Below are 144179 nucleotides of genomic sequence, written 5' to 3' on the forward strand. Positions count from 1 at the left end.
AAAATTCCTGACTTTTAACTGACCAGAAAACAGTTCAAAATAATGAAAAGTGGTCAATTTAAGCTTTAAATTTTTCTATACTTCATTTTGCTGAAAACAATTTTCATTGGCCATATTAAGACAGTCATTATCACTTGTTATCAAAGCCTGCAGTGGCCTACAATTCCCTGGCTTTAACAAGAATAGCCAGACACTACATTTCCATACTTTTCCCTGTGTACTTTACAAGTACATTTTCGGAGAGAAATTTAATTTTTACTTCACTTGAATTTACTGTAAGAAATGTATTAGGAGACAGGTAAGGGGAAAAGGTACACAGTCAAATCCTGATAACTCGAACCTTCAAGAGAAATCGAAAAAGGTTCGAGATATCGGGAGTTCGTGTTATCGAGGGTACGATTAGTAAGAAAATGACCTGAAGGGGAATCGAAAAAGGTTCGAGTTAACGGGAGTTCGAGTTACTGAGGGTTCGACTTATCGGGATTCAACTGTATTTATATTGGGACTGCACATTATTATTATATTAAGCCTAATGGCACAAAATTCCAGGGGGTACTGAGGATGAAAGTGACAGAAGGTGGAAATGAAGCCATGACTTTAACACACCCTCCCAGAAAAACACTTACTGGACAAAAATAGACCCCCAAATTACTACCTTGTAACCCTAAAAAAACTGTGTATCAAACATGTCAAAAAATTATCAAAATAATAAAAATGCTTCTTTTTTTTACAATGCAAAACCTGGCAGAAAAAAGTACCGAAAGAAATTTAAGGACACAAAACTACCTCCAAAATTGCAAATATGTACATGTTTTAAAATAATGTCCTTCCTACCTCCTTGTCATTTTTTCCTGTAGTACCCCCTCTTCCACACCCTGGGTTGTTACACAGGAGGGTCTCAAATGATAGATACTTACAGAAATTTTAATGAGCATCCTATATTTCAAGAATGTCAATCTTAATTTATTATTATCAATTTGATAATTTCCATATAGTTTCATCAAACAAGCCATTAAACTACGACAATCTCTAATTAATTTTGTTAGCATGTATTGTAGATTGTGACAGAGTAGAAATGCCTACTTTGTTACTGGTTTTTTCACTTTTGGAAGAGGGCAGCAAAGGGGGGATTGTGATCCCGTTTCACGCACAATTTTTTAACCAACTTCACGTGTCATGTATACTTGAAACAACAGAATTCACGGATCACGCGTCTTTTCTAACTATTTTCACGCGTCACGGTCTCATTTTTGTCCTTTTTTAATGCGTCACGCATAAACCCTTTGCCCCCCTCTTGGAATTCTAAAGAACGTTCCTTTAACCTTTGTAAAAGTCAACTATTATACAAGATCCGGTTGTTCAAAGTATAAATAACCCTATCCACCAGATAAATCACTTTCCAGTGCCTAGCATAGTTTGTTTATGTGGATAGCATTATATATAATGTCCTTTGAACAAGGACTGACATTCAAGGAAATATAATAAACTTGTGCCATCTAGTTTTAGGGGACTACTCTCTAATGGAATTTATTTCTTGAACACAAAAAATTACTTCTTACAACAAACTATCTAATATCAACCTTTCTTTTAAAAAGTCGTCTTTAGTTAAGTTATTAATATATTTCTGTTAGATCTAAAACAACCTTGCCAAAGAATAATTCTTCTACAATTATTGTAATCTTTGAAATTTTTATTTTTACTAGCACAAGTCTGTTCTTCCTTTCTTTGCTGTGCCTTGTACAAAATGGTATCAGCTGCTGGTATTGCTTTTTTGTTCGAAGAGCATGCCCCCAGGGGGGTACTCCGGCTTGTAAATGACGGGGATGATTGAAGGATTTTTTTGGGTTTGAAATTTTCGATTCTGGGATTGTTTTGGGTTGGAAAATTTTGCAAGTATTTTTTTTGGGTGACTTGATTTAAATAGGGGATTTTTTTGGGTATTAAAAATGAACTCAAGTGCCTTGGCGCGGCCTTGGCATTTTCATGGTATGATGAATAAACAAACGCAAGCATTCAATTTTTTATGTTTTTTTTTTGTGTTATCTTATTGCCCCTTTTGGCAATTTAGGGGTAATTTGACAAAGGATTTTTTGGGGGGTTATTTTTGGTCCAGGGATTTTTTTGGGTAATGTTGGAAGGTCTTGGAAGACTTAGGGATTTTTTTGGGTCCTGAGTTTTGCCTCCATTCAATCATCCCTGTCATTTACAAGCTGGAGTACCCCCCCCCCCCTGGGAGCATGCCGTCCACTGTAGGAGAGCGTGACCTCAGTATCTGTTTGTCCAGATAATTGCACGCTTATTTCGATCACAGCTGATGATGCTTGAGCCGTCAGGGTGCCATGCACACACGACTACTGAAGAACTGTTGAATAAAAAGTTAGTGTAATTAACAAGACAAGAGCCATACTACAGTCATATCATGTGAATATCACACCACAGGCAACCAGGGCCGTACCTGGCAGGGGGGCAGGGGGGGGGGATCAGTTGCCCCCACCAGGAAAACTAAATTTTTAATATAGTGTTTGATTTTGCTGGGCTATTTCTTGTAGCAATATTGGAGTTTGCCCCCGCAGTGGAGTTAAGCAGTGTTTGCCCCCGCAGACAAAAAGTCCTAGGTACGGCCCTGGTAACCAAAGTGTACTATAAGAGTTTGTATCGATTTAAAATTGAGTGTAAAATGAGCATTTGTATGGATTTAAAAAAAACTTGAAATTGAAAAGAGAGACAAGTTTGTCTCTTTTAGTGTGAGAGAGACCACTGAAAGGAAAATAATGCGCATATGGCTTTCCGAAGCACTTGAACAAACAAAAAAGGGACACCAAGTAAGGTTTTAAACTTTATTGAAGCTTTTCAAAGAAAAAAGAAGATATTTTCAATTTATTTTGAAATCCAAACAAACGCTCATTGTACGCTCAATTTTAAATCCATACAAACTCTTATAGTACGCTTCGGCTACCTGCGGTCACATCACTATAATAAATTATTTATCATTGACAACTTGAGATGGATTCCATTTTATAAATATTAATCCACTAATAAGTAACACTAGCAGTCAAAGAAACTGTTGTAGGCATTTCTTTTTCTTCTATTCTAAATTTATTAATTATTTTTTATTTTGATCACAGACTTCTAAAGCCGAAGTAGCCGAAGCGTACTATAAGAGTTTGTATGGATTTAAAATTGAGCGTACAATGAGCGTTTGTTTGGATTTCAAAATAAATTGAAAATATCTTCTTTTTTCTTTGAAAAACGTCGCGCTTGGAAGAATTTTATTGAAACATAGAACCCTTTTAAACGAAACCCTTTTTAATATTTAGAATGATTTTATTTTTTAGCTGTACATTTTTAACATTTTATTGTAATTTGCCCTGAAAAACCATTTTTGGAGAGGTAAATAAAATCTTATCTTTTTTTTATCTTTTTTTTTTTCTAAAGCAATATTCTTACTTGTGTTCTTTAAGAGTCTTGTCTAGTTTTGCTGTTGTGGCATTCCATACAAAAATACTTCCATCATGAGAGCCACATATCACATACTGGCCATCTGGACTGTGAAAAAAGAACTTATAATTAGACTGCAAGCTTTCTGCACTTTTTCTATCAAACCCGAAAGTAACTGAGAGGGAATAGTCTACCATGGAATCCTGATTTCTCAAACCCCTGAGGGAAAAGAAAATTGTTATCAGCCGACCGGTTAGCTCAGTGATAAGAGTCCGGACTGCCGTGCGTGAGGTCTCGGGTTCGACTCCCAGACCGGACCAACACTCAAGTTCTTAAAATAATTGAGGAGAACGTGCTGCCTTTGTAATTACATCTGCAAATGGTTAGGCATTCTAGTCATCTCGGGAAAGGACGATAAACCATAGGCCCCGTTTCCTGTATTTTCAGTGAACATTATAATCAGCAGGGGACGTTAAATAACCCACACACTCATCGTGAAGAGTAGGGCATGAAGTTCCCGGTGTTGTGGTCTGTTCTATAAATTTCACATTTATCTATGGGTTGGGTGGTGTGGTGAGATCATATACATGGACAGCAAGTGGCTGCCAAAGGCACCTGATATATGCTGATGTCCGGTCTCATCCAATAAAATTCTAATTGTGAAGTGATTGAGCTTTGTAAATGCACTATATAAGCACCTATATCATTCACTCATCACATTCATTCATCAGAAATCGAAGTTTGAGAAATTGGGGGTACAAAAAAAAATTAACGATAATATTGTTATTGGACTGAGTGAAGCAAATCAAAAGGAAAAAACTTTTAGTTTGAGTCATCAGAAGATTTTAAGGGTTCGCCAAATTCTCAGAAGCAATATTGAAAGTTAATTATAAATAATTATAAGACAAACAGTATGGAGAATTAGAAATGCGAGCTTGGTCTTTGATTTGTAACAAGTTACCTGAAGGATGCTCTTGTATAATCCATTGCAACTTTAAAGCCATCAGCGCTGGAAGGAAATAAAAAAAGATTTTTAATAAATTTGTTATTCTAGAAATGCCCTCTAATTGAAAAACGTATTTCTTTTGGAATACAACTCAGCTGAAACCAGAACGTAGATGCAATGTTATAAGACCAAAAATTGCTAATATCCAACCATAAAAAACCTTTGTATCTCTGTCTGTCATGTTCATCATAGAACCAACTCCCCTCCCCTCCCTGCAGGGTCGAGCACCTGCGTCTTAAACAATAACAATAACGATGATGCCAATGCCAAAAATAGAAGTCTGTATCACCCACCTACATGTCGACATGACCTGGTTCATTCTCAAGTCCAGCAACTTAACTGTGTCGTCTCTTGCACTCGCTAACATATAGTTGTTGTCTGTAAGAAATAATGAAAATAAAGCAACCTTTATTAACATATAATGAGCCCGATTGTGCAGTTCCAGGAAATATTCATACCCATCCCAAGGAAGGTCATTGGAAATTCTGAGGGGGTGAGGGTCTCAAAATCCCAAATTTTTAATGAAAAGTTTGGGGCTTAACTGGAATTTCCAGAGGGGTGGGGGGATTCAAACCAAAAAACCTTCCATGGGAGGGGTATGGATATTTTTTGGAACAACACATTTCATTCTACTTTCAATGTGAAACGAACTGGCCAAGCTGCTAATGTTGACTACGTACATGTAACTAATTAACAATAAAATTCAGAACCAGTATTTACAAGTATCTTAAGGTAAGCATGACTAAATGTACCTGGAGATAAATCTAATGATGTTATTTTCCCTTGAAGTGTTATTTCTCCAACACTTGATTGATTCTCAGATCTGGAAAAATAAAATATTAAATATGTAATGCAAAGTAAGAATAAGGAAAAGCAAAACCTTGCCTGGTTCCTGGTGGGATGCGGTGAGTCATAAATCCTTGGAAAATTGGTAATTGGTGTGGGTAAAGTTGGTGGTGGTGGTGGTGGTGGTGGTGTGTGTGTGTGTGTGTGTGTGTGTGTGTGTGTGTGTGTGTGTGTGTGTGTGGGGTGGGGGGGGGGTTGCTGTGCAATTTTCATACCCAGACCAAAACATAGTTGGGCCTTCCATTCTCTTTTAAGATTTTAATATTGTGGCTCACCTGACCTATTGTTACTGTGTTGGATGCTCGCAGGTTCAGGCTAAATTTATTTATTTTTTCTTAGAAGGACATGATAGAAATTTAAACAAAACAGTTTTAAAACCACACTAGAGTTATCATAGTCAATTCACTTTATTTATTTTACATTTTGTTTTAAAAAATGTCTTGAAAAGTTCAAACTTGAAGTTACTGTTACAAAGAATGAAAAATCATGTTGTCTGTAGTGTATCAAGTGATAAAATCTCCCTACATATGTTAAATAGACTTTCTACTATTCTCTAAAAATAAATTGAAAATATCATCATGCCCTACTGTAGACCAATATATGCTGTGCACAACACATTAAGAATGATTGTCAGTAGTTAATTAGTACAGTTTTTATCAACGAGTTCATAGTTTAATTAGAGGGGACTAACTATGACTAACTATATAAGATCAACTGCATAAATATTGAACCAGCTAGGTAACTTCTAATAGAACTAAAACAAGATCACTTTATACAAAATTTTTATGATAGAAATGTAATACAAAAATGTCCAACTGTTTTGTGAATGGTACAGTCCAAGATAAAATCATTTTACTTCAAATGTTGTGATTTTGTGGTGTAGGACTGCAGCAGAATATGATGCGTTTAAACCCATCTCGAAAATTTGTACTCCGAAAAGCATATAACATTGGATTAAAACAGAGACTACATATGAACAGAAAAGCGAACACTGCAGAAAGATCAGAATACAACTTCAAATCTACCTGACCATAAGGTTTCGATACTACAAATGTGTAAAAAACTACACTTGGTACAAAACAAACAAACAATCCAGCAGTTGCTAAGATGCATGTGATAACAAGTGTCTTTTTTTCTGAGCTGCTTTCTTCAATCACAACTGGCTCTGCGCAAATTGTGTTGGTAAAGTACAGACCTTTTATTAAGGATCCATAGCAATACGTCATTATAGTCAGTGGAAGATATGTACTGAATACTGAGTTAATGACAAAGTAAGCTTTGCTTTTTTGTTCATGTGTAAGGTCCATGGGCCAACACATGTTGTGAGGGACTCTCTCCATTCAAGAAAGACAAAGGCTGGCAAACAAATGAGAAAACTTGAGATCCAGATGAGAGCAATGGCTTGTTTGATGTTGTCGGCAGTTAACCGGTATCTTGTTCTTAAGGGTTTCAGTAAAGCGTGATATCTTTCAACTGCTAGCACGGTTAGAGTGAAGGATGAAGCCATTATGGATATTTCAATGAAAGCTGTGAGCTTGCATATAAATTTCCCAACGTCATTACTTAGATTTCGACCATTAATGTGACGGGAAGACGAATACAATGGTCTTAGCAAAATGGTGATAGCATCAGCAACAGCCAGGTTAACCAAAAGAAAATTTGTTGTTGAGTGCATTGCTGGTGTTTTGTGCACAATCCGGATCACCAAGACATTTCCAATAAATCCAAGGAGATAAATTGGAATGGCAGTGAAAAACAGGGCACTATCTAAGTTTTCAAGCATTTTTTGCTTGTTCCTCCTCAATATTACAACCTCTAGTTCTGAAAGTTTAGGCTAATGCTTCTTCACTATATCACAAATTGTTTGGATGCAAGCTAAAGCGAGCTAAAAACAATCTGTTTTTGCCTTATTTGGAAATACCAGTAATTCACCAACTCAATTAAGGCAAGGAGAAAACCCTTGACTTATTTTCAATTTTCTTATTTTCAATTGTGTAATATTCAGCAGGGAGGTAGCTAAGAAAACAATAAGCCGGCTCATCAACAAGCCAGCTGGCTTTTCTGGCCATAGCAGCTCTAAAAGTTTACCTAAGTCTTTGTTTTTATGTGAAATTTCAGCCGGATTTAAGTTCTATTTCAGCCTGTTAAATTAGCCGGCAGCTGGCCCTTAGCGACATCCCTGATTCAGCATTACAGGAATAAATAAAATAACATTTGTTTTGAAAGTTTAGCTGTCTGGCACCTGATCCCACTTGCCTGCATCAAATTCTAAAAAGGAGCTTTGAATATTTAGCAATAAAAATCTAACAATTTTTTTCATCACAAATATAATTAATTCTAGAACAGCAAACAAAAATCAGGGACTGTCAAGACGTCAGAAACATATTATAATTTTAATATTCCATTTGAGAACTTTGTTGTTTTATTGCACAGAATCCAATAATACCAGAAAAGACACATGTAGATTAAGGAAGTTTAACCATTAAGGCTTTTTCCTCAGCTGCCAGGTTTAAATAACAGCCCTACCAGCTGACAGTTAAAATTAAGATGTAAGTTTTAGATAATTTTTATGGAAAAAGCAGATGTTCTTTGATATGCCCAGGGTGAGATGAAAATAAAAATCTCAGCTTGCCCTTCAGGCAAGCTTTTCTTTTATCTTACTAGCCCAAAGTTTTTAAGAGCTAGCCTGATGGTAATTTGCATAATTAACTATATGCAAATGTGCATACAGAAGGTTGCACATGCTCTAAAAATTGTTCTTACTACTTTTGAAGACCATAAATGGCAAATAACATAAAAATATAAACTAAAACACTTACTTCAAGGCTTAAACAAACACAGTATATAAGATTTTGTGGCAACTAACTCTGTAGCTAATGTGTGAAGGATCCTTGATAGCAATGCGTTTCAAGAGACATGATCGTACATGGTGCACCCAATGCTCAAGGGTTTCAATGCATTATAGGGCGATTTCAAACACAGTTGCCATTTGCAAGTTTTCGGAAGTGATGGACTATTTTACGGCAAAGCAAAAGACTGGATGGAGCATTATGACTTCTTTTCTTATTTTGAATGGCAAAGAAGCAAAGATTTTCCAATGCGATTTTCTATGACATAATACCTGAGAAAATTTCTGTTATTCATCTTAACACAGAGAAATGTAGTCACCAAGGTGACTACATTTTGGTCGCTTTGGCAACCAGTTAGTTGCAATTTTGAGTCCTGTTTTTCCTTATGAATTGTCTGATGCATACTTATTTCGGAAGGTTGTCATCAGGAAATAAAAACAATGTAGCTTGCCCATCGGGCAACCCCTGATCAAAAGGCACTAGCCCAACGAATCATTTCACTAGCCCCGGGATATCGGACAGCACTTTTGTCACGTCCCGATGCCCCAAACACATGCTTAGTAAAAAACATAGCCATGCTAAGCGTGCAGGAGTTATTTTTTCAATTTATGGGGTGGCTTGGGGTGAGACTGGGTGATTGTTCTGTTGGGATGGTTTATGTCATGGCTTGAGCTATTTGTGTATAGCGGCCCACGGAGTCACTTTTTTGCACAAAATTTGCTTGCAAACAAAATATTTTTTACGTGCACTTTGATACATGTACATCAGAACTGTTTTATTCAATACGTAAATTTTCATCATTTAATGGAAAAACAAGTAAGAACTAATGTAATTATATACTTTTGGCTTTTTTGCCAAACACTGTAACATGATACTATTGTTTTTCTCACTTTTGTAACATGATACCTTTGTTTTTCTCGAAAAAGCCATGTCTCCATTTAACATGCTTAATAGTCATTAAAATAAAGGGCAGTACACCTGGAGTATTTGTTTCCTGTCAGAACTGTTCAACAAAGATTTTGGTTCATTTACAACATAAATTTTATTCAACAAACAAGAACTAATTGAGTTATCATATTGTCACGGAATGGCACGCTCTTATTCTGTTTTTGCTATCGATCGTAGTTGCCTTTAACAGCCAAGTTAATACCAATACCGGTTCATTTGATGATTGAACGAGATGTTTTAAAGGTATAAACACAAACGCCACTTCTGAATTGGTGAATTGAGCAAGAAGCTAAAATAACCGCCGAAAAAAAATGGACAAACATAACTTGCAATCAGGCGTTCTTAGGACAAACATGAAGCACGTGTGAAGTGTCACGCATAACGATCGTTTGTGCCATGATCTTAAAGTTCACTCTGTCATTTAGTTTTCTTTTGAAAAACCCAGTTACATGTGTATGAAAGAATCTCAATCGGATACTTGTGTGCAGCGATGTGTTAAATTTAGGTTTACGCTGGAGTTATTCGAAAGGTTTCAAATTTCTTTTGACATATGCAAATTTTGGCCAGTTGTATAACTTCTCTAAAGCTGTAATAACAATTGATGCCGTTATCTGTGTTATTAATGAAGACAAGTTTCAACCAAGAATAATTTAGGTTTTAAGAACTTTATGGCAAATTCACAAGAAATAAAACACGTTTACTTCCAATGCAACCTTGTGCCGCGCCATCCCGTCTAGTTGCCATTTGTTTATTTACGGAAGTTTGGAGTTGGCGCCGGCGGAATCAGTAATATTAGGGAATCTAAAGAAGATTCCTTTCCAGTTTCCATGTCTTCGACTCTTGTGTTGGGCCTTTTGCTGACGGCGTGTGCGTTGTAAGCAGGCGAGCCCCGGGAGGCGAGCGTTACGAAAAACACGTTTTTAATCCAGGGTTAATTCGCCACTCACCAATTCCGTCTCCTACAAATCTAAAATCTTTGAACAAAATCGCTCATTACAACCGTGTCAGATTGCTTCCCCTTTATAAACTTCAATTTGATTGGTTTTGATAGTACCTGAAATCTGATTGGTGTGACAAACAAACATACTTCACTGATCACAGGGCCTTGGGAACATCACGCCGACTAAATTGAGCTATTTTTGAAAAAATAACTCAATGATTTGAATTTATGACTACCGGTATATACAGAATATTGTCAAATTTTGCTCACTAAAATATCATACTTTGAAAAATACACTCATGATAACAACAAATTATAACAAAAAAATGGAAAAATACAACTTTAATGTTTTATGAGACAAAAGGCAGACTAACTATGCTTTTAGCAAGAAGCTTTTATCATTGATAATAATAGATTTGCCAATATGCATGTTCTTGGTATCATGAATAACAACTTGGTTTTAAAGGATCTGTGCCTCGATATTTTTTGCATTGTAGAAAATTATCTCTAAAACAGAGGAAACCTCAAAAGAAAAATGAACTCAAATTTTAAAAAAGCAATTACACTAAAGGAGTAAAAATTGATCAAAAAACAACAAATAGAGACAAGATTTGGGGAGGATCGGAGGAAATGCAGAAAATACAAACAATAAAAAATTATAATAATTGAAACTTTAGACAAGGAGGGATAATTTTAAACAAATGAGAAGCTAAAAATTCACTAGACAATTTTAAGCTGGCTTTTGTACATAGCAATACTAAAATTATGTTGAAGTTTAATTTTGGCTTGGTTTAAATTTTTTTTTTGTCTAATCTCATCATTCTATCACTTCTGTACTGTAATAACAAAAAGGCACACTGTGGCTATAATGATTAACCTACCATATTTAAACATATATACAGTTTTATAATAATTTATTTTCAAACAAAATTATGTTTATTTATGTTAACAATAAATAATAGATCCACAACTCGTTTTCTCACCTTACATCCCAGAATCTTACTGTCTTGTCTAAATGCCCACTAGCCACCTGAGACCTTCATGTGTAAAAAAATCAATAATATTGGTAAATTCCTGTGTGCTTAAAGTAGAAGAAGAAAGGTAGAAAGCTAGGCCTACACTCCATGTCAAAGGTGTTGGCATGGTTACTAAATGTATCCCTGCTTTCTAGAAAGGGTGCACATTGAAAGGGGGAAGGGGAACCTATTAAAAGTAATACATTTGCATGTGACAAAGTAAATTTAAAAATTATCCAGTCAAAAAACAATTAATGCAAATAATGTTTTGATTAGTCACTACAGGGGTACATGCAATCCTAAAAGATGTTGCAATGGGGTAAACATTGCTGAAAAAGTCTTGGTTATATAATATATTTTTACTATACACTGGTAGACTATTTGTAAGCCCAGGTTCGCATGTAACCTAATTGTGAGTTTGGGAGAGTTTAAAGTTACATGTAGTTGTTTCCTTACCCAATTCCCTCATTGATGACAATATCATTACAGCTTGACCCAGCAAATATTGTCCGTGTGCCTAAAACACATTTTAAACAAAATATTAAAAAAAAATACTGAAGTATCGTTTAAATAACGGGGTGGTGAATGGTCCTTCAGAAAATGTGTGTCTCGCAAAAATTTAGCCAAATTTCAGGGGTGTCGTTGTCTCGAATTTTTCTTTGACGCATTCTCGGAGTCTTGATTTCTTTTGCGAGGCTAAAAAGGTCTCAGGCTGGCAGAAAAGATATCAGTTTCGCTGTCTCACAGAGTCTTGCATTTACCATTTGACACCCCTCAATTATAATGTAAGTAGAAGTGATGTTACTCCCTGGTTAGCCAGTTCATGCAACCATAAAAAGACAGAGTGTAGCACAATTCATTAATTACATCAGTACTTACACACTCTGCTTCTGAGATCCCAGACTTTTAATGTTCTGTCATGACCTCCAGAAACAACTTTTGTTGCTGCTCCAAAGAATTTTGCAGACATAACCTTTTGCGAGTGGCCTGTGAGTGTGTGCTGTATAGACACAAATTTGGAACAAATCAATCACCTCATTTTTTCCAACACACTTTTGCAAACAAAAATCCTGTGATTAAATAATAGCAAAGGTGTGAGGGGCACGGTAGCTTAATGGTTAACACACTAAACCCTCAGTCAAGCAGTTCAGGTTCCAGCCCTGGCTGGCGATTTATGTTGTGTTCTTGGGTAGGGCATTTAATACTCTCAATATGCTTCTTTCCGCCCAGTTGTATAAATGGGTACTAGTGAATTAAGCATCCCATCCAGGGGGGAGTACCCAAGTCACTTCATGCTAATGAAACTGGAGTTAAGCGCTGGCTTGACTGGCAGGCCACGAGGCTTGAACACAAGCTTTAATTGCAGTAGTAGTTGACTATTTTAGTTTGATATTTTTGGCCATGAAGAATTTAACTCACCCGAAGTCTCTGATCTGCAAGTGTCCACACTCGACATGCACCTTCATGAGATCCTGCTAGAACAAGTTTTTCCTGAAAGTGAAAAAAATTGGTTAAAATGACATGAGCGGTCCATAGGGACTTCCTGTCTACTGAGAATAAATTGCAGGGGGCAACTATCTAGGGGGAACAGGGGATCATACACGGAGTATCAACAGGGAGAATTGTCTATATTAGAATTCTTCAAAAGGGTCTGCACATGGGGTGGGGGGATAATCAGCAGGGAGTTATACACAAAATAATCAACTAGGATATTTATCAATCTTGTCATTACCATGCCCCGGTTGTTCGAAGGCTGGATAACGCTATCCACCGGATAAATAATCGCTATCCAGTGGATAGCCTAGTATGTTTTGCTAACACTTATCCGCTGGATAGCGATTTATCCGGTGGATAGTGTTATCCAGCTTTTGAACAACCAGGGCTTGATTTATAAGTGATTTGTTCCAGTATTGGTTTTGTTTCTGAGACATTACATTTGCATCAACAAAAGGATACATTTAAATTACTCATTGAATCTGAGTCAGCAGATCTTTCCTTAGAAGAAAGAAAACTCTCCCATTCAGCACTTTTCAAAATATGGTCGTAAAAAATTTTGGACAAAGGGAAAGTCCATGTTTAATGCAGTAGTTGCTTAAACTTCATGTCCAGACTGTGGATAACCCTTGTTACATGCACAGCTTCTAGTGTGAACCCACGGTATTATAAGGACCTCACCTGAGGGTCAATTTGTACCGACATGATGCCTGCATTACTGCCGTGCATGATACCTTTACATGTGTAGTTTCCTGCATTTGAAAAACATCATATAGCATCACATCACAAAAAGACAGAGAAGAGGGAGGAGGTAGCATACAGCTTAGAAACCTCTGAGTGAAAAAACTTAATATTCAAGTGCTTCATTTTGCCAGTGCATAAATTGTGCTACCTGTAACAGAAAGTTTCTAAGAGAATTACAACTCCCAGGCTGGAAGGAGTGCTGGTCCACCCCAAGTTATCCCATATGGATAGTGATACCACTAGTCTGGTTCTCATCCAGAGTCTAACAAACTATATGGCCACTGCAGTGACCCTCCACAGACAGGGAGGTGTGGTTGCCTAATATATTGTTATTAGTACACTGGACTCTAGATCGAGCAGTCTGGGTTCAAGCCCTGTAGACCTGGAGTCATTGTCGTAGTTAAGTATTCTCCATCCAGCAGTATATGGGTACAGACTTATTGAATGATAGGGGCCAGTGCAAACCAAGACCACTGTACCTCTGACCTCAGCAGGGGTTTTAAAATGTTTTGAAGTAGGCGTCAGCAACTGGAAGAGTAGGCGGCTGTGACAAGCCGAGCTTGTTTGTCGCAAGCTGACTGCCATGGCCAAAGTAACCGGCGACATAATATCAAGTAGCTGGTGGAACTTCGGCAGGTGCTGGCTTGTTTTGAAAACCCTGCCTCAGGTAAAATTACAAATAAAGCATGCAAATGGAATTGTAAGAGTTAAGTCATACCATTGACTTGCTCCCAGACCTTGACTCTTCTGTCTGCTCCTCCCGTTACAAATAATCTTCCTGACATACTGAATCTTGCTGCATTTACTTCGCCTTCATGGGCATCCTGTCAAGAAATATTAATAGAATTCAACAATGGCTAGTTTTGGCAGGTGAACATTAGCAATCTCTCAAACAAGGATGAGACCAGAATTCTCAAGAACAAGCCCCTCCTTCCCCACAAAAAACTACTTATTAAGGACAAAATACCAGGACAATGGCCAGTGCAATAAAACAAAACCTCGTTATTTAAATTTAGATGGACAGGTGTTTACTGGTCGAAAAAGGAGAAAAACTTTCCCGCCAAAACTAAACTTGAGCACGGCCGCCAACTGCACGATGTTTGCTGATGAGTACTCAGACTGGCATAGTAAGGTCGGTGTTCCCAAATTGTTCGCTAAATTCTGAATTTCGGGTACGGTTAATTCCTAATCATACCTTTTTGGTACACTTCGACGGCATATCAGGCTCGTTTGGTCTCGCCATGGGTATTTTGGCTTGACACAAAATAAGAACCATGGCTCGACCAAACTCGCCTGATATGCCTCCGCGTCTCTTTCCACCTAGGTGTATAAATGGGCACTGGCAAATTAAATACTAGGGGGAACCCTGCAATGGCCTAGCATCTCATAAAGGGGTGGGGGAGTATAAATACTGATAAGCCATTAGGCTTGAAGGCAGACTAAGCCATAATTATAATAGTTATCCACCCTGCACAAACTGATATTTTCAACATGTTAAAAACATGTTAAATGACTGCTATATACTGTACTTACAAACTTTTTGTCAGGAAATGATGGGACAGATATGATTGCACAGAATGGTATGCCTGGCTGATCAGAACTGAAAGTCAAATTACAAAGTACGAAGTCAGCATGATCACCCATTTACTGACTGTGAATTTCATTTAATTTTCTCCAGCTTGTTAACACCAAATCTATACAGGCGATTGTTCATTAGAGGTTCTTTAAATTTAAAAACTACAAGCGGTTAGGATACAATTAAAATTAAATTTTGAAGGGATACAAACTTTGGAGAGAAAAACCTAAATGTTGTACAGCTACTCTGTATCTGGTGGCAGTATTATAAGCCCAGTATAATCTAGTCGGACCTACTTTGGTATATTTACATGAACTTGTTCTCTCGCTGCATCTATAAGAGCTCTCTGGAGCTGTTCTTGTCGTCGTCTAAGGGAGAAAACAAGCATTACAGTAAAATTATCATGTGTAAAATTATCAAGTTGTACAATGAAGATGTATGTCCTATGCATGAAAATATTTAACACTTAATCCCAAGGGAAACAGTTAATCTCGGTTCCTGAGAATCTCATTTTTTCCCAAGGCAGAGCCATGAGTTTCAATGTGATGTTTATTATCGTGCTTACCCAAGGGTTTTAACAACACATGTTTATGCAGGCATTTTGTCCATTACTTTTGAAACAAGCTTATAAAATCAAACAAACTAATTTCAAACAAACCTTTCTAATTGTGGAGAGACAGTAGTGGCTTTAGATGACAAGCAAAACACCAAGTAACAGTAGTTCAGAACTTAGGGATATGAATTTTTTTTAATCACAGAGAATAGTAATGCAGAAGTATAGCAAACACGAATTACTTTTGACACTAAGTGAAAATTGCTCTTAAATAACTGTTCTAATAGGATACGAAGTTAACCAAAAGGCAACTCTTGGGAAAAAAAGAATTCCAAATAAATTCTTTTTTGTTTGAATCACCTTGTTTGAGTTTCATTTTCAGCATTTACTTTATCTGCATCTTTTGCTTTTTGCGCCATCCATCTTGATACCTGTGCAAATTCAAACTAGCAAAAATTAATTTTTCTTAAAAGATCATTGTGTGGTTCCAGAAAATGTCTTTACTCCCTGCAGAGGGGATTGGGAGTTCCTGGAGGTGGAAGAGGTCTCAAAGGCCAAAAACATTAACTAAAGGAAATGTATGAAACTTAATTGGAATTTCCAGATTGGGGGGAGGGGGGGGGGTCCTTAAGAAAAATCCCTTCCACACATTGCTAAGAAAGAAAACCTATTTTAACTAAGACTTTTAAAAGAATGGAAATGGCTAACAGTAAATATTAAAAAAAATAAATAAATAAATAGGAATCAAACAATAAGCCATTTCCGAGTCAACTTTTGCCTCATTTCAAAACGACTTCCTTGTATGAAACCATTCAAATGAACTTTGATTTGCATGAAAATGGACATGCAGTTCAAACACATTTACATATATATGAACAGTTTTGCACGAAGACGCATTTTGAAACAGAGGCAAAAGGCAACTCGGAAATGGTCTATTTGCAATGGCATATTCATTCAATCATTCATTCTATCAGCTGTCATAAACTCACAAGATCTTGATTATCTTCTTGTAGTTTTCTGTATTTTTCATCTAAAGCCGAGTAAGCAAGCTGTAAGGCCTGAAGTTCATCTTTTACCATCTACACAACAACAAAAAAAGGAATACTGAAATGAGAACTTTGTTAGATCCAGAGGAAATCTTACATGCTGGTAATGATTGTCGTGTTTGGATGGGGGAGTGGGATGAGAACATTTTTTTGGGCACCAGAGGGATGGTCAGGGGTCAGTTAGCAGCCCTCGCAACACCTCATATGAATGGCTTGCTATCCTTTGAGAGAAAAATAGAACAAACAACAGGAACAATGTCCCTAGCCCCCAAAACAACAGCAACTTACACTAAAGGACCATGGGAGGTGCGGTGGCCTAACGGTTAGTGCCTCGGACTCCGGATCAAGCAGCTCGGCTTCGAGACCTGGCTGGTGCCCTTTACTCTCATAGTAGACATGTTACACTCATAGTGCCTCTCTCCACCCAGGTGTATAAATGGGTACCAGCAAATTTACTGCTGGGGGGTAACCCTGTGATGGACTAGCATCTCATCCAGGAGGTAGTAGAAATACTCCTAGCCACTCAATGCTACAGAAACCGGGATAAGCTCTGGCCTGATGAGCCACTGCCGGGGGGGCGACACATTACCGACAGTCTACCACAATAGTGAAATTGTTTAATTAGGTGTGGTCTCTTGTGGGAGGCGCGGTGGCCTAATGGTTAGTGCGCCGGACTCCAGATCAAGGGGTCCGAGTTCGAGCCCGGCCAGGGTCACTGTGTTGTGTTCTTAGGCAAGACACTTTACTCTCATAGTGCCTCTCTCCACCCAGGTGTATAAATGGATACTGGCAACATAATGCTGGGGGGGGGGGGGGGTACCCTGCAATGGACTAGCATCCCATTAAGGGGGGAGTAGAAATATTCCTAGCCACTTTACGCTACAGAAACTGGGATAAGCTCCGACAGTGTGGGCCGCATGGCTCGTGGCTTCCCTTTATATAGGTGTGGTCTCTAATGTGGTCAGCATGCATAACAGTAAATTGTTGCTAAGGAATAAATAAATAATTTACTGCAGGAACGACAAATTTTACCTGACAAGTTGCATCTAATTCCATTATTTTTTGATGAAGGTGCTGACACTCCTGGTCAACAGATTCTTTATTGATGGTTAAATCTTGCAACCTGAAAAAAATTAATGACAATGATGACATTTTAAATGTTACTTATTGATAAATCTCACTTGTTTACAACTAAGTGATGCATTCAGGCATCCACACCTCCATAAAGTTAAATCAAGGGAAGGAAATTGCATCTTTGAGCTGAATGTTCATGCAGAAACAATAGCAGAAACAGCCAACATTCTTAACAGACCTTCTGCTTTAAACATGCTGCTCAAAATACAAACTCCCTTTACTACTTTCCATAGAGCGGTTTTCACTTGAGTGTCGAAAGTAAATTGCGTTTGCTTTGGTTTTGCATTACTACGCTCAGTGATTGGCTTAAAAATCTCGCGCCACTTTCTCAGCCAATCAGAACTAAAACCAAAACCAATCGTGACTCGCTCGCGCACGTTTTCCCGCGCTTCGTGTCGGCGACATGTATTTGCTTCGAGTTTTGATTGGTTTACTGGATTGTCTGTGTTCTTTGTGATTGGCCAAAGTAATTACTTTGGTTTTGGTTTTACGACACTCAATTGAAAACTGCTCTATATTTTTACTATGTTAATTCTGAGATTTTGGTGGAGCATTTTGTCTTCTTTTTTCACAAGAGTATAGTCACACAAACGTTTGAGAAATAACTAAAATCTTTTTGTTCGACTGTGGGAGGCATGGTGACCTAACGGTTAGTGCAATGGACACCAGGTGTATATTAAAAGGGTACCGGCAAATTTACTGCTGGGGGTAACCCTGTGATCAACAAGCATCCCGTCTAGGGCCGAGTAGACTAAAATACTCCTCGTCCCTTCATGCTATGGAAACCAGGAAATGCTCTGGCCTGATGGGTCACTATGCAGACTTTACCCTTTGTTGGTGACTATTGGAATTTAAACCCTTTTCTACTCACTGTCCATCTTTGGTAGCTAGTTCCTGCTCCTTTTGTCGTAAGGTATTGTTGAGTTCCATCAGCTTCTGAGCATTCTAATAATTATTATTATAATAATGATATAAATAAATAAAAAACTTTGTAAAAATGTTTTGTTAGTTAAATTTTGGCTTTTTTAAGACTTTCATCCAAACAGGTTAAAAAAATTAATATTCAAGATGACCATGTTTTGAATGGGTGCACAGAAGAAACTTTAGTGGTGAACAATAAAAACAAACATAATGCTTTTCTGTCCGGGTCTGATAATTGCCCCTAATAAATTTGACGTTCTAAAAAAACTGTGGAAACATTTCTTATTTGTCCTACCAAACTTCAACTTGTGTTTCTATTTTAAAAACAGTTGGACTATAAGCCTGAGTTCTGCGAGTTTTCTATGGGCAAAATTGATGGTCAATAGCGTGCAATTCCTTGTTTATTATTTATAAGTACCTTATTCTTACTATTTTTCACATGTACTTAATTCGCGAAAAATTCAAGAGCCGAGTTTCGCAAGTATTAATTTCCGCAATTGCAAGAAAAATTAGTGGAAAAGTGTATCAAATTTCGCGATTTTGTCAGTGTTTTATGGACCAGTCGTTTTTGAAATCGCGAAAATCGCGAAAATTAGTAAGAATAAGCTAACTTAAATCAATATTTTAAAGATAGCTGCTAATGAGAAGTTAGTTATACATCAGAGTTACCTCTCCTTTCTGTCTGTGAAGCTCTGTAAGTTCTTCTTGTAACTTGAAGAGTTTTTGTTCCAATGCAGCTGCCTTTTCTGATCCACCCCCTCCCCCTCCGCCTGTCACACTAAAGCAGAACAAAGAAATTTGCTAAGTCAAATGTGAAGGGAGGGGTGGGTCAGTTGACATGACCCAAGAATGTGGATCAAAACATTTTTTATTAATTTCTTGAATTGCTATCAGTATTTTAACAAAAATGTGCTGTGCTGTCCCAAAATATTTAAAAATACTGGGACAGAACTTGATAAATTATTAGTGATTACTTTACATTCTGGTCAAAAGAATAATTTATTATTAATACCAATATTGAAAATTTATTTGCAAGTACCGTATTTTCTCGATGAAACGCCGGGCCCCGAATAAACGCCAGGTCTCCAAGGTAGAGTGGTAAGTAAGCCTTTCAGGTATTTATTCGAGGTGTAATATGCTTTAGGTATGATGGCAAGATACATTCATGTCACAAATAATGATTAAAAACCCTTGTTTAATAAACATTTTGCTCGAATAAACTGCACCATTCAAATAAACGCCGGATCTATAGTGCCTAGTTTGAAATAAACGCCGGGGGCTTTTAATTGAGAAAATACAGTACTACCAATCATGACATTTGCATACCTTAATTCTTGAACACGTCCTTGAAGTTCAAGTTTTTCCTGGAGAAGAAAAGAAATGGAGCTGCAGTCAATTCCAGGTTGTAAACAACATGTTTAAGCTTAGGCACCTGTCAGTGTTAAGCCCCAGGGTGAGGGGAGGGGGGCAGACCCAGGGAAATTTGACATTTTCATGGAAGCCAGATTCAAATCTCCCACCCCTAGGCACCTAGTGAATGTCAAATCCCCACCCCTTTGGAAAAAAATTTTCTGTTAGAGATGGCAGCCATGTTAAATTCCCAACCCAGGGCAGCACCCAAGTGTCAAAAGCCGTTCCCAGGGGAAGGCTGGTTGAGTCAATTTCCTGATCCACACCCTCTCCCCAGGGCTTAACATTATCAGGTGCATTACAATGTGATTGGGACTCATACTGAACATATCTATATGATTTGTTTTGAAGACTCCTTAGCCAGTACAATGGCAGATCCATATTGGGGCAGCAGGGTAGGGATGGGGGATATATGTACAAAGCGAAGATAAGGTGAAGAAAGGTCTTTCCTTGCTCAAAACAAAGTTGGAAAAGCTGAAAGTTTCGTGGGCTTTGAACCACAAGCTTCTATATACAGTCAACTCTCTCTTAACAGACACCTCCATAAGACGGACACCTCCATAAGACAGACACCTGGTGATGGTCCCTGCCGTTTTTCAGTCATTTTACTGTAACTAAACTCCCTATAAGAAGGACACCTCTCTAAGACGGACAATGGACACTTTGAAATCATTAACCGACACTTAAGAAGTGCTTTTTATCATGTTTTATTAGTGAAAATACTTCCAAACTTCGTATCGACCTAAAGCAAAGTTAGTCAGCGCCCTAAGGACACGTGTATACCAAGCTTACCAACCAAAAACAATGACGCTTTAACTGATTACTTCTCTGCCTACGTGTATGGACACTAAAGAGGTCGTTTTCTACTTACAGTATTACAGTTTGTAGAAGCTCTCAATTTTTGCTTTAACAAGCAGATACAGTCCTTTTATTATTTTAGTCTTGTTGCAGTTAGCGAAGATTTGTTGCATTGTGCAAAGGTTTAGCTTTAATATCTCAGAATTACTGGTGTCATGTTACCTTGACTCTCTAAAAGGCGGACACCTCTCTAAGACGGACAGCTGCGGCCGGTCCCGAAGGTGTCCGTCTTAGAGAGAGTTGACTGTATAGGCATACTGACAAGCTGCCAGATACTCTGTGGCAACTATACGTGCTAACCTGTTGCATATGAGCGACTTGTATTTCCAGTTGAACCACTCTTGATTTTGCAGTATCTGCATTCTCAAATAACTTGTTGTCTGTTCAAAATAAAACATGCAAAAGTAAAAAAGTAAGAAACTATTTGGTAAGATAAATTAAATAAATTCAAAAATTAACTTACTGCCATGGATAAATTTCTCATCTGAAAGTGGACACAGAGATAAGCTAACAAGATTAACATATTTTTCACATAAATGAAATGATTTGCATGGCATAGAGAAACAAGCATTGACACAATTCCTTACTGTGTTTCCACCAATTTAAGCAACTGGGGAAAAGAAACCTGAAAAAAATTCAGGGCTTCAACAGGATTAGATCCCACGACATCTGTGATACAGATGCGATGCTCAACCACTTGAGCTATGATTAATTACACATTGGGAGCCAGATACGGCCTGGCCAAATGAAGACGCAAGTTTTCAGCTTGCGTCCACTCGCATCTCCGTTAGGCCAGGACTTGCATGCACTTGCGTTGACTTGCTATGAATTGCGTTAACTTTGTTGAGATCAAATTTGCACGCAAGTCAACATAAGTTTTTCACTGTTTGGCCACCCAACACAAGTCTTGCTGTTAACTTCAAGTTCTGAATTGCAACATATGCAGTAGCATTGAAATGGCTTTTTCTGACAACTTGCATGCACTTGCCAAATGCAAGTTTGTACGCAAGTTCAACTTGCAAGTAATTGCATCCACTTGCATTACCGTTTGGCCAGCGCTAAATATGACAACAGAAATAATTTCTGCTGGTTTCTGGGGGAGAAGGTAAAGTCAGATTTCAATATTTGTCAACACTGTGTTGAAAAATATTAAAATTTTGAGAAATTTTTTACATTTCAATTTTTCAATATTTCATTTTCAACTTGATTTCCATGCACAAGTATCTTACCAACAGAAAAAAAGAAACATACGTGCTAATCTTATTATATCCGAACCAGATTTGATTTTATAACCTATGTCACTTGAATGCAATCGATATCAAATATGCAATGAAGCGATTCAAGGACGAAATCTCTGTTTACATGAACTGTCATGTAACTAGCTTGAATCTTTTCTTTTCGCAGCAATAATTTGTGAATTTTTAAGACACATTAGATCAAATAACTTATTTTGATCCCTCTTTGATTGCTGTAAGCTTCCGGATGCACAGTTCCGTAATTTAAACCGCGAAAAATATGCATGATGTTTTTTTAGTCTTACCAAAATATGCTTTGTGCACAATTTTGCGATAATATGCTGCGAAGCTTGTAACATTCTAATACGAACAATAACGAAGAACTGAAATATTCACTTACGTTCCCTGATAATATCTCTAAAGCAGTGCCATTCAACACGATCTCTGGCTTCAAGCTTCCTTGATATTATTTTCCTCCAACTTTGCCGTTCCCCTCGCGCCATCTTGTATGACTGGGGATGAACGTCCTACTCTGGCCGAGCGGGACATGGTACTGACAACCTCGACTCAATCTCGTACCCAGCGGTCAAACGTTTCAAACGAAAAATCAACTCCACTTCCGGTTTTCGCCGCCATGTCAGACCCCTTGAGAATTATTTTTGAATTATTTCTGTCTGGAAATGAATGAATAATTTCCATACAGGCAAAGGAATAATTCTCTGGAGAACATAACATTGTCTGAAATGGGCAATTTACTAAAGAGAGGCCTATTGAGTCCTCGAGCTTACAGCTGGAATTTATGTAAAACAAAATGGCGGGCAAATCTTGCAAACTTCTTGAAGGGAAAGAAGCCATCGATTTCATAGCTTCGATGGACACGTTTATCTTCGATTGCGATGGTTAGTAAAGTAATTAGTTAGGATGTTGTCTAGAGTTTGCAATTTCAAAGAAATAATGTAGATTTCACAAAATTACAGGGGTGCTTTGGAATGAGGGCGGCCCTCTCACAGGGGCAGTGGAAGTTTTGCGGGAACTTCGCAAATTGGTAAGGAATGTTTTTTTGTTGACCTATGGCGGGGACGATGGCGTTATATTGCGTGACATTGAAACGAGATCTTCGGTGAAAATGTTATCTAAGCAAATATTTACCTCATTGTTACGTATTTTCGCGGGACTTAACTTTCGTGATTTTCAAAAATATGCCCGTTCACTTTTCGCGAAATTAAGTTCCCGCTAAAATAAGTAACAATAAGGTAGACCTTTTAAAAGCATTACACAAGAGATTACTTGTACGGAAACGTGTGTGATCGGAGCAATTATAGAATACCGGGCCACTTACGTACATAAGCTTATCTCTGAGTTCACGCTTTTTAGAACGAAGCATATATAGTGTACGTGCTCGGAGGAGGAGTAAAACAATAACACGATTTTCCTTTGGGAAAAAGTTTATACTCTATAGAAACAAAAGGAACCATTCAAATTCAATGAGATGTGTCCTTTGTTTGCTTTATTTTTTTTCTTTTCAGGGTAAAAAGGTTTTCTTTGTTACTAACAACAGCTCCAAGTCAAGAGCGGCATGTCTTAAGAAATTTGAAAAGTTTGGAATTGAAGCTTGTGAAGTAAGGCCCAATATATATATTCAGTTGCATTCTATGAAATAACATTCTTTTAAAAGGTCACACTCAACTGTACGTTGGGTAAAACAAGATACATGAAGGCTGTGGTGGGGTTCTCAGGAGTGTATGGTAGCTAGTAAGTATTGATAATACACTGGAAACCAGATCAATCTTTAGCCAGATAATCTTTACCTGCCAACTTTTCCGAAGTCAAAGGCACGAGATTGCCATCTCCACATTTTCCGAAGAAGTTCTGACTATTTCCGGAGATTTTAGAAGATGTTCCGACAACTTCTGAGCATTGCCGAAGAGTTCCGAAGATGTTCTGACGATTTTCACATGTTGCCGAAGTCTGTGAAATTGCTGAATTTGATTAAAACACGAATTGCTCAGCACTAGAGCTGACGATTGCTCTCGCCATCTGCTACCATTTGTTTGCGCATGCAGCTTGTGGATCATTTAAGATCTCATTTTTTTTTAACAAACCAAGAAGAAATTTCACGGTAAAAATCACATATCTCTACCATAAGATCACTACAGTGGAACCCCGATATAACGATCTTCGATATAACGATATTCCCGATATAACGATGAATATGTTATGTCCCGGCAATAGTAAAATGTATGGGACAGAACCCCGATATAACGATTCCTCGATATAACGATATAATTTTACTGCCCCCTTGGCATATCGTTATATCGGGGTTCCACTGTAATAAGACCTCAAGCAGTGCTTGACGTGTTTTTACAGAAGGAATTCAGATGCTCTTTGAAGAAAAGAACTTGTAAAACAAACACTTTGTTCACGCTGTCATGTGCGATCCGTCACGCCATTCCGCCCACATGCTAAGATTAAGAGGCCCTCGCGCAAGCTTAACGTGCAAGCATCGCGTAAAACTTGCACGTGCCCAACAAAGATTTGATGCGATTCTTGCAGAGCCTTTCCTTCTCAAGTATATCAGTGGCAAAAAAGGGCTCTGCTCGCAGGGTGACCCTATCACAGACTAAACTGCCTGAAAATCATGTCCTAGCTAGTACTGACAGCTCATATATGGGTGCGCCCCTCTAGCTTGGGGCTTTTAAAGGGGCACTATCACAAGCATTACTTTGAAAAGTCAAAAGAAATTTTCCACTAAATTATGTAAACCTAAAAATAATGGGCTAGCTGTTAAAAATGACTATAACAGTCCACTAAAGTAACAAAAGATGTATTATCATGATACAGGCATGCGATTTCAATCAAAAATTGTGTCTTGGATAAAACATAAAAAACTAATTACACTTTGCTCTCCTTTGAATGATTCACTTAATATCTTCACCTTAGTGTTCTAGCCACATCTTGTGAATGAACAAAGCTTTTTAATTAGTCATAATTTTAGCTCCGTTATGGCCACAAATGCATCAAAATCACTTCTACTTGTGCAGTACCTCTTTCTCTATCCCTATTGATACCCATGCAGCCACTCTGAGAATGAGGAATTTTTTTAATTTGAGGTTTTTAAAAATGGTTCCAGATTAAGGAACATTAAATATTACTATTTTTTCTTTACAGGAAGAAATCTATTGTGTTACATATGCTGTTGCATATTACTTAAAGGAGATCCTCAAGTTTGACAAGAAAGTCTTTACCATTGGAACAACAGGAATGATAGAGGAGCTGAATGCACTGAATATTCCACATACTGGCTCTGGTGTAGGTTATGGATTTGTTTTCTTAATTTAAGATTTCCTATAAAATAGTGTAAAATAAATAAATTAATTATTAAATGTATTATTTATTTATTAAATTTATTAATTGTACGAGAACTAGGTGTCATGCAGGAAAATAAAATTAAAGACCCAAAGCAAAAATACCTGGCTCTCCTTGCTGTAACACCTCATGTCAATCAATCAATTAATCAATCAATCAATTTATTAATGTCATGTACGGGATGAGGTTGCCCTCTATATCCGAGCCAGAGGCTCATGTGCTTTTCTGATATAAACCTATCATACATATAGATTATTGCAACAGGCCTTATCACGGTTTTTGTTGCCATTTTGACCAGTAGGCAAAGCGGCTGGTAATTACAGTGTTTGTATGGGAATCCGACGGCAAATATCTTTTAAAAAACTCGAATTCTGGACAACGTATGAATTGTAAAGTTAAGATACTAGGCAAAGTTTTTATTCGCCAAGTTTGAAGGATGTAGCTGGGTTAGGAAACAATCAGTTACGTTTTTAATTTCCCATACATTTGTCTATTTTTTTTTTCTGCATGATTGACGCGGTTCGCGGGAAAAATGACAGACAAATGTATGGAAAATATTAAAAACAATACTGAATGCTTACTAGCCCAGCGACAATCTTCAAACTTTTGCCAAGCATCTTAACTTTACAATTCATAAAATTTCCAAAATTCGTTTTTTGTAAAAAAATATTTGCTGTCGGATTCCCATACAAACACTGTAATTTTTAGCCGCTTTGCCTACTCATCAAGATGGCATCGAAAACCGTAATTAGGCCTATTAAAGACACTAACTGAACAGCCATCTCACAAATTTAAAGTTTTTTTCCTTTTTAAACAATTTAACATCATCTTTATTATTATTAATGTTGTTTCTGTTGTTAATAATAACATTTGCATGCCTGATTTCACTTTGTTAATAACTATAACAGAGCTTTGATGGTGATAATAATATTACTATTAATTAAATGATACTATCATTTAATTAATAGTAATATGAATTACTTGAACTCATTTTCAGCCTGATCATTCATCTGGTGGCTATAATATGCAGGAATGGACGTCATTTAACTTGGACCCTGAGGTTTAAAACATAGATTTAAAAATTCTGGGATTTCCGAACATCGCTCTTGACCTACCTAGAACCCCCTAGCAGGCTTGTGCCTTTGGAAATCATGGTCAAGACTGTTCTTGAATAGTGCTGCAGTGATGCACCGGTGCACCGGTGAACCATGATATTTTTTGTCACAATACGAATATCGATCTTTGAACAACATATGGCAATATTGGGAAACAATAATTAAAATATTTTTTGTCAACATTCAGAAATTACAGTTTTTGATGACTCCTTACCAAAGTCCAAGCCCTTTTTAGTGATTTATTTATTTAACAGAGGGACAAGAAAGTTCCATCCTTGCCTTTCTGATCACATATTCATCATTATTATTTAACAGATGTGTGCGCTGCCCATATATGGTCAAAAGGTTAACGATATCTGTCATCCGTACATAACAGGTATTCTGCGATATTCGTAGGTTGCGAAGATTCGTCTGAAATCTTGTAAAGGGCCGCATAATAACAGTTTTTCTATGTGCAAAATGTGTTTCGTTGACAACTTGTTGAATAATAAAACAATTATCCTGCTCAATCTTGCGGAATATCGTCTGATTTTAGCCCACTCGGCCTACGGCCTCGTCGGCTAAGTATCAGGCGATATTCCGCGCGATTTTGCAGGATAATTGTTAAAGATGCGGCAGAAACGCATGCATAGTTTCAGTTATTAGTTGTCAGCTGACACAGTCCTGTCTGCCCATGAGCAAAAGAATGCCATTTGTGACAACTTCACTTTGCAAAAATGTTTTCTGTGTTGATAAAGGCGAAAAACAAAACGGAGTTGGAGCCACAGTTTAGTTAAATTACGTCGCATCGTAGCGTGTATTTTATCATGGCACTTGTACTGAGATATGTAGCGTATTTTGAGCAAATGTTTATTCCTGAAACTTGTATCTGTGTGACTCTATTATATGAATCAAGCGGCAGAGTTTATTTTGTGAATTCAAGCCTGTAATTTGTTTCTCCTCTTGTCATCTTTCAGGTTGGAGAAGTTGTTTGTGGATTTGACGAGCACTTCAGTTTCCATAAACTTATCAAGGTAGCCAGTTACCTTGCTAAAGAATCCTGCCTTTTTATTACAACAAATCGTGATGACAGATTTCCATTAAGCAATGGCGACATCGTTCTTCCAGGTGATTTCTTCAATTTTAGAACTATTTGATTTTGATTAGGGTGGGTGGGTGCAAAAGAATGAAAAGCTGTGACTTAGTTTGCGGTAGCTCGCTAGAATTACAAGTCCCTATGAGTACACGCACATGGCTTAGCGCCCATATATAGGCTGGGCTTGCCTGGCACTTCCCTTATCTGTATTGAATACTGATAAACAGGTTTATAAAACGTTTTTACAAAGATATGTTATTCACTAAAATTTCAGCCTCCAACATGCGCTATAACCCTACGAAATCTTTCCCAAAACTCGACAACTGAACGCCGCCATCTTGGAGCTGGTAATGTATGCATGACGTCAAAGAGTTCAGCATGAAGTTTGGCGGGAAAATGTTAATACTCGAAACTCCTTGTTTTATTGTATTTCTTGGAGCTCTGTTTGAGCAAAATGGAGATGCACAAACAGGTATTTTGACAAACAAAAGCCACTACGAAGAAACAAGGAGTTTCGTGTATTTAAATTTTCCCGCCAAACTTCAGGCTGAGCTCTCGGAAGTCACGCATACATTACCAGCTCCACAATGGTGGCATTCAGTTGTCGAGTTTTGGGAAAGATTTCGTAGGGTTATAGTGCACGTTGGAGGCTGAAATTTGGTGAATAACATATCTTTGTATAAACTTTTTATTGGCATAAAGAAAATAAATGGCTTTTCTGGAGTGAACTTCTCCTTTAACTGAGCTTTTATGATATGTTATCTTATTATTTTGGCAATGAAAATAATAATAATTTTATAACTTATTATCTAATTTTAGGGACAGGTTGTCTTGTTACTTCTGTGGAAACAGCAGCAAGGAGAAAGGCATTAAACATAGGAAAACCAGAGAGAGTCATGTTTGAATGTATGACTTCATGGCAAGTGTAACATAGAAATGAATAATAAACTGGCTAGCACCATGTCCTACAATGCCTGTTTTTGTTTTATTAGTTATCAACACTATAATGAGTGAAATCAGCATTAAGCAGAGCAGAATGAAACGTTGCAAAGTGCCCTAAAAAAGTACTCCTGATAGTAAAAGCAAAGTTATTGCATGTGCAGTATACTGTAATAATGCAACAATGTGATGTGAAGAAATGATGAGATCATGTGTCAACAAAAATAATGAACAGAGCATATTCTTTTCTTTTTCATTAGTCATGCTATTGACCTGTCAAAGACTTGTATGATAGGAGACAGGTGAGTGTTAACAGACAGTTATTGCTGTATCACTATCCAGGTTGCCTTTTGCCCCTATTTCAAAACATGTTCTGATGTGAAACTGGTAAAATGGTATTTGATTTGCAAAAGTGTGCAGGATAATTATCTACCATCATAGGTCTGCAATGTGTGCAGAGAGACAGACAAGCTAACATCATAGGTCTGCAATGAGTGCAGAGAGACAGATAATGTATCATGATAGGTCTGCAATGTGTGCAGAAAGACAGACAAGCTAACATCATAGGTCTGCAATGAGTGCAGAGAGACAGATAATGTATCATGATAGGTCTGCAATGTGTGCAGAAAGACAGACATGCTAACATCATAGGTCTGCAATGAGTGCAGAGAGACAGATAATGTATCATGATAGGTCTGCAATGTGTGCAGAAAGACAGACAAGCTAACATCATAGGTCTGCACTGAGTGCAGAGAGACAGATAATGTATCATGATAGGTCTGCAATGTGTGCAGATAGATAATCTAACATCATAGGTCTGCAATGTGTGCAGAGAGACATAATCTAACAGATGTTATAGGTCTGCAAATGGATAAATAATTATCTTAATCGTAAATGAAATGTGTTTGATTTGCACAAAAATGAACGTGTTTAACTCATTTTCAAATGAAATATTTTGCACCAGGAGTTGTTTAGAAGCTAAGGAAAAAGAAACCATTAAAAATTTGAATTATCTACAATTATAGGTCTGCAATGTGTGCAGACAGATAGATGATTACCAGCATAGGCCTACAATGTCACCATGTAACATGTGTTTGAATTTATCCATTTAGATTGGACACAGACATCTTGTTTGGTAACAACTGTGGCTTGAAGACTGTTCTAACGCTGACAGGAATCTCTTCCCTCAAGGATGTTAAAAATTTAAAGAATTCAAGCAAGCCGGATCACAAAAATTTCATTCCAGATTTTTACATGCCCAGTATAGAAGCACTTAGATTACCTAAGTTGAGTTCTGTAAGCAAAGCAACTGGTTGATCACTAACCTTTCTGAGTAAATATTTTGTTTCAACTAAATATTTATAAATAGAAAATTCTGGGGCCCCAGAAGGGGGCCATATGACCTACCTCATACTAAACTAATGTAAGCCTCAGCAGCTTCCAGCTAATGAATCACTACATTTTATTCAAAACTTACAATTTTTGCACAGTTAAATATCGTTCAGCGTGACCATTGTTTGTAAACCCAGATATGCTTTTGCATGAAAAAAAGTGCTGTACAATAAATGATTTTAATTAATTTTGAGTTGAACTGTAAAGGTGACTGCACACGAGGGGTCATGTGTATCAGTGTCAAAATCACAACCTGTGTAAATGACTTTGCAGCATTTCCATAGAAAAAGTCTCCATTGGGTACGGCTACACATTGAAGGGCTCCCCCACAGGGTTCGTACCGGTCCCTCATGAAATTCCAGTTAAGCCCCATACTTTCCTTTAAAAATTTTGGCTTTTGAGACCCCCCACCCCTTCGGAATTTCCAATGACCTTCCACGGGGTGGGTATGGATATTTTCTGGAACTGCACAAGGGGAATCTACGTTAATAAACTTCCCTTAGAAGGAACACAAGTTTAACTCTACATCCCCAACAATCTTAAGCCATGCTGATGTGTGTTTAAGGTCGCGCAGGACCCTTGCAATCATTAGTATGTATTTATTTAAAGAGTATGCACGAACTGTCGGACGACTGAAGCCGACAACAAACGAAATATTCATTAGAATGTTTGTCTTTAAACTCTTTTGTACAAGTAATTACTAGTTATTGTTCTCAGCTTTGTGCACGTGCGCTGGAACATAGGGAATTATCATAATTAGATTCACAGCTTTGAATATATCACACGTTGTTGTAAACATTGACTCGGAAGGTCTTCGGAAGCCTCAAAACCTGCAATTTTGTGTCCAAGTTTTCTCTGCCGATATAGAATTTCAAGAGTTGATTCGCGAGGAACATAAACTTGGTGTACTCTATTGTGCTATGACTAGAGCGAATTTTTAAATTTCCTTCTCAAAATGAAGATAGCACGTTTCAAAGTTTAGATTTCACATTTTTACTCTCTTAGAAGCCATTAACTTGTAGCAGTTTTTGAAATCGAAAATTTCGTTCTAGTGGTAGCACAAAAGAAGTTATGATTTATCACTAGGTTATATAATCATTTAATTTGGTGTGCTGTTCTAGCTGAAAACTTGGACACAAAATCGCATTATCTGCAGTTAAACTTTTAAGGGCTTGTAACATCACAGACAACGGTCATCTCTCAGTAAAAGGGCAATCATGATGTAATTCCATCATCCCTGAGTATCCTTGTTAAATTTTAGAGGAATCGATATTCAAAATGTAGTGAATTAAAGCTTTACAAGATAGCACTCCAACAAGAAATTTGGCTAATGAATATATTAATGAGCAAGGGTCCTGCGCGACCTTAATGCTGTTAAATTGGCAAAGAGAGGCAAAGTGAAAATAAAGTGCCTTGCTCAAAAACAGGGCAAAAAACCTGACCCAAAGTAGTTAACCAGGGACATAGCCAGCTTTTTGAAGAGCGAGGAGAGCTGTATCTGAGCTTTCTGTTTCTATACCATAAAATCCGGTTATAAGCCCTGAGCTTATACAACTTTGTAAGAGTTTTTGGGTGGGCTTATAAACAGAGGGGCTTATATCCAGGGGGGTTAAAAAAAACCCTTTCAAAATGAGCCACAGCAGTGTTGATCAAAATATGTTTTTAAGTTGAAAAGTCATAATAAAGCAACATTTAGCCCTGTTCAGTACTGTCATCCAGCAGAGGGGGGCTTATATCCAGGGGTCTTAAAACCAGATGTATTTTTTTGTTTCCAAGTAGATTAAAAGCGCAGTGGGGAGGGGGGGGAGGCTTATAACTGAAATTTACGGTATATTCACAGTCTACAGCATCTGAAAGAGAAACAAGATAATTAAATTAATGACAGAACTCGATCAACTACAGATTTTAGTAAATGACTGTTTATACCAGAAATTTTCCGGCATATCTCTACTACATGGTCCTGATACTTCTAAACTGAAGTTGAGACGACCCTCGGCTGTTATGAAAAACAAATAAAGGTTGATCAGAAACTAGGACATTTGTAAAAGCTGATAACATTAGCCAACTTCATAGGTAAGCAATGCGTGCACGTTTGAAACTTGCAACGTAAACTGCCTTTGCTCTGATTCAAATCGCCCCCAAACTGGCCAAAAAAAGACACCTGAACGCAGGTAAATGAGAACAGTTTTATTATAAGACTATGTATTATTAATACAGCGTTTGGGTCCCCTGTGTTTAGGCTAACCGGAGTGCTAGTTAGGCTAACCGAAAGCTATCTAGGCTAACCAGCGTACTATTCAGGCCGGGGGGAGGGGGGGGCACTCCCATATATATGAGCTATATAGGTATGTGCCGCTGTGAAGGGTATGGATTCAAGGAGTTTAGTCTGGGATAGGGTAAAGAAATTAGAGAGTTTTGGTCTAGAATAGGGTATCATTTGCCAAGAAACTGATCAATGGTATGAAGAATTAAGTCCAGAATAGGAATAGAAACTCGGAAGAGAAAGAGGCTTCCCTATATAAGACATGAATAAATCATTGTGACAACGTTGTTGACAGATGGTTTTCCATTAAAAACACTTATAGTGATGCAGTTCTAAAAAGAAGGAAGTCTGGGATAGGGTTGGGATTTTCGGTATCTAGTTTAGTATAGGGTTGCAAAACCAGCTGAAGATGGTCTGGCATAGGGTAAGGGTTTCAGAGTGCCAGCGGCACACCCCCACCCAAAAATATACAGGGTGCCCCCCCGGGTATTCAGGCTAACTGGAGCGCTTGTTATGCTAACTGCAGTGCTGTTTATTATTCAATACATGAACTGAGTGTTACATGGTATAAATATGTCATAAGGTATCTCGCTATTGTCTCATTACATCAACTGAGTGCTGAACAGTTATTCCTGTTTTAGAATTCTAACGTTCCTGGGTTTTTTTGTGGGTTCCGGGGTTGAGTTATCAAACGTCCTGGGTTTTATTATGCGTTCCAGGTTTCATTATTCCGGCGTTCCGGGTTTAAGTATTCCGGTATTCCGGCGGTCCACCCTTTTAGTGCTAGCCCATCCGAGCGGAACATGGTACCGAAAAAAAAGAATTGAGTCCTTGAGCTCACAGCGGTAATTTTTGTAAAACAAAATGGCGGACAATTCTTGCAAACTTCTTGAAGGGAAAGAAGCCATCGATTTCATAGCTTCGATGGACACGTTTATCTTCGATTGCGATGGTTAGTAAAGTAATTAGTTAGGAAGTTCTTTAGGTGTGCAATTTTAAAGAAATAATGGAGATTTAACAAAATTACAGGGGTGCTTTGGAATGAGGGCGGCCCTCTCAAAGGGGCGGTGGAAGTTTTGCAAGAACTTCGAAAATTGGTAAGGAATGTTTTTTTTATGTTGTTTACCTATGGTTATTTTCAGTTAAAAATTTTGTTCTAAATCCAGTTGATTTCAATTCGCAATTTACACATAGCTTGACTCTGAGCCGTAATAAATGACTAATAAAATTTTTCATCTCCTTAAAATTTACCTAATGCGTTGTAACTAAATCTTCAGCTTGACTGTCAGCAGCCGCTATGGTTATGCACCTATCAATATTAAGCCCAAGGGGGTTGGGCATGGGGTGGGGATTTTGGCCTTTTTTTTTTTAAAAAGGGAAATTCCCCACCCCCCCCCCCCAGGACAAAATAATTGGTCAAAATCCCCACCCAGGGACAAGGAAAAGGGGTCAGGTTTCCTTCAAACCTTGTTGCAGGGGATCGCATTTACAAAATCCCTACCCTGGGGACATCGCGTATGATCAAAATCCCTACCCTGGGGGCAGACCTCAGGATCAAATTCCTGTGGTGAGCCCGACCCCCCACCCTGCCTTGGGCTTAACATACTACCTTATTGTTACTTATTTTCGCGGGACTTAATTTTCGCGATTTTCGCGATTTTAAAAAAAAATCGCGAAATTAAAGACCCGCGAAAATTAATTCTAAACGATTTCTATTGTATTTTTTATGCTAATTACGTATTTTTGGCCAAATCGCGAAAATTAAGTCTCGCGAAATATTCCTGTTGCATTTTCGCGAAATTAAGTACCCGCGAAAATAAGTAACAATAAGGTACTTCTATATTGTAACATGTGACATTTGGGTATCTTGCAGGTGCAATGCTATTAAATTGTGATCTTTGTTTGCTTTTTTTTTTTTCTTTTCAGGGTAAAAAGGTTTTCTTTGTTACTAACAACAGCTCCAAGTCAAGAGCCGCATATCTTAAGAAATTTGAAAAGTTTGGAATTGAGGCTTGTAAGGTGAGGTCCGTGTTCAGTGCTCGGTGTTTTACCATAGGCCTGCAATGCATATAAAAAGCTTTAGCTAAGAACTCTCTGTGTGCGTTGCATGCCTATGGTGTTTGTAAGATAAGTGAAATTAATATTTCCCAGGGTTAGATGTCAAGGTTATCTTTAACTTAAGATGGGGGAATTGCTGGAATGACAGTTCACACATGGAAGCTGTAGCAACTAATTAAGAGTGCACTGGATAAGGAATCAAACCTCTGTATGATTCACCACCATTTGAATTGGTATGTGACGACAGAAATGAAAACGCCCACAGAAATGTTTCCAAGATTTCCATCAAACAAAGTTTTACATGACGTTTTACACAAGCGATTATGACAGTTTAACTGGCGATGAATAAATTTTATGCCGACAGAGGAACCAGAAACTCCATGGACAGCATACATACATAAAACTTTATTTATCCTCGAATTTTATATAGCTAAGACAAGCTAGTTTCTTCGAGAAACAAATGAAATATATATTAAAAATAAAAAATAAAACAAGTAAAATAGAAACTCCATGTACCAATCTCCATGGAGCTCCCACTCTTATTGATTTATGGTCACTCTTAGTATAAGGGAACTTTTTAAATTTTTGTGATTTAAAAATGATTTTAGATCACAAAACACTATTTTAATAGACCCTTCCACGGTTTCTGCCGTCATCTTGGTTGGGGGCAAACACGGCAAAATTTACAGTAAATGTAAGGGAAAAGCGAGGAGTTCAATGCCCAATAACGTAAAGAAAATTAACATTCTGCAATTCCTATAAATTGCAAGGTAAAGATACCTAGCAAACGATTTTATTGATGAAATTTGAAGGACACAGCTATGCTGTGAGGCGAGAAATTGCATTTTTAGTTTCTCATACAAATGCTTACATTTTTTCGCGCAAATGGCAGCTCGGATTTCAGACAAATGTGACTGTGTAAAAATGAAAAAAACATTTGCGGCTTTCCTTGCAAGACTACATTCTCCAAATTTGATCAATAAACTCGTTTACCCGGTATCTTGAGTTTGTAATTCAATAATATTTTGGAATTAGAATTTTCTGTTAATTATTCGACATTTAAGATTCTTCATTTTTCCCATACATTTATTGTAAATTTTCCTGTGTTTGCCCCTCAACCAAGATGGTGGCAGAAACCGTGGAAGGGTCTATTCTATATTTTATATAATTACATTTGTTTCTTTGTTTTACAGGAGGAAATCTATTGTACTTCATATGCTGTTGCATATTACTTAAAAGAGATCCTCAACTTTGACAAAAAAGTTTTTACTGTTGGAACAACAGGAATGGTAGAGGAGCTTGATGAACTGAATATTCCACATACTGGTTCTGGTGTAGGTTGGATATGATTTCTTAATAATCTCCTACCCAGATGTTTACTCACTTCATAAGAAACATCTGGTCAAGTTCGCTCAGTTCGCCATTCTGATTGGTTGATGAACAGCATCAGCAATTGTGCGCAGACGATACAAACTTTGTCTTGCACTCGCACACCGTGCATGTTAAAGCTAGTAAGGGAAAATTGGGATTTAAAGGCTTTAATTAAAACACTTTCTTGTTTTGAATGTTACTAATTAAAGTCAATTAGCTACTTGTATTACAGTTTAAGGTTCATGCTTGTAGTACAATATGTTATAAAATATAAAATAACCCTTTCCATGAGCCATGGATAATAAAACTTTGTAAAACTGACGTATACAGCTAGCCTGTATGCATCAAACACAGCGCGCAGTGACAAGCGGGTTGAGGATTTAAATTTCTAAGCAAAACATGATTAGTGACTTTGTCTCAAGATTGTGCAATTTGTTTATCCTTGCAGGGCTCGAGACTAACGGTAGCCAACTAGCCAAAGGCTACTAAAATTTAGGTTTTGGCTACCAGGTTTAGCATTCCTACTAGCCATTTGGCTAGTGAAAAACTCAGAAAAGTCGACTGTTCTTGATAGAAATCAATATACCTGACTAGTGAAAAATTACTTTTGGCTAGTAAAATCTGACATGTCACTAGCCAGTAAACCAGTGAGTTAAAAAGTTAGTCTCAAGCCCTGCCTTGTATAGGAAAGAAGTTAATGACCTATTTATAACTGTCAAGTGAGTCATTCATCCAAGGGGCTGACACATTTGACGTCAGCAAAATCCGACTTTACCAGATGTTCTCTCTAAGTGTTAAGAAGATCTGGGTACAAGATAAGCTTAATCAAGATTTGCTATAAAATAATGTGCGATAAATTAGCAAAGCTTGGAAAAAAAATTGAATTCCATTTTGCTCTTTGGATAAGCTGCTAGATCAAAATTTGCATGCCCTGAGCAGTTGCATGTCTGCCTTAGTTTACTTTTTTTATGATTAAGTCGGCAAATCATTTGCTTGGGCTCTTGCCCATTGGTTGGGTGAGCATGAAAAGTGACTTGCCAGCAGGAAAATGTACTTGTCCCTGTGTACTGGACAGGACATTTCAATAACTGATTAGTCATATGGAAACTATTAACTTGACAGATGTTATGCAGGAAATTAAAGATGCAAGGCAAAATAACCTTGGTTGCCCCTGGTGCAACTCCCTTTCCTTCTTTTTTTTTTTCGCCTTGTGCTCCTGTGACTTAAAACCTATCAAGATTTCTCAAAGGTGCTTTATTGGAACAAAAATCTCTCAAACTTAGAGTTGTTTCTTTTTGAACAATTTTAGTCGTAAAAAATTCTTGAAAAACATAGTTCAGTACAGGGTGAAATGTCTTCATAAAGTTAAGAACAAGAACACATTATTTTTCAGCCTGATCAGTCATCTGGTGGCTACAATATGCAGGAATGGACATCATTTACCTTGGACCCTGAGGTGAAGATTATTGTTTTGCTAAGTTTGATTTTATTTTTTATATTCTCAGGTTTTTAGAATCTTGTAAACAACAGAGCTGCTATTTCCTTTTGCTTCTAAAATGGAATTTCTTGGTTCCTACAAAAATGTGACTTCATAGACTCCAAGTCTTCTGTTTTTGGCATACGTCTTCAGCTGTTGAACTAAATCTCTCACTTATCTGTTAATTTGTTTTTGCTTGTCAGTGACAATGGAGATGAAAAAACCCCTAAGCATGCCTCTAGAACCCCATTGAAGGCTTGTGCCTTTGACAATCTCTGTCCAGCCTGTCTAAAACTTGCACATGTCTATGTGACTGTGTGAATCAAGCCCAGAATTTATTTTGTAAATTCAAGCATGTAAATTGTTTCTCGTCTTGTATTCTTTCAGGTTGGGGCTGTTGTTTGTGGATTTGACGAGCACTTCAGTTACCATAAACTTATCAAAGCAGCTAGTTACCTTGCTAAAGAATCCTGCCTTTTTATTGCAACAAATTGTGATGACAGATTTCCATTTACCAATAGTGACATTGTTGTTCCAGGTGATTACTTCAGTTTTTCTTTTCAAAAATAACCAATACTGTAAAAACTCTTTTAAGCCCCCCATCTCCCACCCCCCTCTAATAAACACCCCATCTGGAAGTTCAAATTTTTAATAAGCCCCCCTTTAATTGTTTAGCTCAGGATTAATAGAGAATAACAAAGATTTTATCACATACTTACTTATTAACCTCTTTGCACCATGGAGGACGCTTGAGGCCATTCAAAATAGCTTCCCCGCCTCTTACGATCCATCACAGCTCCTGTTGCACCCACCCATGGATTCCATCCCATCTCCTCCCACTCCCTCCCACACTAACTGTCACTTCTCCTCCAGGTCACTTGCAGTCTGCCTCGTCTTCTTTAATTTTGCCCTCTGGTGCCCAGTCCAGCGCAGTTCTGGCAATGTTATTGCCACCTCTTTGTAGGGCATGCCCGATCCATCTCCATCTTCGTATGGTTATCTTTACAGATAGTGGCTGCGTGTTGGTCTGATGGTACAATTCCTCGTTTGATGTTTGATTTGGCAGGAAGAATTTAGTATCTTGTATCTCTTAAGTATCTTGCTCATGCATTTCCTGTGAAAGGCATCCAATTTGTTCACGTCTGCGTTAGTGATTCTCTCAATAGGATGACCACTACATTGGCAATAAAAATGCTTAGCTTGGTTTTAGAGCTGTACTTTGATGATTTCTGTAGGGGCTGTAAAGTAGCAAAAGCATTTCTTGCAAGGGCCAGTCTTCACTTGATGTCTGCCTCTGTTCCACGGTGCTTGTCGAGCATTGCACCAAGGTATGGGAATGCCTTGACATCTTTCAGTTGGTTGCCTTCAACAGTGATGGGGTTGCTCTTCTTGCAATTCAGGTGCATTGTGCAGTCATGGTTTTGCTGGGGTTAATGATAAGCCCAACAATCTCAGTGGCATGGTGGAGGCGGGATGTCTTCTCCTGCATGTCGTTATGTCTGCCAGACATGACGCAGCTCTGCATATTCACGCCACTTCTCACCTTAAACCAGCCTGATGTTCTTTCTCCCTCAAGGACTCAGCTTGAGCTCTGATCGTACAAATTTCTGATGTTGTTGATGTACATGCTTGGAATGCCGTATTCCTGCATTACGGCCCTTAGCTTCTCTCTGATGATGCTATCAAAGGCTTTCATGAAATCAATGAAGTTTATGTAATTTTTATGTTGTCTTTTATTTTGACAATGAGAATTATGATCAAATATCATTTATTAAATAATTATTATATTATAGGGACAGGTTGTCTAGTTATTTCTGTGGAAACAGCAGCTAGGAGAAAGGCTTTAGTCGTAGGGAAACCAGAAAGAGTCATGTTTGAATGTATGAATTCGCGGTAAGTGCAACTTATAAATGAATAATATAAAACTGGCTAGCATCATGTCCTACAGTGCCTGTCGTTGTGTTATTAGTTATCAACATCATAATGAGTGAAATTACCTTTCGAGCAGGACAGAATGAAACATTGTCGCAAACTGCTGTAAATTAAATGGCACGCAATGCATACAGAGACATGACATTTCCCAAGGGTTCCTAGATATTTTTCAGAAAATTTGTCAAAAAATTTATGTATACTAAATATAAGTACCTGACAACTTCAAAGTTGCATTATCTTTGTAACGTGACATCTGGTATAAGCCTGATATGCGATATCTCTTTAGAGCAACCAAGGTCAAATGTGGTCTCTTAATTGTTTTCACAGGCCAAGTGTATTTGAAAAGAATGTATAGATGTCTGTTTACTGAATCTAATAGAACTTGTCCAATATTTGTCTTTTTCATTTTATATTCTGTATTTGTCCTTTCTAACTTTCCAGGAGTATTTTGCTTTGTGTTCTTCACGGCAATTGCTTCTTTCGCTAAACTTGATATCTGTTCACGTCTCATTTATTCCTTTAGTAAGTTCCCAGTTGTACTCGGTGTTTGATCGCAACAGAAAACAGTACAGAAGTACAGAACCCATCAACGGCTCATGACATTAAGCATTGACTACGTCATCACTTAAAAAGTACTTCGAATAGTGAAAGCAGTCAAAGTTATCTTGAATGCAGTATTAATAATAATGCAGTAAAGTGATGTGATAGAATGATGAGGACTTTTTCAACCAATAATACACATTTTTTTCTTTCATTAGTCATGCTATTGACCTATCAAAGACTTGTATGATAGGAGATAGGTGAGTGTCAAAGTGCTGTATTTCTATCCAAGTTGCCTTTTGCCACTGTTTCAAAGAAAGTTCTGATGCAAAACCACTCATTCCAAATAAAAATGCATTTGATTTGTGCAAAAATGGACAAATGAAAGATTTTGCACCATGATTTGTTTTGAAACAGAGGCAAAAGAAACCATTAAAACCATTAACATAGGTCTGCAATGTGTGCAGAGAGATCATCTGACATCATAGGTCTGCAATGTGTTCAGAGAGGTTATCTAGCATCACAGGTCTGCAATGTGTGCAGAGAGATCATCTAGCATCATAGGACTGCAATGTGTGCAGAGGTTATCTAGCATCACAGGTCTGCAATGTGTGCAGAGAGATCATCTAGCATCATAGGACTGCAATGTGTGCAGAGGTTATCTAGCATCATAGGTCTGCAATGTGTGCAGAGGTTATCTAGCATCACAGGTCTGCAATGTGTGCAGAGAGATCATCTAGCATCATAGGTCTGCAATGTGTTGAGAGATAGATAATCTAGCATTGTAGGTCTGCAATGTGTGCAGAAAGATAAATGCTAACTAATGGTTGCAGAGGATCTTGCATCATAAGTCAGGGTCATGTCTTGGGATAGTTTTGATTTTTTGTAACAATCAATCTGAGACACTACAGAGATCACCATTGAGCTACATGTCATCATTTTAGGTCTTCTTGAACCAGAAAACAACTGTCTATGGGAAAACACAGACTGAGAGAGTTTTGTTAGGCTATGTTAGCATATTGCTGAAACATGTTTGAATTTTTCCATTCAGATTGGGAACAGACATCTTGTTTGGTAACAACTGTGGTTTGAAGACTATTCTAATGCTGACAGGAATCTCATCCCTCACAGATGTTAAAAACTCAAAGACTTCAAGTAATCCTGATCATAAAAATTCCATTCCAGATTTTTACATGCCCAGTATAGAAGCACTAAGATTACCTTTGAGATCTGTTACCAAAGCATCTAGTTAACTTTGTATGTTTTACAAGTAGTTTTTGGACAGGTTCAATTAATTAAATCTTTATTTCATTAATTTTAATGTGTAATAAAAGCTTGTATTTCTGATGAGTAACCTTTCTAAGTAAATACATTTTGTTACAAACTTTTGATGTTTCAGATGAATAGTTATAATTAAAGAAAATTTTATTTTCAAACAATATTTGCCCTGCAGAGAAATTGTTTTGATCTACTTTGTTCCTTTAAATTTTGAATGAAATCTATTGTCAAGTTCTTGAGAGCCGATTCCCTCTATAGCACGCACCTGCAGGGAATCACGGTAGTTGTATTCATCAAGCCATGCACGAGACTCAGCAACGATGCACTTTGCTGAGTCTCGCGCAAGATTTGATGAATACAACTACCGTGATTCCCTGTAGGCACGCGCTATAGAGGGAATCGGGTATTTGCTGCACAGTTTTATTGAACCTGGCAAAAGCCTAGGAATATAAAACCAAAAATGTAAATGTCTTAGCATCGGTTTCATGCAAACTTTAATTTAATCATATAAGTGACATTGTGAGGAAAATATTACGAAATTAAAATTCTAGGTTGTTGCCTTTATTTATTAAGTAGGTTGAGGTTTTTTGTTAGGTGAGAAGGGTTGATAGGACAAGGGCTCACAACAGCCGAATATAACTCATTTTATTTTATTTTTTTTATTTTTTAATAATGACATGTTTTATTGAAATCAACATTTACAGACATTAACAATATTAACATAAAAACAAAACATACAAATAGTTACATCATCAACGAGAACGTAAAATATTAATAATAATAATAAAAAAAAATACACGGTAACATAGGAATTAGAGGAATAAATTACAATTGTACATGTAGCTAACTAAACCAAAAATACATATGACGGAAGTGACTATACTGTAAATTACCATGAAATATTTACAAGAAAGAAAACAATAAAGAATATAGTATGAGGTAATGCAGTGGGGAGGAACATTTTGATGGTGAAAAGTTATACCTGTTAAGAGCTGACTAATAAACTTTCCAGTCTATATTTAAACTTGATTTCACTGATAAAGTCTGGAAGGATAAGTGCTTCTTCATTTAATTTCTTGATATTTATATAACGACGCATAAATAAGAGGGTGTAATGAAATTTTTTGAGTAGAAAGGACGGAGGGTTAGGAATTCCAAATAAAAGCTCGTCAGTTGTTGGATTAAATTGTGATTCATTTGCATCGTTGAACCAATTTAAGCAGGATTTTACAAAGCGCTTAGTGAATGGACAATCGAGGAACGTGTGATCAATCGAGTCTTGATCGCCGCAATAAAGACAATTATCATCAGCTTTAATCCCGAACCTGTGAAGTTCCTTTTTAGTAACAATAATTCTATGAATAAATTTAAAATGGTACTCCTTCAGTCTGTTTTCTTTGCATATTTTCCGGATTGAATTGTAGGTGGTATTCCACTGTTGATCATTTAATTCTACAACGTTTTCCCATCGTTTAGAGCCGGTCTGCTGACAGGTATGAGTTTTATTGACTATAAGCCAATAAAAGTCTCTTGCTTTTGCATTCAAAAGATTTAACTCAGTCCCATTGCCTAATTGAAAAGATGTAAGGTCCGTAAGGTCGTTGTAATGTTGTGCCGGAGTGGAATTTTGTGTTCTCGCCTTTGATAACAAAAAATTTGGAATGGCAGAAATTACTTGATAAAACTGTAGAAAGTTAGTTTTATTTAAGCTAAATTTATTCCGAAAGCTGCTATAAGAAAGAAAGCTTCCATCCTCACATAGGAGATCTCTGATCACTCGTACTCCTTTCGAATACCACTCTCTATTAAAGAACGGTTTTCCTCCGATTAAAATGTCCTTGTTGTTATACAACACTTGGTCACGCCAAGAATTGTTGGAATAAAGCGATGTGAGTTCACTGAAAAATTTAAGCGCGTCTTTATAGAAATTCGGAAGATCATCTAGGAAATCGACACTGTAGTTGCAATTTAGTAAAAGCTTTAAGCCTCCACGTTTATTGAAACAATGGTCAGGAACCACTTTCCAGTGTTGGTGACCGGAACGGATGAGCCTAGGGATCCATGCTAAGCGCAGAGATTTCACAAATGTTTCAACATCGACCATGCGAAGTCCTCCTCTGTCATAATCTTGGTACAAGCCACTCGTTTAATTTTATCCTTTTTATTTTTCCACAAAAAACGGAATATTCGTCCTTTTACATTATCTATAACCCCCCCAGGGACATCTACATTCGAAGCGGAATAGACGAGTGATGATATTCCCAGTGCTTTTATTATTAAAACCTTTCCAAATAACGTCAAGTCTCTTGATCTCCACATATCCAAATTCGCTTGAAGTTTCTGTGTCTTTAGATTGAAATTAAAGTTGTCATTACCTTTTTTATCATATGATAGAAATATTCCTAAGAACCTCGTAGGGCAGTGGACCCACTTAAGATTTAGCGGCTTTTCACGCTTATTGGCCCATTTGCCAAGCCACATGGCTTTTGTCTTTTCGATGTTAAGTTTAAGACCAGAGATCTCACCAAACTGCTTAACAACAGCTAGTGCTGCTTCTACCGATGCCACATCTGCACAAAATAGGTTGGTATCATCTGCAAATTGACTTAACTTGATCTCATTATTAAAGAGAACGATTCCTTTTACACTGTCGTCTTGACGAATTTTGTTGGACATTAATTCTGCCGTTAAAATAAAAAGAAAAGGCGATAAAGGACAGCCCTGTCTCACTCCCGATGAAGGCTTAAACCAATTTGTGGCAAAGCCGTTATTGAGGACTGCAGTTTCTACATTAGTGTAAAATATTTCAATCCACTTTCTTAAATGTGTTCCAAAGTTATACCTCCTTAGGATATATTGCACCAATGGCCATTCCAAAGTATCAAACGCCTTGCGAAAGTCTAGAGACAACAAGATTCCAGTGCTTTGGTCTTTTTCCGTTTGTTCCAAAAGATCACTTATAAGCCTAATATTTTCTCCAATATACCTCTCCTTAACAAATCCCGTTTGATCAGAATGTATCAGATTGGGTAACACAGGTTCAATTCTCTTCGCTATTGCTTTCGACGCTATTTTATAGTCCACATTGAGAAGTGTAATGGGTCTCCAATTTTTTAAAGTCAGTAACGATTCTTCTTCTTTTGGTATTAAAGTTATCACACCCCTGCGCTGAGAGATAGAAAGCTGCCCTGTTTCATGAGCAGCATTGAGACATTCGACAAGATCTTCCCCTAGGATGTCAAAAAACTCTTTATAAAATTCAACTGTAAAGCCATCTTCTCCAGGCGATTTTCCATTGTTGAAGGAGTTCAATATCTCTTTGCATTCATCATAACTAAGAGGACCCTCCAATCTGTCTCGTTCATCATTAGAAAGTTGTGGAATATCTACATTTTGACTGAATTGATCAAAATCAGACTGGGTGGCCGATATTTTTGACGTATAAAGGTCCTTGTAGTATGACTCAATTGTTTGCAAGATCAACCTCTCCTCGGATATCAGATCTCCATTATCCAATTCAAGTTCCGAAATGGTCTTCTTATTGTAACTTCTCTTCTCGAGATTGAAAAAATATTTAGTCGGCCTTTCACCTTTTTCAACCCAACGACATTTCGATCTAAACATCACACCTTCCCCTCTGCGTTCGTACAGTGATTGAAACTCCTTTTTAAGGTCATCATACAATTTTAGGTCTTGGTCAATGTTTTGAAGATCATCACTATTGCAAATTTTATCGTCTAGATCGTTTAGTATTTCCTTGATTTCCAGTTCACGTTTGTTAATTTGTTTACGTTTGCCTTTAGTATAGGAAATAGTCGTGGATCTAATTTCCATCTTAAGAAGTTCCCAGAGCATTTGTTTATCAACGACAGTTTTATATTGCTCACGTAACTGCGGATATATTGTGCGAATTTTTTCGATGTATTCATTGTCTTCTAGTAAGGTGTTATTAAATTTCCAAAAGCCAGGGCCTCTGGGAGTTTCTTCTGGCAAATTTAGCGACAAATAAATTAAGCTGTGATCTGGAGCTATAGATGTCTGGATGTCTACTTTTGAGACATATTTTTTCAATTCCCCGGCTAATAAGAAGAAGTCGATTCTTGATTTCAGATTTAAGGCCTTCGAAAAATAAGAGAATTTATTGACGTTTGGATGGTGTTCTCTTTGTATATCAACAAGATCAAGCATATCCATTGTTATTAAAATACAGTTTCTAAAATTCGTTGGTTTCCATGCTAATCCACCTTTATTGTCTTTCTTTGTTAAGGTACAGTTCCAGTCACCGCCTATAATTAACCTTGTCACTTCGGATTGATCGATCAAACAATTATTGAGTTCTTGGATAAATAACAATTGTTGATTTTGATTATTGGGGGCATGTATATTGCAAAGTGACAATTTTAAACAATTAAAATTCAGTGTAATTAGCACTATTCGACCAGAGTTATCAGTAAAGGAATGCTCTACTTTCTGATTCAATGACGGATCGATTAATATGCAAACACCTCTACTTTGGCGACTACCATGCGAAAAAATAATGTTTCCTCCCCACTCTTTTTTCCATATAGATTCGTCACTTATTTCTGAGTACGTTTCCTGAAGGAAATGGAACGAAGCATTTTGATCTTTTAGGTATGAAAAAATGCTCATCCTCTTTGCTTGGTCTCTAATACCACGAACATTCAACGATACTATTTTACAGTTTTGGTTTCTTGAATTATTCATAGTAGCTACAAATAAACAAAGCTCGTAAGAAAACACTTACACCAGGATCGAAAATAGTAATTAAAGTAAAAAAAATAAACAAATAAATTTAAGTTTAGAGTGTTCCTCTGTCCTTTTCAGTAACAAATCCATCTCCTTAAACTAGCTTGTTTTCACAGATATTAAAAAAAGTTATAAGTTATCTAAATCCTCCAAACAATAAACTTTTCCATCCAGCGTCCAGACACTTTGAACCAATCCATCTTTTCTCATGTTGTTCGCTTTCTTAATTATGCCCCGTCGATAAGAAGTGAGATTTTCATTTATGAAGATGCGAGGCTCGCGGTCGACTGCAGCGGAGTAGCTTGCAGAAGGAAAAACATCCGAAGCCTTGACGCGCTTTAACATTACCCGGCTTTTATAAAGTTTGGACTTAACCTTGTGACTCAAGAATTTCACAATAATCGGCTTATTTCTAGTGTTAAGTTTGTGCGAGATTTCTATGTCCTCCGGCTTGATCGGTACACTTAAGGTTTCTCCCAACTTTATAATCACTTCTTCAGTTGAAGTATATGCGTCCTCTGGGACGCCATGGATCTCCAGCGAATTTTTTCGCGTATATTGCTCAAGGTCGTCGAGCTCTTCGCTTAATCGTGCTGTTTCTTCGCTTTCTTTGCTCAGCTTCTTCTTTGTGGACTGAAGCTGTACCTTTAGCGCCTGATTTTCGGTCGTTATGGCTTCCAACGATGTTTTTATTTTGTTTAATTCGCGTTGTTGTGCTTGATACGCTGACTTCAATTCTAATAGTTCATCTTTGAAAATCCTGTTTTCTTTTGAGATGCTTGTCACTGAACTTTGTATTTCCGCCAGCATATCCTTTTTTTCGGCCAAGCTTGGCTCGGGCGATGGTTTCTCAGTTTCTTCAGTTTCTTCAGTTGCTTCGTCGCGCGCGCGTCCATGTTGGGCCGTTTAGCGTCGTTCAGGTCTCCCTCTTCTAGCGAACCTCTGTCACCGCGCTTGTTCTTTCGTCCTTTACCTGACATAAGCTTCTAGAACTTTAAATCTTTCATTTCACATAAGATTTGACAACTTTTATCACAGTTGAAAGGATTTGGAGAAGGATTTTCAGCCCTCGTCACATAACACGTCCACCTCGGGCGACCTCACCCATGCTCCGAATATAACTCATGTTTTATAACTAGTGGTAACCACAGGTTAGAAAGTGCGGGCCTCGATGCAGTTAAGAGAAGGTACTGGGAGGGAAGTGTTTTATGTTAGTTTGGAAAATTACTTCAAGTCGAACAGTGTCGATAAATCACTGGACAAAAAAAAATTATTCTGAGTAAGGCCGAGTAACGCGTCACGCTTAAGTCACGAATGTTTTTTATCGTTTCCTATTGCCGCGAACCAATCAGAGTTGCTTTTTTGATTGACAGTTTTGCGAAGTGCAGTCGAGCACGCGGTGTGAAATGAGATGTGATTTTCCTCCGTCGGCAAACTCGCTTTGTTGTCAGTGTTATAAGGAATTTCTCGAGAATAACCGTTGTTGGAATCATTCGCTTTGCCGTAGTTTATCTGTGATACAATCACAGCAGATCTTCTCAAAAGCAACACCTATAAAACAACGGTCTGCAAAACGTAATGTCTGCAATCTTCCGACAGAAGCCTCGATCTAATGTGACCAAACTGTTGATTTTTCGCATTCTTATCGCTCTTGGAGACAAGATTTTTCTCTTCCGGTGTTACGACAAACTGTCGTGATTGACACATTTTTTGCATTCCGATCGTTCTTAGTGGAAGAACAAAATTTTCAACTTCCGGTTTGCAGATAGCCTTTATAAACGTGGCGCGCACGCGTAATACGCAATCAGCTGGTCACTGTCAAGATTAGGGTTGCGGGCCTCTCTTGGGCCCGCAATAAATGGAGCAAGCAGGACTTGCGATGAAGCTTAACACATTTTCTTACACATATCCTCTCCTCAACAGAAACAGCTCCAAAAATAATGTCAAATAATATTTATTACAAAATGTATAATTTTTTACAAAATGACAGTTGAAATAAAAAATGGTTTTGTTACCCATTAGCAATATTATTGAGACTACTGAATATGGATCGTGTGTTAAAGGATGCCACCCATTGTCTCGTCCATTAAAATTAATTTGTGCTCTCCTAACTATATTCCGGCCCTATCCCCCACCCGGGGGCAAGGAACTAAGAATGAACTATTAAATTTCTTGGTCACTTTCGCGAAAGTTTGCTTCACAGATGCTGCGGTGGGGGGGCGATATGACCTCCTCATACTAAACTAACATAGGCCTCCCACCTTTCAGCTAATGAAGTACTACATTTATACAAACTCGCAATTTTTGCACAGTTAAATATTGTTCAACATGACCATTGTTTTTAAACCCAGGACACTTTTGCATGTACAAAAAAGTGCAGTACAAAAAATATTTTTAATTGTTTAGTTTTGAGTTGAACAGGTTAAGGTGATTTTCAGTTCGTCCTGCGCAGTCTCAGGGTTTGTTTTCATCTTTTACACTTGCATGTAGGTAACAGCGTACATGAATAATGTTTGGAATGACATCAAGGTTCTTCTACTCAATAAAATTGTTTTGCAAGGATAGCTGGTGCTGATAATGACGAAAATGTAAGTTTGTCCCAGAATTTTTATTTTGACTAGTGGACATTCCTTTGTGTGAGGCTCACATAGACATGTAGGTGGAGATTGTGCAGTACGAACTGAAAATCATCTTAAAGGTGATCCCACACTAGGGTTCATGGAATGGCAACATACAGCAGTGTCAAAATCACAACCTGTGTGAATGACTTTGCAACATTTCCATAGAAAAAGAATAAGTCTCCATGGTACTGCTACATGAAGGCTACTGCTAGCCGTGTTGTAGGGTTCTCCCCAGCATTTTATTCACTAGTACTCTTTTAAATATACACTTCAAATGGCAGAGAAGGGCATTGTGAGAATGCTTGATTTGGACTTAGATTGTACTGATATACTACTGGTGGTGGATTTCGTTATGACCGAAATGGCTTGCTTAAAGCTTAAACCTGGGTTAATTATCTAGTGAAAACTATAAAAAAATAATGACAGCCCAAGGTTGAAGGTATTCTTAAAACTACAATTTTGTATTAATTTTCTACCGTTCCGAATAGACCAGCCCCATTTATAAAATAGTGGGAAAAATGTAATATAATTTTTCTAACATTGATTTAGGCTCTTGTGGATTTGTCCTTGTTAAAATAAAAGAAACTCCCACTTACATTAAATCTATTGCTTATTAGTCATTTCATAAATAATTTTAGATTGAATGCATTTGTAGCAAATCAACAATTTTAATCTAACTATACAAACATGAACAGTGGAACCCCTCCAAATACGGTCACATAATACACATGACCAACTCGCTATTGTGGCTACTTTATGGCCTGAATAGAAAGTTCATTCTGTTTGACAGATCCTCAGGCATACTAATTACAGGGCTGTATGTAGCTAGCAAGAGGCAAGATGAGTCACTTAATCCACCTAGATTTTAACCCAAAATAAAAAACAAAATATGCTTAGTTGGGAAAATAATTCCCAGTTGAGCGAGATTGATTGTTCTATAGTAAAACATGAAAAATGCTGAAAAAAGTGTTTCAATGCTTCTAGATTTCAAAATTTTCTTGGGGGCATTCCCCCCCAGACTGCCTCCCCCCCCAGTGGCTTGTGCCTTTGGCGATCACAGATCTTGCCTCATGTGTGCCCAAAGTCTGGCTACGGCCCTGAAAATGCACTCTCCCTGGATGGGAAACAAGTCTATCAATGGTTACCCCTAGCACATGCATGTCTCCCTCATTAACATGACCACACAGGAACGTTGTGACCAGATTTTGATGGCCACATGAATAGGGTTCCACTGTACAGTGTTGTAGACTAGTATAAGTTGCAATATTATTAAAAGTCATTTCTAAGGCTTGTGGTATCTGTTGCCGCTGGGGTTTCAGCTCCTGCAAGCTGTTGCTGCTGCTGTTGTCTACGTTTCTTACAACTTGCTTGTGCCAAAAGAACAAAAATCGGCAAAAGACATAATCCACACACTCCAGCCATGACGTATGCAACTGTGAGGAGAGCAGTATCTGAGCTTTCTGTTTCTATATATTCACAGTCTACTGCATCTGAAAGAGAAACAATGAGATTATAAAATTAATAACAGAACTTAAGTATAGAATACAGACAGAATTCTACTTGCAAGACATTTTCAGACATACCTCTACTAAATGGTCCAGATACTTCTGAACTGGGGTTAAGACGACCCTCAGCTGTTATGAAAAACAAATTAAGGTTGATCAGAAACTAGAAAATAAGCTAAATCAATTAGAAAGAATTTTAACTGAGCTGCACTCAAATAATGGAGATTAGCCCAAAAATAATTTGTTACCTCCACATGTTGTTGCAGCAAACCCTACTTGAACATTTTCTCTGTCAAAAACCACATAAAAGCCTTCCATGATTACTGCACCTATAACTGTACCTGAAATAAACAAATGCATTAATTGCAGCAGTTGATTAGTTATCAGGCATTTAATGCAGGAGTTTCTTGTATCAGTGAACATGTTCTCAATACCTTTATCAGCTTTAGTGATTGCAAACTTGTAACAGTGTTGTCCAGGGAGAGGTCCACGTTCAATTGTTTCTCTTAAGTAAAGCTGTAAAGAAGAAACAGCGACAGTAATTAGGAAACATCACTTACTTTATTTCAGCAAAGCACACTCATCAATATTAGTTTAATGGCCAAGCAGTCCATGCAAAGTGCTATGTTCGATGTAGTCCGACCATGCTAGGTACATAAGCGACGGAGCTGGGAAGGCTGTAGCCCAAACCCCCCCCCCACCCCACCCCCCCCCTCGTGAACAAAAATTCGGGGGGGGGGGCTCAGCCCCCACGTTTTAGTGCCGAAAATATCACGAGCACAGCGTAAAATTGGTTTGTCAGGATATTCCATCTCTTGAGTGAGTTCAAACATCTTCGAAACTTCCTTGGAAGTCTTCGGGAAACTTCGTTTATCTTTGGAAAAGTTCGAAAAATGATTGGGAAAGTTCGTATTTCAGCATTCGAACAGCGATTGGAGAATCTCCAGAAATCTTCAGTCTAGGAACTGCTCAGAAAACAAAAGGTGGTAGAACGAAAAAAAGTTGCTCCAAATAGGAAAACCTGCAGAATATTTAGTTTAGTTCTCCCTTCTTCTATTGGCATAATGACCCCCCCCCCCCCTTTGGTCATAATTTCTCACTTCCCCAAATCCTCGTCTGCTATCAAAATCCAAGGTGGCAACCACCAATAAATACACCTACACTGCAGGCTAAATTTTACACATTTTACCTGTGGTGGTATTTTAAGCCTAAACTCCTTGGAATTGCTAATGGACGAGAGAAGTGAAATGGACATATCTGGAAACTCTTCCCATGGTGTCTTGTCATAGTTCCAACACATCATTTGTCGACCTATCCAAAACTCATCTGGCACACCGAGCTACAAGTATGCAAACATAATATTAGAATTAGTTTACTTGATACCAGAAAACTTGTTTAGCTAAATGTGATGGATATTCTGAAATATTTGTTACCACTGGTCCAACACAAGGATTGGAGCTGATGTCATGAGTAATTCAGTATGAAAGACAGATACATGTAGGCTCAATTCATACTGATATATCACAGGACAAAACATGTCGCTGGGATTACATAAGGTCACCCCTCAGGATAAATTGGGAGGTGCCGTGGCCTAATCATTGGTAAGTGTGCTGAACTCCGGATTGAGCAGTCCAGGTTCGAGCCCTTTCCGGGGCACTACGTTGTGTTCTTGGGCAAGACACTTAACTCTCATAGTGCCTCTCTTCACCCAGGTGTATAAATGGGTACTGGTGAGTTTACTGTGATGGATTAGCATCCCATCCAGGGGGGAGTAGAAATACTCATAGTCGCTTCATGCTACGGAAACTGGGATAAGCTCCGGCCTGATGGGCCACTAGGCTTGTATGCTTCCTCCGGGTGTTAGTTTTGCCTAAAATTTTATTTAGGTTGTTATATCACTCACCAAGGAAGAAGTAACTACATGATGGAATAAAATACTTTCTCACCTTGTCAAATTTCTTGAGTCTATCAAGAATGGCATCAAACACTTCTTCTGAAACTCGCAAGTTTGTTGTGCCACTGTCCACTATTGTCTTGTCGTAATTATACTGAGGAGAAAAATGTGTTTGCTTGATAATAAGCCCTAGAAAGTCTGCATGCAGTTAGGAGTGATGTTCTAAAAATTAATTAAAAAAGCTGTAAATTAAAGTTCCTGGTAGGAGAATTATTATGATTTACATCATCATCATCATCATCTTCATCGTTATTATTATTTTTATGCAATCTGTTCCCAAATTATGAAAGTCATTCTTAAATATTAAGCAAAATGCTCTAAGTATTTTGACTGTAATCTCAGTGTTGTATATTTTAAAGAAATTTACATCACAGAAACTCAAAGGTATTTATAAAGTTCTAATTAATGTATTTTTACCTTTTTACAATCTAAAGCCAAGCTTTCCCCACCCACTGCGATATCAGTTATGACGACTTCATAGTACCACTTCTTTACCACTGGAGTGTAAAGAAGATCACCTTCATATAAGTCGTTATCTACTTCACCAAAAACCTGTAAGTGAGACATAAATCACAACAAGTAAAAAGCTAATTGCAGCAATTTAATAGGATGATTGTGGGCAATCTATGAGCCAGCCTCAACAACACATATGTTAGATTAAACAGCACTCCGGTTAGCCTAGAGTTAGCTTAGGTAGCTCGTGGTTAGCCTTTTATTGGGATTAGGGATTCATTTTTGGCTCGCATGGTTTGCGAGTCATGCGAGCCTTAATAACCTTTTGGTTAGCCTAAATAGCACTCTGGTTAGTGGTTAGCTTTTTATTGGGATTTGGGATTTCTGGCTCCCATGGCTCGCATGCCAAGTGTGACCTACTCACTCACTTAATCCTACGCTTCATGCTGGCTACATAATAGACCCTTCTCCAAAATGGCGCCGGCCGAGAGAGGACTGGAAACTGGGGGTACAGATTTGTTTACAAAATATTGAACGCACGAGGGATTTCAGCCATTCGTAACACTTTTGTGAAGGATTCATGCAAATCCTCTAAATGCCGCATAATTGCTGTGTCCCGTTTTGTAATGCTAACTCAAAGAAGAACAAGGACCTTCGATTTCATCGTTTTCCCAAGAAACGGGAGCAAAAAGAGCGATGGATTTCTAAAATTTGCCGAGATGAGGGAGAGTATTTTGCTGTTACAGAGAACACGCGTGTCTGCTCAAAGCACTTTTGTGGGGAAGATTACACTGTTAGCGAAGATGGAAAAGGAGAGAAAATTGTTCTGAAGAAAGGTGCTGTTCCGACTGTTTTTAAATGGTCTAGTGATAAACGATCTCGGAGCACTTTAGCAAGCAAAGGAAAGCGTAAAGGTGATCGTGAAGCTTTTGAGGCACCGCGAAAGAAACGACAACGAAGAAGATGTGAGCAATGCGAAAGAAAGCGGGCCCTTGTCGAGAAACTTCAAAGAGATCTTGACGAGAAAAATGCGCAGTTGAAAGAACTTAGTAAGAGACTGGAGGATTTCGAAAAGGACAAGCGAGAACACGAGTTTGCAGGCACCTTAAACGAGGATAAACATGTGTGTTTTTCTGCTGAAAACTTTCGTAATCAGGACCAGTTAATTCGGTTTTACACAGGTATAGTAAACTGGACTGTTTTTATGCAACTGTTTAATTTTATTGTCGCTAGATGTAAGAACACCGGTATGAAATACTGGAGATCTGACATTCATGTGGATACAAATAATCAGCATGATAAGCCTGATCAGCTACGTCAAGGGAGACCTCGTAGCTTGTCGATGCTTGATGAATGTTTTTTAACTCTGTCAGATTAAGACATGCCTTCCCGGAGGAGCATTTAGCTTACCTTTTTAAAGTATCAAAGTCAACAGTTTCAAGAATATTCCTTTCTTGGATTAACTTGTTGTACTTTGAATTGGGATCTATTCCCATCTGGCAGAGCAAGGACTTGATTGAGGAAACTATGCCTATTGCCTTCAAAGAAAAGTACCCGGCCACCAGATGCATCTTAGACTGTACTGAAATCAAGATTTGCAAACCCTCATCCTTGCGCGCTCAAAGTCAGTGTTTTTCCTCTTACAAAAACACTACAACTGCAAAGGGATTGTTAGCAATTGCACCCTCGGGTGTTCCAGTTTTTATTTCTGATCTTTACACTGGGAGTATTTCAGATAAAGACATTACAAAACAAAGTGGAATACTAGAGCTGTTGGAAAAAGGAGACGACTGCATGGCAGACATGGGATTCAACATTAAAGATCTACTGGATCCAATTGAAGTGACTTTAAATATTCCTCCTTTTCTTTCTGATAAAGGCCAGTTTGACGAGGAAGAAGTTGAAAATACTCAGTCAGTAGCCAGTGTTCGTATACATGTGGAAAGGGCCATAAGTAGAATCAAAATGTACAAAATCATTACCAATGTTGTGCCCTTGTCTTTGGCAGGTGTGTTAAATCAGATTTGGACAGTATGTTGCATGCTATTATTATTTCAGTCCCCAATCATCGACCAGGATAATGTAGAAGACTGATCATTATAGTTCAATAGGTTTCTGGAATTTATTGTTAAATGTTAACATTCAAAATATCAAGCTTTTCCTTTTGTAAAACTGTAACACTGATAAGATATTGAAATGTTTGTTCCTGTTCTTTATTTGCACAACAACTGTTTCTGAAGATAAGTTTATATATTTGTCATCACATCTCCTTGGAGCATCAGCTGCTTATTGCCTTAAAAGGTAAGGCAAGCAGTGAGAAAAATAAAGTTCATGAACTTTAGAAGTGATCTTGTGGAAAACCTCAGGATCAAATTCAATTTTTTTCTACAAACAGATTTTCTGACCCCTCCTTAGTATGGATACAGAATTTGCTCCACAACAACCCCAAAATTCCCATTAGGCCTTGAAGTTGAAAGTAATACTTATGATTACGTTTGAGTCTTATGTCACCATTTTTATCTTGATGAATACAAATGTCTTTTTTCAGTTCTAAACATTCTTCAACTGACTTTCCCTTCATTGAAAATAAGCTTTTAATTTCCAAAATTCCAACCGATGGATTCTCATTAGTATCATAAATTATACCATCTGGTGAGCAACCCATCCAGTAAATATCAGGATGAACTAACAAGCCACATTTGAAAACTTCTACTTGAGGACCTGCCAACTCCTTGAACTCTTTGACAACCATTGGTTCCATATCTAGACCATACTTCATGGCCTGAGTTTGCACCTTTGATGAAGAAAATAAACTATGTAGAAATTTGTCATTGATTGGTGCTTTTCTAGAACAAACTTCTCCAAATCTTGAGGCAGTGATTCTAAATGCTCGCTCTTGATACCAAGCTGAGCAGCCTGACTGTTTTCTTGTATTTTTCTCGATTTCTAATGCTTTTTCTGGAGATAAAATGATGTTTTGTAGGAAAGATTTTTCTTCTTTTAGAATTGTAGGTGGTGGACCTTTTCTAACATGTTCTGGTAAACTAATCTTTCCGGGGAAGTTAAACACTGCCTAAAGGTCCTCACTGTAAACAGTCTCCACAAAACCAGGAGGATATATATCCCGTAACTGATTAGCTAAAGGACAGCCTTCCAAAAATTTTCCCCATGGAAGAGTTTGGTGGCTTGCTGAGTTAAAGTATTGGAGCCAAGAAGCATAAGTGGTAGGACTATCAACTGAGATGTTCTCTCTGAGCTGTTGAATGTGTTTTTCAGTAATCAGTCGTTGTTCAATAGGTCTAGGATCGTACAAATATTCCTGAACAGTTTTAGGTGCTACTTCACGAGGTTTTCGATCGATTCGTGGTTTCACAAACTCGGAGGTAAACCATCTTTGTGGTTCACGCAAAGGACCTCGTGGTTTATGCCACTGTTGTAGGTGGGAAGTTGGCGAGTCATCATCGCGTAGTTTTACTGTTACATGGGTAAACAATGCAGCTAAATGCTGGCATTTGCCAGCTCCAGCTTTACAAGAACAATGAGTGTTAACTTCAGTACATCCTTCACTACTGTCAAATACAATACTTAGTTTATGCAGCGATTCGGTCTTCCTCATCGAGCGATAGCATTTAGCTTTAACGACGCAACAATCATCAGAAGTCAAGATTTTGACGTCCTCCAGATACGTTTCGGCAGGTAGTACTTGTCCCCCTTTTTCTTCCCCCTCTTGCTTTCGAGCCAATCATTTGAAAGGTCTAAAATATCCCTGATAAAAGTTCAATTTGGCAGCACTTCCTGCTTGTTGCTTTCCGCCATATTGAAAACTCTATACCCCCAGTTTCCAGTCCTCTCTCGGCCGGCGCCATTTTGGAGAAGGGTCTATTTGCTTCGAGTTTTGATTGGTTCACTAGATTGCCTGTATCCTATGCGATTGGTCAGAGTGATAACATTGTTTTTTTTTTTTTACAACACACAATCAAAACTCTCTTTTCTCAACCTTAGAACTCTGATACAAATATTTCCTCAAAGGGGGTTACGATATCTAAAGTAACTATTGCTAATTTTTTTTGTTGTTTTATTGTTAATAAAACTTACCATAGTTCCAGCTACGGTTGGTTCCGAAGAAAAATCAATTTCACTACTGCCACACAACTGCATGGAAAAAGAATCTTTTACAACTCCATCATTGACAAACTGATCAAAGACTGGAAGGACACTTGAATCAGGCTGATGAAAATAGAAATGGAATGTGCAAGTTAATAAATATTAAATACTTAATGAGATAGGATAATATGCGAGCCAGCGAGCCATGCGGGCCAGCGAGCCATGCGAGCCATGTGAGCCATGCGAGCCAGAAATCCCAAATCCCAATGAAAGGCTAACCGCAAGCTACCTAAACTCACTGTAGGCTAACCAGAGTACTATTTAGGCTAACCCGAGTGCTATGTAGGCTAACCAATGTGTTATTTAGGCTAACCTGAATGGCTCGCATGACTCGCGAGTCATGTGAGACAGAAATCCCTAATCCCAATTAAAGGCTAACCACAAGCTACCTAAGTTAACTGTTGGCTAACCAGAGTGCTATTTAGGCTAACCAAAATGGCTTGCTGGCTCGCAGATTATCCGGACCCAATACTATCAAACATTAATAAACATTAAATAAAATTTAAAATTAAATACAACTCAACCCATATATTTTGGAGTCTTACAAATGCGAGGTAGCGTGGCATGTGAGGCAAGGAAGCCCCAAGAGTGCCAACATCAAATTTCTCCTCACAATATCAGTACATAAACAAGAGAACAGATTAAGAGAATTGACAAATGATCACTAAAGAAAAAGGACTTTGACTGTTAAACAAATTCTCATGCTAATACTGTAGTCAGAAAAAAATGTATGAAAACAAGTAAAAAGAATTTGTGTTTTGATATTGGGGCTTAAAGGGAGACATGCAAGGGAGAAATCCCTACTTCAAAAAAAAGGCCAACCGAAAGCTACCTGAGCTAACTGTAGGCTAACTGGAGTGCTATTTAGGCTAACCAGAGTGCCATTTAGGCTAATCTAAGTGCTATTTAGGCTAACCGGTACAGATCACATGCCTAGCTGCCTTGCACTTGGTGACGACCCCAATGTGGTCACCGTAGGATACCGGTACTTACTTTTGATAATCTTGCATATCCAAGCCCTAGGATTCCTTCCCACATGGAGCCATTGATATAGAAATTCTCAGATGACAGAATCGCTGCGACATTGACACGAACAGTGGCATTTGGTCCCTCAACAAAACGCAGTAAATCAGATCCTAACTTTCCTTCCCAGTTCCCCTGTGTATATGGTACTGCTACTGGTCTGTTCTGATCTTGGTAAGTTGTTGACCTGAAACAAAATTGAGCATATTACAAGGAAATCAGTTACCAAGAAAATAAAATGCTCTTCTATTTTCTTTTCTTTTGAGTTAGAGGTGTAGTTTCAGGCTTGTAAGAACCTTGAATTCTAGCTAGCCCTTTCAGACAAGCAGCTCTCACATTTTGCATGCCCAGGGCAGTTACATGCTTGTTTTAGTTCACTTTTTCATGATTTTAATAGTTTGCAGACAAATTGCCTTTGGGAAAGTGAGCATAAACAGTCACTTGCCCGGCACAAAAATCCACTTGCATTTACCCTGTTTGTTAGATAATGATTTGTAGCTGTTATAGTCTGTAGGCTCCATGAATTACTAGTAACAAGTTTTCAGTTTTAAATCAGTGAAAAATATATTACCAAAAAAATACTCTGACTTATTTTATTGTTCAACTTCTCCTAAAACTGAGCAGCCAAAACTATTTTGTGATTTTGGGAATATTAGTGCAAAATTTTATAAGGAAATTTTTCAAACATCAGGATTGTTGGTGAAATAAACTTGTTAATAGAGAAATCTTCAGTTGACACTTGGGTGAGAATTTCTCGTGAATTATTAACCAAGTGAGGGGGCCATACTGGGAAAAATATCAGTCAAGTCTTGACAGTATGGCTCGAGTGCAGCATTAGGTCCATACCGAAAAGACAGAGGGCCGATATTTGCCTAGTAGTATGGTCCCAATCAAGCTTGTTTTTTACACAACTTTACAATTGAAAAAGAGCTTTATTAGGTCCAATACCTAGAAAATATTGGACCGGTAATAAAGCACTGACTGAGTGTTATTCTAGTTATTGGCCCTCTCAACTGTCTTTGCGATACCATAACATTTAATATATACTGTTACTTACTTGTCCGTGTGGTAGTAGAAAGGAAGATAGGGATGCGGTGATGCTGCTACTGCAAAATTACTACTTCCAGTATCAACAAGGACATTAATCTGTAGAGACAACAAGGTCATAAATAATTAAAAAAACTGTTAACATCCATCAGTGGTTCCTTAGATGATATGATGTAAACATTATTATTAATATCAAGCTAATGCAAATCTTGCATCTTGGATTTGGTTTCCAATGCACAAATTAATATAAAGAGGATCTGGCGGACAGTAATAATTTTATTCAGTAAATAGCACTATCCACCCTTTCCATGACTGTTAAAGCCTGGTTTTCACTAGCAATGCCAGCACAAGCACAGAGCAAGCGTAAATGCTCTTATTTTGCTGTGAAAATGACATTTGACGCAAGCATAAGCATAAGTATAAGCATTATAAGCACAAGAATCAAAATTTTTCATTCTCTTGTGCTTGCGTTTAGGGTATGCCATGTGAAAACGAAACACCACATAAACACAAGGAATTTACGACGTCTGGCCATATCTGCCCAATTAAAGCACTCAGTTCAGATTCCCCTGCATCTGAGCATTTGAGCCTTGTAACTAGTAAACATTGAGTTCTTATGCTCAAACTAATCAGAATAATTATTAACAACAGTTTTTTATGCAGTTAGTTCATGCTGTTTTGCATCACAAACAAGCCCCAGGAGTGTATACCATGTAAAGCTCTAAGGTTGACTCAGGGTGTTCATTAGGCATCGGAGATCGGAGAATTCTCCTTCTACTACGTAGAATTCTCCGGCTAAATTTCAAAGGCCTGTACCTATTTTTTATTAAGATGCGGAACCTTTAGAAATCATTCTCCGGTTAACTAACACTATTCTCCTGCTATTACAATTCTTAATGAAAACCCTGTTGACTTCCTCATGTAAAAGAAACCACGGGAGGACAAAAATAACGTGGCAGCAAATGGGAGGCGCGGTGGCCTAATGGTTAGTGCGCCGGACTCCGGATCGAGCGGTCCGGGTTCGAGCCCTGGCCGGGGTCACTGTGTTGTGTTCTTGGGCAAGACACTTTACTCTCATAGTGCCTCTCTCCACCCAGGTGTATAAATGGGTACCGGCGACATAATGCTGGGGGGGTACCCTGCGATGGACTAGCATCCCATTCAGGGGGGAATAGAAATATTCCTAGCTGCTTAATGCTACAGAAACCGGGATAAGCTCCGGCAGTATGGGCCGCTTGGCTCGAAAGCTTCCCTTAAATGGTGGAAATAAAGCTGAAAGAGATGAGCATTACACGGGGCAATATCCGGTATAAAGATTACCATTCCCAAATGGTCATGATTCATATTACGGAAAAATGTTTAATTTTGTTGAGTATACTGTAAATAAAAAAAATCACATGAAAGTTCTCAAAATTCACGAGAGGTAGCTAGATAGTGTATTTTTTTTTTAAAAAAAAATTATTTTGGAACAGTAGCAAAATCAGTTACTGTATTGTTTTGGTCTGGGACAGGATAAGGATAAACCCACAAGAATGCTCCCCTGGGGAGAAATAATAGTCAATAACATGATTTCAATTTCTCTAATGGAAGTAACCTAAAAACCTTATTGCTTTTCAATAGAAACTAAAATAACGCCATCATGTTAATAAATCAAAATTATTATTTTATAAAGAAAAACGTCTCAAATGCATTTTTTCATCATTTGATCAAGATTCTGCCTCATGTAACAATAATTATTTGTTTATTTCTGTGTAGTCTGGTTTTTCAATGGTTTATTAAATGGGTTGATCGGCTCATGTTTGTAACAAAATACGCCAGAGATTATGAAATCGGCTCCGCTAAGTATTCAATTATACCGAAAATAGAAACCACAACTCAGGAATATACACGTTTGTACGTGACATATAATACATTTTGATCAAAATAAACGAAGATTGTCGCTGAAATACATATTTCTGTCCATAATTTCTCAATATTTTCCCATCAACAAGCTTAATACGAATTTGCTTTTTGCGAACATCGATCAACTACACAAAACGAAAATTGATATTCTGATTACAAGAAACAGCTGCGACTTCAAGAAGTGCTTAAAATTCTGTAAACACGAAAATTTGGTAAAATGTCAACAGTCGTTCGAAATTGATTTCAAAATGATTCTATTTCCCTGTGCATACGCAAAGCGCCCTGAGGAAATTCTCCTTTACAGACACGAGATAGCAACAAATTTTGATATTCATGTACGGAACACGACTACAGTGAGCCATAAAAGAGAGAACAACTTTGATTGTTTTCTCTCTTAATTTTATTCATGACAGAAAAACTCGTTTCAACGCACATCGACAATTACGGTGTGCCGAACTCTTCAGTATACCGAAGAAAAACACTGCAGATTGAAATTACAAAGCGAGCTATTCTCATCAAACCATTCTCAAAATATAAACCTCAGTTTATTCTTACGAGTTTGCAAGTAAAAGCTAAATTCTAAAAAGGCCATCAAGTCGATTAGGCTTTGTCAGAAGTCGATGTTAGTTCGGTATAAAACTACTCAAAATTGATATATAACAATCGTCAAGCGTGGTAGTCAAGCAAGTATAACAAGACGCTTTAGCAGATGAAGTATAAAAGAGGGATTGTAAAAAGCGAGGATGTTTGTGGGCGAAAGATCACATGCACGGTAAACACTGCGAACAATAAATTATCGGGTTTACTCACCCTCTGAGCGGGAGACCCAAGATCTGTCGCAATGTAATACCCTTGGCCAGGGCGGCCTTTCAGATTTTCAGTTGGATTTCCACTGCTATCCCGTAAATCTCTTTTTGTCCGTAAAAGGGGGACGCTATAGCTTCCTTTCTTTCTAGGTTTTTCTTCCGAGCTCGCGCCAAAGAAGCTCAAAGTTAGCACAACGACGAAAACACATGATGGCGAGTACATTTTGCGCATTCCGCGAACCCACTGGGCTCACCTAGAAATTGTTGTTTCGATCTACGCCTTCACGAAAATGTCCAGCAACATATATCTTGCCAAAACCCCTCATGGAAAGCTGAAGGTATCACTGAAACATTACCATTGCCTTTTCCGCAATTACTGCTTCCTCACGCCATCTTGAAGTTTTTCTGTCAAGGCGCGGTTTCCATGGACTGCTGCACTTTGATGTCCACTTCCGGTTCGAGGCATCACAGCCAAATATAGAGTATGAACATTGCCTCCAAGGTGAACATCATCTCCCCACAAAATTCGCAAAATTCAAGGACGCCCCTTCTTTTCAGTTAAGTTTAAGTAAATGCTATTTGCCTGGAACTCTTGGCTTCTTCAGTTTTCGCTAAAAAGGATGTTAATTCAGTGATAGGAGTCGACCGGAAGTGGTCGCAAAGACAGTCAGTCACGTATCTCAGTCGTGTTTACGGTTTTTCATCGTTACATATTGGTCACATCCAGAACTATAAAAGCTTTTAAAAAGAAATCTTTCTAGGAGAACGAAGTTATCGAATGCATCAAAGACGAAATCAAAGAAAAACTAAAAATATAAATAAACTACTTATCTCCACGGCCACCAACATTTTTTACAAGATTTATTTTTCGAGGTTTCCTCCTGGCTTTTGCATCGAATGTGTTATCTTTCATGGGAAAACCTGAAAAGCGACGCCCACCTATAAATTTTATTTATTTGTATGAAATTGTGGTTAAAGCTTTAGATAATGGATTTCCGTGAGGATAAACAATTTTGAAAGGTAAGGCTTTTACCACAGCATTTTAGCAATATTTTCGTTCATAGTCCTCCTGTTGGTGTGCAAGAGCGACGGTGGAGCGGGCAAAAGGAAATTAAACACCCCACGTCCTCACCCTCGTGTGTTCGCGCTCGTTTGACCCCCTGGGAGTGAAAAAGGGGGAAAATGCACTCTTAACTACATTGGTGCATAAACAAGGCTGGAACGGCACAAAAATGCACGCTCACCGCCAGAGATTATCACAACAAATCGTTGGAAATCCAAACTAACTTCACAGACTGATTCGGGGGGACGGGGAGGGAGAGAGAAGATTGGAAACGAGGATGGATTGAGGTGCGCGGGTGTCTGCGCGGGGTATGCGGGGCAGGCCACAGGGTTGCTCCCCAAGCTCAAAATACGTGGTGTATGAGACAGCTTGTGTCTATTAGAGAATTGTATGGGAAAGTCACTGATCTTAAAAAAAAAATCGTGTAAATAACTATCTAATTTGAAATTAAGTATTCCTACCTCAAATGTGTCGTTCTCTTGACTCTTGTGCCGATTTTGAAGTCATTCTGGCGCCGTTTAGTGAAGTTAATCGAAATCGTTGTCTCTCCTTCTAGAATAATAATAATAATAGTTTATTTAAACTCTTTTGCAGTTAAAAGAAACTGAATTATCGAGTGACACTTACATGAAATGATAAGTCTACTATTTACAATTAAAAATCTATCAAAAAAGGACAACTCATAATATTAGTTACGAAAAGTAGCGAAATGTAAAAATGCTTTCAGCTCTCTTTGTCCTACATGTTATGGCATTATTATACAGGTAAAACGTTGGCGCTTTCTGCCTTACATTATACTTAGACTCTATTAGTGCTGGTCTCGGTAACAGATGGTGAATAGGATGTTCATCTGACTTCATTTGATTCATGTATTTACCGCATAAGTTTTCTCTTCTAGTGTCCATTCTAACTAATTGAGCTAGCTGTAAGGAGAGACAACGGTGTTTGTAGCTGAAATGTGAATTAAATGGCGACAAGATCTATGAATCCCAGCTAATCCGAAACCAAACTGTCAAAGTTAACCGAAATTAGTTTTATCTTTCAATCAGAAATATATTTCGAGCAAAAAGATTATTCTGAGAGGGTTTTCGCTGTAAAGGTTATGCTATAAGGAAGACGGTTACAAACGGTAGAAAAGTATGTTCTGTCACTCGGCACATTTCTCAGAACTTGGTCATCAATACAAGATATCGCTGCCTTAATGACAAATGACTTTGATTTAAGGCGTAAAACGTCTTATTTTGAAACGGACTTTGTCGAAGAAGCCGTCAGAAAGGAAACAAAAAGAAAAAGAAAACGAGAAGCCAGCGAAATGGAGTTTGCTCAGAATCCCAGTTGGTTACCCATCCACGTATTAGCCATCCCGGCCACAGTGCTTAACTTCTGTGCTTCCTTGTGGTATGATCAAAGTCGTGAAAAGAGATGCTAAAATAAGTTTTTTCGAGCCGGTACGACATAGGTGATGTGGTGATGTATATATCATGACTTAACCAAATGTATGAATTTTGCCATAAATGGACAACGTTTCTTGTCCATGAACTTTGTTGGGAGAACGGTCTCTAAAAACAATAAGGCGGCCGCCAAGTTCACAAAGTAATTTTCTTTTCAAATCCAAAGTCTTGTTTCTCAGGTGTAATGGTACCATTGTTATGATTCGAAACGTACGAAAATAACTTCTTTCCTTTGCAAAACACAAATCAGGAAAAAAAACTGTGTAGCGCATGTATGATATGACAAAAATTAAACAAAATGTTTTTGTTAATGCGCTGGAATACAAAATTTCTTGGACGTTTCGAGACTTCTGTCTCTTCATCAGCGTAGAAATGCATAGTTGGCATCGCTTTGTATTTTGGATTGATTCAAGGAGTTCCAAGAAGATAGAAAATTAAACTCCTTATCAAAAATGATTTTACATGTTTTATGAGCGTTGCTATACTGCTCACCAGCTTGCTGTCCCTTGGCCGGTGGAAGTGAACAATGCAGCTCTGGGAGTGGGAGATAATTTCCTCTCGGCAACTGTAGCATTAAGCGGCATTAAGCGGCAAGGAATATTTCTACTCCCTCCTAAATGGAATACTAGTCTATCGCAGGGTCCCCCCCCCCAGCATTATGTCGCCGGCACCCATTTATACACCTGGGAGAGCCACTGTGAGAGTGAAGTGTCTTGCCCAAGATCACAACACAATGCCCGGCCAGGCCTCGAACCCCGGCCGCTCGATCCGGAGTCCGGCGCACTAACCATTAGGCATGGCCTCCCCAAAAAACTTAAAGATGCTGCAATCTCCCAGGATGCACGAACGGTTTTCAGAATGCAAAAAAAGCTGGAAATATGATAAGTTGCTGAAAAGTAGCCAAGCAACTTGTGGACAGCCTAGGAAGCTGTAACTACACGGCCTTGATTTTCCACCCTGTATGTGTTCAACGAGCACACCCAAAGTGACAACTCAGATAGTAACAGAGCACCTTTCATATTGCATATTACTGTTTAGCATGCTAGTTCCCTCGCAGAGAATTTATAACGAACAAGAAGCTTGAGAAGCTTAAAATCGGGCGGTTAATTGCGTTCGACGAAGGAGAGCGCAAGCCTAATTTTGTTTATGCGTCCTGTGTCTTTTGAGTTGGTATGCCTGTGTACTGTTATGCGGAATGAATCGAGCCGCATTGCGCGCGCACATGTATGGACTCCAGATTGGCCGCCCCGATTGATTTTTGCAGGGGCAAATCTCGGCCGGGAAACTGGTAGCCACAGATGGCCTCGATTTCATGTAAAACAAGATGGCGTCCCAAACGCAGCTTAGAACATTATTTTGCTTGAAAAAAAGGGTTAAAAACGTGTTGCCAAAATTGTAATTTTGCCAAAAATGTCATGGAGAACATTAGAAGGTTATCATCCAAGATAGCAGAGTTGTCTTCAGCCACCGAACGTCATAAAAAGAGTGGAAATCGAGTAATTCGATGCGTATTTCGTACGGAGTTCGTTCGTAGGTAAACCAGCGTATTTTCCTGCAATTATATGTTGCACAAAACTACAAATTGTTAGAATTTTTAATACATGCATCGAGAGTGGATATAATACGGATCGAAATTGTTTTATCATTTCTTTGAATTTGTGATATATCGTTATTCCTAGAAACACTAGAGGTTTTGACGAGGAAATCGTTGTGTGAATGTAATATGCGTGTAGTTGATTACTGTGTGTATTATGTCTGTATTAGTACTTTGTGGAATTTTAAATCGAAGTAAACTATTTCCAGAAGTTTGTGGAAGTTTAAATCTTGTTTAGTGCCAAACGATAACAGGTCAAAAGAAATAAATAATTATTTTTGTGTACGTAATATTTCATTCATTCTATGTTATTTTATCCTTATCCTCCTCGCGTTTGGTTAGGTATAAGCATAGTAACTAACTTTGACATAAGGCATACTACAAGTAGGCCGACCATGTCGGTTTTTTTGTCACTGCCTGCTTACCTTGGGTCTATTTTACCTATAGGTCGAACGCACTCCCCTGATCTCTGATTACTACTAGTAATTAACTATCTGCTTTGACTTGAAAAGCGGGGTACAGTACAGTAAAAATCACTGGAAAAACAGTAACTTTAGTAACACTCAGTGGGAGGTTTGCGTAAGTCACAGTCTGCATGAGCTGTATTAGTGTGTAGAACCCTGGTAGAACATAATATCTGGAATGTTTTCAAGATTGCATTATTACTTAATGACATAATGTTCTCAATTTATAAATATATTTCGCACAATACATGTAAAAATAAACGATTGAGCTAGACGACTACAAAAAATATATATTTTTAACACTAAGCAAAGTGCAGCCTTTTTTTCGCAATACTCTTTATCAGGTAACTACTATTGTCGAGAAAATGATCACAACTAGTTGACCAATGATTAGGTATTTGTTTCATGCCATTACTGTAATAGCAGCTGATGAAGAATAGTAGTACTGACCCAAAGTATAAGGGCTGGAAAATACTGAAAACCATTTCAGCTGCCTTTCAAGAAATCCAAAAAAGCTTTACTTATCTCATATATCTATGTTTTGCAGTATTTTGTTAATTTTGGGCGATTTTGGGGGGATGTCAGGGAGGCGATAGATTTTCTCAAAGGATTAGTAAAATTTAGACAAATAAGAAATATTAGAATTTGAAGTTACAAATTGGTCGACGGACACCAAACAGTCCCCTGACAACCTGGAGTGAGCTTTCGAGGGGGTCAACTGTTTGGTGTTGTTTCCATTTTTTTCTTCAATCCCTTCTTTAAATCTCTTATAATTTCATTCAAATTCAGGTAGAACCCCACCTTAAGTTTTGTTCTTGTGAGAAAACAACAGAAGTCAAAAGTTGCGTGATATAACAAAGCATACATTTTAATTCTCCCTCCCTTTCCCTCTCCTTAGCCTTTCACCCCCACCTGTCCCTCCCTTTCTACTCCCATTCTTCCCCTCCCTCCCCTCTCCTGCAGTCTTTTACTCCACCCTATCCCATCGAGCTTTCTACTCCAATTACCTCCACCCTCACCAGCGTTTTGGGTGACTTTAGATGCTTGAAAATGCTATTTTCGGCCTTTTTCATTCAATTCAATGTTTGCGTACATTTCCTGACAGTTTCAGTATCCTTTTTTCTTGGTTTTTCGTTTGTGCGCGTACTAATCTGTGCCAAGCAATTAAAGAATAACAGAAATTTGCCTTAATTTTGATCTCCTATACCAAGACCTTAGAGTATAAACCGCTAATAAAACAAAACACACTTGATAATAATTCTCTGAGGTTATACACCTTGCAGTATTAACGTACTAACGAACTTGATAACAAGCCCCATGTCGTAGTAAGGATTTTTACGGATTTTTACTGATCAACATAGAAAATGAGTTCACAATGGTTTGCTCCCAAAACGTTTTTTACTTTACAGAGGGTCTGTATATTGAACTGTAACTTGTATTACCGCTACCATATGTTGAAAAATTTGCTTGTTCAAAACCGCAGCAAAATCGTTAGAGACAGACAAGATACAGTCGTTTACTGACAGTCTTTGAAAATCCTGAATTTCGTCAAAATGAGCCAAAATAAAGTTTTCAAATTTCCTTTATCAATATGGTTCTTATCTTCTTATTCAATTCTATGAACTGCTTTTATGCAGTACTGTCCAACAAAGATTTCAATTTCCTCAAAGTTTCGGGATGAAAGGATTCAAAATATTTCGTGAAGAATGTAATTGGATTAAGTGAATGTTTTCACGTCTATAAATACTTCAAGCAGTGAATGAAAAACCGTTTTGTTTTCATCAATGAGAACCACTTTCAAATAGTTAATACATAAAAAATAACAATCAGATCAGAATACAATGATTATTAATGCAAGGTTTCGCTATTTATCGGCAGAGATACTTCTTTTTTGCAAGTTCAAATGTATGCAAATTTCGTGTGAAATGTAGTTTGATTCCACTTTCTTGTTTACAAACTCTTTCTTAAGAAAGTTGTATTTTCGTGAATAAAACCCATTGGCCTGTTTTATTTTCCTGATCATGTTTGTCTGTGATTTTTACAAAACATGTGGTCTTTTTTTCGGAACTTAAAGTTGTGCAAAAATTCCTGTTTTGAACACAGATGTCACTTCCGGAATTTCTGATCAAAAGATGTAGATTTCACCGCATTGCGTTTCGCTGCTTTATTTTAAAGGTGAACATATTAAAAACTCTTGCAATGCGTTTACAATTCGACTCAGACATTAGACACGGATGTCGTGCAGTATTTTGCTGCATCTTTCCATTATTTTATTTATTTTTTGTCAAAGCTTAGGGTAAAGAGAGACGAAAGTAGAGGGCCAAAGTTTGGCAAGTAGCCGGTTGTTTCGGCCGGCTACCAGCCCTATTCAAGTTCCACTCATATTCTGCCATGTCGGGTCATCCCTCAACGGGAAATAAATTTCCCCGATTCCAAAACTAAACTCAAAACGCTTGAATGAAGAGCCAAAAAATAATTCATTTCTCGAATAAAAGATCGGAATATCCGGAAAATAACAGTACTAGTTCCTCATCAATTAAATCTTTCTTCGCAAGAGTTACATAATAGTCAAGAATAAAATCTTAAAAACACAATTTCAAACTATTCAAAACCAGTTTAACGTGCGTCACACGACAGGCAAAATGTTTCAAATGAATTTTTTTTATCGAAAATGAGACCAAGCAACCTTTTGAAATCGAAGACTTTCAAAGCCATGACATGCACTCAGGCCGTGATAAAATTTAGTTAAAACAAGAACATTGAGAAGCTTGAGAAGCTTAAAATCGGGCGCTTTGCCTTGAAAGGCAGGGTTCAGTACAGCAGAAACCACGAAGCAGTTACTTAAGTAGCACTCAGTCCGACTGGGTTTGTGTAAGTCACGGGGCTTGCATGAGCTGTATTAGTGTGCATAACATAATATCTAGAACGTTGTCGAGATTGCATTATTACTTAATGACATGATGGTTTCAATTTATAATTGTATTTCGCACAATACAAATAAATGATTGAAGTAGACGACTAGAAAATGTAAAGTTTTAAGACTTAGCAAAGTGCAGTGTATTGGTAATACTGTAAGGTGCGGTTTCACCTGAAGGTCGTGTGCTTTTCGGTATTTTCCAGCCATTGCACTTTGATGGGACAGTACTACAACTGTTTACCGGGGAACTACTATTGTCAAGAAAATGATCACAACTTGTTGATGAATGATTGGACATTTGTTTCATACCATTACTGTAATAGCAATTGATGAAGGATTTTAGTCCTGAACCAAAGTATAAGGACTGGGAAATACTGAAACCCATTATCAGCCACCTTAAACGGAAATATCTTGTTGGTGTTTCAAGGAATCCAAGGAAACTTCACTCATCCCATGTATCTATGTATTGCGGTATTTTGTAATTTTTTGAGTGATTTTTGGGGATGTTTGGCAGGTGATAGTTTTTTTTTAAAGAATTAGTAAAATTTAGACAACTAAGAAATATTGAAAATTTAATGTGAATTTAACATTGGAATTTGAAGTTAGAAATTGGCAGACGGACACCAAACAGTCCCGTGACATCCTGGAGTGTTTTTGCATGGGGGTCAACTGTGTGATGATGTTTCCATTTTTGTCTTCAATCCCCACTGATAAAGAACTGTTGTTGGTGTTATCACATGTCAAGCCTTTAACAAGGTAGAAAAGAACACAAGGATTTTAATTATTCTGGTGCTCAATTTTTGCGTAACTAAAATTAATGTTACTCAAATTCCTGATGGATTCTGTCTTAAACTGTTACGAGCTTAGTATTTCCAAATTATTGCATGTCAATGTAAGGCAAGACAAGACATGCCTTGGTTCTTATGTAATTCTCTTAAAAAGATATAAAATATTGACTATAATTTTTTCTGTGCTATGGTAATTCACAGTGGGGTGGTCTTGATGTGTCTTTAACTTGTGGTATATTATTTTTTTTTTTCTACATGGCAGTGTGCAACTGTAACAGGCTACCAGAGACAACGAGGTGTAATAACTGTGGCCAGTGCTTCATTGGAAGACAACAACCTCTATGTCAAATGCACAAAAATACTATACATTTAATGGACTTGACCCTCTGCGTCTTTTGTAAACAGAAACTGTAAAGAAAGACTGAAAGAGGACTTGTTGGTGAAATTGGTTTGCATCAACAACTATTTTTTATAACGTTTCTTAAAATATATACTTTGCATATGGTTGTACCAGAAGTACATGATCTAGAAGTCGACATCTCTGGTAATGGGTTTTGTGCTATCGGATTTGCGTGTGTGCTATTTTTAGAACAGGCCTCGCGCGCGAGACGCGCGAGAAAATTACGTAGACGGCTTTTGGCGCGAACTAGTAACCAATCGCGTAAAAGTATTTTTTACAGCGCGCCTTTGATTGGTTGAACAAATTTTTGAAGTTGAGCAAGAAGAGCCGAACTGCTGAAAACAAGCGAACGGCACCACGAAATTTCTTACTGTTCAAGTTGTTGTTTATCAAAATGTGCATTTAGTGAGGATTTAAACCTACCGGATACGAATCACTGGTCTCCTCTTCTGTCGATGATTACAGCATTGAAGTCGCTAAAAACATTGGAGCATCCGGTAGAATGTGTTGTGTTTTGGAGCCAGAGTAGAGTAGGCAGCGAGCGTAAAAGAACCGACTGCTTCGACTGCTCAAATTCAAAATGTAAAGACACTTCAGATGAATGGAACTCAAGAGAAAAAGACGGCTATTACATATTGGAGATGCCTTTTTACATCTTGGTACAGGTTTATTGCTATTGTAGAAAAGTCCGGCTGTCCCTGAAGTGGTTAAAATCGAGCGCATCGACTGTCAGATACACTGAAAGTGCGAACACCAGTTTGATCCATGCATGTGACAACAACTTTCTGCTTCACGATTAAGCCCTTTTTCGAAGCCTAAAAGGACAGGACGGCTACACAAGAGAAAGAAAAATTTTGGTGACTATTTCTGTGGTTCTAAAGGTGTCTTTGGAGTCCTTATGCGTGCAGAGCGGTGAAAGCACAATATTTCTGAACTCAAACAATTGTAAGGGAAGCCCGAGTACCGCATTTTAGAAATGCATGCCGTTTGCCTTTCGGATTCGGAAAATGGAGGTTCTTTTCGAGAAGTAAATCTGAGAACTTTAATTTAAGGTAATGTACTTGTTTATATATAAATGAAAATGCGAGTTAAATTCACTGAACGATCATGTTTTCATTCATGCTTTTCCAATATACCTCAAATTGTACAGTTAGTTGGCGCCGCAAATAAATAAATTATAAATTTTCTATTTGTTGTTCAGTAATTAAGCTTAAATACGACGAAACTTTATACTGTCCATATGAATGTTTAAGGTACTTATGTTCATAACTCTCTCGTTAAAATACAAATATTCTGCATGTTTGTTTTGGGAGGTCGCTTATGGAAACCGGCGACCGGTTGTCTTTTCACTTGCCTACAAACTTCAAATTTCAACACTGTCAGACGGTTATAAATTAAAATCAAAATTTAAGAGTAATACGACTGTCAAAACGCTAGAGTTAAAAAAATAATGGCCAATGAAAATAATGTGTTTTCAATTGTTGTATCGCTCGCTTTTCGAAAATATTCCCAAACAATTTTTAGTTGGCAGTTTTAATATCGAAATTCAGAGAACGAGTATTCCAAACGAGCTTCAAGTCGTGGTTGTTTTTGTAGCTCAGGAGCAAGACAATATTATTTTGTTGATGTAAAGACGATCAGCAAAGCGAAACATACTTTCTTTAACCAAAAACTAAATATTTTATTCTACCAAAGGTTTCGTTTTCTACGGTTTTTGTTCCCCCTTCGAGCGCGCATAATTTGCTTGTGTAATATTAAATTCAAGGCCAGCCCATTCCTCGAAATACAGTACCGTAAATGATCTAATAAACGCCCGGGGCGTCTATTAAATTTTAGGTGTCCTACAGGGGGCGTTAAATAGATATGAGGCGTTTATTAGAGGGAGGCGTTTATTTCAAATTAACTAAAACAACGTCTACAAAACAAATAAGACACGAAGTTTGCCGGCGCGGAGTAAAACAGAAAACAGAGTTTGTGAGTAGGAGTCTAATCTATTCTGCGCTAATGCAAAGCTTGGAGATGCCGTTCATATTCGATATCGATGTTTTCACCGACATCGGGGTCAACCATGTTGGTCTCGTGGGCCTCTTCGATGTTCGAATCAAGCAAAAACCTAAATAAATTGCGTGATTTTACTCTATGGAGCGTTACCTTGGTTTCTGAGGCGATCTTTGGAGGGGGCGTCTATTAGACACGGGGCGTTTATTAGAGAGAGGCGTCTAATACAAACTTTATACCTCAGGGGGGGGGGGGCGTTTATTAGATACGAGGCGTTTATTTGAGAGAGGGCGTTTATTAGATCATTTACGGTATGCCAAAACTCCCCGCCCTCTAAAGATAAGTCCTTGACGGTTCTTGTCGTTTTTCGGTGCCTATTCATCTTCGGCATCTTTCTCATCCACCTCTCGTTCTGTCCTGTGTCTGTCATCACACGAAAGAAAAGCTGATTCTCAAAAAATCTGCCACAAAAGGAAATTGACAAAAACAATATGAAAACCATATATCGAAAGTTTCTTATTCTAAAATTTTATCATACGTCTTAATTCAGAGCTACAAAGAAGTTCCTCCTTTTGAGTTATTGATACTGTTCTTACAGTACCTCTTTCCACTAGCGAAATTTTACAAAATTCCTTCGCGGCGAAAAGGTAGCGCGAATCCAGAACAGACTCCAATCGAGAGTGGGTTAATTCTAGATTACTATTAATTAACTATTACAACATTCATTTTTAAAATAGTTTCCCAAGCCGACTAAGCTAACTAAACGTCGAGTGTATCTTTCAGTAAACAAAACATGCCGTTATGACGCCGGAAATCCAGCTCACGCATACTATACCCCGTGACTCACGCAAACCTCCGACTTACGTGCTACTACAGTCATTCCTTTCTAAACATTTTTTTTGACCACCACCGTACCTTTCTACCCAAAAAACTCATGAAAACGCCCGGTTTTAACCTGTTTTAACCTTTCAAAAATTAGAGCGTTCGAAACTAAATAAGATCCGTAATCACAAACAACATACAGCCGTTTACCAGCACTCTTTAAAACTCCTGAAACCCTTCAAAATCAGGCAAAATAAATCTTTGAAATAACCTTTATCAATGTTTCTTATTTTTTATTCAGTTCTATAAAATGCCTTTCATACACTACTGTCAAACAAAAATTTCAATTTCCTCAAAGTTTCAAGACAAAAGAATAACAAATATTTCGTGCACAATGTAATTTGATTAAGCCAATATTATCACGTCTAAAAATACTTCAAGCAATTCAGTGAAAACCCGTTTTTTTTTCGTATCAACGAAAACCACTTTCGAATAATCAATACATGAAAATAACAATAAGATCAAAAGGAAGAAAGGAACCTTTCTAATTATTTGAAGACTTTCAAAGCCGTGATATTATGCATCCAATCCGCGATAAAATTTAATTACAACAAAATCCAAGTTCTCATTTTGAAGTCCATTTTTTTCAGTTGATACCTTTATCCAACTTGTGAAAAATTCCATTCAAGTTCCTATTAATACTGTACATTCCCAATGTTTTGCTCAGGTCTTCAGAAGCGTCTTACTAACCAAATCTAAAATAATTCCAAAACATGCTGTACAAACATTCTACTCTTTGTGACAAACGACTTGACGACCAATTGTTCAGAAATGAAAATCGACACAGTTCTTGCTGAATAAAAAAAAAAAGTTTTACGGCGGAGTCAGGCTCAAAAAATATACCGCAAGATCACACCCCCATTCATAGTCAGAAACCAGCAAACCATCTAGTTTGCTAAAAAAAACACTGCGTGACATCAATGACGTTACCTTTTTCATTTACAAAAATAACTTTAACTTGTCAAAGTAAGTGCAATTTCACAATAGTGAATATCAGTACAGTATGGGGCCCAGTTCTCGGCCGGGTCCAGTTCTCGGCCACTTTGTGTTTAACGCGTTTTTTCACACTCCAGTTGAATTAAAAGAAAAAGGTATTTCCTTCAAACGATAGACTGATTCATGTGCTTTAAGTATCTTGAGTTTGATCGTTCAATTCGATATAGAAAGCTCACACGTCGAGTTTACGCGGAGGTAGGTAAATTTGCATTCCCGAAAAATTTGTTTGTTTACGGCTCCTTAAAATTCATGGATGTAGTTAAATTCGTATTTTATCCAAAAGCCCCCACCATACGAGCTAATTTTTGGCATGTGAAACGTAGAATAATTCAGCTTTCTGCTTTAGTTAACTTTTCGTTGAACCGTTGTATTTTTTGGTCTTAATTTACTTCGAAATTTTTTCTTGCGACGTTTGCGTATTTGCCAGTTCTCGGCCACCCTGCTCGCTATCACAGCTTAGCGCTTGGTTTTTAATATACTTTCATCTGCTGCTGCCAGAATGAAAGAAATAAATGTTTTAAAAATAAAGTTCAATCTTATCTCTAAGTTTTGAGCTGACTCTTCTCTTGTCTATTATTTCTACAACACCTAAATCTTTCAAGACCTTTTCACTGCAAAATAAACCATCTAAATGCACGGGTCACACAATGCGGTTTTGCCAGAACCTGCACATAGGCAACTAGGCGCGTTAAAATCCTTCTTTTCTAAAGTAAAACAAAGCCTCATAAAAATAATTTGGGATCGATATAACATAAATAGGTTTACAGAGTGATTTTATGACTGTGAAAATTAATTGAGCATTTTTTTTACAGATAATTACGCACAAGCTTTTTAGTGGCCGAGAACTGGGCCAAGGTGGCCGAGAACTGGGCCCACAAATGGAGCTTTTATTTTTATTATTGCTCGGGCAAATTAATTTTTGACCGGTCGATAGCTTTACACCAAAAAGCTGAATAATGTAGCTAGCTCTGGGAGAAATTTCAAGTTCCTGCGGTTCTTCTGAGGTAAGAAATACAAGTTTACGTCAAAAGTGGCCGAGAACTGGGCCCCATACTGTACTTTGCCCCGTAAGCTTTTTTCTCTGTCCTTCCGCCGAAGCAAAAAAACACAACCTGATTACACATTAACCCAAAAGTCGACCAAGTGTGCCTGCAACGATTTCCTGTCAAAACTAAAATGAAAACCATTGCGGTATGCGTCACCCGTAGCGGTTTTGTAGCAACCCCCAGCTATCCCCGTCTTTTTGGCCGCGCCAGGAGACTACGCTCTAGGACGACCAAAGGGTAAACTATAAATCGGCCACGCCCGATTAATAAAATTCAATTGGTATTTAATTATAATTATCCGAAGTTTTCATTTTGAAGTCATCTTTTCATTCGATAGCTTTACGGATCTCGTAAAAATTCCATTCAAGTTCACACCAATACTGTACATTGCCAATGCTTTGCTGACGTCTTGAGAAGTGCCTTACAAACGTCACTAGGCAAATCTAAAATATATTCAAAACATGTTGTGCAAACATTCTACTCTTTGTGACAGGCGACTTTGACGCCCAACTGTGCGGAAATGAAAATCGACACACTTCTTGCTAAATATATATGACTGGATTTATGAAAACCAGGTTAGTGAAATTTTCACCGTTGTAAGCGCAAATCGCCGTAGACGCGTTTTTTTTTTCGCCAGAAACTATCTCCAAAGTAGACGATACAAAAACTAAAGTGAATGTCAGTCTTTTTTTCACTCCTCCTCTCTCTTTTCTACCTTTCAGCGCTGTAGTTCATTTTTTTTTCCTTTCTCGGCATGTTTTTTTAGGCCACATCGCAGTGTAATGTACTTGGTCAAAAACACTCAGGTCACAGGCTTTTCTTTGACCACGTTTTCATAAATCCAGTTATATATAAAAAATAGTTTTAAAGTGGAGTCCGCCTCAAAAAAATGTACCACCAGATCACACTGCTATTTGTAGAAACCAGCTGCCTATTTAAAGCTGCCATAAAGAAATGTAAAGCGATGGACAATGTAAGTTTTATTAAAGGAACATGTACTAACAATAATAAAAACTTAGAAGATTTTGTGTATTTTTAAACTCTATATTATATTTTTAATTTTATTATGCATGTGTATTTGTATTCTAGGTAATTTTTAAATAATCATGTTATGTATATTTTCTATTTTTTATCTGTAAATAAGTTTTAAAGGTCCACATCAGCCCTAGGCTGCCATCTTTATAGACCTTTGTTTTCAAATAAAGTATGTATGTATGTATGTAGCAAAGCGTCTAGTTTCAAAGTTTCCCACAAAAACATTGCGTGACATGAATGACGTTACCCCTTTTATTTACAAGAATAGCTTCAACTTGTCAAAGCAACTACAGTTTCACAATGGTGATTATTAGTACTTTACCCCTTAAGCTTTTTTCTCTGTCCTCCCGCCGAAGCAAAGAAGAGAACCAGATTGCAGATTAGCCCAAAAGTCGACCCAGTGTGCCTACAACGATTTACTGTCAAAACTGAAATGAAACCGATTGGCCCAGGCTATCTCCGTCGTTTTTGGCCGGCAGGAGACTATCGTCTAGGACGCCCAAAGGATAAATTATAAATCGGCCACGCCCGATTAAAAAGAAAACGGATAAAGTACTTGGAATTTTTTTAGGACTCCAGATTTTCGTAGGGCAGTAGGAAAAAGGCACCAAGAGCCAAAATATTAAATCGAGTATTAAATAATTGAGGATAGATATGTCCCCCACCCCCAACCCCACCGACCACGACCCCCTCGCCTGCCTTTTGTATCGGACAAGCCTGTCTTCCACTTCCGGAATATGTCGTTTCCCAGATCTCCATCATGCTCTGCAAGCGTTACCGGAAGTGACGCCTTGAACGATGAAAAACAAGATGGCGGCAATGAAGTCCTGTTTGAGATATCCCTTAGATTTCACGTAGATAACAGTCAATATTCCAACCATGAAACTGATTTATAGCCTTTTGTGTATTAGCTGCCTTTCTGTGTGTTTTCTGTCCGTTTCTGGGACACTGTTCGTGGCTGGTCCAGCGAACACTCTGGAGTACAAAAACGCCTCATTCGGTGACCTGTTGAGTGGAAGTGTCTCGCGAAACAGAGAAGAAGTCTGGCTCTATAAATATCCATCAGACAAGATTCAGGTAAATTTGTTTTAGAAAGCTTTGTGTTTATTTTTCATTCGTTAAAAAGTAGACTTAATTGGCTAATGACCCCATTTTAATAGACCGGGCAGGGGGCGGAAATTATGCGTCCCGGACTTTGAACGTCAAAGCTTACGCTTAAGCTTAAATTTATTTAATGTTCAAAAGGCCAAAGAACTTATTAACTGTCTGAAATTTATCTCCCAACAATAATCAACAATTTGGTATCATATGTCATTGCAAATTGATGTTTCCATGGCAACCATATTTTGAAAACCATATTTTGGGGGGAGCAGGGATGGCGTAGTGTTGCGAGTGCTTGTCTCCCACCAATGGGCAGTTCCAGAAAATATCCATACTCCACGACGGACAGCTTTTTGGAATTCCGAGAGTTCTTTTAACTGGAATTCCGAGGGCATGGGGGGGATACTTACGATTGGAATTCCGAAGGCATGGGGGAGTTCCAGATCTTGGATTTCCAGAGGAGACAGACAAAAGTGTGTTCCTTGAAATGCTAATTTTGTGGATTACTCATTTGTAAATAAAGCACGAACTGACGACCGCGTCGCAGAAGCAGGATACAAGAAGATACATACACCTTATTTGATGGTTTAACATATAATACGCGAGGATATTTTGCGAGTTGCGTAGTATTTTTCCGGGCGAGGAAAAATACGAGCAATGAGCAAAATGTCCGCTCGTATTATATGTTTAACCATGGAATAAGGGATTTATTATTTGCCCTGTTCTACTGTGTAATAACGTGGCATATTTTGCGCGTTCTTTTGCCCTAAATATGGTAAAATGGCGCAATAGTGGAATAATAAAAGACAAGTATTGATCGATCAGGCATGTGTTTGCGTTCATTTACAAAAGATATGGGATACCCACAGTAAAATGTGGGTTGTACATCAAGCTCCAGAGGCCTTAACGTTGATGAATGTCTTCATTCACTCTTTTTTCTTGTCAAAGCGGATCCACAACATATTCAGCACATTCAGTGGAGCGCGAAACTATTTTGCCACGCTTCGAGATGCCATTTTGAAGCACGTGGGATTGGGAGCGACTGCTGACCCCGAAGGCTCAAATTCAAGATGGCGGATATGTCAGTGCACTCGATCGTATTATCTTCCGAAAGTACACACGTACATAACACGATATTGTTATTTTAATGTTCTGTACCAGTTTGGGGCAATGTAAAGTTAAATAATTATGTAGGTTGTATCTGTTGAACAAGAGTAAGGAGAAAACTTTTTTTTTACATTTTCATCCCAGCCTCTGTTACAGATCGAGTCATTTGAATTAATTTGATGTAAAATACGCCAAACTGGGCATATTTGCGAACCCTGCCGGGAATTGTAAAGGACTTACCTGTAAAGAAAAAAGGAAAAATCCGAACGGGAGGGGGGGGGGTGGGGTTAAGGATTATGGAATTCCAAGGGCATGGGGGGGGGGGGGTAACGCATTTTGGAATTTCCGAAGGCAAGGGGGGGTTAAAATATTGAAGCCATCCGTCGTGGTGTATGGATATTTTCTGGAATTGCCCAATGTGACCGGGGTTCAATTCCTGGACCTGGCGTCATATTTATGATATGTGGGTTGAGTTTGTTGTTGGTTGTCATCCTTGCTACAAAGGTTTTTCTCAGGTTCTCGGTTTTCCTCCCTCCAAAAAAATCAACACTTGTAAATTCCAACTCGATCGGGAATCTGAGGGCCACAGGTTTGTCAGTCGCAAGACTGTTATGTGCTACCCTCATAAAACAAAGACGTTTTTTATTATTTTTTTATCTTTTCCCAAGTTTGAACTTTCCTGTTTATTAATTGATGCCACAGGGAAGTACCACAGGGATGACACAGAAATTTGTTGTTTACATTGTTTTGCTTGTTATGTCTAATTATACATTTATGGCATGCTTTGGTGGCATGGGAAAAAATGCCTCAAAAATAATAATTTCAGAATGAAACAGGATGAAACTTGACTCTCATGAGAGTTTTCATCAACTCTTATCCACTTTTATCAACTCAGGCCAGGTGAGAGAAAACTCTCATTGACTCTCATGAAAAAATCGAGCATGTTCTAAATCGATGAGAGCACATAAGAATTGATGAGAGTTTCAGGCCGAATGAGAGCAAGAGTTTGAACTCCCATCAAAAGCATGCCATAAAGGTACGATTCTAAGGTATAAACCATACCTAGATTGGGCCAGAAATCTGGTGATAACAGGTCAGTGACTTGATATTCCAAGATATTAGGACATTAGACATTAGGCTTCTGATTGGCTAAATATTGCAAATTAATTTTTGTTACAATAAAACGTTTGGAGTGTAAATAAATGGCCAGGTATTTTGGTATAAAACCAACCTACCTTATATAAGACACAATCACACAGGTTTCAATATGTAAGCAGCTGGTTTGAGTAGGGTAACTGACCGTTCGAAAGGCTCTTTTATTAGTAATTACCGTACCCAAATTCGCAAGTAGCCAATCAGAAGCGTGATCTACTGTCCTGATATCCTACGATATCAAGTCACTGACCTGATATGCCACCATATCACGGTCACTTTGAAGTAAAGTAGTGTTACTGTACGATGATTTGAAAAGAGGTTTTACCAATAAAACAGAACTTCGTAATTTAAATTTAGCGGTGTTTAGCGGTCGTATAAAGAGAAAAGCTTTCCCGCCAAAACTAAACTTGAGCGCGCTCGCCGAATGCGTGATGTTTGCCGACGAGTACTGAGACATTCAGACTGAAAAAATGGAGTCGGAATTTCCAAACTTTTCGCTTTATTTTGATTATGAAAATTTAGAGAATGAAACTCTAAACAAACGAGTGGGAAAAAAAGGCAGAAGAAAAAACTTGGTAAAAGTCTTGAAGACCAAGTCAACACAATTTGCAGTACGTACCTTGCAAGCATGGCTTCAACAGAGCGATAAATATAACCGGATTTTTGGCTGAATTTGGGTACGGTAAATACCTAATCGTACCTTTTTGGTATGCTTCGGCTGCATATCAGGCTCGTCTGGTCTCGCTATGGGTATTTTGGCTCGACTGCGTCTCGCCAAAATACGAACCATGGCTCGACCAAACTCGCCTGATATGCTACCAAAGCATACCAAAAAGGTACGATTAGGTATAAAAATAGTAGCCAATCGACTTCTCTGAGTGAAGTAGCCAATGCTTTCTGTTGCTGCTTGTCGCAGTTTTTAAACTTTTTTAATTGATTAGAAACATGTATTTTTTTCTTTTCAGCCTCATGCAGTACGAGTGTGGGTGAAAAGTGAAACAGCAAATAAAATATATCCCCTGTTATTTGTAGCTCGTTTGCAGAGAGGAGTCATGTCCTGGCCAATTCCAGATGAAAGGTACACAGAGCTCAAACTATTACCTTTTGTGTTTCTATAGTTAGTTATTCAGGTGAATTAAAGAAGAACATTAATAAGTCTTTCTGAAGCCCTTTGGCTCAACAGGTCTGTGCTAACAGTAACTCCGGTTTTTTTAGCATGAAGTGGCAGGCAATAGGAGTATTACCACTGCCTCTGGATGCCCCAGCATTGTGGTTACCCATTTATACTCCGCTTGTGGAGTTGCAGGAGAGCGAAGACCTTGAACAAAGGGGCCCTTTTTTGTGTGTGTACACCCAAAAAATTTTGAGCAGTGGAGCAGGAGGGGGGGGGGGGGAGGGCTCGTTAAAAATTGTCTTTTACCAAAAATAAGGAATTTGCCTGGGCCAAGATTTGCCACTGAGATTGTGGTGCAATGAGCTCAAACAGCACTTGAATTCATGACTGCCCAACCTGGAGTCCAATATGCAAACCATTAATTACACCACAGGAAGCAAGGGAACAACTACTAAAGAAATAAAAAACGCACCCGAGTGCATTGTTGAGTTATATAAGCACGCGGAAATTTTTAAGAACACGAGAGAAGTGCATAGAGAAGCACGAGTGCTTCTCGCAATTCTCGAGTGTTCTTAAAACTTCTCAAGTGCTTATATAACTCAACAATGCACAAGGAGAATAGTATTTAAAGATTATTCGTGAAGGATTGCAGTATTTGGCAGGGATGTAGCTAAGAAAACACTAAGCCTGCTCATCGACAAGCCCAGCTGGCTTTTCTGGCCTTGGCAGCTCTAAAAGTTTACCTCAGTCTTTGTTTTCAAGTGAAATTTCAGCCAGATTCAAGTTCTTGTCAGCTGGTGAAATTAGCCAGCAGCCAGCCCTTAACAACAACCCTGATTTGGTACAACAAAGTTGTTAGTGTTAGAAATCAGCTTTTGTAATTAAAAAAGTTTCATGGAATGAAATTTATTTATCAAATGTTCTGATAGTTAAAAAGTTTTGTTTGTTTTTTTAGGTTTAATTACCATCTTGCCAGTCGAACCCTTTGTCCTTTCCTTCATGGTTACATTCCATTAACAAATGGATCGGAAACAAGTGAATCTTTTTCTATTGATGTATCAACATCTTCACAAGAGCCCGTGAATTATACCTTGAAAGCAGAGTACGAAGATAACTTCCAGTTGTCGTAAGTACATTTATTAAATTCCACTATTGCGCCAAAAAATTATAACAATATTAGAACAAAAGAATGCACAAAATATGCCATGCTTTTACATTGTAGAACAGGGCAAAAATAATGGATGGATAAACTTACAGAATACAGACCCAAACTTAGTGGAAAAAAATAGTGGAATAATAAATCCCTAATAAAAAATAGTAGAATAATATATCCCTTTTCTCGCCCCTACGGCGCTTGGAAAAATACTACGCAACTTGCAAAATATAAGCGCATAATTATTATATGTTAAACCATTAAATAAGGTGTATGTATCTTAATCTACTATATTGTAGTTTGTAAAGTTCTATGTACAACAAATTGGTGAGAAAACAGGTTTTGTCATGAAACTTGTAATAATTAATCTGTAGATATTCAAAAAGTCATCAGAAAACTTTTAGAATTTCATTACAGTCAAGGGAAGAATAAAGACCTCTTGATCTTGGTAACAAAATATCTAACATTTGCTAATCATGAATCATTCAAAATGCTTGGTTGATTTGATGAATGATCAAAAATTTAAGTGATCAATGTTTAAAACTGTAGTTATGCCAATTGTGCCGCTTAGATGCAAACAACTGTAATTCGGTGAAATCACTTACCATTATGTCTTCAGGAATCAATACAGTTGTAATTACAAATGAACTCAAATTTTGCAGGTTACATGAACCATTAACAGTTACAGTAGATCCAGCACAACCTTTGGTAAGGACTTGAATATCTCAAACTCCATACTTTCTCCTTTCATTTTATAACTTATTAGGTTATATTATTATAAGTCACATGCATGGTCAAAAACCGCGTTCAAGGGTCTGTTATCCTCTGGCAGTTTAAGGTCATTGCCCTGTATTGCATTGCGCATCCTTACTGCGCAGAATTTTATGCGTAATATGCGCGCGCTCGCGCGCGCACATAAACAAAATGGCGGCTTTTTTCTATGTGGCTTAGTCCGCGAGAGAAGTAAATTGTCGCTTTCTCGTAAACGAGTCTGGTGACCTATCAATTTTTTCTCATATTTTGGGTGTAGCGATCAAATTCTTTCTGTAAAATGAAAACAGATCAATTCTTGTGTTTGAAAAATAAATTATCGCTAAAAACGTGTACTCGCAGAGGAATTTTAAAGGAATTATATGGAATGTACAAGGTCTTCCTGCTCCTAAACGAATCTGGTGACCCCCCTTTTTTATTTCAAAATTTAAGTTCCTTTAAAGTAATAAACCGGTAGGCGAAGTTTGGTTAAATAATTGTGTTCAGTTCTATTTCAGGGCAATGACCTTAAGCCAATTTTGAGTGTCGGTTTTTGGGTACATTCGTATTTATCTGACAGTTTACAGTCAATAAATTATAGCGGTCTTGGTCTTTAGGAGAAAACAAAAGTAATTTTGTAGTCTGAGAAGAACCAAATTTGGTGGTTTGTGGACTGTACGACCCCCTATAATAGACTCTTTCTTTAAGGACTGGGCTTTACTCAATTCACACTTCACCACCCTAAAACATGGTATTGTAAATAACCAGTAAATAGCTTTAGTGTGGATTGTAAACCCAGCTGTTGGCATCCCATCAATACGTAGGCATGGAAGATTATTAATTTTTTTTTGGAGGAGGAGGATGATTATTTGTTAAAAATTTATGCACATGTGCAGACTTTTTTTCAGTTCTTTTTGGGCTTGTCTCCAAAAAATGATGTTTCATCAGGCATGTAAAAATTGAGATTTATGCTATTTCACAACTTTAATTTTTTCCATTGACAGTTCTTCCTGTGGAAGTATCCAGATGATGTTGATACTGTTGTTGTTAGAGCTGAATCAAAGGATTCTAAATTGTGTGCCATTCTGTCAATCCAAGGAACACAGGTACATTGTGGCTTTCTGATTGCCTATTTTTAATTTTGTTTTTCAGGTACTGTAATTTATTTTTGTTTCAGATACTTTCCTTGCAAAATACTTCAAACTTTTGTGGGGCCACTCTATTAAATGTTATGTTTGATACTTTACACTATGCATTCCTTTTTTGTGGCCTTTTTTGACTCCCCAGTTGACACATACATAGCTGCTGCTATTAGAGACGTTTAGATTTGACTACAACTACAAAGTCGAGGACAAGTATGACTTTGGAATTTTGAGACAATTGCATCCCATGCACTGTAATTCTTTCCTATTGCTGACTAGCACATAAATAAAGGTTAGGGTTAAGTTTGGTGTGATGAGCAATGATATGAAGCACACAAATTTGGTTAGAAAACTTGTACTTGTACTCAATCTCGTACTCATAGTCCAATCTAAAGGTCGCTAATGTTAATTATCTGTCAAGTTTCTGAAAAATAATTTTTCCTTTATCTTTATTATTAGTGTCCTGTATATGACTTGGCAAGGAATGTGGAATTCACAGGCCACTTTCAGACTATGACAACCAAAGCAGCCATCACTATGGAGGTAGATGTTTTTATTTTTCCCTGAAAAGCATAATTATCCCACTGTGTTGGATGGTAAGAGGTTTATGACTTTTGATAACTATTTGCACAGTTTACAAATTTAAAAACTCATGATAATCATTCTGTTTTGTTTATCAGCGCACCAAATTTAATCAAAGTGAGTTCTACATTGTTTTGATTGTTAAGTCATCTGACGAAGAATGTACCACTGGAGAACGGTTTGTAGAGCCGCACATGGAAAAAGCTGGCTCCCAAGACTCGCATTATGCAGGCAAGAATTTGATGAATACTAGTCAAGAGCTGGTAGATGATACTAAAATTATTCATCTCAGAGAAATTGGGTGTTAATTCTCTGCTTTGAAGTGTTCTTCTTTTAAATTCTAGACATTATCATAATGGTAATTAAGGAAGTGTAATATGAAGACTGAGATCAATGTGGCATCCTACTTTTCTGATTATTCCATTGTATCAATTGAAAGTAGATTTAACAACACACTATTCAGAACTGTATCCACCACCTTTCCATCCACTAATTAATCCCAACGACTCGTAGATTTTTAGATTTTTATTTTACGTGCGCTTTCAGTGTTACGTGCATAGCGGCTTTCTGTTAATATCCATCTTTTGATGCACTTAATCAACACAGAGTGAAATCCGCCAATCACAGCCCACTAGCATGACCTTCTGAACTTGTGGGCTCATTTGCATGAAACCAACAACGGTATACATTGGATTTGATTGGCTCATTTCAAACAGCACGTTGAAAGATGCTGTGGAAAGATAATTTCGAAATATGGATGTAGAAAGATAACTATGCACGTAACACTGAAAGCTGGTGTAATAAATTTATTAGATTGACTGTTCAAACATCTTTGTAATGACTAACATTTCAGGTCCACTATCAGAAAGACAGAAGACCATTACAATAACTGTGGAACCTACGCTTTCCTGTAAGTCTAGCTTCTGTTGCAATGAGTGGTCATGACAATATCCCAGTTGTTTGTGATAAGAGTACCAAATGAATGCATATTATTTAACCAGAAACTGTTGTGACTGTTGTTAGTGGGGGAAGCCTCGAGCCAAGTGGCCCATACATGCCAGAGCTTAAACCGGTTTCTATAGCATTAAGCAGCTAGGAATACTCTACTGGATGCTAGTCCATCGCACATTATTCACCTGGGTGGGGAGAGGCACTATGAGAGTAAAGTGTCTTGCCCAAGAACACAACACAATGACCCCGGCCAGGCCTCGAACCCATACTGCTTGTTCTGGAGTCCGGCTCACTACGCCTCCCACTGTTGTAAGTGGATGTCATAAATGTTTTACACCCACTTTCAATATCACATGCATAGCGGCTATCTTTCAATGTCCATTCTGACGTGCTAGACAAACAAGATGGATCAAAATCCACCAATCACATCCCACTAGCATGACCTTCTGAACTTGTAGGCTCATTTTCATTAACAAAAACCAGTATGCATTGGTTTTGATTGGCTCATTTCAAACAGCATGTCGAAAGATGGGTGTCTAAAGATAGCCGTAGTGCATGTAACACTAAAAGCAGCTATAAGGCTAGTTTGAGGTATTTCTCATGGTCACTGCTGCTTTCATATTATAATATTCTGCAAAATTTGTTCCAATCACAGATTGGCAGAGCCAGGACCTACCGGTAGTTGTTTAAAGAATGTTTAAACTAATCCAGGATTAATGATTATTTTAGTATTAGTGTTATAACTTTTCAGTGAGGTTAATATATATATATTTTCTCTCCTCCAGTTGTGTCATTGCCTAATTTCACACTCACTAAACAAAACATTAGCAATAAAACACACCTAATTTATGCAAGAGAAATCAAAACCTGAATCATAGGGTTGGTGAATGGTCCTTCAAAAAATGCGTCTCACAAAATTTTAGCCAATTTCAGGTGTCTTGTCATCTCGAATTTTTCTTTGATGCCTTCGCGGAGTCTCAATTTATTTTGCAATGCTAAAAAGGTGGCTCGTAGAATTAAGATATCAGTCTCACTGTCTCGCAAAGTCTTGCATTTAGGTACCATTCGACACCCCTAATCATGTACAAACACCTGGGCAAGTTTTAATTGTCTTTTGGCTAGTTTACGCTGGCACTTAGCCCTATGGTGTAATGCCCAGCTTGCAGTGTTTCTTATTCTGTATGATTAGTGGAAAACTAATGGGCTGTATTCTCCAGTGTAAGTGAAGAACAGCTCCCAAAATAACCTGTTGGCCGGCAAATGGCCGTTTGTTGGCCAACAGTCGGCCAACAGTCAGCCAACAGGTTATTCTGGGAGCTGTTCTTCACTTATACCATATTCTCCTGTCTGCAGCAAAGGATTATGTGAAAGCCATAGTTTTTCCAGTAGCTTTCTTTGGATCATTCTACGTCATTGCATTTGTCCTCCTCTTGGTCACCTGGTGTAGGTTAGTACAGATTGCATTAATAATTATAATTTTAACAATAATAATGATGATAAGTAATAGTAATTGGACTGAATGGAGTACAATTCAGGGAGTAACTGGGCGAGTAATTACAAAATGGGAAGAGTGCGCAGCACAAGGCAGATTTGAAATTACCAGGACAATCTTTCTCTGAATTGTAAGACGCAAGGTCCAGTTACTTATTTATTGTATCAATGACAAATTTGGAGGTTAGGAAGTCATTGAGAAGCTTTTTTGTATGAAAAAAATCAAAGGTACACATGATCAGTTTTACAAACAAGTAAGGACATTTGAATTTGAATTTATGAACATTTGCATTTGAATTAATGAATTTGGAATATTTGTTACTTTATAACATTTGGATTCATTTGTGTTTAAGAAAGAGAAAACACTTTGCGTAGTCAAATGTATAGAGATTCAGAAACACCTGTCAGTAGGTGAAGGTTAAGTGGAAGTCTAGGGAAATAAGAAGACAGCTGTTTCAAGGGTGTGCTGTATAAACAAAGAAATGCTTTTCCTTTAAAAATATCTGTGAAAACGCTTTTAATAATTTGTGTTTCAACATGACAGAAAGGAGGCTTTCAGGCAATCTGTAACTGTTTTCTAAAATTTGATTATCATTGGTACAGTATCCACCCTTACAGAAGTAAATTTGATTTGTAATAAATAATCCATTAGAAACTGTGTAAATGTTTGATTCCTAAAGTTCAATGTATCTTTAGACAAAGAGGACACAGAGAAAGAAGTTTCAGATCTATTTTGATGCCAAAAGAAAGTGATATTCCAGGTATTTAGTACTTGTAGTATCGTATGTACACATGTACACCAAACTCACCACTACCACCATCACCACCACAACAAAAACAAAATGAGTCCTTATAAGTGGTGTTAAAATTTCACTGCAGACCTTAATTGCATTTCATTGGATTCATTTGGTCTATAAAAATTAAAATGCAAATGAAAAAATAAAAAAGCAAATGAAAGACAAAGACATTAGGAAATTATTATATCCTATCTGTTAAATTAAACTTCTAGCCAATTGAAAATACAAAGGATGGATGCCTTGATAATATTGAGATGAGAATGGAACCATTTTCCTTAGCAACATGGAGGTGTCCATGGCAACCATGTCCACATCTCACATGCCAGGTCTTAAGTATACATCACTTCCTAAAGATATACTTACATGAATTGGAGGGATGGGAAATGAAAGCATGCAAAGAAAGCAATGTGTTTTGCAGTCCAATGAAAGCGTCAAGATATCCTGAAAAGCTGGTTATGAGACCAGCTTACTGACAATTTCAACCAAATTAGGGGGGGGGGGGGAAGTTGTTATGGTGTTGAAATGTAAATGTGATGCTTGTTGGAACCAGTTACCCTGCTTCATGTAATTTTTGCAACACCCACCAATGAATGTTTTGTGTGTGTGTGTTTTTAAATTTGACATATTTGCTGTTTCAGAAAATATCCATACCCCTCAATGGAGGATAAGAATTATATAAGGCCCTGCCAGGGTTAATTCGGACAAACGACATGGCCATAAAAGTAGCGACAGCACATAAAATAAAATCGTGACAAACGACAACCCTTATAGAACAACATAAATCCCGACAAGGACAAGCAATTTCCCTTCAATTTTATTACCGACAGCGACATGAAGAGCGATAAAACAGCGACATAGGACATTATTAAATTTAGACAAGTGACATGGAAACCCCCCCTGGCAGGGCCTCTTATATGGTGAACTTCCAAGAGTTTTCATGACAATTTTTTTGTTTGTTTAAGATACACCAATAAATAGGCCACTAAGGACATCATCTTCAAGAAGATCTAGAGACAATTATGGATCAACACCTCAAGGTACTGATCTTTGTGTAATCTGTTTGCAATCTTAAGGTTATTTCACTTAATATGAAATGAAATCTGCACTGAGAATTTTGTCAAACTTTGCTTATTGATTATTTTTCTTATAGGAACTTAATTTTTCAAATAAAAAATGGGGGTACCCGTGCTGGTTTAGGAGCAACAGCACCTTGTTTATACCCAATAAATCCTTATAATATCACCATGATTATAGTCACAATAAATTATTGCTTGCTTAATTCTTGTTTCTGTCGATTATTTCTTATTGTACACAGAGAATTAAAAGAAAGAAAGAAAGTTACTACTCAATTCAAAACAACAGAAAAAAAAAATAGGTCACCATACTCGTTTTTGCGATGTCCAACTGTAAAGAAAAAGTTGCCATTTCTTACATGCGCACACTCTAATCATGCCTGAGATTATCCGCAGTAGGGATGTGCAATGCAATACTGGGGAATGACCTTAATGTAATTCTTTGAACATTTCAATTTCATGGCAAATTGAGAGGCTTGAAGTAAAACCACTTTATTCTGAGTTTGTACCCAAATTTCATAAATAGATGCCATGCAACTAGAGATCGGAGCTTTCTTAGTGGTTACAAGCTATGTTATTCACATTGTTCAATTTTCTTTTGTCAGACAATGAACCATTAGACAATGATAGCTTGGAGCATTCTGAGCATGACCACTTAGCTACTGATGGAGCAAATGAACCTACGTCAAGGGAATTTGAGAAACATTATGACATGTTACATGATATTGAGGTGGAGAAAGATATCTACAGGTTGAGGGTAAGTATGCAATGACCAGCTTTTTTATCTTATAGAATATTGTGGAAGAAGTTATCACCAGTGATTTGTGACAATCTGGCTAAATTTCTAGTGTAAAGTCAAAGATACATACAAGACTGAATATTTACAAACTTGCACATTATCACAAATTTATATTACACTGCGACGAGCCTTACCGTGGCCACCCAACAAACTTTTTTACAAGTGTCATCTTGTAATATTTTACGTTTTCACTGCGTTTTGTTGATAAATACGATGTAACAAGTATCCATCTGATCGTATTCAACTTTGCAAAAAGGGGTGTTCGTCAAACAAATAATAATATTACAATAGCACAATTGCAAAAAAGTTTGTTGGGTGGCCATGGTAAGGTAAAGTAATTTTATAAGAGAGAATATTTCCCATATTATACATAGTTTTAATTGCCGAGAAATTTGAGAGAATAAGAGATGTTGTGGAGTCCTGAAGCATAGGCTTATGTTTTCGCAGCTGGAAACAAGCAGGCTTTTAGCTGATAAGGTCAAGTGTGTGCTTTTTCTAGCCTATTTTGAATATAAAGATAAGAGTAAGTTGCCATCTGGTGCGGATCTAAATGACAAAACCATAGCTTCATTGCAGCAAAATGTGTCTCCCGGGTGTTATAATTTAAAGTTACAAGCAGACAAGATTACTTTGAAAACTGATCTGCCAGACCAATTTCCAAAACCTGTATCGCAATCCGTTTCAATCTTCGATGCTTTTGTCCATCCGTATTTTCTTTTGCATTTGGTGTGTTATTTAAATATTCCTTCACTGTTTTAAGTGGTTATTTTATATATTTAAACAAATTTGATGGTCATTTCCTATGCCTAAGTTTAGCTAAAATCCGTGACACGGTCCCTTTAATGCTGAATATTGATTTCTCCAGACTAGCTTGATGCTAACAGACCTGGCAAAGAAAGGGAAGAAATATCTCAAGAAGAAATACAGACTCTATCACTGGTCAGTAGAGCATTTTTAATACCTTTAGGTGGCAGTGATTGTCTCATTTGTTTATTCAGAACTTTATTTCTGTTCCCAGGAATTGCACTGCACACTCCCACCCAAATTTTTGGAGAGTACCCCCTCCCGCCCCTACTATCGAGTTGCTTCTGTTAGGCTGAGGTCATGATCTGTGTTGTTATGTTAGTGCTCCTTGGGCTGGTGAAATTCTCTAAAAAATATCATGTCTCGCAGAAGACAAACCAAAATATGAATATATTTTGTTGTTACATTAGGAATCTGCTGATGATAGCTGTGTTTTATGCCCTCCCTGTTGTACAACTTGTCATCACTTATCAAAAGGTATGGTGTAGTTTAAAAAAGGTAAAGCCTGCTGTCGAGCCAAGTGGCTCTCAGGCCGGAACTTATCCCAGTTTCTGTAGCATTAAGCAGCTAGATGTATTTCTATTCCCTCTTGGATAGGATGCTAGTCCATCGCAGGGTTACCCCCCAGCAGTAAATTTGCCAGTACCCATTTATACACCTGGGTAGAGAGAGGCACTAGACAGGAGTAAAGTGTCTTGCCTAAGAGCACAACATAGTGCCCCGGCTAGGGCTCAAATCCGGACAGCTCCATCCAGAGTCTGGTGCACTAACCATTTAGCCGCCGTGCCTCCCATATGGTGTAGTTTAGGTTAACGTTTATTTCATCATTAGTCATTTTAGAGTTGATCACTTAACAATATATCTGACCCCTGCTACTGTACGTCTGATATGTGGAAGTAGAGTAGTCCTTGACTTTATAAAGTCTGGCTGGTTATTGTTCAAACCAAATATAACTTCATACTTTAATTAACAGGTTCTTAACGTCAGTGGAGATGAGGACATCTGTTATTATAACTTCTTTTGTGCGCATCCTTTAGGAGTTTTAAGGTACACAATTAAACAGTATTGCTGTTGGGCGATTTTACAAAACCCATATAAAAGGAATTGGACATGAGACACTATTACCCACTAAATGAGTTCCGTTGTTCTCTTTTTAAGAACTATACTATTCTTATCGTTGTATTTTGTTATGAGTTTTTTGTGGCGATCACTCTTTTTACTGAGATGGATATGTTCTGTTCAATAGCGTTTTCAAATTTACCCGGGTCAGTGTGGACAGGGCCTTAATATTGTATCACATTTATTATAGTCAAACCCTACTTTGTTATGGACACCCACTTAAAACGGGCTTGTTATCAAAGACGGACAATGTATGTTTTTGTTCCCTGCAAGCTTAAATTAAAATACTCAAATGAATGAATAAATGATACATTAGACCCATGGAAACTTGGAAACCTTGTGACTTAGCCTTTTTTTGATGCACAGAGTACACGTTTGCATTTTATAACAGTGCTTGGTTGTAGGTAACAAGGACACGGAATGCGAAAGGGTGTCCTAAACATTTCAGTTCAAAATGCAGGAAATTTCGTGTTGCAACCTTGTTGCACAAAAATAGAGGTTTAGGAATTGCATTTAAGGTACAGTAGTGTGTAAAGCCATATTTGTTAAAAATTGTTGTTTCTGTTGCAGTGCTTTTAATAACGTGTTTAGCAACATTGGATATGTGATGTTGGGTTTCCTGTTCTTCCTTCTTGTGATGAGACGGTAAGATATCAGAATTATCAGACCCAACCATTCCTGCTACTGTTATTTATCGGGCATGTATGAAAAAGAGTGGGAGGTGCGGTGGCCTAATGGTTAGCACGCTGGACTCCGGATCGAGCGGTCCGGGCTCAAGCCCTGGCCGGGGTCGTCGTGTTGTGTTCTTGGACAAGACACTTTACTCTCATAGTGCCTTTCTACACCCAGGTGTATAAATGAGTACTAGCAAATAAATGCTAGGTGGTAACCCTGCAATGGACTAGCATCCCATCCAGGGGGACTAGAAATATTCCTAGTCGCTTCATGCTTAGAGACCGGGATAAGCTCCCACCTGATGGGCCACTTGGCTCGACGTAAGATTTACTCTTTTTTTATGTAAAAGAGCGGAAAAAAGCAGTTAAGCGGACAACGCTACAAGGATTAGTTTGTTGCTTGCGATACTACTTGCAGTCATTACAAAGGTGCTTTATTACATTGTTGTGCGACAACTGTAATAAATGAACATGAATAATTATACTGGAGACCTCCTACCAAATAACCGACACAAAATTCTTTGCTGTTTTTACTCAGTTACATTATTTGTTGTGTTAATGTTTTTTTTCAACTGTTAAGTAATTTTCTAATTGTTTAACTTGTGGATGGTGGCACATAGCGTCTTCATATAGCATTTCAACCTTCCATAGAACTCTGTTTTGTTGCACTGTTTTATTGCAGGATAAGATACAAATACTGAGTTCAGTAATTTTGTTTTTCAGTGACAGGCAACACAAGCGAGATGTCTCTGATAATAATGATTTGGAGAAGGTATTGAATAATATTCAGTAGTTTATGTTGTAGTTTAAAATGAATTTCACGTCGAAATGATTTCAAACTTGTTTGATTTGTATTACCAAAAAACTATAAAAAATGTCAATGGTAGTGTCAACCGTTATTTTGCATAAACAAGTAAAAACAACCGATATAACGTTCGACGACCTCATGACGCCATTATCAAGGGTTCGAATATTAAAAAAATTATCAAATGCAAATTACTTGTTTATGCATTTTAAAATCATTAATTACTATTACTTATTTTGTTCCCTTTATGCACAGCACACGATCTTGTTTGTCTTTTTGTTTTGTTTTCAGTTTTATGGCATCCCTCAGCATTATGCCATATTTTACGCTATGGGTAAGCCTGTTTTTAGTTGTTTTGTACCGCTTTATCTCCTAAGAGTGACTTAAAGTGTGACAATAACTGAGGACAATTTAAGTGTTTCCGGCCTTGGGCTAAAGGCATTGAAAAAGAGTCCTTCAAGCAGAGTATTTCATGCATGTTAGACAGTTGTACATACAAACTAGTGAAAGTTGAAATTGGTTTAAACCCCTTTGTATTCTTAGGTTAGAATTTTGTCTTCTCAAGTTACTCGTTAGAGCGGTTTTCACTTGAGTGTCGAAAGTAATTCGCGTTTGCATTGGTTTTGCATTAGTACGCTCAGTGATTGGTTTAAAAATCTCGTGCCACTTTCTTAGCCAATCAGATGTAAAACCAAAACCAATCGTGACTCACTCACACACGTTTTCCCGCGCTTTACACCGGCTGCATGTATTGGCTTCGAGTTTTGATTGGTTCACTGGATTGCCTGTGTCCTTTGTGATTGGCTAGAGTGATTACTTTGGTTTTGGTTTTACGACACTCAATTGAAAACTGCTCTAACACTTAAAGGGACTGTGTCACGGCTGAGTTAAGTTTATTTTATTACGTTTTGCCAAATACTCGCTATGAAACTTAATGGTCCTTAATGTTTGCAAAGAAATTATTTCTGTGGATCTAAATGACAAAACCATAGCTTTGTTACAACCAAATGTGTCTCCTGGAGGTTTAAATTTAAAGTTACAAGCAAATGAGACTAACAGTATTTTAAAAACCCAAATCGCAATCCTTTTCAAACTTCTTTACTTTTGGCCATCTGTACCTTCTTTTGTATTTGCTGTGCTGTTGAAATGTTCCTTCACTGGTTTAAGCGGTTATTTTTATATTTTCACTGAATTTTATGGCCATTTTCCCATGCCTCAATTTGGCCAAAATCCGTGGCACAGTCCCTTTAAAGCAAAGATGACTTTAGCTAGTACGATTTGTTTGAAAAAGTAGGTCGACAGAAAGGCAAAAAGGAGCACATTTACCTGTTAGCCAATCACTATTATTTGTCACATTAAAATGATCAGCCTCTTGACTGCTAAGCTCATTTGTTGCAGGGCTTGCCTTGATTATGGAAGGTGTTTTGTCAGGCTGTTATCATGTGTGCCCCAACAACTCTAATTTCCAGTTTGGTACGTAGCTAATATCTGTAAAATGGACAAGTTTCGAAAAGCAAACTAGTTAACTTACTGCTGTGTTCTGAGAACCTTGCCTGCCTCTTCCTTGACCCTTTGAAGTCAATTTGACTTTGAAAGACGTTATTATCGGAGACAGCTCGCTGACGTGAATTGAAGTCTCTTTATTATATAAACTGCGGTTGTTTGTTGGGGTTTTGACCACTGAGAAAAAACAGTATCTCAACGTGTGTAAATTACGATAACTTTTTACGTGTGTTTGATATCACCAATCACGTGCTGACACGTCACTCGATGTTTAAATGCTGAATGAGCCAAAGTTTTCGGATCTTTTTCGGCAATCTTCGCAAAAGTTCGGAAAAATGTTCGGAAACATTCGTATGACCTTCGGACAACATTTTGAAAATCTTCAGAAATCGGATAATCGTCAAAACCCTCGTAAATTAGTAGGTTTATGAAATAAACAAAATAATACGTCGTTGCTTGGAGATATGGAATTTCTTTTCTCGTGTTCACATCGATATCGAGGTGAACACTCGAAGAGAAAATTCCATATCTACGCGAGCCCATGTATTACAGACCTATTTTCTCTTAAGAATGTCTAGAGCGCGAACAAAATAAAGGCTGCGGGGATGGAAGATTGAATAAACGTGAACGCATGGGTTGGGGGTTGCTATTGCGTTCTGCGTTCGCTTTCGATTTCACTGATGGAGTTCCAACTTGTTTTTTCTCTTACAGATACTTCCTTTATGTATATTATCACTTGCCTGGGTATAGTGAAGCTTTATCAGACTCGTCACCCTGACATTGCTGCTAACGCCCACAGTGTGTACGCTGGATTTGCTTGCATCATCTTCATAGCTATGATAGGAGTGGTAAGTCACTTATTTTTTTTCTTCAATATTCAGCTAGTTTGCAAACAAAATACACAGGTACATATATAAAAACACTACTTGGACAGCATACAGGACTGAATTAATTAAGGCTGGTTTAGGCAGGTCACGTTCAGGTAAACTGGGGCGAGAACTTTACTATTCTCCTTATGTAACAAAAGTTTCTTGGTCAAAACGTGTTAAAAAATAAATTTAAACAACTTTGCTGCAAGGACCGTTTACGAATTTTTTTTTTTTTTCTTTTATTCAAGATTTACAGTTCATTTGCTTTCTGGACTACTTTCTGTGTCATCCACATCTTTGGATGTTTGTACCTTAGTTCTCAAATATATTACATGAAAAGAGTCAAGTTTGGTAAGTTCTTAACAACAACTAAGTGAAATATTTTCTAGTTTATAGTACACTCAACAATGTTACTGGAATCTGACTGCACGAGACTTCGTAGGAGTACCTATTACTTTTCTTTACGAAGTTGACTCGAAGACTTATTATTTCCGAAGTTGATCCGAAGACCATTGGATTTTTATCCTCAAAAAAGCCACACAGAAAACAGTTATTTGCAAGGGACACAAGCCGGTGAGGCTTGCAAAAGGCAACAACTACAAAGACTCCTCTGCACGCATTGCAGAACTATGATGCAAGCCACTTGTTGTTGTAAAAACTTACAAGGAATAATATTGTAACAATAGAATTGAAATCTGCTTGAAATTATTGTGACCAACAGATGCTGGCATGTTTGCAAGAGTGTTTGTTCTGCTGAGGTATGACTGCTGTTCTTGTCCGACGTACAAGGTAAATTAAGAATTATAATGCAGCCTCTGGTTTTAATAAGTAGAGCAGACGTCAAAAGAGTTATATGCATTTCCTGTTAAGTGGTGTCACTGTTTGTGAATCCCTTTCTATAGAGCAAACTGGGCATTTTTGGGTAGATCAAAACTGCAAATTCTGTGGGAACCAAGTTTTATTGTAAGATCCTCTTGAGTCAGACATATTTACACCCCTTAAGCAGAATTTTATTACTTTATTCTTACTAATTTTCGCGCGTACTTAATTTCGCGAAAGTTCGAGAGCCGAATTTTGCGAGTATCAATTTTCGCGATTGCAAGAAAAAATAGAGAAAACGTGTATTAATTTTCGCGATTTTGCCAGTGTTTTATGGAGCAGTCGCCTAAGACTAAGGAACTACTGAAAATGTACAAAGGTCTGGCTCAATGTAACTACAAGGAGCCTGCAGACGGAAACTTTGGTGACTGTGCTAAAGAGGTTCAAGAGCGAAACAGTAATCAGAGAAAGGTTAAAAGTCAAAAACAAGACTGAAAGATATTTTCAGAGGTAGATAGTTGCAGTTCCAAACATTTAAAATTTTTGTTCTTTTGACGTATATAATATGCGCCGATATAATGGTATTAAGTTTCGCCAGAAACCCATGTGGGTTTCTGATTTCGCGTGTTTAAATGAAATCGCGAAAATCGCGAAAATTAGTACTCGCGAAAATAAGTAAGAATAAGGTATTCGTTGTACAGTATATAAACTATCTGATAGGTACCAAAGATTGTCATGTTCGTTTATATGTCAGGGGTCGTCGTCTGTGTCAAAACGCTTAATGAAAGCCTCAACAGGTGACAGGTTCTAAGCTATAGTTACCGAGGCTACAACAACAACAATCTTTATTTGTACCTTGCCTTACTGAATGTAATTTCATTTCTCGTTTTACAGGATCGAATGCTCCTTTTGGTGATCGCTAACGTGGTCAACTGGGTCTTGTAAGCAATTTGTTTTGTACACATGCTCTACTTTAGCTGAGGTCTAAAAACTGACATAAAAGAGAAGTAAAATCTGAGTTAGTGTAAGTAAGTAAGTAAGTAAGTAAGTAAGTAAGTAAGTAAGTAAGTAAGTAAGTAAGTAAGTAAGTAAGTAGGTAGGTAGGTAGGTAGGTAGGTAGGTAGGTAGGTAGGTAGGTAGGTAGGTAGGTAGGTAGGTAGGTAGGTAGGTAGGTAGGTAGGTAGGTAGGTAGGTAGGTAAGTAAGTAAGTAACTAACTAAGTAACTAACTAAGTAAGTAAGTAACTAACTAACTAACTAAGTAACTAACTAACTAACTAACTTAGTAACTAACTAACTAACTAACTAACTAGCTAGCTAGCTAGCTAGCTAGCTAGCTAACTAAGTAACTAACTAACTAAGTAACTAACTAACTAACTAACTAACTAACTAACTAGCTAACTAGCTAGCTAGCTAGCTAGCTAGCTAGCTAGCTAGCTAGCTAACTGACTGACTGACTGACTGACTGACTGACTGACTGACTGACTGACTGACTGACTAACTATATTTAACCAGGGTAGCACATTCAGCAACGAAGCTGGTATCCAAAGGGGCCCTGGGACACTAAAAGAATATACAATATAAAAATTTTGAAATTGAGCAAAAATAATTTAATATTATATTATGTTCTGTCTCGGTTAAATGTTGAACTTTACTTATGAAATGTAACAACTGCATTGACTTGGTCGATTGCTTTCGCATTCATAAATCAAAAGTAAACGCGTGTTATGTGGAAACAACATAAGAATAAACAAAGCAGTTTTGAAGAAGTGAACTTAATTATAGGAAAGTAACAAGAGCAACTGCAAATATACACGTTATGACTGATCGGGATTTCTTTCTCTTACCTCTAGTGCCATATATGGCGTTGCCACTACTCCAAATGATTTTGCTACATATCTACTGGCTATCTTGATTGTCAATGGAATTCTATATTTGGCATTTTATGTCATTATGAAGGTATTGATAATAAGATTTGTTCTACTACCATTTTCTAGCAACCGTGAAAGGCCAACGTTTTCCCGCGTTTTTACACGGGTAAAACATTCAAGTTTGTCTAGCCAACCTGTCACGTTTTTCAACTGAAACAGATGACGTTTAGAGCGTGAAAATGACAAGTTTTGACAGCTCCGCCTCTGTGTTTTTGCACGTGAATCACAGGTTTTCAAAAGATTTCAAAACGTTTCTGCGTCGCGATGAATGTAAACAAGACAATTCAATTGACTTCAATTGCTTTAGTAGAGTCCTTCTCCAAAATTCCTTTTATTTGATGCTGAAAGTAAGCTGACGATATATCCAAATGGTAACCTTGGTCCATTACTGTGAGCCGCAATGTTTCAACGTCCGTTGTCTTTCCTAAATGCGGTATATCATTTACGATTTTCCTCTTAAACGCATCATAATTTAGTTCTAACAACTCTTCTTTGCTCAAAAAAATTGGAGTGACCCTTTCTGTCGAGTAATATGAATATACGACCTTGATCTGTACGACCGACATCACAGAAGCGAAAACGGCAACAAATCTTTTTGAATCTAAACTTTGCCCTGGCACCGGCTGGCAGCGTTTCCTTGACTGTCAGGCTGTCAATATTGTTCGCAATTTATAGCAGCTGTCTTACATTTTTTCAGCGGAAAGTACAAAAGATTAATCAGTAAAACAATTTTTAAATACGGTTCACAAATTTTAAAGGTATTGTAACTCAAATGTACTTTGGCGTGTAAAATAAAACTCGATTTAACGTTTCGAAAGCCTGTGATTCACGTGCAAAAACACAGAGGCGGAGCTGTCAAAACTTGTCATTTTCACGCTCTAAACGTCATCTGTTTCAGTTGAAAAACGTGACAGGTTGGCTAGACAAACTTGAATGTTTTACCCGTGTAAAAACGCGGGAAAACGTGGGCCTTTCACGGTCGCTAGAAAATGGTAGTATCATTTCTATCACGTTAGCAACTGAAAAACATACTCCTCTTGTTTTGAGAAAAGACAATAAAAAAGATGTAAATTAAGTTGTCCCGAGCGTGGGACAAAGAAAACATTTGTGAATGAGTCTCAGACGGGAATCGAACCCATGGTCTTTCGCGCGCCGCTCGGATGCTCTAACAACTGACTAACTAACTACAGGGAGAGTTGTGACGACCTTGGTCGTTTACCAAGTAAAGAGTAGACAATATTATACAAAATGAGCTACCGGTATTTCATGTTACAACACGATGTTTTCAAATTCCAAGGGGACCGAAGCCCTGAAAACCCGATCCTGACGCTTTCATGTTTGTCCATATTGTAATCCATTTCCATCTTCGCCATCGTTAGTCATCCTCACTTTCTAATGTGTTCCTTTCATTTGTCGAGTATTGTTCTGTAAAATCAAACCATTATTGTCGGGTTTCCTACATGGATTTCCAGCCTCGTGTTTTTAAGTTTGTTCATATTGTAATCCATTTCCATCCTCGCCACCGTTGGCCATACTCACTTTTTAGTGTGTTTCTTTCATTTGTCGAGTATTGTTCTGCAAAATCAAACCATAATTGTTGGGATTCCTACATGCAAGCCTCGCGTTTCAAGTTAATCTATATTTTAATCCATTTCTATGCTCGCCATCGTTAGTCAATGGGTTCCTTTCATTTGTCGAGTTCAGTCCTTTAACTCAAACCATTATTGTTGGGTTTCCTGTAATCTTGAAGTAATGCTACAATCTGATTTGCATTTCAGCTAAGAAACAAAGAGCGGCTTCACTTGCTACCTTCGATTTTTCTTGGTTTGACCCTCGCTTGTTGGATAGCTGCACTTATTTTCTTCTTGAGCAATCTCACATCTTGGCAGGTAAGATATACATTGTAAGGGACCTGTCATTATTTATTTGGGGGGGAGGGCCACTACTTTTTAACGGCCATTTTTGGGAGCGCCATTACTTTGTAAACTGTATTAAGGTATCACGGAAGGAAAATTGGCGTTTTCATTCCAAGTGAAATTGTGTGCAAACCATCAATGGTAACCCCAATAAAGTATATATTTTCTGAAAGCTTATTGAATAAAGATTGTAATTTTGGATTTTGTTATGATCATATAGACCATAATAAGCAACGTCAGCATTTTGTTTGCAGTTATGGTGTTGCGCAACTTTAGGTTTATTTGTGAACACATTTACATGAGAGCCAAAACTTTTATGTGGAATTTGATCTACATATATTGGTCTAAAAAACGGTGTCTCAGATTTTTCTTTTCTTGTTCCATTAATTTTTTATGAATTTTTAATCTTAAAGGGCAACTCTCGGCTAGAAAACTATATTTCATTAAAAGCTTCCGAATGTTTCCAAAATCATACAGAAAGCAAAAAATTTGACTTCAGAAGCTTTTTTACCGGTTAATTTTAACGTAAAACTTCGAATTTTGTCGCTTTTGTGACATCTCGCCATGAACGCTTCGATTGTGGTCACCTGATGTAATACGTCACAGGTGTGGAACCACAACAAGTCACGAACATGGCTGACTCAAATTCTGGTAGTGAGAGCTCAACTTCTGCTAGCGATTTCACTGATTTTCAGAGAGCTATAGGAGGGGATATGTCAGGGGATGATTTAGAATCTTCTATGGTATTTCAACCCTAGCGTTTTGAGCCTCCAGAGAAAAACAGCGACACACGAGAAAGAGAGGAAAATATCGAACCTCCTCACCGCCGCTGTGATTTCGACAGCGAGGAATGGTGAGTGAATTGAAGTCCTAAATGTACAGTTTCTAATCTTTCTCTATTACCTCGGCCACTGATTTGTGTACTAAGTCAAACCTGCAAAGCCTTATGATTATTTACATGTACTCGAGAAGCTTAATTAAACGTTATACGACCAAACTGTTTGTTACATTTTGCTGTTTACATTCGGTCGTCAAACATTTTTGCTCATTTTTGTCATAATGGGTTCAGTTTGAGCTTTAGCCTAATGTATCCTATCCACATTGTGCGTTTAAAAGCTTGCAAATACAAAAACGCAAGCTACATCCTTTGTGCTACCGTTTTTTCTAAATTCTGCTCAAAAGCGAAGAATTCTGCCGGCGGAATGCCAGCTAACGAAACTAAACTTTGCTCGAAATTCTGTGCCAGAACATAATCTAGAACATACCTGACATACTCGGGTTTGCAGATCTTTAATGTGGACAAAACTCTGCTGGGTCTCTTAGGGATGGTGGACTGCTCAATCGCTATCAACTGTATCAACTCATTTCTTTTGTTGGAAGAAGGGAGTTTCGCTTTGTGTAGTTGAAACAACTCGCCTCGAGGGAACTTTGTTCAAGGTTGTTCACGCTTAAACTGTAGAATGATTTTGTAAACTGACTATCACTCCCGCCCGGGACTATTACACGACCCTACAGTGTGTGATATTTACACTTTGCGGTGTAATTGAGTTGTCGTGTTAATATTTTTGCAATTTCGTATCTTTTTGTGGTTTGCCTGGCTCTTTAGACCACGCTGTTTCTCTTCAAAGAATATTTGCGTTTGCTTGCGTGCGTTTTTATTCATGGTTTGCATTTGAGATGGTCGTTTTGCTGTAACTGCTCTACACTGTACGTGTCTTACCGCCTTGGCATGTTTTTCTAAAGTTATGTCGTAAACTAACATCTGCACACACGAAACTGTTTCATGGTGAGACTAGGGAGAGAGAAAAGAAAGCGTGACATGCTTTTTGTACTACACCACAAGTTGCGTTTATTTACAACAATAGCTTCTCAAAAGCAATCACAGAATAAGTACTACACGCAACACAATCTTCTTCTGTTTAATTACTTCGGATTTTGTTTTATATTTGCTTTAAATTCCCCATTTCTCCGCATGATTTTATACCCTGCGAGAGTGCCTCTGCTAGCGCGCGGGGTAGTGAATTTGTATGGCTTCGTATTGCGCAATACTGACCTGCACGCAATCATACACGCCTTTCGAAGGCTGTAACTTTTAAAAGACTTCATTTGCTGGGGAGAATTGCTTTCCATTTTGCCAATTAACAGCAGGAGAAATCTCGGGGTGGCTACAAATTTCTCAACATTAGAACCGAAATATATTTGTCTTTTTCCGAACGCGTGGATTTCGCTCATATAGACCCATATAGACGACCATAGACGCTATTCCTGCTTACAAATGCAAAGATTCTAGACAAATAACGGGAAGCAGCACTTGCAAACCCTTTTCAATTTATTATCTACTCCAGACGAAAGGAATCTTTATCATGATATGGTGCAGAGGAGGATGCATCGTATTATAAAGCTATGAACATTTCCTGACCTCAGAAGGCCGATCGATCTGACGGATTTGTTTCGTTTCACAAACGCAAGATTTAGTCTATTTCAGTTTATTTCTGTAGTGTTCCCGTATTAGTACTTCATGTATGCATATGTTGTACAACACCTTATCTGTGCGTTGGAAGCGCTGGAAGCGTTCATTCGAGCTGTATGTGCTGGCAAAAGGGATTTCAAGCGATCCACAGAAAGTTGCATTACTGTTACACACCGCGGGAACGGAACTGCAGGAATTATACTATACCCTCGCAGCCACGGAAGGAAAACTGAAGCCCTATAAGGATGTAATAGAGGTTCTGGACGAATATTTCATACCGAAAGTTAATGTTTCCTTCGAAAGGCATGTATTCCGACAAATGGAACAGCAGAATGGAGAGAAAGTCGATCAGTTTGTGTGCAGGTTGAGGCAGAAGGCGATTACGTGCGAGTTCACCGACGTTGATGAAACGATTCGGGACCAACTGATTGAAAAGTGCCAGGACCAAAGGCTCAGGAGGAAGTTCTTGGAGAAAACCAATGCCACGTTAGCTGATCTACAGCGCATTGCGAGGGCCTACGAAGCAGTTAATGAACAGTTGAAATCTATGGATAGGTCTCCAACACACCCGACAGGACAAGTCAACTGGATCAAACAGCAGAAATCCCAGAATAAAGGGAGGGGACAGAGTGTAAAGAAAGGAACGAAAGGTGGACAGAGCCACAAGATACACAAGCCTGGAGCAGATCAATCACAAAGATGTTTTAAGTGCAATCGTTTTGGTCACTTTGCAAGAGATGCTTGCTGTCCAGCAAGAGATAAAGAGTGTGAGAAGTGTGGTACGCGTGGACATTTTGCAGTCTGTTGTTGGAAGAGGGAAGCTACGAAACCATTACCCAGTGACAATCGGGGAAGCTATCAGGCTAGGAACAGGACTTACCACGTAGAAGATGGAGCAACTGGCCGAGAAGATGGATATGCATTTGTTGTTGGAGGACAGCAGGAAACTGGAGAAATTACACTTAAAGTAGGTGGAGTGGAATTGAAGGATGTGTTAATTGATTCGGGTGCATCTTGTAACTTGATTGATTATGGGACCTGGAACAATCTGAAACAGAAACACGTCAAGTGTGAATCCAAAGTGTCAGACAAGAAGCTGTTTGCATATGGTCAGAAGGAACCAATGGAGGTTGTAGGAACATTTGTTGCACAAATAGCTTGTGGAGAGAGTTGTGTGGGTGAATTCACTGTCATCAAAAATACCGGAAAGCCATTGCTTGGCAGGAGCACAGCAGAGAAACTTAAAGTATTACGAGTGGGCCGAGTTTGTTCAGTGGTGACAGAGGGGAGTGATGAAGGTATTCGTGAGGAGTATGCAGACATACTCACTGGTGTTGGAAAGTTGAAGAATTATCAGCTTAAATTACACATCAATAAGGATGTCAAACCAGTAGCTCAGCAAGTGCGGAGACTTCCCTTTGGACTCAGGGATAAAGTCGACCAGAAGTTAGATGATTTGCTAGACAAGGATATTATCGAGGAGGTGCCGGACACTCCTACTGCACGGGTATCACCGTTGGTGGTAGCTCCGAAGCCGGACGGGGACATGCGAGTATGCGTAGATATGAGGAGGACAAATGAAGCGATTGAGCGTGAGCGACATCCGATTCCCACAATTGAAGAAATCCTATACGATCTCAATGGATCCACCGTCTTCAGCAAGTTGGATCTCAAATGGGGATTTCACCAAGTCGAGCTGGAGGAAGAATCGAGAGAGATAACAACATTTGTTACCCACCGAGGCCTGTATAGGTACAAAAGGCTCATGTTCGGGATCTCATCGGCACCAGAAAAGTACCAGAAAGTCATATCGGATGTAATACGGGGATGCCGCGGAGTAGCGAATATTGCAGATGATCTGATTGTTCACGGAGTAAACCTGGAGGAGCATGATCAGAATTTGCATGCAGTTCTACAGTGTCTGCGGGAGAGTGGACTGACTTTGAATGGAGCGAAGTGTGGGTTTAGACTACCTAGGTTGACATTTTTTGGACATGACCTTAGTAGTGAAGGGGTTGCCCCAAGCGATAAGAAGGTTGCTGCAGTTGTGAATGCACAGGCTCCGAAGAATACATCAGAAGTGCGGTCGTTTGTACAGCTTGTGCAGTACTCGTCAAAGTTCATCCCCAACTTTTCACAAGTGGCAGAACCTCTACGGAAATTACTCAGGAATGGAGAACCCTTTGTCTGGGATAATGAACAGCAGGTTGCATTTAAGAAGCTGAAACAACGGATGACGTCAGCGAATGCGCTTGCCTACTTCAGGGGTGACTGCAAAACAAGGATCGTAGCAGATGCGGGTCCGGATGGACTGGGAGCGGTATTGCTGCAACTACAAGGTGGGGAATGGAGAGCAGTGTCGTATGCTTCGAGGAACCTTACAGAGGTTGAAAGGCGTTATGCACAAACGGAGAAGGAGGCGCTGGCTTTAGTTTGGGCGTGCGAGAGGATGAATCTCTACGTATATGGGCGCGAGTTCGAGCTAGAGACAGACCACAAGCCTCTGGAGTGTATCTTCAGCAGAACATCCAAGCCATCAGCGAGGATCGAACGTTGGGTACTTCGCCTACAGTGTTACAACTACCGAGTGGTGTACCGCCCCGGGGAGACAAATATTGCGGACGCGTTGTCCAGGCTGAACCAGGCCAATCCAAAGGATCCTAGCAGTGAGAAAGAGGATATCGTCAGATTTGTTGTTCAAGAGAGTACACCAGTTACCTTGACTCCAAGAGAGATTGAGAGAGAGTCTGAGAACGATCCAGAATTAGCAAGTGTGCGTCAGTACATCAACACAGGCGATTGGTCGCAATGCAAGATGCCAGGCTATGTAAGTGTGAAGAACGAACTGTGTACCATAGGAAAACTAGTGCTCCGGGGAGATAGGATCGTGATACCCCATAGTCTCAGGAAATCTGTATTAGAATCGGCCCATGAGGGACATCAGGGCGTCGTCAAAACGAAGAGGAGACTGAGGACCAAGGTGTGGTGGCCTAAGATGGACGTGGACACAGAACGGATGTGCAAAGGCTGTCATGGGTGTCAGGTCGTGGGACAGTTTTCACCCCCTGAACCGATGCAGAGGGTCGAGCCACCTACTGGACCTTGGCAGGATGTCGCAGCAGACCTGATGGGACCACTGCCCAGCGGTGAGAACTTACTAGTCGTTGTTGATAATTATAGTCGTTATTACGAGGTGGTAGTTATGCAGTTAACTACCACGTCCAAGATAGTGGAGGCTTCGACAGGAGTGTTCTCTAGATTTGGATACCCCTACTCACTCAAGACGGATAACGGTCCACAATTTGTGAGTAAAGAGTTTGAGGAGTTCTTACATGAGTGTGGAATTGAGCATAGGACATCACCACCGCTTTGGCCACAAGCCAACGGCGAGGTAGAAAGACAGAACAGAACTCTATTGAAGACCCTAAAGATTGCAAAAGTAGAAGGAAAGAGGTGGACGGAAGAATTGCCAAAATTCCTCCTGGCGTACAGGTCAACACCTCAAGTCTCTACAGGTGCTACGCCTGCCTTTCTTATGTTTGGTAGGGAAATCAAGACCAAACTACCAGAGTTAAGACCAGACAAGTCAGTGATTAACGAGAGTACGAAGGACAGAGACTGGAGCTACAAGTTAGCACAGAAAGCCTATGTAGATGGAAAGCGTGGTGCTGTACCAAGCCCGATAGTTCCAGGAGACCAGGTGCTGCTAAAGAACACCAAGAGTGCTGGAAAACTAGCACCAAACTTTGAGCCGGAACCCTACACTGTGCTAGCAAAGGATGGACATCAAGTAACTGTCAGGGTCGTAACCAGGTATATGGGATCAGGGATCACAGCCTTGGGATCGGGATCACAGCCCCGGGATCGGGATCATGGACCCGGGATCCCGGATCACAAGTCATGGGATCCGGATCGGCCAATCAGATGGGATCAGAATGGAATCAGGGATCAAATGTTGCCACATTTTGGGGATCAGGGATCAAAATTTAGAGCTAAAATTTGGGATCAGCGATGAAAAAATATACCTGGTTACGACCCTGAACTGTGAAATCCAGTGAAGGAGCTGTTTACAGAAGAGACAGTTCTTGGGTTAAGCCATATATTTCATCCGATGAAGTAGAACTTGACCCGGAGGACACTATGATTAAAGACACGGACACTAAGATCAAATACACAGACACTTCAGACCCAAAGGCTGTTGACTTAGAGTGTTCGAGACCAAAGAGGACCATCAAACAACCGGAGAGATTTAAAGAAATATGTTTTGAGTAAAACCTAAGAGACTACAGAATACGTCTGTACAAGAAACTGTTGTTGACATTAGAAACTCTTGCTGACATTTTATTTGATTAAGCAGTAGTATATTTAAACCGTAATAGTGTTGAGAACGTTTATACTGTTATAGCGGAAAGGAAGGGATGTAGTGTTCCCGTATTAGTACTTCATGTATGCATATGTTGTAAACCGCAAAGCATTATGGTTTGTTCTTGTTGGCAGCCATCTTTGAGTAGCATGGCGAGTGTTATTAAACATGTTGAGTTCTAAGTGAGTCGAGTGATATTGTGTGGCCATCCAACCACGGACAGTACAATTTCCTTTCATATTTAAGCACTGAAGCACTACCTTTTTTATCTTGGACATCATTGAACAGCAGAGGGTCTTTTTCTCTTTGTCATTCTCATTTATGAAGAGAAGCTTGGCGTGTTTTCCTCTTATCGGAAGCAAAAGCAAATCTGCCTTCCACACCTGTGACGTAGCATCACGTGACGTACCAAAATCCGAACGTTTTCAAAATGGCCGCCAAATTGGCGTAAAAGAAAATTCGTAGTAAATTCATTTTGGCCGATATCTTAAAAAAATTACCTGCTAAAGATTCCTGTTGCTATAAACAACTTATAGAAAAAATAAAAAATTGGGGTAAATTTCCCGAGAGTTGCCCTTTAAAGAAGCCCTAAAAACGCCATTTTAAAGTTTAAAAATTCATAAAAAATTAATGGAGAAAGAAAAGAAAAATCTGAGACACCGTTTTTTTCATAATATCGTTACTTTTTATTTCATAATTTATTTCGTTACCTACTATAAATAGTTTGAAACAGCAGTGATCTAAATAGCGTTCTGGAAGGGCCACATTGTTGCTCAGAATCGCGGAGGACAAGTCTAAGGGGAATCGATATTCCGCAAAATTTCCCGGGGAGAATACAAGGCCACCCTAGAGGGTATGCAGCTACGCTCATTCCAAAGCTCACCCTTAACACCGATTTCAATTAGAACAAACAAAAGACAACCAGAAAGTAAAATGAACTGCAAACCAACGGTTTTTTAAACATCAAGAAGCTATTTGCGTATTAGACTGCAGTTTGGGGAGGGTCACAATTTTTCTGCCTCCAATTTGGGGGAGGGTCACAATTTTTGAGCCCACTACTTCGGAGATTTAGTGGCCCTCCCTCCCTGATAAATAATGACCGGTCCCTAAGAGATTACACGAGGCTGCTTTAGGCATCAATTATAGAGTCCTTGCAGACTTTTGATAGTTCATCAGCTTGGAAAAGCAATGTCTCAAGGAAAGTGGCGGTCGGCATGGCGAAATAGTGTAGTAACGGTTCAGACCTATTGCCATCAGCAGGAGGGCATTTTGCGGGCGCATGCGTGCAACCGCTGTACAAAGACCGCGTGATCTTGGGAATAAAAATGGCGCGGAAGATTCAAACTTTGTTTTTTGTACTGTTTATCGTCACATAATTTAATATAGACGTAAATTTCGCTAAGAAAAAGTGTTTTGTGTGTGGCAAGGCACTTATAAAGAAGATTTTCTGGCCTGCTTCGGGATCGTTGTTGCAAATAATGGGAAAATATGTGGGGCAGGTAGGAAAGCCTTCACCGACAAAAGTCAAACAGGCCGTAAAAAGAGGAAAACATTTATTCGTGTGGTGGAGTGTGATATATTAGGATCAAAACTTCACATCAAATCAATTGCTGTAATACAGGCAGAGTGCGAGCAATATTATAGCTTGTCGGGAGATTTTTTGCCTAAAGGGACGGCCACCAAAGAAAAGGGTTTTCCCTGAGGGGAAAGACATGTTTGGGTGTTCTGCACATGATAATGCAGCTCACCGATGACTCTAAAGCAAAGCCAACTTGCCCTCGACTGGCAAACAGGGTTTCCTGGAACAAGAACTGCAGTTCTTTAAATCACATTTAAGCGACACAGAAGTAAAACAGTCGTTATAACAGAACGAAAATCAATCTTAAAGAAACAAACGTTGAATGAAATTTGAAAATAACATTGTTTATAGTTAAAAATTATTTCTTAAGACATTTTATGCAGCAGTTATTAGAACGTTTCTGAAAAATATATATATCGCTTGTTCGTTTCATGCTATTTTTTGACTGGTGATCAAGGCTAGATTTTGATAAAGGAGCCAAAAATGTACTAATTAACATAGTAAAATGTAAACAAATAGTCTACCAGCAAAGAATTACCATAACACTTTAAAATTAAGACCGATCTCAGTAATTCTTTTCTTGTTCAACGGAATAACTGTGGTACATCGAAATGTGAGGTTATTTTGACCGATGCTTAAGTTTAAGGAAATAATCACAAACGATAGTTTCTCTGTTAGAATAAACCAGCGAGAACGTATGTTAAAGAAAGCTAAAAATTACCACAATAGACCATTTTTTAACGCTACCTTCGCAGCATATTAGACGATAGTTCAAGTACTTCAGGCTCCATATATCATCGGTAGACGCTGGAGATCAAGGTTAGATTTTGAGATTTTTGCATCGTGAGAACGATGAAATTGCAGTTTTATGAAAAATCTGAACAAAATCATGACCACTCGCCCAAACCCGGGATACTTGATTATAACATCGTATAGTTAAAACTGCTGTTTTATATTTTAGTACTAAGTAGCCGTAGCGCTTTGTCCGTTAAGATCTTCCAGCTATAAAAAACATGGGCAAGGTATTTAGGTTCTCAACATTCCGTCGCCATTTTGTCCACGCGCAATGTTTAATACACATAGCCAAAGTCGATCAGATAAACGGCACGCCGACACCAAAGTATGCTTGTTGTTGTCAGAAGATAAAGCAAGGACTCTTAGTATCGTATACAGCAAATAAAACTTAAAACACCTTTTATTTTGAGCTGAAAATTGGGCCATAAATTGTGAAAAATATGTAAACAATCGATAGCAGAACTTCTCTGTCGTACGCACTAGCCCATATCGACGCATGCGCACGCAAAATGCCCTCCTGCTATTGCCATCAAGGGGAGGACAAACAGGCCCTGGTTGTTCAATGGCTTGATAATGCTATCCCCCGGATAAACCACCATACAGTCGTTAGCGTAATTTCTTTTGTCAACACTTATTCACGAGTTAGTGGTTTATCCGGTAGATAGCGGTATCCAGCCTTTGAACAACCAGGGCCCAGTACTCTATCCGCCAAGTTAACGAACAGTTGTAGCCTTCGGACAGCGACCAGCAATGTTAGTGGTTACAAACCTCAGGAAGTCACGCCAGTTCAATCCTGTTTTTAAGACTAATAGATTTAGAAATAGTTTTATTGTCTCTAATGTACTTAAGTTTGGCTTTTAATAACTCTTGTATAGTTTTTTTTTACAATTATTGCATTTTATCGTATTAAGTATTAATCGGTTTTAAATATTTTGTAAATATAACATAATTCAACCTTCGGGTTGCGAAGTTATATTTTGATAAACTATCTGTCTACTATCTATCTAACCATACTGATGGGCGGAAATTTGTGCAGTGTTAAACACGAAACTTGACAAGTGTTGACTTGCGCCAGAGTAAGCCACCCCGTCAGAGCTTACTCTGGATTTCGTACAATGAAGCGACTTGGAGTAGAGACGGTAGTCCATTGCTGATACCAACCCCCTCCCCCCCCCCCCCCCCCAAGAAAAAAACATTTGTAAGGTCGCCCTAACCACTCACCGCTACCCGTTTGAACTTCTAGTTGGAGATAAACAATAAGTTAATGTTAAGGATGTGTATATATAGAGTTACCAATAGTTTTCACAAGTTACTGCTAATTAACTAGGAAAAGAGTTGTAACGTTTCCTGCCCAAGGAACACGGAACACTGTAGGTACATAGGTACATTAGGTAGGTACATTAGTAATGGTTGGGTTTCCTGTTTTGTTTTTTGACAGTTTTCTTCTTTTTGTTCTGTTTCCTTGCAGAAGAGTCCAGCGCAATCACGGGAAGGAAACAAAGATTGCATTCTACTTGGATTCTATGATTCCCATGATGTGTGGCACTTTTTATCTGCGTGTGCTTTGTTCCTTTCATTCCTGGTAAGTCAGACTGCGAATTCATGCTTTAGAAAGTATGAGTGTCAGTATGAGTGAGATTTAACTCAACTGGCCGGCGGGCGTCTGCTCCAAAGGAAATTCGAAAAACGAATCCAGTGATTGGCGTACTTGCCCGGGGTACTTACATTCGCGTTTAAGAGAACGTCAAGTAACTCGTATGGACAGCTTTAGAGATATAGTCATCATTGTTCCTTGTCACCCCCTTGGGAGCATAGGACGTCCAAGAGATATAGTACTTGTATATTAAGTTAGACGACACATTCTCATAACCACAACAGTCATATGGGCACTCTATCTGTATATCTGGGTAGTTCATTTGTCGAAGGAAAGTTTACAAAAAGAAAGGGAAACTGACCCCGTGTTTCAACTAAAACTTGGTACAAACAAAATACTACTTTACAGTTACCAGCAAGTTTAATGTTTCTCGTTTGCAGGGCCTGTTGACACTAGATGACGACTTGCTTAGAACGCCAAGAAACAACATCCCTGTGTTTTGATTGCAGTTACAGATCAAATTTGTGACAAAGTTGTCAAACTTTCTGTAAAGCCGTTATCTGGCGCGTCACGCAACGTGACAAGGAAGTGTTGCGTGACCACCCTAAAAATGGCCACAGAGGAGGGCAATTTACGAATAGGATTGACATTTGGCAATCATCATTGGAGAATTGATCTGTTTGATAAAGTAGTTAATTTTGGTGGTGCATGAATGACAAAGAAAATGTAGTGTATATCTTAGATGAGCAGTTATATAAAAGTGCATTTTGCTAAGGTGCAATTAAATCAAGGTGTAATAGGGAGTTTTAGCCAACCTCGATCCCAGTGAGAGAGCCTGGGATCGAGGTTGAGCTTTTAAAAAGCAATCACGACGGCGACACCGAGGCAACATCGATTAACAAATGAGCTTAGATTTCACTTGATATTTCTCGATTCTCTATATCCATTCAGATTGTCTGTGTCAGAACTATCCTCAAGCCAGATATGTAACCGAGAGTTCAATTCCAACATTCACGAATTACGAAAAAGTTGCCATAGTGGTTCACGCTCCCTAAAATACCCACAATTTGGCGTTTTCACGATGTTTTGCATTAGACAGCTAAGAAATATACCAATGTACTGCTCATTGACCGGTCCTTCGTATGCCTTTTTCCTAGCAATGCCTATGCTCTATTAATGCTAAGCATTCGGGTGGCTAAAATAATTTGTTGTTTGCTGGTACTACTGATTACTTTTATAATTCAAACTCCTTTCATTGTTGGTGCTGTACTTTAGGAAGTTAGGAACAGTAAACCTCCAGGAAAAACGAAAATTATTTCGAGAAATCAGAGGTAAAATTGGAGTGTTCTGCTATATCGAGGGAAGGGAAACCACTTTCACTGTCTTTACTTTGACATTGCAACGTAGTTGCATAGGCATTATCAAATAAGAAGCTCCAAATACAACTGAATGATACTTTGTTTTGACAATTGCAAGAAAAAATAAAAGTATAATATTGATATTTTCAAAAAAAATTATGAGTTACAAGAGTTATATGGGAAGTTTGTGAAGCAATATTGTTGAAATAAAGTGGCTTTTGATTAACCGATGTGAGATACTCTTCTACAAATATGAAAACGAAAAAATGTTGTACTTTATTTTCCTTTTAATTTAATGAAATCAATGTTTGCCACGAACATTGGCTGCGGTCACATCTACGACGTAACTATAGTTTTACTATAGTTAGTCTCAAGTTACGTGACGTCATATCTAACTATAGTTAGTGCTTTCTGTCGTCTTTGCGGTCACACCAATGCAGTTAACTATAGTTAGTTCTGATTAGGTTGTGAATAATTTGGTATTTAAATTAGTTCATGACAGCCCCCAATTTTCAGCTCAAAATAAAAGGTGTTTTAAGTTTTATTTGCTGTATACGATACTAAGAGTCCTTGCTTTATCTTCTGACAACAACAAGCATACTTTGGTGTCGGCGTGCCGTTTATCTGATCGACTTTGGCTATGTGTATTAAACATTGCGCGTGAACAAAATGGCGACCGAATGTCGAGAACCTAAATACCTTGCCCATGTTTTTAATAGCTGCGAGATCTAAACGGACAAAGCGCTACGGCTACTTAGTACTAAAATATAAAACAGCAGTTTTAACTATACGATGTTATAATCAAGTATCCCGGGTTTGAGCGAGTGGTCATGATTTTGTTCTGATTTTTCATAAAACTGCAATTTCATCGTTCTCACGATGCAAAAATCTCAAAATCTAACCTTGATCTCCAGCGTCTACCGATGATATATGGAGCCTGAAGTACTTGAACTATCGTCTAATGCTGCGAAGGTAGCGTTAAAAAATGGTCTATTGTGGTAATTTTTAGCTTTCTTTAACGTACGTTCTCGCTGGTTTATTCTAACAGAGAAACTATCGTTTGTGATTATTTCTTTAAACTTAAGCATTGGTCGAAATAACTTCACATTTCGATGTGCCACAATTATTCCGTTGAACAAGAAAAGAATTACTGAGATCGGTCTTAATTTTAAAGTGTTATGGTAATTCTTTGCTGGTAGACTATTTGTTTACATTTTACTATGTTAATTAGTACATTTTTGGCTCGTTTATCAAAATCTAGCCTTGATCACCAGTTAAAAAATAGCATGAAACGAACAAGCGATATATATATTTTTCAGAAACGTTCTAATAACTGCTGCATAAAATGTCTTAAGAAATAATTTTTAACTATAAACAATGTTATTTTCAAATTTTCATTCAACGTTTGTTTCTTTAAGATTGATGTTCGTTCTGTTATAACGACTGTTTTACTTCTGTGTCGCCTAAATGTGATTTAAAGAACTGAAGTTCTTGTTCCAGGAAACCCTGTTTGCCAGTCGAGGGCAAGTTGGCTTTGCTTTAGAGTCATCAGTGAGCTGCATTATCATGTGCAGAACACCCAAACATGTCTTTCCCCTCAGGGAAAACCCTTTGGCTTTGGTAGCCGTCCCTTTAGGCAAAAAATCTCCCGACAAGCTATAATATTGCTCGCACTCTGCCTGTATTACAGCAATTGATTTGATGTGAAGTTTTAATCCTAATATATCACACTCCAGCACACGAATAAATGTTTTCCTCTTTTTACGGCCTGTTTGATTTTTGTCGGTGAAGGCTTTCCTACCTGTCCCACATATTTTCCCATTATTTGCAACAACGATCCCGAAGCAGGCCAGAAAATCTGCTTTATAAGAGCTTTGCCACACACAAAACACTTTTTCTTAGCGAAATTTACGTCTATATTAAATTATGTGACGATAAACAGTACAAAAAACAAAGTTTGAATCTTCCGCGCCATTTTTATTCCCAAGATCACGCGGTCTTTGTACAGCGGTTGCACGCATGCGCCCGCAAAATGCCCTCCTGCTTTGCTTGGGTATAACTATAGTTAGTCTGTATTGTTTTGGATCAGCGAGGCGTAAATTTTCTAACTATAGTTAGGGCGAACAGAGAAGCGGTCACATTACCGAAATAGCTAACTATAGTTAACGCCGTCCTAACTATAGTTAGCAGTCTAGATGTGACCGCAGCCATTGTTTATTTTCACAGAGGAACGACTGCAATGTACATTTTCTCATATTGCAAAATAAACCCCTTTTTAGTTGAACTCAACTCTCATAGACATAAATTTGTGAATGGCAATGCGATAAAAATGAGCTTTTTCCACTGATAGTCAAGTTGTCATGCGGAATTACAATTATTTCGAGTAATAAAATATTTTATAGGCATACAAATATCTTTAAGTATATCCTATTCTGCAAATTTTACATTAAAACCATTCTGGAGTAAAAATGTTCATTACCTCAAGTGTTGTTTTAAAGGCCCTTCACCTATTTCATATTTACAAGTTGATTTTCCTGTCTTTTCTTATTAACTTACAATAAACTAAAAAAAAAAAACTACTTTAATTTTTAACACGTAACTTTTACTGTACTTTATCCCGAAGTTACACTCTATATAAAGGATAGCGGCACTCCCTTTGAAAAGAAATATTAAATCAATTTGATCAGTAACATTCGTAGTAAAAAAAAACGAAAATTGTTTGTACATCCTAAGGAAGGAAGGCCCCTTTAGGGTCCTTTTCTAGTTACAAAATAGCTATTAGTGAGGGTCCCCATATAGCCACCCCACCCCTGCTGGGTCATTGGAAGAAACTTGCTGCAGCGTTTCGATGGAGAAGGATTGTTACACTTGCACTTGAGGGAAAACCGATACACAGAAAGACTTCCAAAGTGTACTTTGTAAATATCGTAGTCTGACTGACTGATAAATATCCCGTCCTTGTTTGCTTGTTGCTTTTTCTTGAGGCACTCATTCACGGCGGAATCTCCTGCGTCGTAAATTCCAAGCTGTTCATTCTTGTCTTCATCAACAACATTGTCGAATTTTCCTGTAAAGAACAAAGTATATACAGTTACAAAGCAAATGGAGCCTTTGAAAAAGTAGTACTGCGTGGCACGAAATTTTCGTAGAAGTTTGATTTCGCGGATGACGGATTTTTAGCGTTTGGCGGGAACAAATTTTCGCAAATTTGGATTTCAGACATGAAAAAAGTTCCCTCGATATTGGTTACGCCGAGTTCCCCCGTGCAATATTTCTGGGACTGAAACGACTAGAGATTGCAAAAAAAAGACCCTGTAAACTGTAAAGTTTTACGCGACGGGTCTAATTTTCGCAAATCGTTTAAAAATTTGATCGCACATGCCACTTGGAAATAAAAAAGCAAGAGTATGAAATGCAATGTGGAGCTTTAAGTTCCTTTAACGGGATTTGAAAACGACGTATGTGATACTGGTAATAAAAATGATGATGATGATGATGACGATGATAACTTTATTGCTATGTGCGATGTTCTAATAAACAAACAGTGAAACCACTAGAAACAACATGTTCCATCTAATTTTTTTTAAATTGATGCCGTATTCTGTCTTAATTTCTTAGGAAAACATGCAATGACACACTTTGGACTTTAATTTTGATTTGTCAAAATCACAGGCATAAATTTTGTACAAAATTGGTGACAATGACGTCACAAATCGATAAAAAAACCTCAATTGCCAACAGTATCGTGTGTATCACTGTATGTTAGACTACACAAGCTTCAACAAACGTTACCTGATTTGCTGAGGTTTCTGAAGTTCTCAATGCAAGCCTTATCCTCAGGCAATATAATCCTGACTTTAGCTGGGTACTGCCAGTATGTAGTGAACACCACATCAATGGAGTCTGCAGGACCTGTGTTATTCTCCTCTCCTAGTGACGCTACCACACTACCTGTCGCCATCAGCCTCTGATAACCACCATGGTCCGGAGCACCAACATGCCTTCTTTCTCGTGAGTGAGTGCTGGAGTTCTTGTCAGAACCACTTTGCTCCTCTCCTGTTACTTCATGCTCTATATCCGAGTAGTCCTCTATGAGATAAATTTAATGGCATTCCATCAGAGGCGGTTCCACTGAAGAAGCCTTTCCCCCGAGCCACCCCCTTTATTACGGAAAAATATAAGGCTCATGGGGTTCAAAAGATTTTGCTCCCCCTCCCCCCCCCCCCCACAACGGCACACACACTTCACTCTCTCTTCCCCCTGAGCACCTCTGGAACTGTCACTGACCATCACTTTGTTACAATCCTATTTCTTGCGAGTATGAGTAGTCATTATTTAACATTCATTGCCCTACCTGAATAGTAAATGTCTTTGCCAGGGAAGCCCATGTTTTGATTCGTAACGCGCAGCTTGCTGAAGCTCTTTGCATTGTACCGCAGCTTGCAAGTGTCAGCACGACTCTGTTCATGAACATTAGTTCCTTCCACAAACTCAAATTCTTGACCATCTCCCTCATGGCCGATACAGTCTGATATCCAATATATGAACAGGTCATTACCAAGTCCTTGCATACTGACTGACAGTGGGGATGTGTTGGCCATTGACGAGGACTTTACAAATGGCGCGACCAGTGGCTTGCCTGTTTTACCATCAAGGACTGTCACCTGTCAGTCAATATGACTTGTGTAAATATGAGATCACCTAAAGCAGTTATTGCTTACAACAATGGGGATCAATCATTCATTATTAGGTTCAGCTCAGTTTGGTGTCCAATAAATTCATGGAACTAGCACGATCACAACCCCATTCTGGAAACGGCAGGTTAATGCGTAAAAAAATGGCTACAAAAAGTTGACCTCACCCTTCCACACTGCCATATCCTCATTCTTTTTTCTAACTTTTCTCTCGACAATCAAGAAAAAAGAGGGACTACTCTTGGTGTTAAAATAACATGAAAATGGCATATCATAATAGTAATGCAGGGTTGCAAAAACAGTCGGTCATCGGACATTGGCCGACCAAAATTTGCTCACGTCCTACGAAATCCCAAGTGTGGTCGGACATACAGTGTAATGTCCGGACAATTTTTTGATCATAAATCATTTTACAGCAAAGATGAATAAAAAACTGTCCGACCACAATTTTGTTTTGTCCGAGCAAGATGTTGTCTTCGTAAGACATTGTTCTTAGTAAATAATAAAGATGGTAATTATATTATTTGCAGCCCCTTAATGGCATCCAATTTTTACAATGGAAGCTGAATCTGAAAATGGAACCTTATTCTGGCAATCAGAGCCTACTCACGTAATGAAGGACAGTTTTTCATTGGTAATTCTAAGCAGCATGGTTAACTTATGGTTGCACCGGCTACAAGTTATCTCAGGTTTTGTTTTATATTTACACACATGTTAAAAGTAACTCACATTGGAGTAGAAATAAACTGGGAATCCTGTTCCAGTATTGTATCTGACAAGAAAGTCAGGAACATTGTCTTTGTTGAAGAAGCCTGCTGCTGGGATTCTGAGAGAAAATAAGGTGAGATAGCATGTCAATATCACATACGGTATTTACTCGAATAAGCGCTGCGGCGCTTATTAAATTTTTCCCGCCTCAAGTGCGGCGCTTATTCGAGGGCGGCGCTTATTTGAGGGCAGCGCTTATTTAAAATTTGGATGCCACAAAGAATCTGATCTTTTACAGTAATTGAAAACAGCGTCTTTTGATTGTCAGTATTCGTCTCTTGCTGAAGAGAGAAGTGGCGCTAGCTTAGCCTGTGTACAGCCGTCCCCTTCTAGCTGTCTTGGCAAAGTTCGCGGCCTTCACAACCTTAACAGAACTACGTATTGAAAGAAAAACTAATGGGCGAGCGGTAAAACAATCACTTTGAACTGCAAAACATTGCTTTTGATGAAAAAGAAATGTCCCGGGGGGGGGGGGGTACTCAAAAAAGTTTTATACGGGGAGGCTCCGCCCCAAGTTCTAACCCCTTACCCTTTTATATACCATTTTTGACAGAAATTGTACCCCTTTCGTATACCTTTAACTGAAAAAAGGTACCCCTTTCATATACCTAAGAGACATGGCGTGGACTTAAAATAGGATGTTTTCTTGTCATTTTTATGTAGCGCTTAATAAATTAAAATAATACAGCCATAAATTGCGTCTGTTCGAAATATTTTAATTAAAGGCCCTTTTAAATAGCCAAATGACAGATTTCCATACCCTTTCATATACTTAAACTCGTGAAATCCCTACCCTTTTATATACCTGAAGCCTGAAAAAGGTACCCCTTTCGGGCGGAGCCTCCCCGTATAGGCCATTATAGGGAGTACCCCCCCGGGAGAAATGTCTAAGTTTGTTTTAGAGTTGCTTTGTAGTGCTTTTTTTTAGTTAAACGGAATTCCTCGATTAAGCGGCGCTTATTCGGGGGCGGCGCTTATTAACTTTTTTTGGCCCAAATGCGGCGCTTATTCGAGTAAATACGGTACGTGTACACTGTATGAGGCTGTGCAATGTGACAAAATAACCCAGAAAGAGGTGACTTGTTGTTTGTGTAACATACTTGGGAAAACCATTAGGAACTGTGATCAGTCATGTACACAAAAGGCTGAAGCAAATTCTGAAATCAATACTGCAACAGTTTCAAGTTTGTAAGGTATTTTACAGGAATTCCTCATTTGAAGGTTCGAACAGTGAAGCATTTCAAAAAGCCAATAGTGTGGGCGATAGATTGGCCTAGCTATTAGCAAGCTGGCCTGTGGATTGAGCGCTCTCTCACAAGGCCTATAGAGTATACCCTGTAAGCACTAGGTATTTGCAAACCTGACAAAAAAAGTGTGTGTGTGGGGGGGGGGGGGGAGGGGGCAAGGGGGAGGGAAGTTTGGGCAACAATAGACACGTTTTGGAGACTGCAGCAGTCAGGTAAGCTATCTCGTCTTGATGGTACGTGCCAGGTACCAGGTACCTTTTTAACCGTCAAATGGTAAAATGACGTGGGGCAAAGGTAAGGTTGCCTTATGTCTGTAGTGTCAATTAAAGTTAAATTTTAACTGAAATGTAACTGGATAACTTACGAATAAGATTCACTTGATGGGAAAACAAAATCCCACAGCCTCTCATGAGTTTCACCATCAAAAGCAATGATTGTCGTGTTATACATTGTCATGACGATGTCAACAGTTCCATCTTTGTTTAAATCCACGAGAACTGGAGGATTCATCACCCCTACAATAAAACAATATTATTTATTGAAAGATATGGATATCAAGATTAATATCAGTGCAGCTAACACCAATAACCTACACTTGTACCATGGTTTCAAAGGATGTTCTCAAACTCATTAATAATTCATCAAGTTACAGTCGACTTCTGATAACTCGAACCCTCGCTAACTCGAACCTCACGCGAATTCGAACCAAAATCGATTTCCCCTGGATTTCCGTCATACATTTACTGTAATTTTACCCTCGGTAATTCAAACCCTCCAGTGCTCGACACTAACTTTTTTGAATACTAGGCAGTGGGCTAGTAAGTACAAATAATCACTAGCCCACAAGGGCAAGTCACTAGCCAGGTCCCCCTCCCCTCCCCCCAAATAATAATTAAATTTAAAAAGCCGATTTTGAATCAGGTAATCTCTTAGCGTTATATTTTTTGAGTCCACACAAGTAATTTTCCTCGTTGAATCGCAGCACTGGATATGCTTTCTTCCAACTCGGATTTCTTGACTGCTGATCGCACTTCTTTTTCTCTTAGTGTGTGTTGTCCTCTGTGAAAATGTAATCTGGCTCAGGCCTAACGTTTTCTAGTAGGTAAGTGTTACAAGGAGCGTGGCGATTAAGGGGACGAAAAAATTGATCGGCCCTAGATGTAATCTCATTAAGGTTAGGAGAAAATTCAAAGTCAGATTTATAGGGCGGGAGGTAGCCCAGATAAGTTTTCTAGTCTGGGCGGTCTGGTAGTGTCGAGCACTGCCCTCGATAACTCGAATCTCCCACTAACTCAAACTAATTTTCGTTTCCCTTCAGGTCATTTTCTATATACTTTTACCCTCGATATCTCGAACCATGTCTGTCAATATGTGACAAGTCAAAACAAACAGTGTACTGTAGTCTCAACCGTTGAATTTATTTTAAAATAAACACGTACATGAGTCAGAGCCATCCCTGAAACGCCCCTCAAAACACAACTGTGCCACGCCATTGACGTGCTTCAGACGTTCAGTTTATTTGCGGGTGGTTGATACTGATTCTTACAAATCCAACCTTAGAAAATGTTTAAAGAATTATTGCCAGGACGACTTAACTGACCATTTCTTGAAAAAGTAAATCGCATAAACTCTGCAGCTGCAGTAGCCTATAGCGTTGTTCTCTTTGAAACCTGCAACGTTCGCTGTTGATTCGCTTTGTTTTACATAACGTTACATTCTGGTTTATACAGTGATTTAGAAATATATTGTTCCTTTTTCTTTTGGCTTCTCTATGCTCTAATTATATTTGTTTAAAATTTACAATGGTCTACACTGTATGAATAGAAAATCAGTAAACACCGTTTTTTCCTTATTTCCGGTCATTTGTTTTTGACTCCCAATAACTCGAACTCACGATAACTCGAACCGTTTTCAATTTCCCTTGAAGGTTTCGAGTTATCGGGAGTCAACTGTATTAGAAACAAAGGAAACTATATCTGTAATGGGGGTTTGGAAATCTGATCTTAATTAGCATACTGATTTTGTTTCTTTGTTTACTCCTTAGTTTAAGTTTCTATTGAAAGATATATCAAACACTTAATAAGGAAATGTTAAATCACTTTTCCAAACACCTCTAAGTTTGTCACAAATACTCAGTCTGCTGCATGTTGTATTTTCAACTCTCTTCTCAATGTTTGGAAATGCAATGAAACACTCTCCCTCATGTCTGATACATTTAACCCAAATCTCACTGATATACAGAGGCAGAAATGCAAAAGTACCCTAGGTACAAAACCCAAATGAAGTTGAAAGAGTAGGTACCGGAATATTCTAAAATTCTTCTACTTCTGCATCAAATTTGTAGAATTTTTTTTTTATCTGAGCTTGTGTTGTGCTTTTGCCAATGGTTGTGATTTTGACCCTCTTAGTAGTGTAACCCAGCCCTTACACGTACCTTTATACTCATCTTTATAAATGAGTTTGGAGTTCTCAATCAAGCCTTGATATAGATCCATTAGAGGAACAACCCACAGCCCTCCTGGATGTGTCTCCCCGCCAGTACCAAACAGCACCAGCTCAGCAGAATCCTTCTGTGTGTATATAACAGGAGAAAAGTATGTCTCCCTTTCATCTGGAGTTCTTACCCATCTTAGCACCTCTCCAGTTTTGCCAGAGAATATTAAAAGCCGTCCGACCAGACGTTGAGGACTGTTTGGTTCACTAAATAACAAAATAAAAAATACAAAGAAGATGATGTGCAAATTTGTTAAAGAAATTATTTTTCACATAATGGAAGTATTTATTTTGTAAACGTGTTTTATACATTTTACTTCATACATTGCATATTGTGATATTTCGTCTCTAGATATTTTTGTTTTGTTTTGTTTTATGTTTGTCTAGCATTTGTCCATAATCCAATTAAGTCAACTGATAAAGGCATACCGGTTACTGCCAACTGTTTGAATTAAGACCCACTTCAACAGCCCACAACATACAAATTGTATTTCGGTTTACTTACTTTACTGTCTCCCCTATTTTGCCCCTGTATACTCTTAACACTGTAATAAAAATTTTTGTTGCAATTGCAAAGGGCTACATTCTACCTGGTAAAAGGTAAAGCCTGTTGTCGAGCCAAGTGGCTCATATCCTGGTTTCTGTAGCATTAAGCAGCCAGGAGTATTTCCACCCCCCGCCCCCCCCCTCCGGAGAGATGAGATGAGATGCTAGTCCATTGGGGGGTCTACCCCCAGCATTAAATTCGCCAGTACCCATTTATAGACCTGGGTGAAGAGAGGCACTATAAGGGTAAAGTGTCTTGCTCAAGAGCACAATGCAGTGGCCCAGCCAGGGCTCGAACCCAGACCGCTCGATCTGGAGTCTGGCGCACTAACCATTTAGCCACCGCACCTGCCACATTCTAAATGACTGTACAAAAATTACCCACAATGTACAAACAATGAAACTTGAACAGACAGGACTTACGCCATAGGGTCTCCCCCATGTGTGACCAATACTTCCATCACTCCATCAGCGTTAAGATCTCTCACATACTGTGCTGTATACAAGTTCATGTTAGTATCTCTAGATTCCTGTGGTCCAAAATTCCAAATCAGCTGGCCTGTCTTGCCACTAATGGCTTGAAAAACTCCAGCCCTCCCAGAAATCAAGCAGTCTCGCACCCCATCCACATCCAAATCTCCATTACAGTTTACTGAATAGATTTCATGCATGGTGTAATGTCTCCAAATTTCTTGGCCAGTTTTACCATCAAGGGCTAATAATCCACCATAGCAAGGATAGGTTCCATTGAAGTATAGGTCACAAGATATTTTGGGTGCATTGTAGCCATCGACGCCAGTTGAAAATCCTACCATGATGTCATCAACACCATCTTCATTCACGTCGTTAAGCCGCACAGCCGTTTCTGTCATAAGTTTTGGCATTGTTGTATGCCACACATTTGTCACCTGAACTTCATCACATGGGACAAAAATACTCTCGTCATCCAGGGAGTCCCCTTGTTTATCCAAGAGAACTTTTTTGACAAAATGTTCATTTGGGTCCTTTGTTTTTGAGCCTACTGAGTCAACTGCTTTTAGAATGAGAAGTACAAGGCCAGAAACACAAATAGAAAAGAATGCGAGCCATACAAAGCAAACAAAACAAGCCCTAGTTGTACACCACGGCTTTGAGTGTACTCTGCGTATTTTTGTGGTTCTGTTTGGTGGCATCAATGGTTTCTGAACATTTCTTGTAGGACTGTGCAATGCCTTGTTGTAACTGTCGTCAATTTCATCATCAAGCTCCTCAGAGTCATCATCGTCATCACTTCCCAGATGAGAAAACTTGTTTGTTTCTGGTTTGTAAATGTTACTCAACGCCATCATGCTGTTGGTCCTTGAATGTGCATTTGAACCTGAAACTAAAATTACGTAATCAAAGTTAACATTAAGTCTGCTCAAACCAAGGGACTGACTTTGTCAGATGTCTCATTGATGGTAATGCAAGCTTGACTACGGAAAGTCAAAATCCAAAAGGCATGCTACATTTTTTTTACCCTTTAACCCCAAAAAAGAGAAATAAAGCAGAAAAAGTAGCTTGAACACACTAATAATTCACTAGTACACCACTAAATGCTTATGCTTTGTGAAAGTTGAAAAATTTTTTCAACACAGTTAATTTTCCTACAATATACTATTCGTCTCAGACGTCCATGGACAAGCTTTCGGCCCGCTCACGGACCGTTGTTTTAGTCTGTGTCAAAACTGTACGTGAATTTTTGGCCTGCGGTGCAACACGACATGACGCCGGGGAATGACATCACTGATCAGGCTCGAGCGCACATCATGTGACCAGATTTTGAACCAGACTAAAACCAACAGTCGTGAGCCCTGCCACGGACGCTAAGACAAATAGTAAAAGCAATTTTTTTGACAAAATTCATAGTGGTCACTATGAATTTTGTCAAAAAATATGCTTTATTGTAGGAAAATTAACTGTCTTCATAAAATAACACATAAATATAAAAGATTTAATCTTGCTTTGTCTCCTTATTAAAATAGAAGACAGCACATTTAACCTTTTATACTATTTGTTTATGTTACAATAACATGAATGACACGTCACATAACTTCGCCAAAACAGCTTGAGGCACAAAACAAACATGTATCAAAATCCAAATTTCGTGTTACAATTTATAAAATTAAACTACGTACTGATTTTATCACGTTATTATATTCACCACAAAAATAATTCACAATGTATTCAGCTTCAGAAAAACAGTTAGATTTAATTTAAATTCGTCACGCTGAAAATTTAAAGTAAAATATAAAATCGAGCGGAAAGATCGAAAACCGTTGAATACCTTGTGATCACATTGATCAATAAAACATAAATTTCCTAAAGCTACTATTCTTTACACTTCAAACAGTTATTTCAAAATCCTTTTCTTTGTTTTGTCAACTTAAACCACAAAACTAAAGATTAGTCTTTGTTACACGCGAATAATAAAAGGTTTAAGAACGTAATAAAGATTTTTAACCACGGAAATTGAAATAAGCTTAAAAAGTCTAAATGACTCGTTCATTACTAATTTACAACGAAACATTCAGATTCATGCCGAAAATATCGCTGATAAATACCTGAAATTACTGGAATTCACGTTGAATACTCTTGAATAGCGGTCATCAGTTGTAATGATCTTGTATTAGCGGAAGAAACCTAAATATATTCCTTCCTTGAACAGTCAAGACTTGAAAATGGCAGCTGGTTTAGCTCCCAGGGTAGTTTCACGGTAGTATGTAAAAACCTAACTTGCTGGGGTGGGATAAGGAAAATCACGAACAATTATTTCCCCTTTCCCACCCCACCCATGCTTAGATACTTGCGCTTCCCCACCGAGAGACTGGGACCGATCGATTAACATACAACATGGCGGCCAAGTGCACATACCTTTCATCTTTGCCTGTTATTCCTTTGGTAAATATTTTCTCCTTCTTGGACCGAAAAGACCTGGCAAGGTGCTGTCAGGTTTGCAGTCGGTTCAATCAAGTTGTCTATGGTCTTCCGGCGTGGAAAACGTGGTGTAAAGAAGTTTGGTTGGTAGAAGAATGCCCGCCGGGACAGAACTGGAAACTGTTGTACTGCGAATGGAAAGCGAACTGGGCGCGATACGAATGGTGTTATGCTTCCATTAAAAGAGCTTGGAACATCATTGAAGAATTTACAAAGCTTCACTGTTCTAGCATTTACGAATCTTTGAACGATGGATTAACAGAGGAGGAGATTAACAAAGCTGAATTAAAGGAACTTAATGGTACGTATCAAGTACGGCTTACATAAGCTTAACTTTAAAGGGAAAAGTTTTCGTATAACCACTACTAAATTGTGCATAAAAAATACTTTCCATATAACCCAACACACACGAACGGCAGTCACGAATTAACGTCCACTCATTACAATGTGTTATCTCTTCACTAATTTGATAATTCTCTTGGGTTGTGGTTTGTGGTGAGGGGGGGGGGGGGGGGGCAGTAGACTACCATATAAAGGTGATGGCGTTTAATTTATGGTTTGATACAGTTTAGGATATTTATTTCAAGAATGGCAGACAAACAAACCAACAACAACAATACATCACAAGAACTATTTGTTGTTCTAGAATATTGGTACCTTTCAGGGGGGGGGGGGGGGGGACATGTATTCAGCCCATACCCACAAAACAAGATTCTGGTATTTTTCAAGAGGTTTCTTTCAAAATTTCAAATGATCATTCTGTTTTTTGCATATATACAATTCTTTCCCAGAATAAAAGAACAATAATTTGAGTGATTTTTTTTTGCCTATAAACATACTGATACAACTACAACTACCTTATTTTTGGGGGATTTATTTTTTGGGTTTTTAAAAAAATGTTAAATTTAAAGGAGGGCAAAAATTATTTTTAAAATTTTTTTTTTTTTTTTTTTTTTTTTTTTATTTTTTTTTTAAAAAAAAAAAAAAATAAGCCCCGGCAAAATATCCCCCCCCTTTTTTAAAAAAAAAAAAGAGGAAAAAAAAAAAAAAAAAAGTTGAAACAGAGGGCCAACAGAAAGTGATTATTTATTCTGTAGGTTGTCCGCTTCCAACTGACCTCAGATGCTCACTTCGTATCCACAATGGACAGCGACTTGTCGGTCCAGGGCTGATCGGCTCCATGCAAATATCCAACCACTATCAAAGTGAATCTCTTTTGGAACTCAGCGTCGCTGCAAGTGGCCTTCGCCCAAGGGATGGACTGCGCAACTGTATTCCCATTTCCTTTTGCGTCAATACTGGGAGTGGGCAATTCATGGCATTGACAAAGGAAGAGGGACATAATCCAGGAGAAATCTTTTGGCCAAGTCCTGATCGTAGTGTGGACAATTTTGAGATCTCTCCAATGAGAATGCACCATTTTCTTGGTGGGAACAATTTTGCTGCGTGGCTTTGTAAATATGCCGATCAGTTGTCTAGGAACTGCTACCCTGTTATTGAAAATGAAATTTACAAGTTCCTGTTTTCTGGCTCCATGACAACCAAAGGTATCACAGTTACTACGACTACTGCATTTCTGCCCGAGCTTAGCAGTGTGAAACCGCCACTGTTCTTCTTCACTTATCGCATATCAATTTCAATGGATTCCGACGACTCTTTGGTAGGTGACAATATTTAATTTTCTATCAGTACATGTACATTTGTTCAGTGTACATAATAAACCACTTCAGTCCAGAAAAGATGGGTAAATGATTTGTTCTATAACTTTTGGAACTTTTTTCCCGATACATTTGTGTTATGCAACAAATCCTTAATTTGCTGATAGAAATCAAGCTACAGCTATAAATAACAATTTTCTGAAGACACGCTGAAACAACTTAAAAAGTTAAGCCTTGATTTTTCATGTTGCAATCCATTTTACATGCAAGTCATCCTCAGCCAATGATGCTCGTTAACACTTTCAGTACTCTAATATAGCAATTTTTGTTAAAAATGGACCATTAAAGATGATTTCCAGTCGTCTGGTTCGTTTTTTGTGGTTAAAAGAGTTTTTAAAAAAAATGGGATTTTTTTTTTATAAAAAAATATAAAAGAAAAAAAAATTAGAATAAAAAAAAAAAAAAAAAAAAAAAAAAAAAGGGGCGGGGAAATTAATGATTATTATTTTTTAGGTTTCCTGTGACACAGGTAAAATCTGTGACAAAGCCCCTTTTAAAATGAGCTTTTTGTTTCAGATGAACAAATGTCAGCTGACAACACGTCACTGGTACATCACAGATGAAAATGGAATCAAAGAAGAGGTACACGGTGATGGTGTAGTCGGGGAGTTTCCAGTGATGACGCCAGGGGCCCTCCATGAATACATCAGTTGCACAACATTTTCTACCCCTACCGGGATCATGGAGGGGCATTATGTATTTCGTTATCTCAATAAAGAAGGCAGCTTTAATGTGACGATACCGCCAATGAATTTCAAGAGTCTCCCTTTTGTAATGGCGGAGAAGAGGTTGTCAAACTTGTCAGAGGGCAAGTATGAGGAAGAAAGCACTAGCTCAGGGTCGGATGAAAGAGAAAGTGATGCTATCAATTTGAATGTATAAGTGCAATTTGTAGTGTAATTATGTATAGAAAAGCATAGAACTGTCTCTTTTTTGTAAATAATTTAAATAGTATAAGTGTCAACAAGTACAGTGAACAAGAATCATCTCTCTTGCAACTTTTGTGCACTCAGGCACTTTTTCTGATTTCAAGGGTGTGCTTTTTCTGAAGGGCACTGTAAAAATTGGCGAAATTGTTCCTTTCTACCTATTCAATAACATTTTAATTGTGCTATTTCATTCATACAAGCAAAGTTTTTTTTTGTCATATTGATGGAAACTGCCAAATGAATACAACCCTGAAAAAAACAAAACACATTTCTTGGTACATGTAATCATTTAAGAAACACCTCTACCGGCTGTTGTACATTTGACTCGTTCATGACTGCTTTGTAAAGAGGCTAGGAACCACACGCTTCATCACATACATTGCGTCCCATTCTCGTAATCAATAATGAACCATCTAGTAGATAGGTAGGCCATAAATTAATACTGGTAAATCTATATCCTGTACAAGCAATGTGCCTGGAAGTACAACTGTGAGCTGTTTATATCATGACAAACGGTATTTATGTTGGATTTTCAGGCTTGAACTGACATTTTCTTTTCATTTTTTTCCGTTTATCAAATAAGACAAGTTGTAAATAGAGCAATAATGTGAGAAGAAGAACAAAACATTTACAGTCAAAATACTCAGCGCGTGCTGCCTAGAATTCCGGAATAGTTTTGTTTAACAGTGAACGGATTTCATTATTCATTTCAAACATTCAAATTTAATTTGAATACTGTAGATCATCCAACCTTGAACACATGAACATGTGAACCTGTCAAAAATCAACCAATCAAATTGGTTTATTTTTGACATGTTCACGTGCTTATGCATTCACAGTTGGATGATCTAGAATATTATTCAAATTAAATTTGAATGTTTGAAATGAATAATGTAATCTATTCGCTGTTAATCAAAACTATTCCGGAATTCTAGGGGGCATGCGCTGAGTATTTTGACTGTAACACATGGACACCGATGAATGATACACTTAGTTGATTATCAACTGGATAAAGCTAAATAAACTGCCAAAGTGAATTTGGAAAAGCTGACGTTTTAAGCATTAGCCCATCACTGGAGAAAAGTGGAGGATTGTGGGTGTGTTTATTTAATTGCCAGATTATTGAGTTGTTATTGGAATTGAACATGGTAGATGAACGATGCATGAATAAATTAATTGATGAATTGAATGAAAAGTGTTCATTGATTGTGCAGTTCCAGAAATTACTCATGCCCACACGATGGAAGGTCATTGGAAATTCTGAGGGGGAGGGGGGGGTCTCAAAATCCAAAACTTTTAAAGGAAAGTGTGGGGCTTAACTGGAATTTCTAGAGGGGTGGGGGGATTCAAACCAAAAGCCTTCCATGGGAGGGGTATAAATTATTTTCTGGAGCAACACATTCTGTGGGAAGGCAAAGTTTGTGGTTTTCACAACCATTAGTGCATCGCCTCTCCGAGACAAGGATGCTGATGAGTGCTTTAAAACAAGTTTAGAGGCCTCCTTGTTGTTTTTACGCCTTGGTGTGTACACAGAAGTGATCTCGCGGCTAAATTTTTTTAGTCTCCTTTCCGTTTCCCCAATGCATAGCATTTTGCAGAGTGCAAGATATGCAATAGATTACATTAGTGGAAGTGCAGTGAAAATGAACAGTGCCTTAAATTGTGACTTTTAGGACTTGAGATATTGACAGTGTTGTGAATAAAGGGGCAAGTGTTTCGTTGTGTGTTCCAAACATTTAAAAGAACCTGGTTGTTTTGGAGATCTTTTAAAAAGAAATAAACACATTCTGTACAGTCCTGCAAGTAGATACTCTTGGGGGTAGTGGTGGGGTAGCCTGTAGAACAGACCTGTTCTGCAGGCTAGTGGATAAGCGGTTAAAACTGTAATCGTTTTTGTGGTTTTGGAGTTGGTGTTAATAATGGGATCTGAGAGGTTAAATGTAATCTTTGCAAGTGGCTGGTGGCCACCTACAAAAGTTTGCCTTGATTGATGAGGATCACTACTGTAGACTAACAACTGGCCTGGCCCCATCCCATTTTGGTTAGATGCATGTTTTGCGATGGAAACTCTAAAGAAACAGTCAAAAGCAACCTCTCTCCTTAGAGAAGAGGATTACTGGGGGAGGGAGTTAACTCGGTAGAGAATGAGGTTCCACTGCTTGTATAGGCGTGCTATGTAAACTAGAGTAGAGAAATAATTATTTTCTTTGAATGGGGCAAACTACCATAGTCTGTGTCCGAGCCAAGTGGGCCCATACAGCCGGAGCTTATCCCGGTTTCTGTAGCATTAAGCGACTAGGAGTATTGCTACTCCCCCTGGATGGGATGCTAGTCCATCGCAGGGTTACCCCCCAGCAGTAAATTCGCCAGTACCCATTTATACACCTGGGTGGAGAGAGGCACTGTGAGAGTAAAGTGTCTTGCCCAAGAACACAACGCAGCGCCCCGGCCAGGCCTCGAACCCGGGCCGTTCGACTCGGAGTCAAGCACGCTAACCATTAGGCCACCGCGCCTCCCACAGGCAAACTACCGTGCTTCTGATTTAATGTAGACCACCCTTTCTGGACACTTCACATCGTATTGTGGTTTTCAGTGATATGCAAACTCTGAAATTCATAATCCAACAAACAATATTACATTTTTCCCTGCCGTCAATCATAATTATGGCATCAGGCAAGGAACCATGAAAATAAGAAACAAACAAAATGGATCGAAATCAAGCAATCACAACTGACAGACGTGACCTTTTGACCCAGTTGAAGTGAGCTTGTTTCCCGAGAGGTCTGCTAGGATGATTGACGGCAGCAAAAAGCATAAAATGGTTGGTTTAGGATTGAATTTCAGAGTTTGCATAATTTATCACTGAAAACCACAATAAACTGATAACTCAAGTATTATTGATATATCCATCACCACAGAAATTTTTTGAGTATCTTGGTAGAGGGTAAACATTGAAAATTATCGGTTACACACCGAGACCACAAAATGTTTCTACACTTTCTCAGACTTTATTGACACCACAACAAATTAAAATCAGTAGATATTCTTGATTACTTTAAACTTCTCACTTGTAGTTTTAAAACAGGGCCCAAAATTTAACCCAGATCACATAATTTATCAGAATGTAACTAAACCTCATGGGCATTATTAGTTGCTAAGCATAAGGAATAGTTAAAGTACATTACTCGTAAATTACTGGTCAATAATGGGTCCACTAAAATTGGGCAAAAACTTTGAACTTACTTATTCTTACACCATGGTCTGGCGATTATTTAATAATTTCTGGTGTCACATAAAGTCATCATATATTTAACCTCCATGGCAAGCAGTTAATGTGGAATAACTCCAAAGTACAATCAACTAGTCCACAAAACTCACATGGGGTTAAACAGCTTTGAATTTTTTGGTTTCTCTAACACATAATCGTCCTTGACAACTATGCACTAAACCAAAAGTAAGTGTATGTTTTTTTCTTTAATTTCCTTATACAAAATTATCTCTCATCCAAATCAAGTATTAGTGACATCCAACAATGCTCTGCAAAGAACGCTGGTATTATTTAGCGAAAAAATTTAGAAGCAGACATTTAGTAAAAGTACTTTAAAGATTCAGTTCAAGAAATGATTTGGATGAAAGGTTACTTTGTGTTCTTATCTTTAAATCATTGCTTACTGAACAATGTGACAAACCAATACAGTGAACAACTGTCAATCAAAAACCTGATCAGCCATATCGTGACCAGACAGAATAATCGACGGCAATGTCAAAAACAAAGTTTGTTTCCTAAAAGCGAGTGTAATTGCCTTGAGTCTAGTCACAGTGTTCGGCAAGCAATAAACTGAATACTGTTATCACAGCTGAAATGTCAGCGTGCTGAAACAACATAAAACAATAAAGACATCAACAATTACAGACTTGAGCAATTTCAATGTTACTTTAAAAGCAAAACACAGTATAATAGGAACTTTAAAGCAAAACTTGCACATACAAAACACATGCATACACTTGAAGAATTAACTTCTGAAAAATAATTTGCGAAACATTAAGGCTAATGTTTGCGAGTGACATACTGTCATCTCGAGAAAGGCTGGTGTATTATTTCAAGATAACCATGCATAGATATGCTGGTGTTTTTGAAGATACACCCTAACTACATGTAATGAGACTTCAGGGTCAGAATCATAATGACAAATACTTCACTGAGATCTACTGGTGCCTAACAGAGACTAAACTGTCACATTATTTTATTTGTAGTTGAATTGAAACACATTTAGGAGCTAACTACTACATGGCCATTTCTGCAAGACAGACTTCCATTAAAGTTGGACTGAAACAGTTATTGACAATCGAAAATACTGGCAAAAGTTGAGACTTGGAAATCCAGTCTAGAAAAAATGACCTGTGAGCTAGCACCTTTGAACACAAACGTTGTGCTCTTTATATGCTTTTTCATAGTGATTTAACACCAACAAGCATGCTTGATGTAAAAATAACTGGATCCATGTAAAATGGAACTCGTTAATGTAGTTTAATGCAGATCTCATTCGCATAAAATACTAATATCGAACAAAAAATCTTCATTTCTTAAGGTCTTAATAGAAATGAATCACTTGGGAATTTTATGAAGCAGATTAAGCTAAGGTTATTGATGGCAGGAAAGCAAGCTACTGCATTGGTTTTATTTAACTGCATAGAAGAGCTAAACCAAAACTGACTTCAAGATAATTATTGGTATCTTTGTTGTCTTAAACTTTCAAACTCCAAGTAACAGTAAATTAATTATCTCTTATAAATTCCTATCCTAGAAATTAAGTCTATTTGTCTAATATTGCGACTTGTGAATTACAAAGACACAAAATTTCTCAGGATTGCCGTCAACAAGGTGATAGCCAGACAAACAAATCATACAGTTAGCCAGTTGTGGCAACTTATACATGCAAGTGTAGTGTTTGAAGCTTTAAAAACCTCTGCTATGCAGCATGCTTCTACCTGCCTCGTTAATTAATCTGTTTGGAATTTTTAAGGTGTTGTGAGTGCTGATGACCAAGGTTGAGAATCCTGACACTTCCCAAACGTTATTGTGGTCACACTCATGGGTAGCCCAAGCTCTAGAATTGCTATGGGATGCAGCAAAACTAGACGGGAGCTTAAAACACAACTAGCTTTTCATCCTTTTTTCTCTGTGTACTTTCCTCTCCTCGGGTTTTTTTTTTTATTCATAAACCATTTGCATATCTATCTCCCCCCTGCATTTATTTCAGCAAATCAAGAGCTTGGAATCCCTGCACACTGATATGCCTACTGTAAACATTTCCTTTCTACTGAAAAAGGTAATTTATAGGTAGAATTTGGCTGGTCGAGGTTGACCAAATCATTCTTAAATAAACATGACATTACTACCAACTTATTGGTCACTGTAAGACATAAATGGCCAGATGTACTTCCCGTTGACATACAGAAGTTACTGACCAAGTTTTCCCAACAACTGATAACAACTGGTCAATGGCTTGTAAGCCACGAAGTCCCTTTGACCAACCAACTTCTAGAAAAACACGTCCAACTGATATTCCCACTAAAATGTATTGATACAAAAATGTTACTGTAGAGATTTCAAGGAAATGTTTACAAACATGTTCCCTACCCTCATCATTATCTTTTGTTTCCCACACTTGTTAACAGCCACCTCCTCTTTTAATGGCCGACGGGAAACTCGCCTGACGTTTCCAGGGCAAAACTATTGTACAGCTTTTTATTCATATTTATTCACTGAAGTATCAATCTCTTCCAATCATGTTTGTCGTTCTTCATCCAGTTTCTTTCATGCAATATCCCTAGAATTACTCTCCTTTTCCTTCAAGTAATTCCCTCAAAAGTGGATCAATTACTTTGTGGTTTTGTGGGAGATACTTGAATTTCAAATTCATTTCATTAACTGTAACTTCAATTTTGGTTCCTCCTTTGCATAAGGGCAACAGAGTGGGTTGAGTTAAATATTTTGTCAAATATTTCTGCACATACTCTATTGTTTACACCATTTATGAAAAAAAAATCATGATTGGTAGCTACTCAAGAGTAAAAGCTGTACAATAGTTTCGTTTCCTTGTACTTGACTAGTACACTTTGTCCTTGACTGTGTCAAATCTCATTTTACACACAGCCAAGTTGTCAATATAAAAATAAAGTTTGCTATTTGCTACTTTCTTTGTAACGTTATTTTAAAGATGTTGTTTTATGTGGAGAACAACTCTGTCTTAGAGACCAACTGACAGTAGAATTTGCATTTTTTTTAGCCAGTGACAGACTGTTGTAAGTCCACACAAAACAATGAGAACAAGCTTAGGAGATTTTAATTTCAGCCTTCCAGTTGCTACCCTGAATACATGAGATCACGATAAAAGACATTTATGTTGAGACTGAAAAAGACACTAGAAAATTTAATTGCTTAGCTTAGCTTAATTCCTTGCTCCTGGGGTGGGGGGTAGGGCCAGACATTTTAAATGCACTCTTTTGACAAAATTGTTTTGCGGGAACACTTATCTTGCGCCATACACACAGCGTGCCTGAAATGCACAGCCTTGCAACAGTGCTTCATGTTATTGCCCACTAGCTTCAAAAGTATTATAGCTACGTGTAAGAAGGCAGTTTGAAGTAAACTTTTTTTCTGGGAAACTACATCATGAAGGCAAAAGGCTGAAAAGAAAACCTCTGTTCCCTGAGGAATTGTTTTTATTAGAACATACAAACCACAAAAAACAAAACTTACAAACTTATAAAAAAAAGTGTCAAAGACCAAAACAAAGAAAAAGAAGAAAAAAACACACAGCATACACACAGAAAAGAAAGTCATTACTAAACTTATCAAATGCAATTTACTACATGTATGGATCCTTGCTTTGAACAACTTACAAGTTCTGTTTTTTGTGGTTTGATTCAACTTTCTTTAACACAAAAGTTCTTAACTCTCCCACCTAACAAGTACCCCAGTAACTTGTTTTTTAACGCCGACTTCTGAAAATAAATCCTGCAACTCAATTATAATTTGTATTATATACATATGTACATGTTTATAACAAATAAATAATCACTTATACAATACATAAACACTATAATAAGAAGCTCCTAGTTTTGTCATGCTACTAACACTTAACATTTCCTTAACCTTTCAAGCCCTGTTTTGTATAACATTTTTCCCCACAGGTCTCCATTCATTCCTTGTATTCTTGGAGATTTGAATATTTGCCCTAAAAGATCAGTTAAGTACTCTGATGACCTGCAAATCTAGCTTTAAATCGAATTTCCAACTACAAATTTCAACTAGCTTAATGTTTACTGCAGCTAGTGAACCGTAGGCCTTTAATTTAGTTGCCTTGCCTTGCTTTCCTTACAATAGGCAGACAAGAACTAGTGGGAAAAAGCAGGCCAAAAAAAAGCAGATTTGGAGGGCAGACCCCAAGATTTTGGTTACTTTACTTTTGGAAAACACTGTTGCTTGAATAAGTCTGCATTACAAGAGAACACTGCCATAAAAAATAAAAGTTCAAGAAAATAGTCTTGCAGTGACCTTATATGCATAAGACAACCTGTAATGTAGCAACAGCATTTCTTTCACCAAACGTTGGAGAAATTGCTTGTAAATTGAGTATGAAGCTTACTTTTGTACTCAACAAATGACTTGACCTACAAATAAAACACTATTCTTGCAGGTCACAAACTCTTTACTGTGCCAGGTACTTGGTTACTACCAATAAAAAAAATTGCACAAACCTGTAGTAATACATAATGGAATGCACTCGTCCTGTTTGCACACTTGGCTCGCAGCAGTGCAATTACTACTTTGCATTTCAGTCATACTCTGGCACATACATGGGACCTTTTCAACCATACCTTTTTCCCAAACCCTAGCAAAAACCAGACATCTTACAGAAGGAAATTTCAGTACCTTGATACAAGAACATTCTAGGCATACTTTGACATCAATCCCCTTATCCCACGTCCAAATACCCCACCTACTTGGAGCTCTTCTATGACAGACAAGATTTCTACGATTTACAGATTGAACACTGATTCTACTAGCCATTCACTGTCATCCTCTTCAACAACAATAAACAATAATTCAAAAAACAGAGACAGTACAAAACACAATAACATAAACAAGCCTAAAGCCAAGACTTTTCTGCCTTAATTTGACAATTTTAGAGGATTTCTTTACAATTAAAATTAAGAATGGGAGGCATGGTTCCACTATACTGTCTTTCAAGTAATAATCACTCCAGACGTCTATGTTTTCCAGCACTGACCATGAATAAAATCACTTAAAAGAAATTGCAGAATTCCTTCGATCCGGCTGTGGCTGTAGCAACTTGTTAAAGTTGCTACAAAAGAATGAAAAACAAATTTGACTTCTAAAATCAATGGAGTTTACACTTTTATATCACATTCTTAATGTGATTTGTAGGGTGGTGCAGTTCAGTTGTACACATCGGATGGCGTTGAAGAGTAGAGATGACAGTGAACGGCATAACATGACTTCACAAAGAACGCCACATGGATACACATACTATTGTCTTTCTGAATATCAGAAAGACATAAATACTAAATATCTTTGGTAAATGCAACTACAAGAGGGTAATTTGCTTTAACAGAGCTCACTTGCTCTTTTTAACTCTGGTAGGAAAACTAAGACTAACAAGGTAATCACAATACATGTATGCATGGCTAGATAACATCATTATGGACACAGCAAAAAAGTTCAGAAACACACAAAGATCTCTAAAATGTCTATTTAACTGATAAGTTCTTCAACCATTTGTGGAACCACTTACAGTTTAGGCTTCCTTTTTAGAGAAACTTGTATAGTTTACAAGCAAGAAAACACCTAGCACAGTCATCAAATACCAAGAAAGGAAAGACAGTGCATTCCTCACAGCAGATTTAAATTGCCCAGGGTTCTCTTGCTATTTGCGTCGGGCTAGTGCAGTATTTGGCAATCCTTTGTGAAAGTTTCGATCCCTATTATGCAATCAAAATTTAACAGAGGCAACTGCATGTACTTAGAACCCAATTTTGCACCAGTATTGCGTAATAATATGTGATGTTGCTTAGCAACTCTGGTGATGAACCCAGTCAAAATTTAGGAGGCAGAATTGGACATTTGACTGGCACTTGTTCCCCCAGCTGATTAAAGAATCTTGGCAATAAAACTTCTGCGAACTGTTGTGACACTTTTTTTGACCATGCATTGCACTCCTCTACCTACCAACAATCCAATAATCCTTTTTAACACTTAATAGTTTCAAGCTTTTTAAAGAGGAAACTACTCCACATATCTACAAGTTATCTGAAACAAGGTTTGGTGCTCAGCAGCAGGAATACCTTTTGTAACAGGTGCGTGTACAGTCAACTCCCTCTATAAAGGACACCTTTGGGACCACAATTTTAGTGTCCACAATAGAGAAAATCTGTAGTTGAGGGAGTTAATTTCAGTTATTCTTATTTGCCAGGACTTCAGCTCCTGTCTGTAATAACAGGGGTGCCTGTAATAGTGAGGTGTCTGCAGGGCAGGAGTTGACTGTTTTTCAATAATAAAAGGAATCCTGGTGGGAGCTTTCAAAGCAACTTTGCCCCCAAACCTTGTATAAAAGAAAATAGATTCCCTCTACTACATTCGTACTTGGCACAATCTTGATTGCATGGACATCAAATCAATTAATTTATGTTAAACTATCTTACGATTTCTGTTAATTAATGTAAATTTCTTTGGCTACTTCTTGTCCTGTATGTGTAACCCTGTTTGTAGTTTTCCTACCAGAATTTGTGTGCATTTAGTCATCCTCTTCTTCTTGTTGCTGAAACTCTGCCACATAGAGTTTTTTGTCAACAACTACTGGGAATGGTTTAATCTCTGTCCCCAGCTCGTGCTCAACCTTGTACAGGTCAAACCTATCTTCGTGAGTGAGTAGATTTATGGCGAGACCAAGATGTCCAAAGCGACCTGAGCGACCAATGCGATGCAAATAGGTCTCAGAATTTTTGGGGAAGTCAAAGTTGATTACAACATTGACTGACTGAATGTCAATTCCACGAGTGAATAAATCTGAAAAAGGAAAACAAAAATCGATGAGCAAATGAGCTGAAGCATTTAAAAGTAAACATAATATACTTCAATCTTACTTTTAGTATATAACTGTAAGATTAAAAACCAAATTATATGTATATTAAATACAAAGATGGTAGATAGCTTGGTCCATGACCTTCTGCACAGCAGGTCAATGCTTTTACCACTGAGCTACAGGAGACTTGCAGTGAGCAAGGCCATTCGTTAGGTTCATACATACATATATACATCCTACATACTGCTCGAATTAGTAATGTTGAAAGCCTCAAGTATGCTGATAATTTTAGCTTCGTCATACTGCAGTAAGTATAGTCAAACTGCTGCCAACAGACACCCCAAGCGGACACTTAGTTAAGGTCCCAGCCACATACAAACACTACATTTTTTACCTCCCATAAGCTGACACTTTTTCAGGTCCCAAGGGTGTCCTCTTGCAGGAAGTTGACTGTAACTGTATTCAGTTACTAAGAACTACTACGGTAAGTCACTGCAGACAGCTTCTTACTAAATTTCCTCTTAGTTACTGGGAATAAGCAGCATTACCTGAGGATACCAGAGTCCTTGTCTCTCCTTGCCTGAAGTCGTGGAACACCCTATTTCGGTGACTCTGGTCCATCCTTGCATGAATGAAGAAACAGGAATAACCAAGCTGCGTAATCTTTTTGGCCAACAACTCAACACGTTGGACTGAGTTGCAAAATATTATGGACTGATTCACTTGAAGCTGTAAATAAAGTAAAAAACTTATTCATTAATTGAAAATCTACAGCTTCTTTCCAGCTTAGACTTGTTATTTGCTCATGTTGTTGCTGTCGGCATGTTGTGTTGAGGGGACAGTGGGTTGTTCTAAGAAATAAACAACAAGAATTATGTGAGCTTCATACATGTATTTTATGTTAGCAATCCAAGTTGTAACCATCCCACGCCCCACCATGACCAATGACAATTTTTTGGAAATTGACTTGTGCAGCTGAGTACGGACATCTTGTGAATCATGCTCTACTTAGAATAGTATCTTTCTTACAAAAGAGTGTTTTGTGCAAAGGACTTGAAATTAACCACCACTAAGTTTATTTTGTTTTCCAACTGTGCTCTAAAAGTACTACAGTACCTTGGAAAACAATGTGTTCAGACAGTGCACCTTCTGTCTCTCCTCAAGGAATACATAATACTGAAAAGTAAAATATGAAAAATATTAATCTATATATCTTAACAAAAAGGATTTGTACTACTGTCGTAATTTGAACCTACACAATTACCAATGCAATCACATTGGTGGTCATGTTAACCCTATTCAGACTGGGGGGGCTTTTGAGGCCCGCGCTGACTTTGAACGCTTATAACTTTTTTTAGATTCAACCAAACAATGCCAAACTTGGCGACTTTTTCTAAAATTTATCTGGGAATAATTTGGTAGGATAGGTTGTTGTGTCAGGAAATTGACATCACCATGGCAACGGCATTTTGACAGGCATGTTTTCCCAAATTTGTAATTTTCGTGTTTCTATTAATAAGAATTAACTTTAATGTAATTATTTTCACCTTTTTACCGTTTTTAAGCACAATTTTATTGATTTTGTGTACTTTGCAGTAATTTTGGGTGGTTTTCTGGCATTTTTGAAATCCAAGATGGCTGATCCAAGATGGCGGCTGTTTTGACATCATGATGTAATTGTCACGTGATGTGACGTCATCATCCCACGTGACATATACCAAAAGAAAGATGTTCGGATATACTATATATCCTATAAGTTTCATTGTGATTGTATAAATATTCTGGAAGTTACATAGGGGGGCTTCCGAACCACCCCCCCCCCTCCCCCCCTCCGGTCAGAGAAGGTCCAAAAAAAGCCCGGTCTGAATAGGGTTAATAACTATTAAGGTTCCACTGTATTTATACTCTACAGTGTATCTCTAAGTGATATATCAAACACGAGAGGCATTGTTTCATCAGGATATCCAAACACTGAGAAGGGAAATGAAAATATGATGCAAAGTGGAGTATTTTTAATGAAATTCGAGGTGTTTGGATAACCAATGAAACACTGTCTCGAGTGTTTGAAACAAAAACTACAGAGTAAACACAGAAATAAAATTGTAAAATAACTATGCTTATTAAGACTGGGTATCCAAACCACTATCACGGTTACAATTTTCTTTGTTTTAAGTTAATGAATTATTAATGAATTTGAGAAAGTTATTTCCAAAACAGAATGCATGCAGAAGCAAAGGCACTGTAACTGGACACCAGCACAAGCAGGGCTTGAGACTAACTTTTTAACTCACTGGTTTACTGGCTAGTGACATGTCAGATTTTACTAGCCAAAAGTAATTTTTCACTAGTCAGGTATATTGATTTCTATCAAGAACAGTTGACTTTTCCGAGTTTTTCACTAGCCAAATGGCTAGTAGGAATGCTAAACCTGGTAGCCAAAACCTAAATTTTAGTAGCCTTTGGCTAGTTGGCTACCGTTAGTCTCGAGCCCTGACAAGGATAGGAACGGTGAGTCAGCAAGGCCAGGAATTTGGTTCAAGGAATGGCCAACTTAGTTGTTTCTTTGTCACAATACAAGGAAGCATGTTACTAATATTGCTCACCTGAGTGATTCCCTTTAAGGTCAACTCGTCCATAAGGTTAATTTCAAAGGCCTTTTCTAAATGTTTGTCCTACAAAATTGAACCACAAATAAGTGTAACAAATATTATTACTGTTACATTACAAGGTGACAGTCAGAGGAACTTGTTACAGCGGATTCAAGTTAAGCGTTTAACGATCTCAGTTGTTGCGTTAGTTGTCACGGTAGATTGATTGTGTTCCGAGGGAAAATGACAGACGTTGCTAGGCCGGAATGACCACATTCTGTCTGGGAAAAAGCATGTTGTCACTTGTCCAGCAACTATTACTGGAAGAGGTATTTGTGTCCTGGATCTTATTAATATTCAATCTCCATAAGATCCAAGACACAAATACCTCTTCTAGTAATAGTCGCTGGCGGAGTGACAATGTGCTTTTCCCAAACAGAATGTTGTCATTCCTGCCTAGCAACCTCTGTCATTTTGCCCTGCGATGCAATCAATCAACTGTGACAACAAAAGTGACAACTGAGACCGTTAAACGCTCAACCTGAATCTGCTGTACAGTAAAGCAGCAAACCCATGTCAAGCATACCACCTTCCCTCCCTGCAAACATAAATTTAAAGACACAGGCAGATGCTGACTATCAACAATCCCTAATAACATAATACAGTAGCTGACCTTGAATTCCTTTACTGATAAAGGAAATGTAGCAGAGTAAAGAAGAATCTGTCTGCTGGGTGGAAGAAAACTAATTATGTCTTCTAACATCCCCTTGAAGTCCATGGAAAGCAGCTTATCGGCCTAATAACAAAGAAATCCAAGGTTTAGTAACAAATCGTCAACACTGTACTTGAATCATTTAACCCATTGGCTCCCGTGCCAGCCGTAACCGGCCGCGCGAAAACCACCCCCCAAATTCCCGTGCCGGCCTCAACCGGCCGTAAAAACCACGTGTTGACAAAAGGCCTTTCCCTCCCTCCCTGGAGCTTTTTTGGTTCCCCTATTGTTCTATAGATAATAAGGGCAAATAAACCAATCAGAATCCGTTTTCTGCGCATATTTTTAGAGATTTCTAGGGGTCCTAGAAAGGAGGTTTTTCGCCTTTATACGTGCGTTGAAATGTACAAGAAAAGCATGGCGCCTCGCGGGACGTATTTACAAACTTCTAGGGTCTTGTTTTCCGTTCTGGACACAGAGAAACACCTTTTTTAAGCTAAATATGGAATGAAGAAACATGGATCGATTTTAAAGTGGATCTAAAATGGAAACTAATGGATAACAGAGTGCTAAAACTGCTTTGGTGAAGAAATTTTTCTCTCCTTCGGCTGCCAAGATTACCTCGTGTCATGGCGCTTCTAAAGTGTTTTGACTACAATTCACAGCCTTGATCACGGTTTAATGCAGCTTCTCAAAGCTTCAGAAAGCAAAATGGTAATGTACAATATTTGCTTCGAACTTGAAAGGAATTTTTAGGAAGATTGGTAAAGTGATTGACTAAAAAATGCCTTCCAAAGCCGTCGCTCTGAAATAAAACACTTTCACTTCAGCTCGAATATTTAATTTGAACATAGTGCATGCGGAATATCACGGCTTTAAAATTTGCGAAATTTTAAGCTTTTTTAGACATTTATTAGCTTCATCGTGAATGAGAATTAATTTTAAACAAACTTTCTTTCAAGTTTCTTTCATTTGTCCAGCTTTAGTTTGGAATTTTAGGCTTTTAAAGCGAACAGATTTGTTGTGCACGAGGTGTTATCCGATACGCATCTCTTTCGGCAGACTTGCCGTCGCGTTGTTGATTTTAGTCGCTAAGATTTTAATTGTGTTTTACAACCTTCAACGTGAAAAGATTTACAACAGTACTTCAGAAAATACAAACAAGTATTTTTATTGACTTTGAGATTTATAGAAAGCATTGTGAGTGTATATATTTTGTGGAAGGAATTCTGTAGTTTTGCAAAGCAGTTTTGCTCTATTTCACAACAACATGATTCGCAAATAATTTATCACTTCCAATTACCACTTTTCTGTACCAGGATAATACTTCATTGCTGTTAAATTAATGCCAGTAACAGTTTTACATAACATATGCCAACATTTTACCAGAGTTTTTTTAAGATTGCTTTATGTTTTGTTCAAAAATTTCGTGTTTTTGTGAGTTTTTAAAATGACGCGCGGAAGTGAATAATTTTTTTCCACTGCCTTCAAGCTTGGTTTGGGATCAAGTTATTAAGGTTGATAAACATTTTAATTCATAAATTAGTCTTTTAACATGTCTAGTTGTATTAAAAGTTTACTTCAGAAACGAATTATTTGTCTGAATTTACTGCGCATATGGTTTATTTTTTCCACTCGCACGTCTGTGTTAAATGCTGGAAAAGAGCCGGGAATTTGGGGGTGGGTGCGCGCGTAAAACCTTCGGGAGTCAATGGGTTAATAATCATTATTATAACAACCCTCCAAGTTTATTTTTTTCCTCAGTGGCCATTTGGCCACTGACTGCTCAGGTTTGGTCGCCAGTGAAAAAATTTAAGCTGCTAAATTAAGCTCACGCTTTCAATCCTTCTTCTCAATTTTAGTCGCCAGGCTGGCGACTTTGGTTCCAATTTAGTCGCCAGCTTTAAAATTTTAGTCGCCATGTCGACTAAAATGGTCTTAACTTGGAGGGTTGTATGATAAAATAAATAAAATAAAACAAAATACCGTAAACACCCGCGGATAAGCCGCACCCGCAGATAAGCCGCACCCTGAGTTTAACAACTCAAATGTTGGAAAAAAAGTTTTTTGAAAGTAAATCAAAGAAAATCCAAAGTTAAGTCAAAAATCCAAAGTTGAGTCTTCAGGAAGTCTTCTTTATCGAACGTAAACTCAATGAACATTGAAACAGAAAATACTTCAGTCTTACCCACAATTTGAGCTCTTTTACATAATGAAAACCAACTTTGACATATTATGGGTGATCTTTTTCTGGCATTTGTTGAAAGGTATTTCTTCATTCAACGCAGTTTTTCCATAGATTTTTGTGTCACAGCAACAAGAACTACCTTATTCTTACTAATTTTCGCGATTTCAAAATAATCGCAAAATTTAGTACTCGCGAAAAACATTGCGCGAAATTAAACACGCGAAAATTAATACCATATTTTATATCAAAATAATAAAAATTTTAAATATTTGGAACTTCAACTATCTACCTTTAAAAATATTTTTCCATCTTGTTTTTGACTAGCACCCTTCCTCTGATTACTTTCTCGAGCTTGCAAATTAGTTCAAAACCTCTTTAGCACAGTCACTAAAGTTTCCGTTTGAAGACTCCTTAGAGTTACATTGAGCCAGACCTTTGTGTATTTCCAGTTGTTTCTTAGTCTTTGACAACTGATCCTTGAAACGCTGATAAAATCGCGAAATTTAATACACTTTTCCTCTAATTTTTCTTGTAATCGCGAAAATTAATACTCGCGAAATTCGGCTCTCGAATTTTCGCAAAATTCAGTACGCGCGAAAAATAGTAAGAATAAGGAATAAGGTATGTTCGTAGCTTAGTAACCAGGCTTTTGATCTGACGTGAAATATGGGACTAGGGCGAGAACATAAAGCAAAACAAGATGGCGATGGAGGGGTTTCGTGGCTATCATATCGACAAATTAAAGACATTTGGGAGCCATCTATTGGAGATAAACTCGTTGCATGAAGAGAGTTTCGTAATCAGTTTGACAAATTTTCCATCAGAGTGCAAAATGAGAAAGAAACAATTGGCCATCTTACTCGTGAATACTCGTGGTATTTTCTCGCTCGTTAAGTATAGTAAAGTAAAGTTATAGGCCATTGTCGACACTGCAAACAGTATAGGCCAGGAGCTGTCAAACTTGCCAAAGCAATGACCGGTACTCTCTTGTAGTTTTATGTTATATTAATTTACATAATTTTCCATAAATTAGCATCAGTTCACGAAAATTTACGGCACCTTTTCCGAATGTTCCCGCAGATAAGCCGCACCCCCGCTTTCGAGCGAAAATTTTTGGAAAAAAGGTGCGGCTTATCTGCGGGTTTTTAGGGTAAATACAATATTTAACTGTAACTAAATTTATTGCTCATGCGCTTTATACATGAGCCTCTGGCTCGGATAGAGAGGGCAACCTCATCCCGCACCATGACATTAATAAATTGATTGATTGATTGAAGGTGGCATTGATTTAGCTGAATTACTGGAGTACAGCAGGGACTTACTTTGAGTCCACTTGAAAAGTGTCTCTGAAGGAGTTGTGTGAAATGTCATGGGCTTTATTTTAAGTACTTTTTCTTTCAGCTTTAAAAAAACACTGATTTTTTTCTTTCAAAAACAGTATTTTTAAAACACTAACCTCATCCATGACAAGCATTTGACAGTGATCCATTTTAGCCACTCCTTTTCTCATCAAGTCTAGTATACGACCAGGGCTGGCAATAATTATGTGAACTGTGGACAAAACCAAATATAAAGAAGCTTTAAAAATATTCCTGTAATTTAATAGCCTTAGTACAGCAGATTCAGTTGTGGGGTTCGTTGTCACGGTTGATTGGTTGCATTGCGAGGCAAAATGACAGACGTTACTACGTGGAAATGACAATGTTCTGTCTGGGAAAAAGCA

At 38.1% G+C, this 144179-nt stretch overlaps 8 protein-coding genes, 1 long non-coding RNA gene and 1 pseudogene across 9 annotated transcripts in view; 4 read left to right on the top strand and 6 right to left on the bottom strand.

The window, feature by feature from the left end:
- Positions 1–2139: 2139 nt before the first annotated feature.
- On the bottom strand, positions 2140–22528 carry LOC144662342 (autophagy-related protein 16-like). Its single transcript, XM_078523131.1, has 21 exons — positions 22415–22528; positions 21080–21159; positions 19838–19875; positions 19181–19289; positions 18462–18535; positions 17489–17579; positions 16400–16489; positions 15771–15841; positions 15154–15225; positions 14815–14881; positions 14000–14105; positions 13219–13289; positions 12463–12534; positions 11923–12043; positions 11500–11560; positions 11011–11064; positions 5197–5267; positions 4738–4822; positions 4400–4447; positions 3448–3546; positions 2140–2362 (listed from the first exon to the last, which is right to left on the bottom strand). Exons 1-21 carry the CDS (start codon positions 22515–22517, stop codon positions 2266–2268), a joined length of 1680 nt encoding a protein of 559 aa, XP_078379257.1. The 5' UTR covers positions 22518–22528; the 3' UTR covers positions 2140–2265.
- On the bottom strand, positions 6148–7073 carry LOC144664498 (galanin receptor 2b-like; annotated as a pseudogene).
- A 148-nt stretch (positions 22529–22676) lies between the features above and the next one.
- LOC144664453 (glycerol-3-phosphate phosphatase-like) lies at positions 22677–30088 on the top strand. Its single transcript, XM_078525570.1, is given in 10 exon segments — positions 22677–22803; positions 22806–22913; positions 22992–23059; positions 23541–23633; positions 25183–25323; positions 26378–26440; positions 27452–27602; positions 28390–28489; positions 28770–28811; positions 29622–30088. Coding segments are annotated over 10 exon segments (1017 nt in total). The 5' UTR covers positions 22677–22757; the 3' UTR covers positions 29827–30088.
- Positions 30089–32967: 2879 nt separating this feature from the next.
- LOC144664452 (glycerol-3-phosphate phosphatase-like) lies at positions 32968–40815 on the top strand. The gene is made up of 9 exons (XM_078525569.1): positions 32968–33116; positions 33194–33261; positions 34091–34183; positions 35416–35556; positions 36987–37049; positions 37458–37608; positions 38864–38963; positions 39761–39802; positions 40594–40815. Exons 1-9 carry the CDS (start codon positions 33029–33031, stop codon positions 40793–40795), a joined length of 948 nt encoding a protein of 315 aa, XP_078381695.1. The 5' UTR covers positions 32968–33028; the 3' UTR covers positions 40796–40815.
- Positions 40816–47525: 6710 nt separating this feature from the next.
- On the bottom strand, positions 47526–48051 carry LOC144663326 (uncharacterized). The gene is made up of 2 exons (XR_013572597.1): positions 47749–48051; positions 47526–47694 (listed from the first exon to the last, which is right to left on the bottom strand). It is a non-coding gene; the product is annotated as an uncharacterized LOC144663326 (long non-coding RNA).
- Positions 48052–49433: 1382 nt separating this feature from the next.
- On the bottom strand, positions 49434–61562 carry LOC144662148 (beta-secretase 1-like). Its single transcript, XM_078522902.1, has 11 exons — positions 61067–61562; positions 58365–58453; positions 57278–57494; positions 56216–56347; positions 52085–52219; positions 51660–51761; positions 50903–51052; positions 50148–50229; positions 49962–50054; positions 49792–49842; positions 49434–49698 (listed from the first exon to the last, which is right to left on the bottom strand). Exons 1-11 carry the CDS (start codon positions 61292–61294, stop codon positions 49478–49480), a joined length of 1500 nt encoding a protein of 499 aa, XP_078379028.1. The 5' UTR covers positions 61295–61562; the 3' UTR covers positions 49434–49477.
- Positions 61563–76503: 14941 nt separating this feature from the next.
- LOC144662479 (SID1 transmembrane family member 1-like) lies at positions 76504–111259 on the top strand. The gene is made up of 27 exons (XM_078523291.1): positions 76504–76773; positions 80025–80137; positions 81129–81299; positions 81989–82034; positions 83081–83182; positions 83678–83761; positions 83899–84031; positions 84654–84710; positions 86105–86198; positions 86939–87003; positions 88002–88076; positions 88718–88869; positions 89777–89850; positions 90126–90192; positions 90689–90762; positions 91405–91479; positions 92232–92280; positions 92605–92647; positions 93712–93786; positions 94528–94664; positions 94934–95036; positions 95407–95474; positions 96399–96445; positions 97357–97462; positions 99213–99323; positions 110026–110139; positions 110592–111259. The coding sequence occupies exons 1-27, from the start codon at positions 76576–76578 to the stop codon at positions 110652–110654; spliced, it is 2496 nt and encodes an 831-aa protein (XP_078379417.1). The 5' UTR covers positions 76504–76575; the 3' UTR covers positions 110655–111259.
- Positions 111260–114249: 2990 nt separating this feature from the next.
- On the bottom strand, positions 114250–123981 carry LOC144662480 (uncharacterized). Its single transcript, XM_078523292.1, has 8 exons — positions 123840–123981; positions 121681–122620; positions 120653–120918; positions 118583–118733; positions 116933–117029; positions 115864–116173; positions 115302–115598; positions 114250–114576 (listed from the first exon to the last, which is right to left on the bottom strand). Exons 2-8 carry the CDS (start codon positions 122583–122585, stop codon positions 114257–114259), a joined length of 2346 nt encoding a protein of 781 aa, XP_078379418.1. The 5' UTR covers positions 122586–122620; positions 123840–123981; the 3' UTR covers positions 114250–114256.
- A 141-nt stretch (positions 123982–124122) lies between these two features.
- On the top strand, positions 124123–127122 carry LOC144662681 (F-box only protein 3-like). Its single transcript, XM_078523539.1, has 3 exons — positions 124123–124513; positions 125310–125872; positions 126447–127122. The coding sequence occupies exons 1-3, from the start codon at positions 124129–124131 to the stop codon at positions 126810–126812; spliced, it is 1314 nt and encodes a 437-aa protein (XP_078379665.1). The 5' UTR covers positions 124123–124128; the 3' UTR covers positions 126813–127122.
- A 9270-nt stretch (positions 127123–136392) lies between these two features.
- LOC144662482 (putative ATP-dependent RNA helicase ddx6) overlaps positions 136393–144179 on the bottom strand; it is a 10457-nt gene continuing 2670 nt past the window's right edge. The window contains exons 5-10 of the mRNA XM_078523296.1: positions 143913–144007; positions 140230–140352; positions 139572–139640; positions 138085–138144; positions 137517–137697; positions 136393–136952 (exon numbers count right to left, since the gene is read on the bottom strand). Coding sequence (XP_078379422.1) covers positions 136681–136952; positions 137517–137697; positions 138085–138144; positions 139572–139640; positions 140230–140352; positions 143913–144007 — 800 coding nt within the window. The 3' untranslated portion in view covers positions 136393–136680. The remainder of the gene's footprint in view (positions 136953–137516; positions 137698–138084; positions 138145–139571; positions 139641–140229; positions 140353–143912; positions 144008–144179) is intronic.

The sequence above is a fragment of the Oculina patagonica genome, chromosome 8 (genome assembly GCF_052425735.1).
Source record: "Oculina patagonica isolate OP01 chromosome 8, crgOcupat, whole genome shotgun sequence".
NCBI classification, from domain to species: domain Eukaryota; kingdom Metazoa; phylum Cnidaria; class Anthozoa; order Scleractinia; family Oculinidae; genus Oculina; species Oculina patagonica.

Excerpts from the sequence above, each read along its gene's own strand:
- LOC144662480 (XM_078523292.1), bottom strand. The coding sequence starts at position 122,585 with ATGATGGCGTTGAGTAACATTTACAAACCAGAAACAAACAAGTTTTCT. Across the intron at positions 116,174-116,932 it reads CAGTTTATTTCTACTCCAAT|GTGACAGTCCTTGATGGTAA; the intron begins GTGAGTTACTTT and ends ATTGACTGACAG. Across the intron at positions 114,577-115,301 it reads CAGAAACCTCAGCAAATCAG|GAAAATTCGACAATGTTGTT; the intron begins GTAACGTTTGTT and ends TGTTCTTTACAG.
- LOC144662479 (XM_078523291.1), top strand. The coding sequence starts at position 76,576 with ATGAAACTGATTTATAGCCTTTTGTGTATTAGCTGCCTTTCTGTGTGT. Across the intron at positions 84,711-86,104 it reads TGTGGAACCTACGCTTTCCT|CAAAGGATTATGTGAAAGCC; the intron begins GTAAGTCTAGCT and ends TCCTGTCTGCAG. Across the intron at positions 99,324-110,025 it reads GCAATCTCACATCTTGGCAG|AAGAGTCCAGCGCAATCACG; the intron begins GTAAGATATACA and ends GTTTCCTTGCAG.
- LOC144662342 (XM_078523131.1), bottom strand. The coding sequence starts at position 22,517 with ATGGCGCGAGGGGAACGGCAAAGTTGGAGGAAAATAATATCAAGGAAG. Across the intron at positions 15,226-15,770 it reads GAAAATGAAACTCAAACAAG|ACGACGACAAGAACAGCTCC; the intron begins GTGATTCAAACA and ends TTTCTCCCTTAG. Across the intron at positions 4,823-5,196 it reads ATCATTAGATTTATCTCCAG|ACAACAACTATATGTTAGCG; the intron begins GTACATTTAGTC and ends TATTTCTTACAG.
- LOC144662148 (XM_078522902.1), bottom strand. The coding sequence starts at position 61,294 with ATGCGCAAAATGTACTCGCCATCATGTGTTTTCGTCGTTGTGCTAACT. Across the intron at positions 57,495-58,364 it reads TTCTACTACCACACGGACAA|GTCAACAACTTACCAAGATC; the intron begins GTAAGTAACAGT and ends ATTTTGTTTCAG. Across the intron at positions 50,055-50,147 it reads AATCACTAAAGCTGATAAAG|GTACAGTTATAGGTGCAGTA; the intron begins GTATTGAGAACA and ends TGTTTATTTCAG.
- LOC144664452 (XM_078525569.1), top strand. The coding sequence starts at position 33,029 with ATGGCGGACAATTCTTGCAAACTTCTTGAAGGGAAAGAAGCCATCGAT. Across the intron at positions 33,262-34,090 it reads TGCAAGAACTTCGAAAATTG|GGTAAAAAGGTTTTCTTTGT; the intron begins GTAAGGAATGTT and ends TTTTCTTTTCAG. Across the intron at positions 37,050-37,457 it reads CATTTACCTTGGACCCTGAG|GTTGGGGCTGTTGTTTGTGG; the intron begins GTGAAGATTATT and ends GTATTCTTTCAG.
- LOC144662681 (XM_078523539.1), top strand. The coding sequence starts at position 124,129 with ATGGCGGCCAAGTGCACATACCTTTCATCTTTGCCTGTTATTCCTTTG. Across the intron at positions 124,514-125,309 it reads TGAATTAAAGGAACTTAATG|GTTGTCCGCTTCCAACTGAC; the intron begins GTACGTATCAAG and ends TTTATTCTGTAG. Across the intron at positions 125,873-126,446 it reads TGGATTCCGACGACTCTTTG|ATGAACAAATGTCAGCTGAC; the intron begins GTAGGTGACAAT and ends TTTTTGTTTCAG.